Below are 144179 nucleotides of genomic sequence, written 5' to 3'. Positions count from 1 at the left end.
CAGATGATCATATGGTTTTTCTCCTTCAGTTTCTTAATATGGTGTATCACATTGATTGATTTGCATATACTGAAGAATCCTTGCATTCCTGGGATAAACCCCACTTGATCATGGTGTATAATCTGTTTAATGTGCTGTTGGATTCTGTTTGCTAGTATTTTGTTGAGGATTTTTGCATCTATGTTCATCAGTGATACTGGCCTGTAGTTTTCTTTCTTTGTGACATCTCTGTCTGGTTTTGGTATCAGGGTGATGGTGACCTCGTAGAATGAGTTTGGGAGTGTTCCTCCCTTTGCTATATTTTGGAAGAGTTTGAGAAGGATGGGTGTTAGCTCTTCTCTACCTGTTTGATAGAATTCACCTGTGAAGCCATCTGGTCCTGGGCTTTTGTTTGTTGGAAGATTTTTAATCACAGTTTCAATTTCATTACTTGTGATTGCTCTGTTTATATTTTCTATTTCTTCCTGGCTCAGTCTTGGAAGGTTGTGCTTTTCTAAGAATTTGTCCAGTTCTTCCAGGTTGTCCATTTTATTGGCATATAGGTGCTTGTAGTAATCTCTCATGATCCTATGTATTTCTGCAGTGTCAGTTGTTACTTCTTTTTCATTTCTAAATCTGTTGATTTGAGTCTTCTCCCTTTTTTTCTTGATGAGTCTCGCTAATGGTTTATCAATTTTGTTTATCTTCTCAGAGAACCAGCTTTTAGTTTTATTGATCTTTGCTATCGTTTCCTTCATTTCTTTTTCATTTATTGCTGATCTGATCTTTATGATTTCTTTCCTTCTGCTAACTTTGGGTTTTTTTGTTGTTCTTCTTCTTCTTCTTTCTCTAATTGCTTTAGGTGTAAGGTAAGGCTATTTATTTGAGATTTTTCTTGTTTTTTGAGGTAGGATTGCATTGCTCTAAACTTCCCTCTTAGAACTGCCTTTGCTGCATCCCATAGGTTTTGTGTCATTGTGTTTTCATTGTCATTTGTTTCTAGGTATTTTTTGATCTCCTCTTTGATTTCTTCAGTGATCTCTTGGTTATTTAGTAGCATGTTGTTTAGCCTCCATGTGTTTGTATTTTTTACAGTTTTTTTTTTCCTGTAATTAATATCTAGTCTCATAGAGTTGTGGTCAGAAAAGATACTTGATACAATTTCAATTTTCTTAAATTTACCAAGGCTTGATTTGTGACCCAAGATATGGTCTATCCTGGAGAATGTTCCATAAGCACTTGAGAAGAAAGTGTATTCTGTTGTTTTGGGATGGTATGTGCTATAAATATCAATTAAGTCCATCTTGTTCAATGTGTCATTTAAAGCTTGTGTTTCCTATTTAGTTTCATTTTGGATGATCTGTCCATTGGTGAAAGTGGGATGTTAAAGTCTCCTACTATTATTGTGTTACTGTCGATTTCCCCTTTTATGGCTGTTAGCACTTGTCTTATGTATTGAGGTGCTCCTACGTTGGATGCATAAATATTTACAATTGTTATATCTTCTTCTTGGATCAATCCCTTGACCATTATGTAGTGTCCTTCTTTGTCTCTTGTAATATAGTCTTTATTTTAAAGTCTATTTTGTCGGATGTGAGAATTGCTACTCCAGCTTTCTTTTGATTTCCATTTGCGTGGAATATCTTTTTCCATCCGCTCACTTTCAGTCTGTACGTGTCCCTAGGTCTGAAGTGGCTCTCTTGTAGACAGTATATATACGAGTCTTGTTTTTGTATCCATTCAGCCAGTCTGTGTCTTTTGGTTGGAGCATTTAATCCATTTATATTTAAGGTAATTATTGGTATGTATGTTCCTATTACCATTTTCTTAATTGTTTTGGGTTTGTTATTGTAGGTCTTTTCCTTCTCTGTGTTTCCTGCCTGGAGAAGTTGCTTTAGCATTTGTTGTAAAGCTGGTTTGGTGGTGCTGAATTCTCTTAGCTTTTGCTTGTCTGTAAAGGTTTTAATTTCTCTGTCAAATATGAATGAGACCTTTGCTGGGTAGAGTAATCTTGGTTGTAGGTATTTCCCTTTCGTCACTTTAAATATGTCTTGCCACTCCCTTCTGGCTTGCAGAGTTTCTGCTGAAAGATCAACTTTTAACCTTATGGGGGGATTCCCTTGTATGTTACTTGTTTTTCCCTTGTTGCTTTTAATATTTGTTCTTTGTATTTAATTTTTGATAGTTTGATTAATATGTGCCTTGGTGTGTTTATCCTTGGATTTATCCTGTATGGGACTCTCTGCACTTCCTGGACTTGATTGACTATTTCCTTTCCTATGTTAGGGAAGTTTTCACTTCCCTATAATCTCTTCAAATATTTTCTCAGTCCCTATCTTTTTCTCTTCTTCTGGGACCCCAATAATCTGAATGTTGGTGTGTTTAATGTTGTCCCAGAGGTCTCTGAGACTGTCTTCAATTCTTTTCATTCTTTTTTCTTTATTCTGCTCTGCAGTAGTTATTTCCACTATTTTATCTTCCAGGTCACTTATGTTCTTCTGCCTCAATTATTCTGCTATTGATTCCTTCTAGAGAATTTTTAATTTCATTTACACTGTTATTCATCATTGTTTGTTTGCTCTTTAGTTCTTCTAGGTCCTTGTTAAACATTTCTTGTATTTTTTCCATTCTATTTCCAAGATTTCGGATCATCTTTACTATCATTACTCTGAATTCTTTTTCAGGTAGACTGCCTATTTCCTCTTCATTTGTTTGGTCTGGTGGGTTTTTACTTTGCTCCTTCACCTGCTGAGTATTTCTCTGTCTTCTCATTTTGCTTAACTTACTGTGTTTGGGTTCTCCTTTTCGCAGGCTGCAGGTTCATAGTTCCCATTGTTTTTGGTGTCTGCCCCCAGTGGGTAAGGTTGGTTCAGTGGGTTGTGTAGGCTCCCTGGTGGAGGGGACTGGTGTCTGTTTTCTGGTGGATGAGGCTGGATCTTGTCTTTTTGGTGGTCAGGACCACGTCTGGTGGTGTGTTTTGGGGTGTCTGTGAACTTACTATGATTTTAGGCAGCCTCTCTGCTAATGGGTGGGGTTGTGTTCCTGTCTTGCTAGTTGTTTGGCATGGGGTGTCCAGCACTGGAGCTTGCTGGTCATTGAGTGGAGCTGGGTCTTAGCATTGAGACAGAGATCTTTGGGAGAGCTCTTGCCGATTGATATTACGTGGGGCCAGGAGGTCTCTGGTGGACCAGTGTCCTGAACTCGACTCTCCCACCTAAGAGGCTCAGGTCTGACAGCCGGCCGGAGCACCAAGACCCTGTCAGCCACACGGCTGATTGGTTAGAGTATTTATTCCACTGAAAGACGGTTTACTTCCCACACCTGAACTGTTCTGCTGGAGCAGGGCACTCCTGGTGGATGAGGAGCTCTTTCCATGGATGCATGCCTGCGCACACACTGCTTTTATTAGATATTCTTAGGCAATGGAACTTGATCCTAAATTTCCTCTCCCGAAGGAACTGGTGAAAACCCTTACACAGCATAGCCGAGATATAGTTCTCTCCTCGACCCATTTCTTATTTCTCTACATCCTGAGAAGTCTCTGCTCTAAGGCATCTGCTTCTTTGAATAATTACAGAGTGATCTTAGTTTGTATCTGTGCAATGGTCCAAAGTGAAGTCCTTAAGAACCAAGCTGATCACGAGCTCTGCTTTCCTCTGATGTGCTCAGCAGAAGGTGAGCTGCAGTTTGACCTGGGAATAGCCACCCAGCCTTTCTATCATTTCTTCCTTCCATCAATATTCATTGAGTACCACAATATGCCAAGCACTGCTTGGGAGAAAACAGTGCACCAAAAACACACAATGTCCTTCCTTTTGAGGAGTTTATCCTCCATACCCAGATTTGCTCAGAAGAATGGGTTCTCCCCATGACATTGAGGGCCACGGGGTTTGCTATAAACCCCTTGGGTAGAAAGAGCCTCTTCATGTTGGTGTCTCAGCCCAGTAGGGATCCCTAATTGCTCAGAAATCTGGATGCCATAAGAATGGTGATATCTCCCCAGAAGTGGCCATCAGGGGAGCAGCCCCGGGTGCTCCTGTTTCCTCACTTCATGGCAGGCCACTTTCAGAGGCTTCTTAGACCTAACCCCATGGTAAGGCTCATGATCAGATCAACGGCTCCCTTGGAGCGCTTACTATGCACCAGGCCAGGAGCTAAGAACTTTGCTTTAAGCTGCTTAACCGCTATTATCATCTGCTTTGTACAGATGAGGAAGCCATAGTTCTGGAAGATTAAGTAACAAATCCAAGCTCACCAGCAGCAAAAGACAGAACCAGGGTTCAAGCCTAACCTGATTCTAAGGACCACCCACAGTTTGGAGAAGCTGAGTACCACACAGCCAGGAGAAGCTATCCTGTTTACAGCAATGAGGAGGTCTTTTTTTTTTTTTTTTTTTTTGGTCCCTCTATGGCTGGGAACAGAATTGATTTCTTTCTGAGAAAATCCAGTCTGGTCTCTGTGACTTAGAAAAATAGCCAAGTGTTACTATTGACTGCTGGGGATCCAAGAGGGTAAAATTAGCAAGCGTGACAGCAGCATTCTTCTTCAAATGTCAGCAATGGTCCAGGTGCTGAGAAAGACCCCGATTATCGTCAGGTCACACACAGGCTTTCCTTCTTCCCCTGTGCGGCTCAGAATGGTCGACAGGAATCCTCCTGGCACTTCAGAGGAGCAGGTGGACCTCCAAACGTGGTGATGTTCCCAGAGAGTCTCACAGAAACAACCACCACATTCAGCCCCCTCTCTGTTCCACACACCCTGATGTCCAAGCCAGGGAAAGGCAGGTGGCCCTCGTGCCACCTCCTAAGGGAGACCCTGTTATTTGAACAAAAGGCCACCCCAATCGGCACTGCCATTTTCTTAGCAGCTTTCCACGGAGCCACCCTGCGCAGCACAGGGTTCTCGGGTTTCCTGCTTCCTCCAACCAAAGCCGGGAGGGAGAGTCTCAGATTCCTTCATTGGTCGGGAAGAGGCTGGAGAGAAAAAGAGCCTCTTTGTCAAAGGCTCATGTGAAAAGGCATGAACAGATGACTTAGAAACTGGGACTGGGTCCAGGTGGGGAGGTCTTGCCTGGAATTCCTAATTCATTCTTTCTGTTATTAAAATAATATAGGGAACTGGGGTGGCCTGTTGCTTCTCTGCGTGAGGTCAATTTGGCTCATGCTGGGCGACCATTTAAAATCTGACCTCCAGTGGTGCCAGTTTCAAAATCTTTTCATGCTGGGTATGTTTCCATTCCACACAACAGGCCCGCGGCAGTTCCCTAAACTCTTTCTCCAAGCAAAGCGTAACTCGGTAGACCCAGCCTCTCGCCAGGAGAGACGCAATCGGCCAGGCTCCCCGGCGTCTCGTTCCCCTGGTCCCACCTGGCTGCCCTACCCAGGGCCGGCTCTCCAGTCCACCCCTCAGGTCCATCTCCTCACCTCCCCAGGGCACAGGTCTCCCTCTGTGATCCGGGGAAGGTGTCTCCGGGAGACTGGATGCACATGGCACTCTCTCCTTCCAACACGGGAGAGGAGCCCTGCCTGCTTCCCCCACTAAGCCATGAGTCATCAACACACAGGATGACAAAGGTTTTGGCAAAGATGAATGGGGGGTGGGGGAGGGAGGAGCCACGATGCACCCAGATTTGCCTCCCAAGAGCTCTTTTGCAACTTCCCTTGACCTCCATATTCTCCCAAAGAAGCATGGGGTAAAACACCCCCAAACCACCATGTTTCCCATGAGGCATCTGGTCCTCCAAGATGTAGGCAGGAGAAAACAAATTTATATTTGTTTCAAATATAAATGTCTTATCTTGAAAGCTCTGATCAGCCCATCTGTGTTTCCAAAATGACCTATTCAAGCTTTGAGGCATCTGGAGCTGTGAGAACCACCCCTGTGAGCTCCTTGGAGACCAGTGAGACAATCCTATGAAAATCCGCCTCCCTGTAACCTGCCCAGGGAGCTCAGGAAGCAGAGAAGCACAGCACCACTGCCTCCTGCCACCACTTCCAGTCCCTGCCCTGTGCCTTTCCTCCAGTTCACCGAGGACATCCTACTCTAGCTGAGGCTCAGAGCAGATGAAAAAGCAATTGTAGCACTTAAAACACCCCCAGAGGAGCAGCCTGCCGTCATGATCTCTGAGAGGAAGGGAATAAGATGGTGTTTTATTTTTAAGTAGCCCATGAGATTTCAACGATTGCATTAAAATTTTAATCACAAACTCCTTAAGTTAGGAAGAGAGGAAAAAAAAAAAACCCACAAAGGACTCATTGTATAAGAGAGTTTCACCATTTGGAGTTCTTTTATAAATTTGTGTCAAATCACAATTTGCTGTCTGGGAAATGTAAATTAGTTATTAATGAGCCAAAATTCTAACATCAAAGCCTGCGCATCCACATGCCAGGGAGAAACAAAGAGCTTTCACAGAGCGCTATCAACAGCTCCGTGCACTGGCCTGAATGCCGCATTCATCTTGACACACTTTGCTACCTCGTGAAGGAGATGGCTTTTCGCCAGTGGAATCGCACGGCGTGCTTCGATCACAAGCATCACCTCCACCTGGGCACCACATGACCGTCAGAATTGCAGGCAAGAGGCGGCGTGCATGTGCTGAATGGTGGTTTGCAGGGAGCAGGGCAGATACCCCCTTTCTTCTCAGCTGACCATTTCCAAAGCACAAGCGCATTTAAGGTTCGTGATACGAGCTTACACAGGTAGAAGGGGGAACGCGGACCTGTTTTTGAAGTGTTCATATAGAGTCTGCTTTATATCCTCAATCCTTCTTGTTTCAGTGGAGCTCAAGGATCTAGATAGAAAATGCACACCCAGAATGAGAAAGAAGGCCACTGGGTTTGAACCGATGGGAACGGCGGGTACCGTAATCTAAAACAAGTCCTGCAGGCATCTGGAAGTATCCATGTATTCATTCTCCCAGCAGATGCTGCTGTGCTCCTGCCGGGCGCTAGCTCTGTACCACGCAGGGGAAATATGATGGTGAATGAAATAGACAGAGCCCTGCCCTCACTGAGCTCCCTGCCTGGGAGAGAGGGCAGGCAGTGAGCGATCGCCCAAATCATCCTCCAGACGTGCTGAGGGCTAGGGAGGAACCCCTCAAAAGCACGAGAACCTGTAACAAGGGTTCCTGGCCCAGTTAGGGGGCAAGGAATGACTTCCGTGAGGAAGGAACATTTATGCTGAAGCCAAAGGAAGAGTTAGCCAGCCATGGAAAAGACGAAAGTACAGGTAAGAGGTTAAGGTGGGCAGCAGCCAGAAAGAGGTGAGAGCTGAGGGCAGAGAGAGCAATGTCCTCCTGGCTCCCTGACCCAGACGCCTCCTCTCCCCACAGTGGGCCCCCCATCGCCTTCTCCAGGCTTGGCTCTCGCTACGCGCCCTGGCTGTGCTGCCCAGGGAAGTCTGGAACAGCCCCGGTCCCCGGTTCAGGTGACTCAACACCCAGTCACACTCGCTGCTGCGCCCGTCCACCCAGTGAGAGTCACGTCCCCGCGAGGCCTGCACCCAGACTCCAGCTGTGGTAGAAGGTCCCCTACCGAACCATGGTCCCGGGGCTGCCCAGGGCTCCTGCCCAGGGCTGCCGGGCTGCCTCCCTGTTGCCTGCTCTAAGCTTCCCTGCTGCCAGGTTCTTAGCTGTTCTCCTGATGGGCCACCTGCCCCCACTGACTTCTGTCGCCATCACCGTCACCACCATTCCTGAGTGCAGTGTCTGCCTGCCTGGCGAGCTGTGCTCCCCAGCCCTGACCCGCTCCAGTGGGCAGGTCATACTTCCAGGTCCTGGTCACTCCCAGCATGACCTCCGAACTCCCTGTCCCAACAGAGTGGGCTGAATTCTCCGAAGGAGAGACTTGAGGGGTGGGAAAATGAAGGAGCACTAAAGTACAAAGGAAATATATGATCAGTTTTAGGAAGAGAACCGGAAAAGTCCCAGTCTCTGGGAGCGAGGCCCAGGCTTTGGCGATTTTGCCATGCAGGTGCACCAGGACGTGTGGCTCACAGGACCCAGGCAGTGCCTGCCCTACGCTTCATTTCTCTCTCCCCTACCCACACTGCAGACCCCTCACCCAGACCCCTCACTTCCTCCAACAGATTAGTCGGAAGACCTTCAAAAACCCTATTTTCTGTGCCTGGAATTTACACAATCTCCCCCTCACCTGGCGAGCTCATCTTCTGGCCCTCAGCCTGACCAGCACCTCCCGCCTAAGCCCACCCTGGACTGGCCCCTGAGTCGAGTGCCCTTGCTATGCAACCTGTTGCTCCCCGAACTTCCTGGGTCGGGGCTCTCACCACGCTGCCTTTCAACCGTATGTACTTGTCTATCTCCTGCCCAGTGACGGAGTGCTCAAACCACACAACAGAATCCCAACATATACCTGTTATGCAGGTGAGCTGATGAACAGCCACACAAATACCTCCTCCTTCCCCGCTAGCCGGGCAGGAAGCAGCATTCTCTTTAGGCCGTGCCGCGGTTCAGCACCATATGCCGTAGTCACAGGAGCGCCCCGTCCTCTAAAAATACCTTGGGAATCCCTCACCCAGCACTTAAGAGTGCTGGAGCCCCTTTACTACAACAAGAGAACCCAGCGTCCCCTCGGCAGGCGGACAGGTGTCAGATGCGTGGCGCTGTTAGAGCTGGCTTCGCCCAGCTTCACGCTTGGGTCCTCTTTAGGCTGATGTCCTTCCCCAGGCAATCTCAGCACGCCACCATCGGCCCCCACACCCTGGGTGTCCCCCCAGGCATCCCTGAGCCGGAACTTCTCCCTGTTTCCGGAAGTGCCGTCCTTCCTCGCACACTCAGCCACGAGGAGCTCCCTGGAGAGTGCCCTCCTTACCCTCCATTCAAATACTTTACCCAGCTTTTCTAAAGCACTTTCCCGTCATTCCCACCATCTCATTTACAAGCTTCCCAAAGTGTGTCTCACAGAGCAGCAGGCAGAAGTAGCACCGTGGTCATATAAATTCAGGAAACACTACATGAGTTATTCACCTCTTGGAGATTCACGGCACATGAAGCTCTGAGATGTCCTGCAGTAGACAGTTCTGCCCAGGACTTACGATCCACACAGCACGGCTGGTTCGATCTCCGACACGTCCCTCTGCACCACATACACACACACAGCGGTGAGAGACCAAGTACAAGTCGAGGAAATAAAAAAGGCACAGCCCGGCACAGAGACAAAAGCAGCATCTCAGTGAACCAGAAGTGGAGTGGACACCCAAAGCAGCAAGCAGGCTGACCCCGCAGGCCTGCTGGTTCAGAAAGGAGGCAGGGGATGCTGGTAACTTTCGTCCGGGGCGGAGAGGAATAAAATCAATTTGTGAGAGAGGGAAACTCAGTTCCCTGCTCGCCAAGCATCTGTGAACATCCCGCAGACAAGTGTTTTGCAAAACACACTTTGGAACGTGTTGTCTTTTTCCCTTGCTTCCTATTGCTGGCCTCAGGCTCTCAGATACCAAGAATTTGCCACTCTCTGGCACACCTCTTTCTGACTCACTGAATATTAGCCTTCCCAAATCTTCTAGGAAAAACTTTATTACAAGATCCAAAATGAGCTCTAGTCTCTCTCTCTCTCTCTCTCTCTCTCTCTCTCTCTCTCTCCCCCTTCCTTCCCCACCATCACCTTCTCATTCAGAGCCCTCCCCTTCACCTTCTTCTACTCATCTGACCCTTGGCAACCTGACTTCCTTCATCCTCACTGATCTCCGTAGCTGTTGACCCAATAGCACCCCCCAACAGCCATACCCAACCATGTGTTTTCAGACCTCACCCTCTGTGATTCTCCCCACTTTTCAACACTACCAAACGCCCCTCCTGATGAACCTGGAGAATTCCTGGCTTACTCAGGACAGCACCTTCTCGTTTCTTCCACCTCTCTAAGTGCCCCAGTTCGTCCTTTTCCCTCTTTCTTCTCTGAGATGAGAGTGTGTCTGGTGGTTATGCCCTCGGCCCCCTTCTTTCTCTCCCTATCCTCACATCCATCCCTGGATTACCCTCTATACACACACATCACTCAGAATGAAAGCATCAGTCTCCACCTCACTCCCCACATTTCCACACACCCAGGAGTTTTGAGAACCTTGTGATTTAAAGGCTGCTCCACAAATGGTTGGTTGGGTTTGTTTTTGTGTCTGTTGTTGTTGGTTGTGTTGACAGTGGTGTGTTATTGTGGTTGACACACAGACTCTGATGACTAAAGAGCTTTCCATTTTGTTTTCACTCATGGGCTTGATTTTATGTCCAACTAGCTCATGACTTCTCTTAAACCTATCAAAGTTGTTTGTTACAGCCACGAGTCCTATTGAATTACTGACTTCTTGTAGAGTAAATCATTCTAAACGCGTTTAAACTCCCATCTACCAAATGTACCTATACCAAAATGCAGTCACGTTACTACACAAAATAATATGGAATGTTTTGTTTTGCTATTCCAGAAATAATTTTCAAATTATTCATTCACCGTATTTTCAGTGTATTTTAAAATTTAACATCTGTGGTTAGCTGAAATTTTTTAAGTCCATTTTCATCTGTTTCTCAATTTTCTCTTCTCATATCTGTAAATCTTGTTTAATCTTTTAAAGGCTTTTGGTTAAATATTTACAGATTTGTGCATGAATGTATAAAAGCCTGTTCCTTAGTATAAACTCATATGGATATGAACATACATATAATATATGACTTTACTTCACCAAATATTTTTAACTGTGCAAATCAAATCTGCCTACTCAAACAGAAGTGGAAAGGCATGAAAACACAACAGGTGAAAGACGTTTACTGCCTCCAGCCACACTACAAATCCATCCTGTCTGAAGTTGAATTAATCTCCATTTGTCCTCAGGTCCACCCTGTCCACCCAACCCCGGAAAAAAAAAAAAAATCTTGAAACCGTTTCTTTCTCTTCCTTACTTTCAGTTTCTGCCATGTTGCCACCATTTTCTCAGTTATCTAAACTCCAGCTTCAAAGTTGTCTTATATCTCTCCTTTCCATTCTCCCACTCACCACAAAAGCTCAAAAGCAGTTGGGAAGCTCTTTCCACTTCTCCACCATAAAGCCTCTCATCACATGGAAATGCTCCTCAAATATCCCATTGCCCCAAAGAGGGGGACATGGCTCAGAAAATGATTCTCTTGACAAAGGAACTCCTTGAAGACCCCATAGGTACCCTGTAACCTGAATCCTCTGGAAAGCCTCTTGTCCTGGGAGATGGTACCAGAGATCCAGACAAAGGATATTATGTTTCCCAGGCAAGGGGGCCAGGTCTACATATTTCACCAAAGGAAATACCTAGAATCAACCATTGTAAATAAAGTTATAACCCACTCAATCAGAGTGTGACCTGACCGGCATCAGGGAGTGGAGATTTGGGTAGTTGGTTGAAAAAGGAATCAAACAAGACCATGCCATCCATCTTTACCTGTAACCATCCAAAGAATCAGACTGTTACATCCCAGGTGACCAAGCCTTGTTCTTTGCTAGACATAGTTCTCTGGATAAGAAGCAATTCAGACAGGTTGAAATATTCTCTAGGGACACTTGGTTCCCTTTGTCTAAAGCTGTTTATTTGTAAGGTTTAGTGATGAAAAACATTATCTCTGGAATCAGATAGAACTGAGTTTATTTCCAGTCTCTAATATTTACCAGCAGGAACTATGGGGTAAGTTCCTTAACATCATCTACTGCTGCTACTCCTATTAGTAATAATAATAACAGTAGCTGCTAAAATGTATTGAGTTTTTTTAAATATCTTTTTTGATGTGGACCATTTTTAAAGTCTTTATTGAATTTGTTACAATATTGCTTCTGTTTTCTGATTTGGTTTTCTGGCCGCGAGGCATGTGCGATCTTAGCTCCCCAACCGGGGATTGAACCCGCACCACCTACATTGGAAGGTGAAGTCTTAACCACTGGACCGCCAGGGAGTTCCCTGTACTGAGCTTTTATCACTCAATAATAAGCGTTAGTCTTCCCATCGGTACAACTGGGCCAATAACATCACTCCAGAGTGCTGTGAGTTAGAATAAGCTCTATGTGTAAATTGCCTAGCACACAGCATACGCCCCGCTGATGGTATTATCATTATTATATTTTGATGTCCTTGTTATCTGCACAGGAGAAGGGATCCTGTGCAGAGGCACAGTTTCATCTCTTGAGCAGTAAATTAATACAGTTGTTTCCCAGCTCATCCATCAGTCTTGTGAGAGTCTGATAACCTCTCCAAATACAGATAAAGCTAGGTTCTAGTCTTGTATCACTGAAAACCAGACCCTGAATTCTGGGAGACCCAGAGAAGTAAGGTATCTTTGTGGTGGGATCACGGATTCTCAAGTCAGAATGCCTGAGTTTGTAGCTCAGGTCTGCCGCTTAAGAACAGTATGGCTTCACTAAGCTTCAGTTTCCTCATCTGTAGAATGGGACAAATGACAGTACCTACCTCAGAGGAATCATGTAAGAATTCAATGAGATAATGTAACCCTCATAACACTTCTAGGGGGAGGCACCATCAATATCAATCACCATTTGACATAAGAGGAACCTGACACCTAGGGAAGATCGGTAATTTGCTCCAAATCAGAGGGCCAAAATTGAATCCAGATCCACCCAGCTCCAAAGCCTGAGTTTTTAACCATATTCCACCATTCAAATAGCCCTCCAATCTCTAGCTCGAGCAGTTAGCTGTGTAAATCCAAGTCCTCTATCCTTTAAGGTGTTCGAGAGTAGCAGTTGTGCACCTTATTCATCTTTGTTCTCCCGTTAGCACATAAGCCCATGTTTGACTCATTGAAATGTTCCTTAGCCAATTCTGAATGACTAGTCAAATAAATGAATGAATGCATGAATAAATCAAGAAAGGAGAAGAGAACAGGGTTCAAAAGTATCCACGGCCAAGAAGAGAGGTAACTGAAAAGAAAAAGAGAAGGAGAAAAATGAGGAGGAGGAAGAAGAAAATAGCTTCGACTCTGCAGAGCCGAAGGTCCTTACGATCCTTTGAGAGGAAGTGGTGGACGACGATAACTCACTGAGGGGGTTAAGCATGGCAAGCCTGGCAAGGAAAGCAGCAGGAGGTATAGATCATTTATTTAAAGGGACGTCTTTAGAGAAGAGCTGTCACTAGCAAGGGAGCAAAGTCAAGTGAAGAACTGCCTTTGCTTTTTATAAAACAGAATAAACCTGATATGTTTGCAGGAAGAGAGGATTAACTCCCATCTAGGAAAGAGAGATTAAGAATTCTGGAAAGGAGGGCTTCCCTGGTGGCACAGTGGTTGAGAGTCCACCTGCCGATGCAGGGGACACGGGTTCGTACCCCGGTCTGGGAAGATCCCACATGCCGCGGAGCAGCTGGGCCCGTGAGCCATGGCCGCTGAGCCTGCGCGTCCGGAGCCTGTGCTCCGCAATGGGAGAGGCCACAGCAGTGAGAGGCCCGCGTACCGCAAAAAAAAACCCCAAAAAACCAAAAAAACAAAAACAAAAAAGAATTCTGGAAAGGAAAGTTATCATTGCAAGAATAATGTCCCTGAAGAGATCAAAGGGATTGGATCTAGGGTTTGTTCAGTCTGTGGGTTACAAGCCAGTGTCTTGGAAATGGAATGGGATGGGATAAGATGGAAATTATTAGAATGCATCACATTTTAAGAGACTGTATGTGTGTGTGTGTGTGTGTGTGTGTGTATTTGTGTGTACTGGGTCGCCAATTAAAGCGTATTTTTTTTTCACTACGATTCATAGTCAAAACGTATTGAAAACAGCGGCCATTGGTGGAGAGGTCAGATTTAAGTTCTCTCTGACAACTTAGCAATGCTGGTGGCCATGGTGTGGTTGCGTGCCCCGACCCTACCACAACTCAGGGAAACCCGCCACCCCATCGTCTTTCTTTCCTTCCTCCATCCTTCCCTCCCTCCCTTCCTTTTGCTTCCTTCCTTCAATAAACATTTACCGAGTATTCTTCTACTACTTACCATTCTCTTTTCTAGGGCCCGGGCACAATGTCCATTTGGACAGACTCCTGTACTCACAGAGCTTACAGCCCAGAGTTTAATAAAGAGTAATAATGACTCTGGGGACTTCAAGGTGGTGCAGTGGTTAAGAATCCACCTGCCAGTGCACGGGACACGGGTTCAAGCCCTGGTCCAGGAAGATCCCACATGCCACAGAGCAACTAAGCCTGTGTGCCACAGCTACTGAACCTGCGCTCTGGAGCCCGCGAACCACAGCTACTGAGCCCACATGCCACAACTACTGAGCCCGCGAGCCACAACTACTGAAGCCCACGCACCTAGAGCCCGTGCTCCACAACAAGAGAAGCCACCGCAATGAGAAGCCCGTGCACCACAACGAAGAGTAGCCCCCACTAGCCGCAACTAGAGAAAAGCCCGGGCGCAGCAAGGACCTAACGCAGCCAAAAATAAATAAATAAAATATATTAAAAAAATAAATAAATAAAGAATGACCTCTGGGCGGCCAAGACCTCGCACGGCACAGACCTGGCCCCACTCTCTAGCTCTTGCTTCGCAGCTCAATCACCAGCCCCGTCCTGGCTTCTCTCCATTTTTCAGACCCACTCTCTTCCCCCAACATCTGGAGAATCTGTCGGGTCTTTTCATGGCTCTGACCCTTGCTCTCACCCTTAGACACACTTACTCTCCGGCTCATGTGAATCCTGCCCAACCTGCCACCGCCTGGGCTCCCGCCCACACACCTCCCTGAGCACAGGAGTGCTGTGTCTCTGGGGACCGGGAGAAGGCAGGTCTGCCAGGCCGCCTTTGCTCACGGCAGGATGCTGGAATTCCCGAGAGGTGCTCTCCGCTGTGACTCAGCGGAGGCCCCAGGAGATGGACAGTGTGGCCGTGCACACCTGGTTGACACGCTCGCCCCACATGTGCGGGCTACCGTATCTGGCCATCCACCTAGATCGGGTTCTTGTTTTTCCAGTTTTCTTCCATTCCACGGGCAGCCCTTCCAGCTGTGGTTTTTGCTTCAGACATGCAGATCCACAGTCTTAAATGAGGCTTCTTGCATTGAGCTAATTAAAACAAGAAAGTTTTCTGCTGAAGGTTTGGGAAGGGGAATGTCTGCAAAGTTTTCAGTGCTTAAGCATCACTGAATAACAGGGGAGAGAAGTTTGGAAAGAACCTGAGCAAAAAGCTATTTCCAAAGCCCTGTTTTGTATTGATAGATGATCCAGCGGAGGTTCATGGAGTTCAGGAACTCACCCATTTTTCATAACCCACGGCACCCGGGGCATTCTGAAAGGCTTCAGGGAGCACCCTAGGGAGAGTGGGGGGCTCAGGGACTGGCAGTCCAGGTCCCCATTCCTGCTTCATCCAAAGCATCTCTGCAAGCATCTGTTTCACATGTAAGTTTCTACGTGAGATTTAGCTTGAAAAGAGGGTTTCACTGTCTCATGACAAAGAAGCAAGCAAAAAACAAAAAAAATCATACTATGCCATGAGTTTTATGACATTAAATTAGACCCCTATTACATCAAGAGAAAAAAAGTTCTAAAAGCAGATGCTCAGCGCTAGTGACATGTGTGCCAGTTACGGGAAAGTTTACCAACGTTTGCAAGTTACCGCGAAATGTATCCCCAAAATAAGATGGATTAATGAATGGATGGGAGGCTGACTAGACAAGGACGTTCACAGTAAAGCAAGTACAGTAGACTGTTAATGGTAGAATCTAGGTGGTAGGTTTCTGGATATTCTTAGGAAATCTTTCAATATTTTTGTATGAAAGTTTTCATAATAAAATGTGTGGGGAAAATTGTCGCCAGATACATATGTTCCAGTAAATGTTTTCTTACCTCTTAAAAGCTGTTAAAAAGAAAAAAAAGTAAATGTATGCCTGTACCACCTTCCTACACGGCCAATCTTGTTATCGTGTGGATAAAATACATAGCAGATGCGATAAGTTTGGGAAAGTGAAATGCTACCTCAAATATTTTTCCTATTCAATAATTTTTTCATTAATTTTTATTCTATAGCTATTAGAACTTCTAAGAACTGCTGGGTTTAATTGCAGCATCTCACAGTTTTGTAGAGAATAAACTTTTGTAAGTAACTAAGTAAGTTCTTCTACATACGTTTTGTTTGAGCCTGACGATTCTGTAAGACAGGTAGGAAAGTACTGCTCTGAGACTTTGTGGTCTGTCTATGGTCACACAGATAGATCTGGAAATAGAACTCACATCTTCTAGCTCCTTAGTCATGGGAGGACAGCAAGGCGAGGGAAGGATAGGTCCACTGCAGCACCTGTAAAGGTCCTCGGATTGGAACACAAAGGGACAAGACTGAAATCTACATGTTGATGAGATGGTCAGGTATGGTAATTAAACATCTTTGCATATTTCCTTCTTAACTTTTAAAGTATCAATATTACTCGATCTCTTATGGATGCACTTTTTTTTTTTTTTTTTTTCGGTACGCGGGCCTCTCACTGTTGTGGCCTCTCCCGTTGCGGAGCACAGGCTCCGGACGCGCAGGCTCAGCGGCCATGGCTCACGGGCCCAGCCGCTCCGCGGCATGTGGGATCTTCCCGGACCAGGGCACGAACCCGTGTCCCCTGCATCGGCAGGCGGACGCTCAACCACTGCGCCACCAGGGAAGACCCTGGATGCACATTTTACAGTGAATGATTTACTAGGTTATTTTTTAAACAGTGCTCACAATTTTCCTAATTTCAAAATAAATTCTGAATACATAACTGAGTCCAGAAACAGTGGTGTGTGGGAACTTGGAATTCTGCAATTTACTCACGATGAACCCCAACAGTTAATGTGGCTTTAATCACTGAAATTTAATGGACCTCAATTTCCTCCTTGATAAAGTGAGAGAAGCCAAATTTACAGAATGGATAACAAAAAAGAATTCTTTATGGGATAATAATCTTATCAAAACTCTGTTTTATTAATACAGTTGTCCCTCAGTTTCGTTGGGGGATTGGTTCCAGGACCCCCTGCGAATACCAAAATCCATGGATACTCCAGTCCCTTATATAAAATGTTGTAGTATTTGCATATAACTTACACACATCCTCCCATAAACTTTAAATCATCTCTAGATTACTTGTAATACCTAATACAATGTAAATGCTATGTAAATAGTTGCCGGCACACAGCAAATTCAAGTTTTGCTTATTGGAACTTTCTGGAATTTTTCTGGCTATTTTCCATCCATAGTTGGTTGAATCCACAGATGCTGAACCCATGGATACAGAGGGCCGACTGTAATAAGAATACAGAGAATCAAAGAAACTAAGTGATCTAAGTTCATCCAACAAGCAAGGTGAGCCAGAAATTAACCCAGTATTTATTTGGATATAAAATAATATCAAAGATGTGAATGCATTTTGAGATAGTTCATAACAACACATTTCATCCATTTAAGCTTTTCTTTTTTAATTAACAGATGGCTATGCAGTGGGTTGAGAATTCTGCGCTTTGTTCATTCTCAGATTGTTTTGGTGGGAAAGACCGCGTTTCCAATGTAGCTCACAGCTGCTTTCACTTCTAAAGTAATCGCTAGTCCTTGTAAAGTCAGATACTTCAGCAGGATCACCCATTCTTTCTCAGCTAAAGCAGAGAAATTCGTATGTCAGCCTGGCAGCAGCATCTTTTATATGAAAAACAAGGAAACAAACGCACTCTCCTGAGAAATTCTTCAGTGCTGTTGCCACATACAGTACTGTGGTGGCTGACAGCATAGATGTATAGGTTCCGAGGGGGAAAGAGTTCAGATCCCAGCTCTGCCACTAAACTTGAGCAAGTGGCTTAACTGTTCAGTCATCTCATCTAGAACATAGGGATCAACTAATGCATATAAAACATACAGTTGTTCACAGCACACAGCAAGTATTCAGTTAATGTTAACAGCTATCATTAACACATTGGCTGGTGCCTAGCCTACAAGGAAGCTGGGGTCTTTGATTAGTCAGATGTTATTCCTGCCATTTTCTTTTAGGATAAAGTTCTGGATTCCTAGAAAATAAACCCATAATCTCAGAGGTTGATACTGATCAGTAAGTTCCAAGGACTATCTTGACTCTGGTAGAGGTGAGTCCTGTCCAGTATCTTGGGCTTTACATTAATTAATGTCACAGTTCCTGAGGTTGGAGCCCTCACCCAGTTCAGTTTCTGGGACCCCGAGCTTCCCACACCTCCCTTGCAATGGGGCCTCCTGTGACCACTTGATTCTTCATACTCTCTGCTGCTGTTGTTGAAAGCAGGTGGTTACCCTCTCTCCACTCACTCATTCCGGTTCCTGATCTGATTTCACCACCACCACTACGTTCCGGCAGCCACCCCTACTGTAGTTGCTGACCGCAGACAATATGCAGGCTGGGCAGCAAGTCAGAGGGGCCGCCAGGGCAACGAGGGTCGGGGGGGCGGGGGACGCCTCCTGGGGCCTGTACCCTGGAACTGAGCTTGTCAAGTACAAATGTGGATTTGCCTAATAACCCAGAGGTGACCACACCCCCAGGCACTGAGAGAAGAAAACCAGATCACAGATCTGTCCATTCACCATGGATGATGGTTACAGAGTCTGTAACTTAATATACTTAAAGCAAAGATGGTGTGGTGTTTGAAGGTGCCAGTGAGTCCCAGCTTCACTCAAGAGTTGCCCTAAAAAACAAGCCACACCCCAGAGGCCGTATGCTCACTACACGGGAAAGACCACCCTCCAGAGGGACCACCACAAGAGCAACCGTGATCTACGTCTTGGTCACCACTGGAGGCTTTGCTAATTAGCAGAGTAAATGTTATAAATGGATTCCTTAATTGGTTAAACTAAAGACTTCTTAACTAGCATGATGGATGTCTGAGACTGATATTGATTAAAATATTTAAAGGCACTTTCTGCTCTTGGGGGAACCGGGTATAAAAGTCTAGTAAGGCCTGTAGCCTTGCCCCTGCGGCAGGCACCCAAGGCCAGTCCCTAAATAGTCCTGTGTGAACAGCCATGAACTTGGAGGATTCTCCTTGTGTGATGCCACTATGAGAGCCCTGGAATCCCGCCTCTGGGATCTGCGAGACCAGCCTCTGGAGAGCAGAGCTTTCGCCCACCGTGTAGACCGTGAGCTGCAACTTCAGCAAGCTCGCAGGACAGCTTGCACGAGCCGCTTCTGTGTTTGTAATAAATGCTTAGGGAATGAATGTTGTATGTGTGACAATGGGGTTTGGACTACAGTGACAGGAGGGCGTCATTGGCCTCGGGTACAAAATTTAAAGGAGCACCGAAACAAATATTCTAGTGCAATAATTTTTCAAAACTCTGTGACCGACAAAATATCAAATAAAGAAAAACAGGCTAAACTGTTGATGTTTGTTTTACAACTCGGCATTACTATGCCTCGGCAACAGGTGTTTCCAATCAGCCCACATCCAGGGACCACACCTAGGACCTCCCCTAGCCGACGGGTTGATGTGGGTGGACACAGTTCCCAAACAGATTGGGCAACACGGGTGGGCGCAATGTATAGTCATTTTTTCCAATTGTAGAGTTTTTATGAACTTTTGATAGTAACATCTATAATATAATGATATAAAATGTGCTTATATATTATATAATTAGTCATATAATTTATAACATAATTAATAGGCTGTATATTTATCTGATGTATAGTGTAGTAATATATGATTGCATAATGTAATATTAATCATATAAGCAGGAACTTCTGATAAAGGTGTACAGAAGCACCTGCTTCTCCAGTGTGGCTGGGCACAGCACAATTTGGTGGAATTTCATCTGAGACTTGCTCTCCTCATATCCTGGCAGTGAGGTTGTTGCCTAAGAGATGGGCATGATTGGAGAATCTGTAACAGTGACACATTTTCCTGATGACCTGTAGGTTCACCTACCTCTCCAAGGCACCTGCAGTCCCAGTATCAAGGTCACTTGAATAGTTAGGTGTCAGGGGAACATAAAATTAAAAGCAAAAAAAGAAAGAAAATGTGTGTGATGGTGTCTGTGTGTGTGAGTGAGTGTGTGTGTGTGTGTGTGTGTGTGTCTAACCTAACACCTATTTGATTAAATATGATATTGAGGGAATAGTTGAGATTTTTGAAATTATAGAAAAGTATAAATATAAAAAGTTACTCATAATCCTACTACACACATATCTAAAGTAGAAATTTTCTCAAGAGATTCCAAGGAGTATCAGTAGAGAGAGTGCTTTCAGTACGATGGAATCTTGTGAAGTTTTGGGGAATTCTTGGTGGCATTTAAGATGCATCCTGATGACAGATTGCCAGCACATATTGTTGGAGGAGAAAAGCGAGTCGCAGAATGATAAGCACATTTGGATACTATTTATGTCACAGACACACCCACACACAAAACAACAAACGTCACCCTATATTCTCTGTAAGTGCATATATATGAATGTCAATGCATAGAAATAAAGCCAAAAGGGGGCCCTTTGATCTAGAGCCATGGTGATCTCTGGGGAGAGGCAGAAGGGCCTAGGAGTGGGTAGCGGTCTGGTCAAAGAGGACTTCTATATAATGCTTTAATATTTGACAAGGGAAGTGTATTCCTATGATTTACAAGAACTTCCCAGGGAGGTGGGGCAGCATGAATTTTAAGTGGAAAAGTAGAGGGCTCAGTTTGGCAGTAGAATAGAGGGCATAAAGGGACTAGTTCCAGATGGTTCCAAAGGGTAGATTAAGCCCAGAAAGTAAAGGGTCTTCAATTCCAGGCGGCGGAATTGGCACATTATTGAGGACCACATTATAGGTGAATATTTTGGGGAGGAGTATATAAAATTGATGGCATAGGAACCCGTTAGGAAGCTATGACAGTGTCCAGTGGGCCAGGAAAGAGCAGGGAGAAAAGAAAACTGAGGAAAGATACAGGAGAGATTTAAAATCTGTCCAATCTGACAGGGAGCAGGTGGATCGAGAGAGAAAAGGGTAAGAGAGAGAAGAATCAAAGACTGCAGTCACGTGGTTGGTGAGCCGTTGATATCAGTTAAAGGAATACAAGAACACAAGATTAAAAAAAAAGTTGCAAAGAAAAAGATCAATGATCACCGAATTCTATCACTGAGACATAAATGTAAGGGAATAAATGTTTTCTGGTGATAAACTGAGCTCACACATGGAGAGCACTTAGCCTAGTGCTTGGCACATAGGTGATGCTAAACCGTCATAATAATGATAAATACATATTGACAGTGTTTTGGGGTCAAACTCTGTTGTAAGGGCTTTTAGCTATTAAAACTTAATCCTCCCAATAATTTTATGCAATATGTACTATTACTATTCTCACTTTACAAAGGTACAACATTTACAGTTGCAGGAGGGAAAAAACGAATAGAAGAGCCAGTTCGTTAAATCAGGCAAGCAAGGAACTTGGGGTCAGTTATTTGTGCTAACTGCCCGATACTAATTATGAAAGATTCAAGAGCTGTCAAAGGGAACGCTCAGCTGCGAATCTTCTCGGATGTTTAAGGGGAAGCAGTTACAACCAGAGAGCACCGACGAGGGAAGGACCTAGGTGACTGCTGCATTGTAGAGATGACCAAACCCTGGCTGGGGACCCCTCAGGTCAGGGCCAGGCTGGAATTCCCTGTCCAGTTCTCCACCCAGGGTGACATCCTGGTTTAAGATAACGGTTACAGACGGTTGCATCACATGTGTAAAGGCACCCGGCATGGTGCCTGGCACAGTGCCTTACATTTGCTGGATGGAATGAAAGAATATTTAAATACCTCTGCTAACCTATTTTATCTGCTGCCTGTTTTTTTCCTCCTTACCCAAGAGGCCTGCTGAACTATGCTGGTGGGTCCTCTTATCCTCATGCATCCAGCCCAGGCCGGCAGTTCTTCAGCTCTATGCTGGGGGTTGGGTGGGGCGGTGAGGGGAGCTCTGGCTTTGCGTGCTAGTTCCTTCCTTAGGAGATCCATATTCCACTCCCATTCTAGCAAACACTGAAAAGTCACCTCCTTATGGGACAAATTGCTATTTCAGAAGAACACAGAATACAGTTGACCCTTGAACAACGTAGGGGTTAGGGCACCAACCCTCCACACAGTCGAATATTTGAGGATAACTCATAGTTGTACCTTCCTATATGTGGTTCCTTCACATATCCCCGGTCCCCTGGTATCTGCGGGTCCGTATCTGTGGATTCAACCAACCGAGGATTGTGTAGAACTGTAGTGCTTACTATTGAAAAAAAACGCCCGTAGTGGACCCATTAGTTCAAACCTGTGTTGTTCAAGGGTCAACTGTACTTTTCAATCCAACATTACATATGAATACTAAGTTTAGATAAAAACAGTGGAAAGTTCTGGAATCTTTGGCACTGCAGTCTAACTACCTCCATGGAACCAGAAGAATGGGTTTTGAGCCCTTATATTTGGTCAAAGGGTTCACATTTCTTCCATGTAAAAACCAACTTTTAAATTCATATTCACTTAGCTATTTCTTAAAGGAGTTTAACTCATGCAACAGCACTTTAACAAACTCCGGGGACACTGAAGTGTCAAGTTAGGGGTGGCATCTGTGGGGCTCTCACCATACGCCATGTTCTATTCTGGGTACTTTCCAGTGATTAAATCATTTAATCCTCACGTGCACTCCTTCAGGTAAACCTTACTAATATCTCTGTTTCCCAGGTGTGGAAACCGTGATCCAGATAGGCTCAGTCACTTGCCTAAGATCACATGGCCCATAACGATGGAACTAGAATTCAAACCCAGGCTCCCAGCTCAGAACGCAAGCTCTTAACCGCTATTGTACATTAATTTTAAAGTAATCATCATCACTACTGGTTTTTACTGTTATAAGATACAAATATCTAGGTAACGGATTTCCTTTCACACGAAAGATTTCTCTCTGCATAAAATGAGACAAACAAAAGGAGTTTCCTCCTAGGAAGCTTCCATGCCTCTTGCAGCAGTGGAAGGCCGTCAGAGATCACCTCCTACACCCACCCTGTGCTTCCACCTACAGGCACGATGAGTCACACCCATCATGTTCTAGAGCTCTCTGTTTTATAGCTTTGTAGATACTTACATCACCACTGTGCTTTAAATGTTTGTTTCTCTGTGCCCCCATCACCATTGCCAGGATTCTGAAAACAAGAACCCTGTCTTATTCATATTTATGGTTGTGTAATGATTACAGTGATAATGAAAACAGCAACAGAAAAGCAATAATAATAATGAAGGCTTACCATGTGCCAGACTCCGTACTAAGTGCTCAACATGCATTGTCTCAGTTAAGCCTTTCAACCACCAGCTGAACAATGATTACCATTTGTTCAGTGAATGTCTGGCACCTGCCAGGTGCCTGATAAAGTTTGACTGATTGATATTCCATAGCGTTTAAACATATCTTCCTGGAAAAAATTAAGGTATAGACTCATTGAAGAGAAACAAACATACCAGGGATTCCCAGAGGTTGAGAGGCCTGGACTGCTTATATCTGGTTGCGGGGGAGTGATGGGCACTCCTGATATATTTTTTAAAAAAGTAAAGGGAAGCTACAAGCACTGCCAGGTCCACTCTACCCAGTAACACCAAAAGGACTGTGGCCACATGGCTCCGTTTGCCTGGGAGAGTGTCAATTTATGTCTGTCTTCCTGGTGGAATTATTAGTAGAGCCTCCTTTCACCCTCAAAAGTCTTCGGTTTGGAAGATACATTACCTGGTCATCCCAACCACAAACACTCAGTGTGAATGACACGCTGAGTGTCCATGGCTCTTCTGCACCTCTCCTGTCCCCCCAACTCATCCTCCCCCACCTCCACAGGCCAAGGGGAATGTGACGCTGTGACTTGGGACAATCTTGCATCTGTATTAAATGAGGAGAGCCACACGGTCTGTGGACGAAGGGCCTCGCTGCCACACGAGGATTAGCAGAATGGTTGGCAAAGAACTTTGGAGCAAAAGAACCCTGATGGCATTATCTGGATACCTGGCCTTGATTTCTCGTTGAGTACATTAAACTGCATGTGCCTCTACTCTGATTATAAAATAAAAAGTGGCCACAGGGTTCTATAGAGACACGAACACTAGTCTCTCTACGTCACACCATAAATATGTCTGTACACGGTTACAGGGTCATAAGAAAAGTACGGAAAAATACAAACTAGTGTGTTGTGGTATTGTGGGGTGGGGGAGGGGGATAGCAAAATGAGACAGAAAAAGGAGGAGGAGAGCTGAAAAGCAAAGGGAAAAAACAATTTTAAAGACTGAGCTTGCTATGGTCTGAATGCCTGTGTTGCCCCAAAATTCATATGTTGAATCCTAACCCCCAATAATGATGGTATTAGGAGGTGGGGCTTTGGGGAGGTGATTAGGTCATGAGGGCGGAGCCCTCATGAACGGAATTAGTGCCCTTATAAAAGAGACCCCAGAGAGTTGACTAGCCCCCTTCCACCCTTTGAGGACACAGCAAGAAGACTGCCCTCTATGAACCAGGAAGAACTGCCCTCAACCAATCATGCTGGCCCCCTGAGCTCAGACTTCCAGCCTGCAGAAATGTGAGAAATAAGCCACTGGGTGGCTGCTGTTTGTAAGCCACCCAGTCTGTGGTATTTTGTTACAGCTGCCTGAACACGCCACGATAACACTGAAAAAAAAGAAGCAAATTATAAGATGGTGTTTTTGCACTTAAGTTAAATTATGTACGTGTGTATGTGAAAAATGGATAAAGTGCTAGTCTAGGATTTGATGCTGCTGTTGCTCTGTAGGAATATCTTGTCCACTACAGTTTCCCAAGCACCTAGTGTAATGCCTATAATACAAATATTTCTGGAGGGAAAAAGCAAGGAAGTAAACTGGCAAACCACCTTGGCTTGCAGTTCTAACTACACTCCTCCCTAGCTGTGCGGCTCCGGGCAATACTTCTTCACTCCAACAGCAGCTGAGAGAATGAAAGCTTGTTTTCAACAGTCTCTGTCACTCAGGCAATGATGAAGGGCAGGTCTGAACACAACGTTCCTACAGACCATAAGTTTGCCCAGATACCCCTAGACAAGGTGACCACCACAGTGCTGCAGTGGCAGCCTGCTTTGAAGCTGCTGTGTGGGATCTTGAAGCTCTTTTTAATTCACAAATTGTACACACATACCACACAGAAAGGCAAAAACAGAAAACAAAAAAAAGCCAGCAGTTCTTTCAAATGCATGCTTTTAAAGATGTGAATGCCGTCCTTCAACACTTTTTATTATTTAGATGTATAAGCATATTCTTATTTTTAACAAAATGAGATCAGATGTTTACATTATTCCACAAATCAGAATTTATATGATTCTCCCTTTCAACCATTTATTCTCTCTTAATATATCACACATAGCAGTCCAGGCTTGCTCATAGAAGGTCACTGTATCAGTCAGCTATTGTCACAGTAATGACGCATAACAAATCACCCCCAAATTTAATGAATTTCCACAGCTATATTTTTTTTTTCCATTCACAATGAGTGTCTCAGTCACCTAGGCTCATCTGGACTCTGAACTTCAGGTTGGGTCCAGTCTGCTCTACATGTCTATTATTATCCACCTTGGACCAAACCACTAGAGGATCGTATTCTTCTAACATAGGTGGCAGAAGCTCAAGAGGGGTGAGTGGAAACACACAATGCCTCTGAAGGTCTAGGCTCCATTCCTTGTCACTTCTGTCCACATTTCATTGGCCAAAGCTCACATGGCCAAGTTCAATACTGGTGGGGTGGGGAAATATTCTCTGCCTCTTCCTTGAGAAACTGCAGTCATTGACAAAGGGTGTGTTTACAGGGAGGGTTCATTACCTGAGGATGTAGTATGCTATGGTAAGAATGTATCCTACTTTAACCATTCTCCCACTGATAAAAATTAGGTTGCTTCCATCTAATAGTCATGAAAACACTCTACCAAGCCTGTCATTTAATCCTCACAACAAGCGTGAAGAGTAGTTACTATAAACCCCATTTAAGAATGAGGAGGAAACTGGACCCTACCTCAAAGAGTCAGTAAACTGTCATAGGTCATTCTTTCAGGGAGAAATCCACATGAGCCTCAAACACAAAAATCTTCTCATCACAGCCCCTCAAAAATCCTTTCTGGGATTTGGGGCTTGATCAGATTTACCTCCTCCAAGGAGCTGCGAAGAACATGCAACTTGTCCTGTTTCCCTTTGTCTGGGCTTCCATGCAGCCCGGAGCCAAATTAAAGTCTCAATCAAGGCAAATTACTTACAATTAGCATATCCCTAGATTCATTTTCTTTGGTTCTAATTATCATTTCTATTTCATTCAACCTTATTGTAATGTTCTTTTCTGCAAGCTTTCTTAATTTTTAAAATAAAGAATCAAGGTGTAATTAATTTGAATTTTAAGAGTGTCAGAATCTCCTAACTGTTCAAGGGACTGAAGAGCCAGGCTCTAATGATACATGGTCACTGCCCCAAGACTTCCGTACTCCAGAACCTTCTGGCACCTGGCCAGTATGTGGTCACTGGTCACACCCATTGCCACCAGAAGACAGGGAAGGAAAAAAAAATGCAGAAGTCAAATGTGTCCATTCTGTTAGTTGGCAGCAACCCACTCTGCTAGCAATTTAACAGAGGTGGAAAATTAACAGATGGTGTTCCTCCTTACTCCCCAGTATCAGAGAAAATCCAGGGGTTGATTTTAGTGCCCTATACAGCATCTGGCCCTTGTCAAGTACTTGATAAATGCATAATGATACACAGTTATCTATTTATCAAAAAGAAGTAAATATAATCAACACTTCAAAAGCCACTCTATTTTTAAATTTGGGGGCTTTTGCATTTTCAAAAGCAGTATCAGTTTAAAGATATCCTCCCAGCCCCAATCACCTATGTTTGCTCTCACTCAGGGCCTCACCTCCCTCTTCATCATCACCTTCACCTCTTCATAAAGAGCAAGTAAGAGATGCTCAGAGATGACCGGCTCACCGTTTGGCGGATCTGGTAGCTCTGAAGCAGTCCCCAAGCCCACAGCCCAAGCTTTCAGAGTTGGTTTTATCAGCAGCACCCATTGCTCTGCATTATCATAGGTTAAAAGGTGACACTTCAGAAGCTTTTTACAGTCTCGTAAAGTAGAAAGGGAAAAGACCGATGTCAGCTGGTAGCGAGGCAGATTTATGGTTCAAATTCATATCCATCAAACATGGGACAAATTTTTAGCAAGGTACATCAAGTTTATTTCTTCTCCAAAGGGTCTAACTCAATTGGTGAGAGGGGGAAGGGAATTATTTCGCTCCACTATCATTAAGATCAAATCTAAGCTCCTTGCCTCATGCAAAGGGAAGAAAAGACAGTAAGAAGGTGTGATACGGCGCGGAGTTAGAGACCTCTGTTTAAAAGGACAAGTTGGTCTAAACACCTTGAGGCTTCCTGTCCACTAGACTGGACTCGGTTGGGTTCTGCCAGCCCCTTTTCTCCCCTGGGAATTTGCCTTGATACATGAGGTTTTATGAAAGCCAGTGAAGAAGAGTGAAAAGGAAGAACCATCAGGGGACCCGGTGAGTCGGGAATATATTGCTGAGCTCCACTCCACATGTGCAGCCTCTTCCCAAAGTCAGTGACAGCAGTCAAGGGCATTGAGGGAAATGTAGAGCATTGTGGGAAAGGTCATCTACTCCCCTCTGGACCCTCCCAAATCCTCCTGAACTGAGACTGAGCCCAAGCTCTTTGGGGTGTAGAATCACTCAGAGAGCATCCAGCAGCCGTACAAGTGCAGTCTGGGGGGATGTTGAGGAAGCCGAGCCCCAACATTTGTACTTTGTGCCCCCAGGCCTGTGAAGCCCACCCCTCCCCCCCACCAAGCCCCCGGTGAAGCCCAAGACCATGAGGCATTCCTCCTCGCAGATACTTGCATTGGACAAGGTGGGGTTCGGGTGCTCACACTGGAGACTTAAACTCATGCTTTCCGCAAGCCATTCCATAAAATGCAACCACACCGCACGTAAAGGCAATGAAAAAACAGCACAGAAATATCGCTTACCAAAAGACACTTGCCTCTGAGTGGCAGGACCTCAATTCAAAGTCATGGGGTCTGACCCTGATCACGTTAAGAAATGTGACTTTGAGGCAGTCACTTAACTTCTATGAATCCACTTCCCTGAGTAAAAGTGAGGTTACAGAAATAACACTTAAGCACTAGGCAAAAAGAGACACATAAAGAGACGCCAGTTAAAGAACGAGGTCATTAGGCCTATCTCTCCACAACACAGGTGCTGTTCCTCATTTCGGTCACACTGTATGAGACACTGGATGCTTAGTAAGTGTCTCCAGGGACTTCCCTGGTGGTCCAGTGGTTAAGACTCCACGCTCCCAATGCAGGGGGCCCAGGTTCAATCCCGGGTCAGGGAACTAGATCCCACATGCTGCAACTAAAAGATCCCACATGCCACAACTAAGACCCGGCGCAGCCAAATAAACAAATAATAAATAAAGTGTCTCCATCTTTCCCTTTAATTGCTCCCGCATAGTAGGTGCAGTGCCTGGGACCAGACCACGGGAGCATGTCGATGCTGTCCGTAACTTCTGGGCACATGTGACCTTAGGAGAGAAGGAAAAAGGAAGATTCCTTTTTTGGACGAAAGCCATTTAAAATATGCAAAGTTACGATAAGCCACCCACTCTCCTAAGAGCCCAACATCCTTAAGAGATACCCTGGGAGCTCAATTAATCTGTTTTCAAGCTCAGTTCCTACTGACATCACATTAATAAAGGGAAAATTCCTCACAAGCACCTTTTCTGTAGAAAACAAGTGTCACACTGTCCCTCGATCTGGCTGTAAATTCCTGCTGCTTCTGCTTCCCCAATTAAAGACACTTTTAGAGGAAGAACACAATTCTTACAGAGCCACAGAAAATATACATCTGGGCTCAGACTCCTCAACGCTGACTGGGGAGAGGCAGAGGATGGATGAAAAATACTCTTAATGAGGAGACTCTCAGCCTTAGGTCCAGACAAGCAGGTGCCTAAGGGGGGAGGTGAACACAGCGGGAGGGGTGGGCGCCTCACGGCCAGGTGGGAAAATAGCTGCAACACTCAGGGGCCACTGGGTTGCCTGCGGACCCAGACCAGACCTTCTGGAAAGGGGATGGGGAAGCAGGGAGCCCCCCGGTAGCATCCAGGAGCATTTAGAATCCACTGATAATCAAAGCGGAGGGGCAGGCTGCTAGCTTGCCCCTGGACAGAGCGGGCGGTCTGGAGCAGTGGGAAAGAAACACCTTGACACTCAGGCTAAACCTTTTGTTGTGCTTTAATCTCTTCCTCTTAATCTTCAATGAGAAACCATTCTGAAGATTTCTGGATATCTGAGCAATGTCAGACTGGCGTGTTAGCTATATTTGCTAACACTGTGCAAATGGATTTGGAGAAGGGAAGTTTCCAGGAGGTGGGAAAACACGTAGGAGGCTGAGGAAAGGTCTCAGGAAGAGGCTAGTGAGGACCTGAACCAAAGGAGCCGCAGAGACATCGCCAGTGCGCATGGATGCAAAGACCAAGGCCCATCAGTGCTGGCACCTACCCCCCTAGGCTCTTGGGAACCAGCAGTTAGAGGGAGGTCTCCTGAGAGCTTGTCACAGAATACGCCACTCTCTACATGTTTTATTCATATGTCATCAGTCATCCTTTAAAAAACTAAAACACGATTCACAACGGTTTTAATGTGGAATTCATACAATTTTAATGAAATCAAGATCCATGTTAATGAAAAGTATAGAACTTGCTACTAATTCCAACTTACTACTAATTCCTCCCTTAACAGGTAAGTATCTTGAAATGAAAAATGGTGGTAGTTTGTAAATAAACCTTTTGAATGAATAGGAATTTATAATAATTATTAATAATATGAATACTAATTAATAGTATTAATTTAATTTAAATTGTTTTGCATGTAGGTTAAGCTATAAGGATGTTCATAGTCGTCTTATTACTAATCTCAAAATCTGGAAACAATTTAATTGTCCAAAAAGAATTAGTTGAATAAGTCGTCATGTATCCATAGGATGAAAAACTTTTTAAGAATTAAAAAGAATGTCATAGAAATGTATTTATTTAAATGGAAAGACTTTTTCTGTTGTTGGGTGAAAAAAATCAAATTACAAAAGAGCACGCAACGTAGGAGCTTTTGCTTAAAAACAAAAGGATGTGCATAGAAAAAAAATCTAGAGGAATATATACCAAAATGTTAACAAGGGTTATAATAAGTGGAGGAGTATGAATAACTTTTATTTTCTTCTTGTTTGCTCCTCAGCATTTTTTCATTGTTGCTTTGTTTCTAAAATGAATATGTACTACGTGTGTAATAAGAGTTATCTTTTTGAAGATGTGCATGTGGTATTACAAATATGAATGTAAGGTTTCAGAAAAAAGGCGATGGGCATCAGAATGAAAGGTGCGGTAGGGGACCAGCCCAGTCGGACTCTGAGTTCTAATAGGAACAGAGGAATAGAACACATGTGGCAAATGGCCAAGAGCGAGGCTCTGGATCCCAGCTCAACCACTTGTGATGCCGCCCAAGCTACTTAATCTCTCTTTTGAGTTTCCTCATCTATAAAATGGGCGAAAAATACTCCTCCCTACCCCACTGTGTTGTTTGAGAGCTAAATGAGTTAATACAGCATGTATAAAGTTTCTCAGCTTCCAACAAAGTCTGGCAGGTGATAAGCTTTACACGCACTTGCTTATTTAAAAATATTTCCTTTTAACGATGCCTGAGATGAATAGGTGAAAACATCACGTCATTATCCCACCCCCTTGGGGCTGAGTCAGCTGGGTAGAGAGAAGGCTGGTGATACGTTCCTTTCAAACACAGTTCATCATCTTAATTTCTTTAAAAAACCAATTCACTTCCTTTCCTCCTCCCCATAAAAGCTCTTTGGGAAGTTTTGCTTTATTGCTAATGGTTTTCTTTATAACTGGATGATCAATTCAACTGAGATTAATTGAGCATGAAGCCGGCATCATCTGTGAAGCCATTTATCAGTGAGAAGGAACCGGAGCACACCGCAGCCCACCAGCTGTCATTATCTGAGCGCTCGTTCCTGAAGCCTCAGGCACACCTGAGCCTCAGGTGGCCCGTGTGTTTGCTGAGCGCGCAGGCAGCAGAGAGACTGCCGGTCCCCGCCCCGCACCCCCCCACCCCCGTTCCACTGCAGAGAGGCCACGTCACCGCAGGTGGTCCTTGAAAACCTGAAATGCCGAATTTACTCCGCTGTCATGCAGCATCTTGCTGTAACACTGTTTACTGAAAAAATAAATTTAATTTAAAGCAGATATGATCTGGATCCTATCCAATAGGGTTTCAGTAATGAAGTACCAAAAGCATACATATTCTTACGAAGCTGAATCCAGCACGGGCTCTGCAATAGTACATTAGTAGAGTTTTGGAATAAGGTTCCCGTTTATTTGCCAGTAGTGTAGGTTGCCTTTGCTTACAAATAACCATATGTGATATGCGTGTGTGAACAAGTGACATGCACTGAATACGATGATGGCAGATGACAGACGGGTGGATACTTCCAGGACTCATGTGCCAGGCAATCTTGCGGGCACTTCACAGCTCCCACCTCATTTAATTCTCACAACCTACGCAGTATGGGTTCTGTTATTTCCCTATTTTACAGATGAGAGAACCAAGCACAGAGGTGTTAAGCACCTTGCCCGCAGTTACACAGCAAGTCAATGGCAGAGCTGGGATGCTAACTCCGCAGTAGGGCCCACAGACCATGCACCTCCTAACCTTTCTGTTACACTGCGTCACATGTGTGTACGTGTGTACAATCAGTCAACTGCCTTTTTCAGTTCCTACACAAATCCAGGGATGCAGGAAGTTCTGCAGCTGGCTGACATCAGCTTTTAAAAGCTCTGAAGCCAAGGTCGCTCTTAATCAGTCATCCAAGCCCAGGTGTCATATCCTCTGCGCACCCCTTTTCCTAGGCAGAGAGGAACACAGAGACACTCTCTCCATCCAAGGCTGCTTCTTCCTCTCCTCCTACACAGGCGGAGGTCAATTCATTTGTGTGTGTGTGTGTGTGTGTTTAATTGCTGGACATTCACAAGCACCTAGAATATTCCAGATGCTGCACCCCACTGCGGTGGTTAATTTTAAGGGTCGACTTGGCTGGGCCACAGTGTCCAGATGTTTAATCAAACATTAACCTGGGTGTTTCTGTGAGGGTGTTTTGGGATGAGATGTAAATTTAAATTGGTGATCTTTGGGTAAAGCAGATGGTCCTCCATAATTTGGGTGGGCTTCATCCAATCGGTTGAAGGTCTGAATAGAACACAGGACTGACCTCCCCTGGGCAAGAGGTAGTTCTGCCAGCAGATGGCCTTCAGACGTGAACCGCAGCATCAGCTTTTCCTGGGTGTCCCAGTCCATTCACACTGCCATGACAAAATATCGCAGGCTGGGTGGCTCATAAACAACAGAAGTTTATATCTCACAGCTCTGGAGGCTGGCAGTCCAAGATCGGAGCGCCGGCACGGTCAGGTGAGGGCCCTCTTCTGGGTTGCAGACTGCTCACTGTATCCTCACAGGCAGAAGGGGCGAAGGAGGGACCCAGAGCCTCCTTCACAGGGCATTCATCTCACCCATGAGGGCTCTGCCCTCACGGCCTCGTCACCTCCCAAAGGCCCTGCCTTCTAATACCATCCCACTGGGCAAGAGGATTTCAACATATGCATTTTGCGGGGGGACAAAACATTCAGACAAGCACACTGGACCAGAGCACTGGCCCACCCTGCAGATTTTGGACCTGTCAGCCTCCGTAATCACATGACCCAAATCGGATGTGCTCAGAGCGCATGCAGTCTCCACCAGCTGTCACTGGGAGTGAGGGGGGTTCTGCTTTGAGGAAGGGGGACTACATGACCTTTCAACTCTTTACAGAGCTAAAATTTAAGATGTGGTTATTCCAATACATGGTACTTCCCTTACTACAGATTCCAACTTCAAGGAAAACACTCTTCACCCATGTGACCAAATATAAAAACAGGACAGAATCTCAGGCCCTAGTCCCAGTGTTTAAAGGGACAGGTCTGTGAAGCAACAGGCCTCACACAAGTCTGTGACCCAGATCCTGTCACTGGCCTTTTAAACTCTGAATCACAGAAGTCACAAAGGGAGAGGGATGCTTTGCCCTCCCCACTACCACATTTTTTTTCCTAAGGGAAAAACAACAATGACCAAAGGAAATCCTTTGTGGGAGACTTCCTACCATTCCAGAGCTACCATTCAAAAAAATAAAAAATGAAAAAAAAGGTCATGAAATTGGGCCACCTCTCCCGGCAAGAGACCAGCACGGAACTTGACAAGGGGACCATTCTGCGCTTCCTGTCGAAGTTATTTCGCGAGTAGCCATGGTCGTCCTCACTGAGCCAAGCTTCCTAGTGGAGGTCATGTTCACAGCCAGGGTACCCAGCTAAATGGCTCTGATTCAAGGACCAGCCTCTGTGCTAGTTCCCCCGTGAAAGGGATCTGTCACCTCTGGGGATGCTGAGGCTGCGACCGGGGTGCCAGAGAGACACTGCTATAAGAAGCACACACGCGGGCCTGTATAACACTGCTTAGCACCACGTGCTATACATCAGCGAGAGACTCCTGAAATCAGCCTTCCACCCAACCACGCTAACCGGGAACCTTAGACCCCGAAGCTCCAACCAATTTCCTAAAATGTAACTAATATGGTAGAAAACACCTATGTACGCACGCCTAAGCAATAAAACATCACGTTAGGATGTAAAATGCTTCGAACATTGCTTCATGATCACCAAAAATTTAATACGTTTGTAACAAAGAGTTGCTTGATCGATGTCCTGTGTCTTCTCTCTCAGCTTAGCTACCAAGGCACTCACCCCCAGTCGCCATTCAATAGCCTTTAAAACAATTCCGTCTATGAATTGTATTTAGAAGGTAATGCAAGACAACTCCTGCAAACTGTTTTGTTTAAATGTTGTATGGCACTTGGGGGGTCCTAAAGACACACGCTTTTCTATGTAATCATTGACTGAAAACCACTGTACTGAGAGATACATACATGCTATGAAGTTGGGTTTTAATCATTCAAAAGGCGTTCTATTGAGAAAATATTCCCTGGAAAGACACTGTGGAGGATGTACTATCACTTGTTTGCTTACAGGCACACCTCATTTTATTGCGCTCCACAGATGCTGCATTTTTTACACATTGAAGTTTTGCGGAAACCCTGTGTTGAGCAAGTTTTCTGGCGCCACTCTTCCAACAGCATGATTTTGTAAATTAAGGTGTGCACATTGGTTTTTTAGACATAATGCTATTGCACACTTAACAGACTATCGTATAACGTAAACACAACTTTTATATCCACTGGGAAACCAAAACAACTGTGTGACTCGCTTTAACGTGATATTCGCTTTACTGCGGTGGTCTGGAACCGAACCCACAATATCTCCAAGGTACGCCTATATTTTATTTATTTATCTGTCTCCTCTCACTGGACTGTAAGCCCTACAAGAGCAGGGATTATTTCTGTTTTGCTGATAAGTCCCCGGTGCCTAGAAAGGACTGGCCGTGAGTCTTCTGGAGTCCTGGAGAGGAAGTGTGTGATGCCCGTTGGATGAAAAAATCAGCAACAGTCAGGGAGGCTGAAGGGAGATGCATGGATTACTAAATCCTCATCATCTATGAGGAGAAGCTGTGAACAGAGCGCTGGACCAGAAACCGGGAGTCCTGAGCTTGGAGTCCTGTCCTGGCCCCTCAGTTACTCACTGTGTGACCTCAAGCCTCATTTTCCTCTCCAGGCACTAGATTATCTAACCTGCCTCCAGCTCCATCCCTGGGTCCCCATCTGATTCCAATGGGAATAAACCTATCAGGCTCCAAATGGGAGGGGACAAAAAAGAGCAGACAGTCTCTACTAGGAGGAAATAGGGGACAGGTAGCAAAAGAGAAAGCAAGCACAGAATGTGGTTTAAAGGTGAAGCCTGGCCTCCCTCGGGCACTCCCATCTTGTTGCATCACTTTGCCGTGATGTTCAAAAACAAAGAAACCATTTCAGAAGTACCTTACAGTGTTCCAGGACCTCAATCCACATTCCCTTTAACAACATTTCTGCCTGCAGAAAAAGAGGCAGCTGAGCTTCCCAGCAAAGAGGCACGAAGCTGTGGTTTCCCCCTGAGGTGTCACCCGTCCAGCAATGCTGCTTCTGGTAGGTGTGTCCCCAGCCGCTGTTCCCTGCTTGCAGCCAGTAAGCACAACCTGGAGATCACGGAGATCGGCAAGGACTGTGTGCTCGGCTTCTGGTGCCGGGAAAAGAGAGTCCAGCAGAGCAAAGAGAATGAGCCCTCACCCCGTCCAGGGCAGAGGTGGGCACTGGAGGAGGCTCCCACCACCTGGATGGACAGGTTTCTGACAAGAGGCCATCCTTCCGGGGCAGGCACGCTGACAGCCAGGGAGTGATGCGGACTTAGCGGGCACTGTGCTAAGCCCTTTATGGACAACACTGAGTTTGGTTTTCAAATAGCCTTAGGAGGTAGGTCGTATTTTTGTAGATGAAGAAATGGAGACATAGAGAGCTTAAGTGACTTCCTGAAGGTCACACGGACAGGATACAGAAGACGTAGGACTAAATCCCTGTGGTCTGGCCCCAGAGCTCCAGTTCCTTACCGTCTCATATCCAAACCACTTCTGGGCTTGTCCTGACACCGGGCACACCTTCCACCCCTTACACACTGGAATCCACCCCATCCCTGCCGCAGTGTTCCAGCTCTCCTAGGCACTCGGTAATGTTCAAATGTGCTCTTGACTCTTCCATCTTTAAAAGTACTTCCAACCAAAGCCCTCCAAGTTCAGAGCAAACTCTCTCTTGCCATCATGGCCAGAGTTCTACAAAATGTGTGCAACATTATTTTCTCACCTCCTACTCACTGCCCACACCTGAATTATCAGGAAGCTTCTGATCTCACCAAGATCACTAACCTTCCCCTTGTTGCTAAGTAGGCGGTTTTTCTGGTTACCATTTCACTTGATTTGTCAGCCCCTTTTGCACTGTTAACCATGACCTTGTTCTTCTAACCTGTTCTTCCTTTGGGAACATCACTGCCACCTCTCTGGGTTTGCCTCCCAGCTCTCTGGCTGCCCATCCTAGCTGGCCTTAGGTGCCCCTACAACTCTACCCATCCCTTAAATGTTGAGGTTTCTCGGGATTCTGTCCTGGACTCTCCCTCTCACCCTGGACACTCTCTGGGCAGGGTTGCACTCTCTCAGGCCTTAGTCTGCCATCAGAATGCCAGAGATGCCCAGACCTTTACCTCTCACCCTGCCCTGCGTTCTGCACTTTAGCCCGTATATCCAGCCCCAGTGGTCCCGCCTCACCACCCTCGGAGGAACAAAGCCTCTCTAGGATCTGGCTATGCTGACTTTCCCTGCCTCGTTTCTCCCGCCAAATATCCCAGCCTCTCTGAACTATTGGCTCTTCGTCTTCTGAGCCGCAGCACAGCCATTGTCCCCTCTTCCGGTAAACTCCTTAGCGCCCCGCTCCTGGCTCAGTTCCACTCACGCTTCAGATCTTAATGTGGAAACCACCCTCCTGGAAGCGCGGAGGCATCAGGCCCGGAGGAGTTCCCGCTGTCCAGGATGGCTCGCCGATCAGAGTACCAATTCCCTTGTATTGCAGTGGCCTGTTTCTTTTCTCTGTATCCTCCCCTAGACATTTACTACTTAATCTCTACTAACAGGGTAGCTGTTGATCTGTGCGTTAGAGGCATTCAATAGATATAGGTCAGGTGGATGGAGGATGAATGGACCGATGAACGGGAATGATGGTACCACTTCACCTGATCTCAGGACCGGTTCAAGTCTGGGGAGCCCGCAGCTCCAGGGATTTGCAGCGAGCCGTGCCGGCTGTGACCCACAAGCCCCGTTTCCTAGGGAGTCCTCTTCGTTCGCTGCAGACAACATCTGCTCGTAAGAACTGACACTTAACCCTGTCTTCGGAGTCCCATCTACGCCAACCACCTCGACCGCCAAGGCTTCTGCCGCTGGCCTGATCCTATTCTCGTTCTTTCTCTGAGCACGTTCTCCTACTGCATCCTCTGGCTGCTGCTGCCGCTAGTGACCAATACTGGCCACCAATCATGCACAGGTGGGGGCTGGCTCCATGCCCTGAGCGCCGCGGGTCCGGCAGGCTGCCGCCTGGCATTCTCAGTCCCCAGGGAAGCCTTCTCCCTGGAAGCCCCGGTGTGCTGTAGCTCCGGGTCCATGCAGGCAGTCTCCTACCGCGCGTGCGTGTGTGCACGCACACGCCTGTTCAACCACAAGCCCAGCCAGATCCAGCTTCCTCCGCCCCAGTGCAACTGTGTGTGGGGAGGTGGCAGACTTCACCTGCTCCCTTCTGACTCAGCCCGTTCCTGGCCGGGGTTTGCCCAAATGGGCCGCACGGGTGGAAAAACACAAGCCTTTCCACTTATCATCCAGATGTTTCCAGATATTGTCATGTTTGTGGTTAGAAGACATCTGGGTGTCTGCTTGACCCGGAGTCCACTTTTTGCCCAGTGGACTTGCTGTCTGTCATATAAAACTCTGACGGGGTCGTCTCTCTTTTCCCCTCAAATCTGCCATTTCTTTCTCTCCACTGACATCCAGAAGGTGAATCCCAGGTGTGACTGTCATTTCGGAGCAAGCGTGGCTGAGTCACCTCCTTGGAGCTTTGCACAGATCAGCTCGGGGACTGGCTGCGGGGCTCGGCGCTCGGCCACTCAGCGAAAACGGTGTCCTCTCCTCCGTGCTGGCCGGGGCCACGGCTCTGTCCGTCCTGGACAGGTCGCCTGACCATCACCCCTGGGTTCCTCCCCTGAAAGATCCCAGTTCCTAGTACTTCTCTCTGCCGATCCCAGGGGGATGTATTAATGGAAGCCGAAGCCTTTTTTTGTTTCTTGAGAGGAAAGTTTCTATAAATACAAAACACTGTTATGATATGACCCTATAATTCACCAACCAACCGATATTTCCTGCACATCTGTGATTTGCAAATTCATTCATAATCGGGCTCCTTGCTACAAGTCAGCTGAATTCAAATTTACCATGTCAAAATAACTCTCAAAACCAATTTATTTCTCAATACCAAACTTATTTATCCATTTATTAATCAAGTTATCAATCGATTCCATAACTCTTGTTTTGCCTCTACTGTGTGACAGGCTTTGGAGTATATGACAAGGACGCCAAGAGGAACAAAACTTGAACTTGTCCTCAAATTGCTTACACTCTATGCTCGTTTGCTAGGGCTGCCATAATAAAATACCACACACCGGGGGGACCTAAATAACAGAAATTTATTTTTTCACAGTTCCAGAGGCTGGATGTCCAAGATCAAGGTGTTGGCAGGTTTGATTTCTTCAGAGGCCTTGCTGCTCGACTGGCAGATGGCCATCTCCTTACCCTGTCCTCAGGTGGTCTTTGCTCTGTGCACCCACACCAAGACCCACCCTGGTGTCTCTTCCTCTTCTTACAAGGACGCCAGTCAGACTGGATTAGGACTCCACCCTAACAACTTTGTTTTAACTTAATCACCACTTTGAAGACCTTATACGTTACTTCTGAGGTACTGGGGTTTGGGACTTCAACATATGAATTTGGGGAGCAAGACACAGTTCAGCCCATAACACCGTCTAATTGGAAAAGTAGAGAAGTTTAAAAGTGATTCCAATTACGTGTATTAAGGACTATGGCACAGGAGATACTGGGTGATTCTGAAGCATCAAACAGGACACCTACACCAGTAAGGTTGAGGGAAAGAGCAGTCAAGGAAGGCTTCCGGGAGGAGGAGGTGCTGAGCCATGCCACACGCTTTGGACAAGGGAATGTGAGCAGAAGTGACCTGTGTCAATTCCAGGTGGAATCTCTAAGAGCCTGTATGTGCTTCTCCGTGATCCCTCTTTTCCCTCTGCCACAAGAATGACCACTGTTCACAGAGTTCCCTTCAACAGCCCAGGTCCCAGAATGACGAGGATGCAGAGTGGATGTGCAGCCAACCTACAACGGTCAGAGAGCACGAGTGAGAAATAAGCCTCTGCCACGGTGAACCACTGAATTTGGGGATCACTGATAATTGGATTACTGCCGCATGACCTGGCCCATCGTAACTGAGGCAGCCACAGAAGCCAAAGGGAAGAGAGTTCCATGAAGTAACTAGCAATGCACATTGTCAAATGCTGCAGAGCCAGTTCAGGGAAAATCTGAAACCACAGGCAAGGGGGTGGACAGACAGGGGAAGAAGATCCCTGAGGCAGCAAGAGGGAGATGTATTCCAGAGGGAGGGGACTGGCCTAAGACGTGAGGAGAGGCACTTCCTTTCCTTAAGTCTCAGTGGAAGAGCCTGGAAGACACTAAGCGCGAGTACAGGTACGATATTAGGAGGCAGGTGGGCAGGAAGCTAAGGTAGCTTGGAACAGGCACTATGAAATCAAAATAAAATTAAGAACTCTATGCTATAATAACTAAAAGGAAGGAGGCATGACTTTTGCCTGGAGCAATAAAGGAAGATAGAAAAGAGGGGATCTGAGCTCGGCTTGAAGGTCAGATATATTTGTTAAGGTAACACTGGCTACTCTAAGAGACAAATCCCAAAATGTGAGTGGCTTGACTCAATAATAATTTTTTCTAACATGAAAAGTTCAAGATCATGGAGGAGAGGCTCTGCGCCACTCAGTCTCTCAGGGACAAGACCGATGAAGACTCTGCCATCTTTGATACCTGATCTGCATCACCGAGTTGTCCTGATACTTACCTGCAGTTTGCAGACAGAGGAAGAGATCGGTGGAAGAGTGAATGCAGCAGGTTTGTATGGGCAAGGTCTGGAACTGGTGTCAAGCAATTACACCCACACCGGACTGCAAGGCAGGCTGGGAAATGTATCTGAGCAGACAGCCCAGTCTGCCCAATGGGTAATTATAATGTATTGAGTGAAAAGAGCAGGTTACGAAACGGATACAGTTTGTGCCTCGTGTGGTTAAAAAAAAAATTAAATGCATATACTGTATTTGCATGAAAAGAGCCCAAAAGTTAAGCCTGGTTTTCTCTGAGAGACTGGATAACAGATGATTTTTTATTCCTCTTTGTCGTTTCCCATACTTGTTATTTAAAATATTCTTAAATGATCATTTGTTGCACTTATAATTAATTAGGAAAAATATAATAAAAGTTATAAATAATATCACCTTCTCCTACCTATTTCTCAGGTTATCTATGAGACACATGGAAATACTTTGAGAACAGGCCACACTATTTAAATGTCCATTATTATGATGATCATAATCAGTCCTGCCTGACTACTTTCTGCCACTATTTGAACAGGAAGTTAGAGGCGCACAGAATGAACCGGAAGTGACATGGCCACAGGGGTGGGGCAGGTGATGAAAGAGGATCCAGGCTCCACCTCAGTTCTCCTCAACCTGAGTTGTACTTTAGAATCACCTAGAGAGTTTAAAAACAGAGATCAAGCGAATCAGAATTTTCCAAGTACAGGGCCAGGCGTCAGCATTTCCCACAGGCTTCTCAGTAAATTCCAATGTTCGGCAGGACTGAGAACTTCTCTTTTACATACAGGAAAGCCTGGGCACTTGAAGCCACTGTTTTATTGTTTATTGGGAGAAAGGGACAGGGATGAGGGGACTGGGATATGGTCAAGCCCAAAAAGACAGCCTTTGAGTGTCCGAATGTCCTAGTATGCGATCAGGCCTTTGTCCAATAATGTGTGTTACAACCTCAATTTGACATTTTCCATTGGATGGAGTTGGGAAAACTAGAGTATCAGGCCACCCCCCCCCCCACCCCGCCCCAGAAACTGGTCTAGTTCTTTTACAGGAAAATTTCCTAGCCTCTGTGGTACAGGTAATGATGACTCACATACTTTCCTAGCCTCTGTGGTACAGGTAATGATGACTCACATACTTCCAGAGCAGATTATAGCTATCAATGCAGTTCCCTGGGCACTTCTTCACTGGAGACTTATAATCGCTTTTTTTTAAACTGATGGCTATTTATTCCAACATTTTCCCACTTAATAGTTTATTGATATACAATAAACTGAACATGTTCAAGTACACTACTTGGTACATTTTGGAATATGTATACTCTGTGAAACCGTCACCACTATCGGGTGACGAACGTAAACATCGCCCTCAGGAAACTTCAGAATCACTCATGGCGACCTCACCCCCGTCTCCAGGCAACCGTGGATCTGCTTTCTGTTACTACTGATTAGTATGCATTTTCTAGAATTTTACATGGACGTATACAGTACTTGTCTGTCTCTCTTCATTTACCGTAATTATTTGAGATTTGTCCATGTTGTTGCTTACTAGTATTTCATTTTATGGATATAACACAATTTATTTATTCATTTCCCTATAGTTGTGTCCAGTTTGGGGCTATACAAATAGAGCAGCAGTAAACATTCACATGCAAGTCCTTGTAGGGATATGTGCTTTCAGTTCTTTGCAGTAAATACCTAGCAGTGGAACAGCTGTATCATATGGTAAGTGAATGCTAAACTTTTTAAGAAACTATCAAACTGTTTACTAAAGTGGTCGTACCATTTTACATTCCCACCAGGAGGGTATGAATTTCCAATTCCTCCAACTCTTCAACAATTGGTATGGCCAGTCTTTTAAATTTTATCTATTCTTACAGGTATGTAGTATTATCTCATCATGGTTACTTCCTTAATGATTAATGATGAACTTCAACCCTGACCTCACATGAGGTATCTAGCTAGATAGGCAGACACATATATACCTCCACAATAAATTATAAACTTAAATACACACAAAAAAAATATGAAGCTTCTAGAAAAAACACAGTTGCAAAACATATTTGCAATCTTAGGTAGGCAAAGATTTCTTAGATAGGGCACAAGAGGAAAAACAATATTTATAAAATAAGATACTGAACTTTTTCAAAATTAAAATCTTTTGCTCTTCTAAAGATACTATTAAGAGAATGAAAAGGCAAGCACAGTCTGGCAGAGATTTTTGTAAAGCATATACCTGGTAAAAGGCTTGTGTCTAGAGTATATCAAGAATTTTCAAAACTCAATAAAAGAAAACAAACAATCCATTTTTTTAAGTGGGTGAAAGATTTGAACAGTCACTTCACCAGAGAAGAGATATGGAGAGGAAATAAAAACCCCAAACTATGCCCAACACCATTGTCCTAGTAATCCCTTTCAAGGGAGGCCAAGTAAGTATCATCTTCATCATCATCATCATCTCAGTTTTGCCGATGAGGAAACCGAAACTCAAAGAGATCACATGACTTAAGATGACACAATCAGGAAGTAGAAAGTCTGGACTAGAGCTCTGGCTCCAGCCCAGTGTCTTTCCATGACACATCCAGTAATTCAGAGGGCCAGCAGTGATTCTAGGGCAGCATCCTATGAGAAGAGTCGGGGGCGAGAGGGATTGGGCATGCATCATCGGGCACACACAGACAGCAACACGTAAAGGAGAGGAGGTGAGAAGGCAGGGTGGGAATGTCTGGGCAAATCAGGACCAGAACTCGCTGAACCCAAGGAGTACTCAGACGCTAACATGTTGGGACCTTGCCAGGCAGGTGAACAGTCAAAGCTATAGAGGATCACGTGTGCCAGAGGCCAGTACAAGTTGGGGTTCAACTCCCAGGTAGGGAATCCACGCAGCAGATAAGACTCAGAGCTGCCTGTGATGGGTAGCTGTGCCAGAGAGAGGAGCCTTGAAGCCACACTGGAGAGATGAGCAGATCACCACGACCAGAACAAAATCAGAGCCAGGCACAAGCCCCGGTACACTGGAGGTGGCAGAGAAGAAGGAAGATGCCCAGCTTAACCACTGAACACGTCCCGGGGGCCCAGATGAGGCAGGAATTGGAGGGTGTGGGATTGATCTAAGCAGGCCACTCTAGGGCGGTGACATTCGGTTGCTCTTGGAGACTGACACATAAAAAGTCACTGGTAGGAGTTGAGGGTCAAATGTGATTCATTTTGGGTCCTTTAATTTCAGATCTCAACTTCTGTTTTAATTGTACCTTGATTAAATGGTCTCAAAAAGAATAACTGAATTTTTTAATATTACTCATCTACATGCCTTTAATCATATCCTTGATCTTACTAATCAGCCGTCTCAACACTGTGCCTGACGATGTTGCCTTACAGATACTGTGATAAGTCCAGAGCCAACAGAAGGCCCTACGTATGCGAAAGAAATTGCTCTTTGTCATTCTTCTGCATTGCCGGTCAAGACAGAAATGCAAGGGACGGGTGGGACATGCTGGAGGGGATTCTGAAAACGCAATGTCCCAAATTAAACACAGCAGGTGCAGCGCTTAGTTTACATTTGCATTGACTTCAGTTTCCTTTTATGTGCAGTTAACAGGTCACTCAATCTGGTTCACAGATCCTGTTATTTAGCATTAAATACAGGCGACCTTTGAATGGACTTCTTCTCTCAACAATTTACTATGCCTTACATTGATTTTTTTAAATTATTTTAACTTTTTAAAAAAATAAATTTATTTATTTTATTTATTTATTTTTGGCTGCGCTGGGTCTTGGTTGCTGTGCACGGGCTTTCTCTAGTTGCGGCGAGCAGGGGTTACTCTTCGTTGCGGTGCGTGGGCTTCTCATTGTGGTGGCTTCTCTTGTTGCGGAGCACGGGCTCTAGGCGCGCGGGCTTCAGTAGTTGTGGCACGTGGGCTCAGTAGTTGTGGCTCGCGGGCTCTAGAGAGGAGGCTCAGTAGCTGTGGCGCACGGGCTTAGTTGCTCCGCGGCATGTGGGATCTTCCCGGACCAGGGCTCGAACCCGTGTCCCCTGCATTGTCAGGTGGAGTCTTAACCACTGCGCCACCAGGGAAGTCCCATACAATTATTTTAATTTCCAGTTTTAATTTTACCCTACAGACTTTTGACACAACAGATTGAAGGCCAATGATCTCATGGAAATGCAAAAAGCCCCTTAACAGACAGTTACTGTGCGTTGAGTTTCAGAATGTGTCATCGAAGTCATCTGCTTCTTCTGCCAGGAGGCCTCCCAAGCTCAGCCACGCCATCCACACACTCAAGCTACCTTCACTGTCCTGCCCCAGCCCTGCCATGTGAGGCCAAGTCACAGTCAGACGCACATCACAGACTGGAGTGAAAGCCACAGAGGTCTCCAGGGACACTTCAGGACTGTCAGAGTCCGAGCCAGGGTGCCCAGAAGAACAGCCATGAGCACAAGGCCAAGACAGTCTTCTGCAAGCGATCCAGCAAAGGGCCTCAGGCTTGTGGACTTTGGACCGGGTTGTGATCGCGGCCAGACACAGCCCTGAGCCAGCACTTCCTTCCCATCCGTGCCCAGATCCGACCTTACTTCCTTTGTGATCACCTCAGATTCACTAAAGAAACCATTTTTCTCGGGCGGTGCGTTTCTGAGAGATCAGTAGCTCTGTCTCTTTAGCCTCTAGCAGGGGATGTCACAAAATACTCCCCTGCCTTTCCCCACCTTCCAGAAAGATATAAGTGGGACTGCAGAACAAGAATGCCTGCAAGAGACACGGTGAATACAAAAGGTTCCGTTATGTCAGCACAGTAACCTAAAATTAGCATTTGTGGTTATCATAGGCTTGGAGCTCTCACGTGCACTTTGGCCTCATTCCCCAAACTCCAGTTAACTAAACATCCTGGAGGTCATCTGCCAATACATTTTCCACAAAGCCGTAAAAGCTATAGCCGTGGGGAGCTGAATGGGACCTTTGAGATGGTCCATGCCACCCTCTACGTGATCGTCTATCACAGATGAGGAACAGTGATAACAACATAATTTATCGACCTCAGGCCATCTCCCAAGAACCACATTAGTGCGTCCTTTAATCCCCCAATGGCCCATCAGAGTTGGAGCTTTATGATCCACATCTAACACATGAGATTTTAAGAGTGGCTAAGTAATGTGTCCAATGTCACAGACTGAGGAAGTAGCGGCACCCGGATCTCCGACTTGGTCCCTTGAGCTCTGAACCCCTGCAGTATATTGGCTGCTTCTCCAGCCAAGGAGCCTCCGTGAACTTCCAGAACTCCAGAATCGCAGTGGGACCCTCTCTGGGCTGGAGCTTTCCATTCCCATACAGGGCAAACCATGTACAATCCTAGAGAACATTGCATCTACCTCCATTCCAAGCCCAACACAACTGCTACTCTTTTTTTTTTAATTTGTTTTTTTGAGTGAACCATTTTTCAAGTCTTTATTGAATTTGTTACAATATTGCTTCTGTTCTATGTTTCGGATTTTTGGTCCTGAGGCATGTGGGATCTCAGCTCCCCAACCAGGGATTGAACCCGCACCCCCTGCATTGGAAGGCAAAGTCTTAACCACTGGGCCTCCAGGGAAGCCCCCAACTGCTAGTTCTTAATGTTTGTGTTAGATCATAAAATGCTAGAGCTGCAGGGGGCTTCTGAGGATGCTTGGCCCCAACATTTGTTTTAGAAATGAGGACGTAGGACCTGGAGAGGTGAAATGGCTTTCCCAGGATCCCACGGCTAGAAGTCAGAGCAAGGAGTCATGTTTTGGAGTTGAAAGTGGTATGTAACCTGGAACAGATTAGGAACAGATAAGAAAGATCATCATCCTTTCCTGAAAAGAAGTCCCTCTCCAGTTGAGAGGACTAACCTTTCCAAGGCTTGACTTTTATTCCAGAATTTATGGAACATGTAGCTCAAGGGTATAATGTGACTTAACTCGAAAAAGGTCAGTTCCCTCTTCAGGGCCTTCTAGCAATTTTATAATAATGCTGTACATTTATATGGAACATTTTCCACTAAGGGGATGGGAGCATCAAAATTTAGTATCTCTCAGTTATTTTTTGAAACGATGGGTCAACTGACGGATAGATCCCCGAGTTCCCAGCACAGGGGAATATGAGGGAAGTAAGATGCAGACAAAGGAAGTAGAAGATACAGCCCAGCCCCTCGCCGCAAGGGGTTTAGAATCTTTGAGATTTTTCTTCCCCTTTCTTGTCCATAAAAGCAAGCAGCCACAGAAAAACTAAGAGCTATCTGCATTCTTTGAGATAATTAATTAAATCTAGAGAAAAAAGAAAAGTGAAAAGGGGGCAAATTGGAAAACAATGAGAGTGAAAAAAAAAAGAAGACGATCAGTGAGGTGGGGGAAAAGGCAACAGTGCTGCATCCAGGAAATGTTCTAGCAGAGCAGGGTTATTTACAGATGCAGACAGGGAGGTCCTCCAAGTCAGCAGGCAGAATCCCCAGTACAGACCCAATGGCAAGGAGGCAAGCTCCAGGCTTGCAGGTGGGCAGTGGGAGCCAGAATCTGACACAACAAATGCTCCAGGGACTGGACACCTTCCGCGCTGGGTCTCATGGGCTAAGACCTCACCCCTGGGCCAAGAGGGAGACAGAAGAGTAAGAACATGATGAGCCCTCTGGGGGTGACCAACAAGCACTCAGTCCAAGGAATCAGGACAGAAGCCTGGCCACCAGAACTAGGGTCCCAGGGACTTGCATCTTGGAGGGAGGACAGAGCACATGGATGAGAATCAGGTCACCAGTTCAGGGCTTCAGGTCACCAGTTCAGGGCTGGACCAGAGGCAAGGCTTGTATGAGGACGACCTGCAGAACGTTGGCTCAGAACTTTCTAAACCCCTTCTGTCCATGGTCAAAACTCATTCTAGAGACCCTGCCAAGGCTGCATGGTCAGAGAACGGGTAGGAGTCCAGGGACCTGAGGTGTGAAGGGAAAACAGATGACAAGACAGGTGTGAGTGGACGGACACAGGAGGATGGAGATGTGTGCTTACTGAGGGTCAAGGCCTATGATGCCGAAAATGACCTCGTCAAATGGAAGCCCATCCAGAACAGAGAACCCCAAGTGCAGCAGGGCTATCCTCCAGGCAAAACATGAAATGGTTAAAGAAACTGAGAATGTTTAGGCTAGAAAGGAGAAAACTCAGCCCAAGGGGGAAGCAGGAGACGAACTCAAATATTTAAATGCCACATGAAAGTCTAGATGCATTCTGTGTGTCTAGTCAAACAGAACTGAGCCCAGCGGGTGGAACTCCTAGGGAGCAGTTTTTACTCTCAGTAGAAGGAAGGCATTCATGCAGCCTGCCTCTTCTGGCTCCAGAAGCTCAGTCACTTTGTATCCATTCAACAAGCACTGGCTGATGAGGGGAACCATACACCCTGGTTTGCCCAGTACAGTGCCAGTGGATGCTGTGGTCTCAGCTCCCATCTGCTCAGCACCCCCCTTCCTCGTAAAGAGTCCTGGTTTGCAAAAGAGATTATATGACTCCCTCCTCACTGAGCACGTGCTATATGCCAGGAATTGGACTGAACACTGAGGACACAATTAAACACAGTCCCTGGCTTTGTCAAGCTCATAGTCTAGCCAGAAAAGGAGATACTGAAAGAACAAATTAGAATCTAACGTGGTGAGGGCTGTGTAAACAAAAGAGCTGGGGATGGAGACATTAATTTCAATATCAGGGATATTAATTTCAATTAATTTCAATATCAGGGATGATAAGTTCAATGCCACCTTCTTCATAAATAATTTGCTGATCAAGTGCTGTGTGCCAGGCTCTATACAGGTACCATGGATATAACACTGAACAAAACAGAACTCCTCCCTCCCTCCCTCATAAAAATCGTACGGCAAATGAACCAAACTTACAAAAGTCTCTTTCGTTTTTGAAAAACCTACTTGGTGGATAGATTTTTTTTTACATATTTTTCGCCAAACCATGCCTTCAGAAATGTCCCATCATTAGTCCTAAATCTGGCCACTGAAGTCCAATAAAATCAAATTCCTTTTCTATACAGAAGTCTTTCAAGTGCAGCTAATACATTTTCCTTAAGTTTTCTATTTTCCAGGCTACATATTCCCAGCTCTTTCATTCAGTTTTCCTACAATCCAGACACCAGACTTCTCACCACCCTGGCCACTTCGTCTTTCTTGGATGTTCATGTCCCTCTAAAAGGAGGCCCAGGACAATCTCCAAGTTAAGGGATGCCCTGGCGGGCACACAGAGACTGGGACCTCTGTTTCTCCATCCTCTTCCTCTCGGCCAGCCCCCCTCCCACGTTGCTGGTCATGCCGACTTGCAGTCAAATAAGAGTCCTGGGTCTTTTCACAAGAACTGCTACTAAGCCAGTATTTGTGTTGATTTCTTTATAATTTGTGTTCCCACAACACTATTACTAATAGTAACATACTACTAGTTCCTACATTATTTCATCTTATTAGCTTATGATTCCGTAGAGTTATAGAATGTTCATGCTCAGAGACATGCAGATCTTTGAGGCCACTCCCTACATTTTACAGATGCAGTTACTGAGTTACAAAGAGGTCACAGGATAGTCTTAAATCGCAAATCACTGCATGTCAGCCCGTCAAGATATAGACACCCTCCCCCTCTGGGGAAACATCGTGGCATCTTTAACCATTTCCTCTCCCTTTCACCTTGAATGCTACAAGAAGAGAGGACCTGCCCTCTAGAAAATAGCTCTACTTCCAGGATCTTCCAATTTTCAACCCATTCTCCATACTTAGCACTAACATTATGTTTTTGAAACATGTAACTGCCCTTGTTAACATCCTATAAACGTTCCCCACTGTATAGAGGCCCAGCCTCTGTAGCATGCCTTAGAAAACCCTGCTTTACCTCTCTGGCCTGTTGTTTCATTATTTCTTCCCTGATGCTCTAACTCTTTTCAATTTGAATGAGTGTCCTTTCCAGATATGCCACATCTGGCCAATACCCCCTGAGCTTCTACCTGCAGCTCCCTCTTTTTGGAACGCTTTTCCCCACTTGGCAAATTCTTAGTTCCCACTTTCAGACTTGCCTTCATGATGAAGTCTTCCCCAAATCCTACCAATGACACCACCCCTCACCCCCACGCCCACCAGCCCAGGACAGTGAGCAAATTTCTCCTTTCACTGCATTTCCTGTAACACCCCGTATATGTGGCATTTGTGCCCAGGTGATGGCTTTACTATCTCCTCTATAGAATGACTCCGTTGAGGACGCTATTATATCTGCCATCTAAAAAATATTCAACACCAATTCATTTCATTTGTTCAACGAATATTGACTGAATCTATTTGATGCTAGGCTCTGGCCCAGGGAGTGATCCACAAGGTCGTGCCTTTACACACTTCACAGAGGATAGAAGTTCCCTAAAAACAAGGGAGAACAATGGAGTACACGGAATGTCATAACACGGGGAGTACCGCGAGCTCTGGGCACATATAGGAGGGGCGTAGTCTAGATTAGGGGTCACGGAGTGCCTCTCTAGAGGAGTCGCATTTAAGCCAAGACCCGATCATTATCCAAGTGGAGCGTGAGATCGAGACCAATTTATCAAGCTTGTTTCACCTCTAAATGGTACTTTCTGCCATTTCTTTAAAGCCGTTCCTGAGGACAGGAACGAGGATGGAGGTCTGTGGATCTGTGGAGTCTAGAGACCTTCCACTAGCCAGCATTACAGAGGATATGACAAGAGGTGATAGTCAAAGTATTTAGCAGCAGGTAGAACATGGGCATCGGCCAGTCAGCGTGGGCACCGGCCGTAGGCAATCAGGCTACCCACCGCTAGGTATGCAGGCTACACGCCAGCCCTGGGCAGAAAAATCCAAACTGCCACGAATCTCTCTACCTGGAAGAAGGCACCGATGTGGCTCTGATCCACCTCCTTTTGTAGATGGCTTTACTCTACATATGGTGACACCAGGCACACAAGTGGGTCTAGACAGTTGGTCTAGAAAATATCGTAAATGTACGTACTCAATGTACGGACTGCAGATCCGGCTGTGCAGCCACTGTCTCCTGGACAGCTATCTCCTGAGTCAGCTAAAACCGCTGGTTGCTGTTTTCACATATCCTTTCCCATTTAATGCTCCTTTAATACCCAGCATGAGTTCAAAAGTGCCCAGTGTCTGCCTTTCTTGCTTGGGGCTTTCTTTGCCCGCCTCCCAGGGGACCGAGGAATTCTAAACATGTGTCTGTGGTGAGGCCACGGGTGTGTCAGGCCACACTCTTATTGGGGTCTGCATCCCGAGAGAGACCAGAGGGAAACTCCATCTGAGAGGTCTGCCATGAAAACAAGGAAGAAGGAAGATCTTACTCTCCTTCCACTAATATCACCCCAGCCCCTTTCTTTGTAGTCTGTCAACTTTATAAGACCTTCGACATGTAACACATAAATAGTATTAAACATAAAAAAAAATCACTCAAGTCTTCAGCACCTTTACAGAAGTAAAGAACATGTTTTGGGTTCACAGTAAAGCTCCCTTCCAAGGGGCAGAGTCTCCTGCATTTATCACGGGACAGAAGGAATGCTTTACATAACGCTGTCTTTTTCCTTTTCTATCTATTCATTCCAGGGATGTTTATGACGTGCCTAATCTACATCATATACTTTCTTCACCTCGGAAAGTAAAATCGTGGTCCCTAAATTCTGAAGGATCTTGAATCAACATGTATTAAGGAAAAATAATGAGTTCTTTGCATCACCTTTTATAAATTTGGGGAAAATTCAACTATTTATTACTTCGTATTGCCTATGGTACGGCTCAGTATTTCTGACCCTGGTTCATTTGTTAGAGGGGTTTTTCTCAGCTCTTGCGGCAAGTTGTGGCCGACCTGAGATTCAGAAGAGTCCTTTCTCGACCTCCCTTCTTAGACTGATCCCCGGATCAGTCTCAGGGCTGACGAGCCTGAGGGCATGTGAGCTGAAGCGAGTGAAGAATTATGGATTACGTCACAGTCTTCCTGAGCCCGGAGGCCAACTCCCACCCGTCTCCTCAGAGTCCCTGGCCAGCTCGGCCTTCCGGACTCCTGGTTTTCATGGTACCCAGAGAAGGTTCTGGTTGCTTCCAGCACTAGGCTACTCTGGGGTGTGTTTGGAGTCGGATCCAAGAGACGACTGATGACCATACCCCTTGATGTCTCCCCAGCACTTTCCTTTGCTCCATGGCCTCAGACAAGATCCCAGAACTTGGGGACTCTCAATTCCCTCCTCTAAAAGTTGAAATAATAGGAGCTAGCCCAGAGGGCTGTTGTGAAGATTAAATATTTGCCCTACGTGGACCCCACCCTCACTCCTCACACCACACCACCCCCAGAGGTCAGGACAGTGGCGGGACGCGGGAGAAGGTGTGCAGTAACAAATGTACCATCTGCCCAGTTCTCTGTTCCAGGAAATCTGGTCACATTACCCCACAGACTCAACCCAAACACTGTTAGTCACTTGCCCCAGCCAAACGAGGCGGACTGAGCACCCAGCTTGGCTTTGCCAGATGGGTGACTAATGCCACCAAAGTAGCTTGTGAGGCTGCCAACAGGCTACTTGTCCCAACGTCCCAGGTAGGGCTCCAATATATACTGCAGGTAGGAGCAGAACTGTTCTGATTTAAGGAGATGCTGCCGGTGATACCACACTCCTCCTTTCACCCTCCCAGCCCCTCTACCTTCAGCACTTCTGCGAAACTCTAAGAGCTATTTGAAAGCCCTGACCCTGGACCATTACCTCCTCGACAGAAAGCATGACACTGGGGGCCCCTGGGTGGACTAAGGCCTTCAGCAGCATCAGCACCCAGACTGGGAGCCCTGCAGGCCACCGAGAGGTCATATAATCAATACCTTCCCACACCTTGGGCAACAAGAACATTCGAGAGACATAGCTCACCAGTTTCTTCCATACGCCTTCTTTTTTATTTTTTCCTGCTTCCTATCTGGACGAATATGGGGGCCTCCAGCTGTTCCCATCAGTCAAATCACCAGCATTTCCTTTCTGGGAATACATTTTTCCTGAAGCAGCATTTTAGCACCAGATTAGCCCCTGATGCATTAGTGCTTTTTATCGCCTAGCAATATTTGTCATCCAAAGGGCTGAGTAGCTCAGTTCCCATCTAGCAGGTTATATTTGTTTGCTGCTCTCGGTCAATTGTCTCACTGTAACCTGCACTTTAACCACACACAAAATGGCTCAAAACAAGAAAGTAGGGGCACTATTAGGGCTCAGAAATTCTTAGTCACTGAGCTCCGTCTTTCTCTCTTCACTAGCATCTGTCCCCTCCCGCTCACCACCCGCCCCCCACGACTTTTTTTAAAATCCCAGAACCAATTTTTCAAAGAATATCACTTCCTGGACACATAGCAAGGGTTCAATAAATATTTGATAATATGATTTAAATCACTCGGCATGAAAGGATATTCCAGAGAGCTGAGATTCCCATCACAGAATTTTAGACCCAGCAGGGAACTCAGAAATCACACAGAACAAGTCCTTCATTTTGTAGACGGGGAGAGTGGAGTACCAAAACGTGAGGTGATTCACCCATGTTCCCAGGGCTATCTATTATCATCACTGAGACCTCCTACTTCCGGTCCACACGATATCGGGATTATGCAAACACCTCACTTGTTCTCCCCAAGGTTCCAACCAGAACGTGATGCTGCTTTGCTACCATCTTGACCCTAGGAAACTGGTTAATACAACCTTTTTGTTTCAAAACTGGGGAACTTTCAAAAGTTGGCAAATCAAAAACTAGAATTTCTTTGTTTGCCCAAGACAGTTCATTCAAGATTTCGCAAACCTGGCTGTAGGCCAGAATTATTACCTGGGTGGTTTTCAAAATAAAATTTCTCTACCAGATCCATCTCCAGGCTTGGTAAGTACTTTAGACTCTGCTCATTGCTGGTTTGGGGTTGGTTTGTGCTCTCAGTGATTGCTGCACTTCAGGTCTGAAGACAGCAGATCTCATCAGCGTCCACTGCTTCATCACACGCGAGTGTGGATGGCGTGCAGTGCGTACTTTAAGACCTGAGGGAGATGCACCACTGGTGAGCTCCTGGAATCGCAACTGAAGTCGCCCATCAAAATACAAGTCAAATCATGGTGCCAGATTTCCAAGGCTTAAGAAGTATAGGGGATGCCTTACCTGGTGGCTAAAAGGGCTGTGAGCCAATAATGGTCTACCCAGGGCCCAAGAGGAGTACTGGAAATTTATGCAGTAAATTACATTCTTTTGTGGGTTAAGAGGTCGAGTATCTGGCTTATGTTTCGTTGGAAGTCAACACTGGGCTTTCTAGATTCATCCTCCATGCCGTAGAGATTTAGTGGGACAAAGCCAGATACGGTGGGAGAAATCTGCAACATTTTTGTTCTGAAGAAATATCGGAATCTTAGTTAATTTGTTTTTTAGGAACCATACTAAGCATGGAAAATTTAATATTTTAAATGCCTTGAATGTATTTAAGACTGTCCAAGTGTTTAATAAAGGTCACATTGTAAAAACAAAAACAAAACAACAACAACAAAAAATACAAATCAAAACCACTTAACCTATAATAATAATAATGGTGACTATAAATCCCAGTTGCTAGACCATGGAAAGTAAACTCGTTCTAATCCCAGGTGCCCTGGCCCCTGGGGAGCGTCCTCCCACCCTGAGCACTGCCCCTCCTGGCATGTGAACAGCTGGGGAAGCTGGACTGCTGGGGCTGAAACCTCAGGCCGCAGCCACAGAAGAAGTGGAAATCACGAGGCAAGTGTAACTTAAAACCTACATATTTAGGCAGACAAACTCTTGTCAACATATAGTTCCAGCACTTTATCTCTCTTTTGGCTCTAACTCCCTCTTACCGCCTCCTTTCCAAGTAATTCCCTGAGTTCTGGGAATGTCCAGAGCTACATGTGACCACTGGGACCAATTTATCCTGAGTAATGTGTCAAGCCACAGTTCATGCTTTTCGATTGGTTTCGGTTACTAAGCAACCTCCCTGTCACCCCGGATAATGATCTGACTCATTCCAGGGCAGGCAACACAACGTGGGACCCTGGGTGAAGGATCACCAGGGTGGGACTCGTGCCATCCTGGGGGTGAACCCCAGCTGTGCAGTTGCCCTGTGTCAATCATTTAGCCTTTGTATGTAAAATGGGGATGGGGCCAGCTCCCCAGCTGGTCATGATTTGAGATAATGTACATAAAGCACCAGGTTGCTTTCAGTTAATGTCAGCCTAAGACCTAGAAAGCAGTGGCGGCAGGCAGTGAAGTATGGGAGGGTCCCAGGGCTCCTGCGAGGGTCCAGCCGCTGTCAAAGTTAACAGAGAGGAGACGATTCCACAGCCCTCCAGGCCCCCTGCTGTCCCAGATCCCTCTGGAAAGCTGCACAAACAGCTGGGCCTATGCCTTTGTTGCCCCAGTGGCATTGGGAAACTCAATGTGTCATTTCTCTGAAGCCTTGAACATCCAGAAAGCTTAAAGGCTGGCCACGGTGACTGGCCCCAACCAGGGCCTATGTCAGCCCCAGGCTCAGTGTCAAGGGCTCTCTGAGGCCGTGGCCTCCCCAGTTGCTCCAGCACTTCATTTACAAGCTCTGTTTGGGACCTGGGGCCAATGCAGCTAGTCCTTTCTGGGCTCCGTGATGCCCACTTAACATGGGGTTTCACTCCCGCTGAAAGGCGCTTGCAGGGAGGGGGGAGAGGGGATACCAGCCAAATGGACAAATTTGCTCTCAAATATCTCAGCCACAAAAAGCCAAAAAGTCAAAAGGAGAGGTCCTTCTTACTCAAGCACTCAAAGCTTTGTATTTAAGAATGAGGAAGGCCTGGCTGGTTCAGGGGATTTAAGAATAAACTGGAAATCGGAGCAGGGACTCCTAACGCAGGATTTACCAACAGCTCTCTGTGACCAGGGGCCTATGGACCTCAATTAACCCTCAGGATTCTCTTTCAGAAGAGAGAAGGAGGGGAACTATATTCAATATCCTGGGATAAACCACCACGGAAAAGAATGCATATATATGTATAACTGAGTCACTTTGCTGTATGGCAGTAATTAACACGACACTGTAATACAGCTATACTTCAATTAAAAATTAAAAAAAAAAAAAAAGATGAAGAGGTGAGAAAGGGAGAGGGTTTTCTTTGTAAACCTAGTGACAATCCAGCTGGGAAGATCAGAAAACTAGCCCTGCCTATCAAAAGGCATGGAGGCCCTCATACAAGAGGTGGAGACAGTTTCTTGCAGCCACAGGAGCTGGGACAGGGCCGGCCGGGCACAGGAAATAAGATACAATCCTCACCAGAGGCCAAGCAGAGAGGAGTGCATCCCTTTAACCCTCAGAGCGTCTCTGCAAGCGTTATCATCATCCCCGATTTCCTTATGAGGAGACTGAGGCTTACAGAGATTCAGTCATGGGCTGAGATCACACAGCAAGTATGACGCAGAGGTCAGATTCCAATTCCCACCCATGAGATTGCAGAAGTCTCGCCCTTGATCACCATTGACACACATTCTGCGTTCCCTCAAACATGCCTGGGTACTCATGCCTGTGTGGCCCTGCTCAGGCTGGTCCCGACACCCTTATCCTTTGCAAATATACAGAATTCAAATATTTTACCTGAACCCCCAAACTTCCATGCCTTCCCACTAAGGAGTATCTCTCTTTTGCGTTCTTTTGTTCTTATCTCTACTTCAACATGGTTTCAATTGTATGGTGATTATTTATGTTCCAGCCTCTTTTACTAGGCTTTAAAAATTCCTGAGAGACAGAGGGTTTTTAAGGCAGTGAAATTATTCTGTATGACAGTCCGATGGTGGATACATGTCATTATACGTTTGTCCAAACCCGTAGAACGTACACCACCAAGAGTGAACCCGAATGGAAACCATGGACTTTGGGTGACCATGATGTGTCCACTGCAGGCTCAGCGGCTGTAACAAAGGTACCACTCTGATGGGGGATGCTGACAGTGGAGAGGCTGTGCACGTGTGGGGACGGGGGGCTTATTGGAAATTTCTGTACTTTGCGCTCAATTTTGCTGTGAGCCTAAAATTGCTCTAAAAAAAAGTTTATTTAAATTTTTAAAATTCCTAAGACTATGTTATCCATCTCTGTAACCACACGGCTTGGCATATAGAAGAGGCTACACAAATGCATGTTGAAGGAAAGCATGACAGGCAGGACAGCTGCTTTCTCATGGGACTGAGGAACAGACGTGAGGAAGGACCTCGCCATAACAAGAGGCGAGGAGAGGGGTCAAGTAATGGAAACTTCAGAGGAAGCCTCAAAAGAAAGGACGAGAGACTGGGTGCTGTGTCGCCAGTCCCAAGGATATGCTGAAGGATGGGGACAGTTCTGCACAGGTGGAGCTTGGAGGGAGCACAAAAAAGCCAGAGTGAAGACTGGAGGCACTGGAGTGGAGAAAAAGGAAACAAAGAGCAGTGAGGGACTTCCCCTGGCGGTCCAGTGGTTAAGACTCTGCGCTTCCACTGCAGGGGGCACGGGTTCAGTCCCTGGTTGGGGAACTAAGAGCCCGCATACTGCACGGCCGAAAATAATAATAGTAATAGTAATAATAATAATAAGAAAGAACAATGAGGTGGAGGCAAACTGGAATGCCCAAAGGTGCATCGCGGGCAAGTACTTTTGAGCCCCGACAATGCCAGAAGGCGAGCAGGGCCATTAGAAAGGAAAAGAGGACCCATGCTATCGGTCTCTGAGGGCAGGAAGGCAGATTGGAGGAGCATCGGGGGACCATTCATCATCTGAATGCAATACAAGGGAAAAAAAAATCAGCCAGTGGAATTATGCCGCAGGAACCCGGTCTGTAATGTCACAGGGAACAGTTCCAAGAGACGTTTTAATGACAATTTAGATGCCAGGAATCAAAGAGTGTGACATAAGCTTTGGGAGCAGGGCAATTAATAAATCTGTTTTGGAGGCAAACCTGGAGGAAGGAAAAGAACACGAGTGCTACCAGCTGTGTGGTAACGCCGTCGGGCGGACCAAGGGGAGGGGTGGGGGCCACATGCATTTAGAAACAAAACGGCTGCGAGAGAAACCCTGAGCTCTTGTATGTTGACTAAATAAGACGTTTGGAAGGTGAGCCCATCATTCTTCCAATGTGTGCCACAATTTACACCAGATTTGGCGTTAGAGAGGCTTGGGCTGGAAAGCGCTTTCACTTCCTAGCTCTGTGACCTTGGGTGAGTTTCTAAATCTCCCTGAGGCTCAGTTTCCTTATCTGTAAAAAGGAGATAATAGTACCTATAGTCGCCTGGCTGCTGTTAGGAATAAATGAGGGAAAGTACACAAAGTGCTTTTAGAACACGCCTGGCGCAAAGGCTCTATAAATGAGGGCGATGCTAGTGGTGTCACTTTGCTACTATATAATTTCATGAAGATGTCTTTTTCATGTATCCACGCCCTCTTCCCCCGAGTAGATTTTTCCTCCCTAAGGAGCCCTTGCAAGTGTGTCAGATGAGTCCAGTGGAAGCCACTGCAGAACCTCTCTCCTATTCTGAGTAGTGTCCCCGGGCAAGACAGTGTGCTAAGTGTGATGGCAATGCCCCCGCTAGGGCTCCTCTCCTGCTGTAGCTTCCATTCTAGTGCCGGAAAGGGGGTGGCAGAGGCCCCTCCACGGCCCAAGGCACAGTTGCAGAAGTGCCACAGGAACTCCACAGCCGATGGGCTCAGGGGGCCGCCACTCACGGCTGGTATCAGGGGAGAGGGAACAATGTACTAGACAGGGTTCCGACTCAGTGACTGAGTGGATGCCGGAGACGCCAACCCACGCTCAGCCCTCCTAACTCAGATTTCAAGGACAACTGAGAATGGCCACTGACAACTGATTCCGAGGAGACACTTGACCAAGGCAACAACCCACTGTCCAGCAGAGGGGGGAAGAGAAGGATTGGATGCAGTGGCGGGGTAGGGGCTGGGTAACGGGAGTAGGGGGCTTCGGAAAGACTGAGCCAGAAGCTTGGAGACAGACTGAAAGGAAGTCAGGATGCAGCGTTGGGGCCATGGCTGACTTCTGTTAGGAGAGGGTTAACACTGGAAATTAAGCTAGGAGAGAAGGAAAAATGTGATGGGAGAGAAACTGTGCGGTCCTTAAGGCTGAGAGAGAAGGATAGGCAGGAAGACAGATGGAAGGAGAGCCTGACCAGCAGCTAGAGAGACTGGCCAACAGAGACAGAGGGACTGACAGAGACAGAACAGATCCGATTGGCTGACTTTCCCTTCTTGGGTCACGTGCTGTGGTGGACACACGGCTGCTGGGTTGGGGAGCGGATCACCGAGAAGGTGGGGTACGAGCTGGGCACACTGCAGAGGACAGACCAGACGTTGGGAGAGGGGGCCAAGGCAGTCAGCTCTTTCCTTCAAACTGCTCAACATTTTGTTTTATATAATTATAAAATCAATACATACTCCAGCCCACCATCTTTGTTTTCCTTGTTCTGTGCTGTTCCCAGGCCATGTGAGTTCTTTGTAAAGAACGGTCACCCCACACTTCATGCTCTAAGGAGACAAAAAATGTTATGCTGGTATTCTGGTAGGAAAGCTGGGATAGGAATATAAATCCCCCAGCTGCTCAGCAGAGGCAGGAGGGTGGCTGTCACCACTCCAGTGCAAACAGTGAGTAAGCGGCCTCTGCCTCACCACAAACCATCTCGGGCAATTGACTGAACCTATCTGGACCTCTATCTGTAAATTTGCAGAATGAGGAGGTTGAACTGGATGTCTTCCAAGCTCACTTGCAGTGTGCTCACATTCTAGACTCTGTGGTTCTATGAACCCATGGTTATTCATACATCAGACTTTTTCGCAACGCCCGAATGGTATCAGGTGTCTTCCCAGCCATGTCGATAATATTTTATTTATTATATTACTATGATGTGAATAGGTTATTTATCTTCTCCCGGTACAACCTGTACTTGCGTACAATTCCAACATGCGTAGTAAACCTCTCCTCCTTTGAACTCCTAAAGTATTTAAATCTAGACACCTCTTAGTGTACTCATCACATTCTATTTTACGCTATGATTATTCAGGAAAATGCCTTATTGTCCAGTACTACATGTTAAGCTCCCTGAATGCTTCCTGGAAACCCTACTGCAGAGGGAAAGAAGAACGAAGTTTCCAAGGCTGCTTTCACCTCTGTAGCTCCGAGAGCACAGAACTGATGCTCAGGGTATATCTGTGGAACAAGCATGTAGTTGGGAGGAAGATAAAAGGAGCATAAAATGAATTCATCGGATGAGTCTACAAGACCCCCGTCCTTTGCTTCTCCTCCAACCCACCAGGATGGCTGACCCAGAACCTTTGGCTAAAACTGATAAACACTGACCCAAAGTCATTGCAAATGGCCCCCAGTCTCCATGCTACTCAAAGATTCAGGAGATGCACCCAATACAGACAAGAGGGGTAGTTGCTGAGCGCCTCAGGGAGGAAGGGCAGCAGGACACCTCTGATTCCCAGTCATGCAGCGTGTTCACTAGATGCTCGCAGTTACTCATAAGGGAACGTTATATGGAGCTGAAGGATCCGGACTGTACCAGACTGGCTGGCAAAGCAATTTCTCAGCTGAGAAAACAAAATAAGGGGGAAAAAGAAAGAGAGAGAGAGATATTGCCAAGGCAGTTTCTCTCAAGGCAAAGGCCTCCCAAGCTACATTTTCTAAGCATTCTGCAAGAAAGTTTAGACAGCGACCTCAGAGTTTTATTTCAGCAAGGTCTCTGCAGTCCTCTTACATGTCCCAGCAGCTCTGCCAAGTCCTCTGTCCCCTGCCTCTTTCCCCATTCCCAAGGAAAGGGCAGCTCTCCCCCAACCCCCCAGCAAATGCTCTGGGTCCCCGCTAGTAATCCACATCCACACAGCATCCCTGTGCCCTAACCCGCAGCCGGCCTCTGCTCGGCCTCCAGGTCTCACTGCCCCGCCGAGCCCGGCCCTGGGGCGCTGGCCTGCTTTGTCACCGGGCGGTCCCTGAGCTTGCTGGGGTCAGGAGCCCTCTCCTCCTCGCCTCGTGCATCCTGACTCTCCCTTTCCACTTCGGCAGCCCTCCACTCTGCTGGCTTTTCCTTCTCCCTCTCTCATTCCCTCTTCTCCCGTTACTAACGCCTGTTCTAGAAACACGCTCAGTGACAGCTGTAAGGGCGAGTGATCTGGGGCGTCTCGCACCCCCCGAGTGTCTGCTAGTCTTGAGTTTCGTTAGCTGAATTTCTGTTTGTTAACTTGCTAGCTCTTTTTCACTTCCCTCCCGTGTTTATTCACATTAAAAGAGTTTACTCAGTGGAGGTCGGGTAGAGCCATAGGGATGGCCAAAGGGGGCCTCGAACCTGCCACTGCTGGACAGAAGGCACTTAATCCCCAGCCTGCCGCGGGCACCAGGCTCCTGGCTGCAGCTAGGTTCCTTCCCAGCAATTACCCTCGGAGACAGGCAGATCTGAAGGCTGAAAAGCTGCCGTGGAGAACTCCCTTGGAGTCGTAGACAAGGAGAGGCTGTTAGCAAGGAGGACCTCTGTGGACCGTGCCAGGAACTCCACGCCCCACGGTCACAGAATGCTTAAACAGGCTGCAAAGGCCAGTCTTACAAAAGAGTTAAGCCGGGGCCACATCACCAGGCTGTTAATGCCTTCTGCTTTCAGAGCCGACAGGAACAGGCCGTTCCCAAATGGCTACCCTCCCTGAGCCACGATGCATCCAGCGCAGCACGGAACAGCGAGCTGCGGGCTCTGACTGGCTCCTGCAAACTCCCTCTCTCACCTCTCTGCCAGGCTCCTGTTTTGTTACAGGCTCCTAATTAGCTCTACGGAAACGAGAATCACTTTCGGGTGCATCTCTGGCGTATCTCATGTCCCACACATTGGCACGCGTGGCGCAGAGGGCCCACGAGTTCATAAACAGCAGCGTGATGCCCCGCTAGCTCCTGCTTATTCATCGGCCTTGATAACTGGCATATGTTCCGGCGGCCACACGGGTTGTCCCTGAAACATCTGGCCAGTTGTTTACCTCCCCGGCTGCTTCCCAGTTGGCAGTTCTCTGTCCTCGGCATCCGCCAGCCTCCTACAGAGAGGAGTCCAGCCTGCCACCCGGCATTTCTCCCTTATGCCATGTGGAAATCAATTTGAAACAGCCTGGCCTGGGCTGCTGAAAGGGCCCCCTCCTGCCGCCCGCTCTGCTCCTCTCCTGGGTGTCCCCACATGGGCAGCCACATCTGTTTCTGTCCCAACTCTTTCCATTTACCCAGCCTGCCACCTCTTCTCTGCCTTTATCTCCCAGGGGCCCCTCCTGGCTCCCCTTCTTTGCACAAAGGTCCTGCGGTCTCCTTTACCTTCTGAACTCATGCTTTGAAAAGCCCACAGGTGTGTTCCTCTCCCCAGTTTATGGCCAGGTGCAATCACCTAGCTTCTTGCTCACCTAGCAGCTTCGTCTTCATCTAGGTTTCCTGCCAAGCCTGCCTTCCCAAGAACGACCTAAGTACCCAACGCGCACACACCACCAGGATTTCTGATGAATAGAGGGTGAGTTTTCTAATCAGGTAGTTTTTATATCTCAGCAAGATGAACCCAAATTTCAAATTACCTTCCTGACAGTGATTCTCACTGACTGATTCACTTTCTTCTCTCAGATATCCTCTCCTTACCTTCTCCCCCGACCCTAATTCCTCCAGTTCCCTTCTTCAGCAAAATCATATTTGCCTTCTAAATCAGAACCCAGAATTTTCAGGAGGCTGGCATAACGAAAGCAATCTGTTCTTTGCAGTGTATCTTCTTCTTGGATTCCACCCACTGCTGCTGGTGCCCACCTAACTCCCACCCTCACTCTCCCTGCAGGCGGGCACACCTGCACACCTGCAGGCAGGTGATAATGGTGCAGGGGAAGAAGAGGAGAACAGCTAACATTTTCTGAGCGTTGCCCGCGGGCCAGGCACTGCTCTAAACACTCTGCATACAAGATGCACCAGATCTGCCGTCTGCATCTTGTTTCAGCTTCTCTGAACCTTACTTACCCAAGGAGAGCCACGAAGTGGGCAGAGGAGGGAAGAAGCTTTAAAATAACCTCTTGGATCAATGTCAATATCTCCAGGCCTCCTGATTTCACATGTTTTATGTTCTTTATCCCTTTATCTATAATCCCCACTCCTTCATGTCTGTATCTTTTTCATCCTGAATATATAATCTTGTTTTTAAATTAAGAAGTAACATTTCATTTTAAAAACTGCACATTTTTATAAAGATCTCTGCATTTCCAATGATAAATCAAAAGAACACAGAGTTGGAATAAGAATGATACATATTTTCAAGTCCTGCTCTGCCCATCACTAACTTGGTGATTTGGGTACATTTTAAGGCTACTGAGCCTCAGTTCCTCATTTATAAAGTGAAAAGTAATACAGACCTTGCAGATTTTTTTCAAACGCAGGAGGTGCTGTGTGTAAAGTACCTACCACAATGCCCAGCACCTAGCAGATGCTCTACAAATATCCCCTCCTTTTCTAAAAATACTTGTATTGTCTCAAAGTAGTAGGTGGGGTGGGTATGAAAGGCACAGATTGCTTTGCCGTCATAGCTTCTTTTCTTAGTGCAAGGTCTCTCCCAGAAGCCAGGGGCAATCTCGCTACATGACAGACAGCAAAGAAATCACCTTGTCACACTGTACAAGAGGGCAGGCAGCTTTAATAAGACTAACACATGTTATATATTCTGCCCCAGGCAAGTTGCAAGCCTAAAATCTTACCTCCATTCCCTGGCATTCCTCAGTGAATTTACTTTGGGACCTTTAATAGGATTTGTCTTCTGGCTTTCTCATCAGGTTCAATGTCTCCTTGACCCAAGAACACCCCAGAATGCTCCCTAGGCACCTGAGAAATCCAGGTCTAGAACAGTCATCCTCAAAATGTGGTCAATGGGTCAGCAGTGTCCACATCATCTGGGACCCAGTTAGAAATACAGATTCTCAGGCCCGACCCTAGACCCACTAAATCAGAAAGCCTGGGGATGGGGCCCAGGAATCTGTGTTTTAACAAGCCCTCCAGGTGATTCTGCTGCAGGCTCAAGTTTGAGAACCACTGGTTGAGATGTTAACACATGAATTTCCTCCAAACATAAACCATGGTGGCAGTTCCAGTAATATGGCAGCAGATCAAAGACTGTAACCTCAAGAGGCACACTGCCAGCTGCCCTCACATGCACGCCCACCCATCATGAAAGGGGGTCACCAGGTCTCCTCACCTAGAAGCATCCTTGCCCCCAACACAGCCTCGCTAGCACCTCTCCCTGCTGCTCTAGCCTAGAAGACGGCAGCACAACCGCACACGGGGTCCTGAGAGCCCAACCCAGCTGCTCTTGCTATTGCCCAAATGCAAGGTATGTTATCTACTCCCCCATCCCACTCCCCGCACCACCCCAATCATCCTGAGACTGGGGAAGCGCCTCCTACTTGCACCTGGCTTATTCTCATTCAGCACTGAGTGGAACAGATACATCACAGGTGCTGTCAGTAACCACACTGGTCACCCACTCTCCCAGCTGAAGCTGTGTCCTCACAGCCCCATGAGCCTGGTGGACCAGATGCATGTGCTACAATTCTAAACCAGCAGGAAGCAGGAGAGAGGCCAGAGCTCGAAGGACACATCCCCAGCACCCGCATCCCTCCACAGGAAATGCTCCTTATCAAGACTGAGGATGACCTCTTCACCCCAAATCCAATGAACTCAATTGTCCGCAGCCCCACATTTCTTCTTGCCTCAAACCTGAACCCCCTAAGGGCCTCTTCTTCCTCTCACTTACCACCCCCCATCCCCACCTTTGCCCCCAACCTCACCGCCTGCTGCTTCACCTTACACTCCAGTCAGGAGAAACTTGCAGTCCATGTTTAAAATTAGCCAGTAGGTAACTCAGGAGAACTCAGGTTTGACTGGAAAAAGAGTTATAAGGCTGGCCTAAGACAACATGAGAGAAATGTTGGAATGATTCTGTTATCAGGACTTTTTAATCAGGACATTTGAGAACTAAAACTATGGAACTGCTAATATGGCTGACAGGGAAGGTGGTCACCTTCTATTCCCTAACTCCCTCATTTCCCACTAAGAATCTCTGCCTTAGCCCTCTGTCTCCTCAGCTTTTTCTTCAGTTTCATGAGCCACTAGTATCTTTCCGATTAATGAATTAAGGACGCCCAAGTAGGTTTCTCTTGCCCACAAACAGCCTGATGGGCGTTCCAGTATCAGAACCCTACTCAGCTCCCAGCTCCTCCATGAAGCCCCTCTCGGATGGCTCACAGAGTTCCTCCATCCCTCGTTTGGGTACCACGTATAATCTTGCACCTCATGTAGCAATATATACATACACCGTATGTGCATGGCCACATGGCGTCAGGAAAAACCCGTGGCATCAGAGGGACCTGAAGGTGAACACTGCCTCTACCGCTACTGAACTCTGGAAGTGGGGTAAGTTATTTAACTTAGTCTCTGAAGTTCAGTTTCCTGTGGATAATAACGTTATTATGAAGAATAAACGAACAGCAAATATAATGAGCCCAGTACACGCTCTGCAAATCACTGGTTATTACAAATAACCAGTGTTCCCGTCTTCCCTGCCTACTTGATATCCCCTCCCCAGTTGGACTGTTCTTCTTGACTTGTATCTCTGTACATACAGAGCAGGTGTGCTTTGTCTTTGATGTCAACTGCTGATGCTAGAGGATGCTAAATCCTGATCCTAAATCCAGCCATTCCCCGTGAAATCTTTAGAAGCTAGTCTGAGCTGTAGGAGCACTTTTAAATTCTGGGATTACAGTACTATTGACTATAGTTTTATTTGCTATGAGTGGTATTTGGAGCCAATGTCTCTAACTGTATTTTTAAATCCTTTGTTTTGGTTGCTATTCTATTAATATGCAAGCTCCAGGAGAGGTAAGAACCAGAAGGAGAGAAGTCTTAAGAAATCGGAAGGAGGATAAAATTCTATCCAAATGTTTAATCACCCTTAGAGTCACGTTATTCCTAATGATGATCTAAATATTTCTTGCTACAATTTTGTCTCATTTTCTAGCGCACTCTACATGCTGTATAATATATTGGGTTGGCCAAAAAGTTCGTTCAGGTTTTTATAACATGTTACGGAAAAACCCAAATGAACTTTTTGGCCAGCCCCATACTTGAAGATAGTCTGAGCTACTTTTAAGCTTTTATCTCCAGCTTTTTTTACACGTTTCTCATAGAGGCTCACATTTATCAAAGGATAGCCGTATTCCAAGCAGTATGCTAATAAGCACTTTGTACAGATGTTTTCATTTAATTCTTATAATCACTCTATGAGTATCTCCTATACTCTGCAAACATTATTATGTCCATTTTATGAATGAGTACATTTTTTTAAAGGTTTTTTTTTTTTTAATGTGGACCATTTTTAAACTCTTCATTGAATTTGTTACAATATTGCTTCTGTTTTCTGTTTTGGTTTTTTGGCCGCGAGGCATGTGGCATCTTAGCTCCCCGACCAGGGATCTAACCCGCACCCCCTGCATTGGAAGGCAAAGTCTTAACCACTGGACCGCCAGGGAAGTCCCATGAATGAGTACATCTTAAAGGGTCACCTAGCAAGTAACTGATGGTACCAACATTTGGGCAGTCTGGCACCAGAGTTACTAGTTCCTTAACTTCTAAGGTTTTAATGCTCTTATTGGCCTTTCTCCCACTTCTCTTCAACCACCTTAGTAACTGTTCACCAACACTGATGAGAACCGTCCTGAGGCTAATAATGGGAGAAAGATCTTAGTTTCCAAATAGACCATGTTCACAGCGTGGAAGAGCTAAGGGAAGGGCATTAAAAAGAGCTTGACTTAATGTAACTAAACAATTGATGGACTTACCGGACAAAGACTGTGGCAGCTAGAACCCCAAAAGCCAAAGCCCAAACCCAAAGAACCACAGCTAGTAATTTGTAACAACTCTGATGTGACAGGCACCTACAATATAAAAGGTGCTTCCTAGCACCAGGTGCCCTGCAGATGAGGAAATGGGATTTCAGAAAGATTCACTGACTTGCCCACAGTCACACACCCACACGTGGCAGATCTGGTGTCTGTTTTATTGGGGCCCCTTCTTTGCTCAGGCCTGTGTTCCTCCCCCATGCTCAGCTGATTAGCCAAAGGGTTCTGGCCACATTTTCTCCAGAGCCCAATACAAAGGGTGGTCAAGGGCAACACTCCTCGTCTACCCCAGGGGCCTGGTGGGAGTGCAGGGGGCACACTCTTCCCAGGATACAGGAATTCATTCCTGCCACATCTACCCACCCATAACCTCAGCCTTACATTCTTTCATTCACACTTATTTGGTGGGTGGACGCCATGAGTTTCACACCTTACATTCATAAAAGGTTTTGTAGGTCATGGAGGTGTTTTCAGTACGAAGCTCAGGGGAGCTTGGTGAATTAGTGAAAGCCTCCTAATTCCTAACCTAGTACTCTTCCTATATATACTATATATATACTTATATACTATAAGTACTCTTTCTATATATACTATATATATACTTATATACTATAAGAGTATAGTACTCTTGCTATATCTCTAGTCAAAAATGAGCTGTCTGCAGGAAAAAATTAAATTAAACTGTGTTGTCAGGTTGGGGGGTCTTAGTAGAGACCAATTCAGACCTAATTTCTCCTAGACCAGTCTTTTTACACTATGGTGAGGGGACCATCTGCCAAGGATGTCCTGAGAGCGATGAGCCCAAATCCAATTTGTAAAAGTGCAATTGCCAGGGTGCCCCGTATGGCTTCCATCAAATACTGGACACTGAAAAGGCAAGCGTCCATGGGACTACAGTGCCCACAATAACCCCTCCAGTCTTCTTTGGCCCCAAGGAGACCATGCCAAAAGGCTCATGACCTCGGGATGCCTGTCACTCGCCATGAGTAGAGGAAGCAAATGGCTGAATAGCAGAGAAAAGACAGAAACAGTTTCGAGGGCTTGTAAACATGGGAGCCAAGATTTTCTCTCCTGGTGGCCTTTGAAATCCAGCGAGCTGCTCAAGCAGAAAAGAGTCACTGGCTTTCTCACTGGGGTCTGTCTGTCAGGCCGTGCGCTGGGCCTTCTTTCTGATGCATTCGAGGGGCTAGCCTGCCATCAACGGCATCAGAGAGACTGTATTCATGGGAAGCGTCCAAAATAGAAATGTTGCTGTAAAAGTAATTAGACTTGACTTTAAGAGGATCAGTTCCTCATTAAGGGTTTCCCTCAAAGGCTTTTTACAAGCTTAAAGACTGAGTCTAATCTCCAGTGTCAGCTGTGGAAGGGAGGAAGACACAGACGCATATTCACATACAAAGAAGCGTGTGCTCCGGCTTCACCGATAAAGCATAATGAGGATTTTGCTGTACATAAATATATGCTCATCACCACCATTTCCCCCCCCACCAATCCCCTTGAAATATAGACCCTGGAGATCAAAGTTAACACTTTGCACTTATAAAAGCTGGAATAAAACTCTTTCACCGTGATTAGAATTAAAATTGGTTATTTTCAGCAGCCCAAAATGTCAATGGAAACCCTTCCCTTTCAGCATTCCCTGTAATACCTTCCTAACGTGTATCGGATTTGCATCCGGCTCTGTTCTAGGTTTGAGGATACAAAGGTAGGTGAGACATATTCCTGCCCTCCAGGAACTCACAAGCTCAAGCAGCGTTTCTCAAAGTGCAAACCCATTGGCACCCACTTGGAACACCTGGTTCCTGGAAGGCTGCTGCAAAACATTAGGCAGTTGAGGTTTCGGGTTCTATGCAGAGCCACCACGTTAGAACTTAATCAGAATCTCTGAGACTGGGCTCAGGAACCTTTATACAAGTTCTCCTGGTGATTCTTATACACATGAATGCGACAGACACCCTAATTTCAAAGCATTTGTAAATCGTGATTTTCCTTCTGATAAGGCTTCAAATTCTGGGCTTTGGATTGCAAACCAATCTCTCAAGAGAGCAGAGACAACCATCTCCACTCTTTGTCGGCTGCTACCGAGCCGGACTTTGCCAGTTGACTGCAGTAAACCTTCCTAGATCCTCCCTTTTCTCAGCAAGTCTCTGCACTTTCCATATTTCACAAGACCCACAACAACGTTTCCAGTGGGAAACATTCTTTTTTAGGTAAGAGTTAAAAGCATGTCTGAATCAGACCTGGGTTTGAGTCCTGACACGTTAGCTTACTGGCTGTGAAACCTGAGGCAAACGACTGGGACTTTTTTGTTTCCTCATTTGTGAAATGGAGATACTTATAGTACCTAGCTCACAGGGTCATTCAAATTGGATGAAATACTGCATACAAAAAGCACACATATGGCCTGGCATACAGCAGACATTTAATAAATGTTGTTACTGTGGATACCAAAGTCCTTGGTGGAACTCTTTTGGGCTAATGGCTCAGAGCTCAAAAAAAAAATCTCACAAAATTCACAACAGGCTAATCTGTTTCCTGAAACAGATCTCAAAACCCATGAAATGTAGACACCTAAACAAGTGGAAAATGATATACTTCTAAACTGTGCCTTAGAGTCTGCAAATTTTGAGAGTGTAACGTGTGCCGGGGGAGGGAAGGTGAGCGGTGGTTGATATACAAAATAAACATTTTTAAAAACTGAATTTATAAAACACATATGGGTATATCACACCGAAAGCAAGCCAGATACATAAAAATCCAGATACATAAAAATCCAAAAGATAGACATTTAGCTCCCTAAAATATTTAAATGTATGATTTTATTTAAAAAAAAAACTATCCAAATGCAAGATTTCAGGAGGGTATCTATTACATAGTTCAAATAGGATTACCAGATTTAGCAAATTAAAATACAGGATACTCAGTTAAGTCTGAATTTCAGATCAACAAGAAATATTTTTTTTTTTTTTTTTTTTGTGGTACGCGGGCCTCTCACCGCTGTGGCCTCTCCCGTTGCGGAGCAACAGGCTCCGGACGCGCAGGCTCAGCGGCCATGGCTCACGGGCCCAGCCGCTCCGCGGCATGTGGGATCTTCCCGGACCGGGGCACGAACCCGTGTCCCCTGAATCGGCAGGCGGACTCTCAACCACTGCGCCGCCAGGGAAGCCCCAAGAAATAATTTTTAAGTATAAATATATCCCATGCATTATTTGACAACCTTAACTACAAAGCATGACTGTTTTAATTTAATATCCTTAGTAAGCTTTATGTTAGGAAAAGAAAAACTGATCAGAAATAAACTCATCACTAGCCAGGTGAATTAATAAAATTGTGAGTGCTACGGGAAATGAATGGAACCAGACCAATCACAGGGATCAAATTTAACCTGAGCTTTTTTCTGAATGCTAAGGAGTTAGAATGTCCCTATATGCCTGGAGAAATCCCTGCCATAATCTGTACATTGAAAAGTACTAGAGGAATAAATGGAGGAAAAGTTAACTCAGGAAAATTAGCTATTAAGATCAGGGGCCAAGGTTCATCCAGTAATCTGGGCTCAAGGTTCAAACCTGCTCTTTCACAATGAAGAAACACTGACCCTGAACTTCCTGCTGCTCAGTATAGGATAACCAACCCCCAACACGCATTTTCTTTCATTCTTTTTACTCCCTCTAACCTGAGAACAGGTAAAATGCTTTTTCCTTGATTTATAATACTCTAAAGTTAAAAAAAAAAAAAATCACATTTTGGAACTGCCGAACGGTTTCCATGGTGAAAAGTTAAGGGGTTCTTTCAAAATTTTCAAGTCTTTAATAAGCTCTGCACAGCAGTGGGATGGGACGTGAAAAAGCAAGAATATTTCAGGACCTTTCATGATGGTTATACTTTTTAAAACGCGTCTGCCATCGATGCTCATGCTGGTATGTTTTTCATTCCTCCCAAATTGGTAGGCCACAGCAGTTAAGAAATTATTCCACTGGAAAAAGCACCCCAGGGACCAAAGGGAAGTGAGATAGGGAGGTAGCAGGGAGAGCAGTAAACTTGGGATCAGAAGAGCCAGCTTACATCCCTCACCCTGGCCACCCACAGGCCGTGCGGCACCAGGCAAATCAATTTCTCTCTCCGGACCTCTGTGTCCTTAGCTGTAAAACAAAGGTTTTCTGCAGGCTTTTTATGGTCTGAAATTCTGTGATTCTCAGGCGAGTCATTTGCATTCAGATCGCTCATCTTCCACTGGCTGTAATACTTGGCGAAAACGTCCCCCTCCCCTGTCCCTGGAAGCCTGCTGTATGAATAAACCACACACACCTCCACTGCTCCATTCTGAAGCCGAACTCATGTGATCTTTAGAGACCACTTTGAAGTCACCTGTCAGGCAGCACAAGAGGCTACTAGGAACAGGTATGAATTTAGAAAATGGCTTTATTTCTTTTTAACATCTTTATTGGAGTATAATTGCTTTGCAATGGTGTGTTAGTTTCTGCTGTATAACAAAGTGAGTCAGCTATATGTATACATATGTTCCCATATCCCCTCCCTCTTGCGTCTCCCTCCCTCCCACCCTCCCTATCCCACCCCTCTAGGTGGTCACACAGCACGGAGCTGATCTCCCTGTGCTATGCGGCTGCTTCCCACTAGCTATCTGTTTTACATTTGGTAGTGTATATATGTCAGTGCTACTCTCTCACTTCCTCCCAGCTTACCCTTCCACCTCCCCATGTCCTCAAGTCCATTCTCCACGTCTGCATCTTTATTCCTGTCCTGCCCCTAGGCTCTTCCAGAGAATGGCTTTAAATGACCATCGCTGTCAAGGAAGGAAGAGTAACACTGGGGAAGAAGCACCTCAGAGAGCTGTTGGGAAAACTCCGGTTTGCGCCACTGAAGGCTGAAAAGCCTGAGTTGGCGAACAACTGGAGGGAGGGTCAGGAAACCATGGCTTCTGAGGAAGTGTAGGGAAAGGAGTGGACCAGGAAGACACGGAGGGGCGTGATGGCCGCCTCCTCAACTCACGGGGCCCAGGGCGGGTCCACCAACACCTACCCCTCATTCTCAGTTCAGAAACTAAGGCCAACTGCCTCTGAGACCACCTCTAGGGGCCCCGACTCCAGGTGGATGAAAAGCGAGCGCTGACACTCAGCTCTGAAAGTCGTCCCGTGCTCCACTCCTGACACCTCCTTCTTCTGTGACCATCTGACAGACCAAATACGTTTCAGGACGGAAAACAAAAAGGGGCTTTTTCTCCCCCTCAAATTCCTAAACAAAATTATTTTTAGAAGTGCTAGCCCTCAAAAACAAGGAGTCTTTTGAGTTATTTCTTCAAGAGTGGTTATGACTTGCCTGACTCACGTTGTGACGGATGACTAATCATCAAGTGAGCTGGCAAATCAACTCTAGCCCTGAAATGACCATATCACCTCCACACCCATACATCCTCCTCACAGCCAACGGGGAAGACAGGTAAGGTGTTCCTCCCTTTAGGAAAAATTCACAGCAGTAAAGTAGGCAAAAATCAAACAAACCAACGAAGACTGACCAACAGGCCAGGGCTTTTTAGGGTAACCCTGGAAGGTATCTGTGAACTATAAACAATTTCCGCTCACAAGGAACAGAGCAGAAGGGCAGATAGCAGTGTGGTCTCTTAGAAAGTTTTCCATCCAATAGGAATGAGAGAAAACGTTTCTGTACTTAAAGAAAGAAACTAGCAATTTGACAATGCTTGTCTGGAACGACTGTAGTGGGGCGTGTTGTGAGCTCCTGATTATCTAAGCTGATGGTGATAGAACTCTTGGGCCCCATGAAGGAGATCTGCTGAATCTACACGTATGTAACTTTGTCCTTCTGCCTGTAATTCACTATTGGCTTTATAAAAGCAAAAGCCGGTATTTCTGAATTGTCAGGGCTCACCCCAGAGAAGCCTCAGGGAAAAGAAGGTCTTGGGAGGCCCAGGGAAAGGGGAAAGTGCCAGCAAAGGAAAAGGGCTTCTGTTGGAACCCAGAACAGTGGCATGTTTTTCTCCTCCCAACGAAAAAACGTATATATATATGCATGCCCTCCTGTCACTCAACTCAGCAGAGCTCTTAAACCTGTTTGGAGGAGTTTCTCCCAAGAGTTCTTCAAGCTTTTATGCAGTCTACAATCTTTGAAAGACTTGAGAACGTTTCATGATTATTTTTCATTTTTAATGTCTGACCAAGATGGTAGTTTTGTTCCTTCATTGAGTTTAGCTTGTCTTTTGGGTTATTATCATTTTTACTCTTACTGTCACTTTTTGAGAAGAAAATCTTTGCAAGGGAAATCAAGAAACATCATAAAACTCTCTTGATCACTTAAAAAAGTGAACCGAACCCCTCTGATAATTTGTTGTTCTCGTTGTCTCTAGGTAAGGAGACCTCTTGTGCTTTAGGAATAATTTTATCTTCTTTTGTAAATAAAGGTGCTCAAAGCACTGAGGAGAGAGTGTCCTCATCCCCTGTCCTCACGCTGGATGCTGTGTGACAGGCAGCAAGCACAGGACTGATGTAACAACCCTTGCTCCAGAAACGGAAGATGATGTGACTGATGGAGTGTGTGCCCATGGGTTCCACGGTGACTCCAAAAGATAGATGTGTGTCCACAGACTTTTCTCGGTATGATGTCTGTATTGTGCAGAAAACATTTGCAAGGCCAAACGTTGCATGCTATTCTCTCGGCCTTGCGAAGTTACAAAAGAAAAGTCCACTCTCCACGTCTCTCACTGCTGGCCCATTGGGTTGGAGCCGGAGCTTCCTAGCTGTCTGGCAGCTGTCATTCTGCTTGTTTACAATTTCAGCAGACTTTAAGCAAGGTTCCAGGATGCCAGAGCTTCCTATAAGGCCATTCTCAAGGTCACTCCAGAGCAAGGGCTGTGCGTCTATTCCCTGCCATTCTGAGAGATGGATACTGGAGCGTTGAAACAATACAAAAGGCTGCCCCCACCCCCCAACCCAAGACTGTTTCAAAACTACATCCCTGATCATTCTGCACATCGATTAAAATACGCTGTGGCCTTGGGACTTCCCCACCAGGAAGAAATCAGATTCTCAAGCCCAGACTCCATCATGCATTTGATTTGTGGTCATGGATTGTTACTTGCTTGCCGTACGTCTAAATCTCATAAGCTTGTCACTATCACGGAAATAAAACAGCAGCGAGCTACACGAGGAATGCTCTCTTTAAGTGTTTGGGATTTTCTTTTGTGGTTTGTTCGTTTGTCTGAGTGCAAAGTTCCCAGGGCAAATGAGTGTGATGGAAAGATGGAAGGGCCATGGAAAAGAGAACAGGCTCTGCAAAGAGCTGGGGGGATGGGCTAGAATCCCCACTCTGCAGGTTATTGGCGATGTCACCTTGAATTAGATTCTTCACCTTCACGTGCTTCAAGTCTTGGGAGGATAGAATAAGAATGCACACTTAGGGCTTCCCTGGTGGCGCAGTGGTTGAGAGTCCACCTGCCAATGCAGGGGACACGGGTTCGAGCCCTGGTCTGGGAAGATCCCACATGCCGCGGAGCAACTGGGCCCGTGAACCACAACTACCGAGCCTGCGCGTCTGGAGCCTGTGCTCCGCAACAAGAGAGGCCGCGATAGTGAGAGGGCCGCGCACCGCGATGAAGAGTGGCCCCCGCTTGCCACAACTAGAGAAAGCCCGCGCACAGAAACGAAGACCCAACACAGCCATAAATAAATAAATAAATAAATAAAAAGAATGCACGCTTAGGCAGAGGTTCTCCGCGTGTGGTCTCTGGATCAACAGTGGCAGTCTCGCCGGGGAACCTGTGGGAAATGCACATTCTTGGCCTCTACCCCAGAATGACTAAATCAGAAACTCTAGGGATGGGGTCTCACACTCTGTGTTTTCACAAGCCCCCCTGGTGATTCTGATGCCATTTGAGAATCACCAATTTAAGGCCTCTACCACAGTGCTTGGCACACAATAAATGTTAATTTACCCTTGACCCTGACTTTCTGAGAGATTATTGATTTGAAGCCTAATATCAATATATCAACCAAGCATGTTGCTGGGGCCCAGGGAGAGTCTGCACTTTCAGGCGTAGAACTGTGCACGCCCCCTGGTCAGTTTGTACTTGGTACACATCAGTGGAGGCGCAGGCAGGTCTGAATTATGAGTACGTGTATATTGGTGTGAATGAAAGTGACCTAAAGGAGTAGCCGTCCAGACCCTGCTCACTCTCCCCCCAAGCCCACCAATCACTCTCTATGCCGAGTGTGAGACCCTGGAGAGTCTCCTGGCCCTGGAGAGACACGCAGAATAACACCTCCTGCACCTCTCATGCAGCAAATGTGAAGATTCCAAGGTGCCGTGGGAAGCTCTATGCCTGCCTGCTTTTTTCTTCCTTGCGCTGTAAGCCTGAAAGGTCCTCAGGCGAGGCCTCTGAGGCTGGCCACTTTTTGTTGGTAAGTTGGCTGGTTTTCTTCGGCTGCAAAAGTTGTGAAAGAATTTTCTCTTATCCCTTGATGAGAACGATATCCCTGTTGCTGTCTTGGAGGCCTGAGGTCCGGAAAAATGTTACGTGACAAATCTGTGATGCGAGTCAACCAATCTCTGCCCTGTGGACTCTTCCCGTTACTCCTAGGAGATGATGGGGGTCCGGACCTTGGGTCCCGGGCTGTGAATGGACAGCTCCTTGACCAATCATCTCAGAGTGTGTGGAAAGGGTCCATCCTGAAAACAAAAATAAGTGACTGAGTCTTCCAGACAAAGGATCTCCAAGATTTTTTTTTTTTTAATGGGGAAAAAAAATTGGTCTGCTCTGGAAGTGGCAAAGGTGAAACATGTCATGTGGCAAATATGAAAAACTCGAGTCCCAGGCAGGAAGGAAGATGTTGCTCATTGAGGGCTTTCAGGCCACAGGACGACAGATATCAAATCCAGATGTGGCCTGGAACCTTCACCAAACAGTAAGAGCAAGCAAACCATCCGCTTCATGTATATTGAATAAATAAACATCAATCATCCATTCATTAAACAAATATTTACTAAGCACACACTCCATCTCAGGCCTGGGCTGTGCCCCGGGGACGCAGTGAAACCGGAAAGATGCAACGAGGGCCAAGACAAGGAAGATGACGGGGGACGAAGCTGGAGAAGGAAGCAGGGACAGGGGTGCAGGACCTCCTGGGCATGCGCAGGGCTGGGCTCATGTCCAAGGGCCCGGAAGTCCCCAGGTCTGGAAGCAGTGAGCCAACCTCAACAGCACGGCATGGCACAGGGTCACACAGCAGGCTGTGGATTCGGAACCGGTTCTGAACCTCCGTTCTATCACTTTTTAGCTTACGTCCTTGGGCAACTTTCTCGACGGCTCTGGGCTTTCAGTTCTCTTCCATAAAATGAGGCTTTCATTATCTTACAGGGTTGCAGAAAGGAATGAATGAGTGTATATAAAACTCTTAGCACAGTGTTTGGGATGTAGTAAATGCTTCATAAATATGGGCTGCTGTTATGACTATTATTATGAATGTAACAGGGCAAATATTATTAACTTCGGGTGGTCACAGCTTTTGCCCCTCTCCTGCCCATCACAGAGAATTCTGTCCGTCTTGCCCCTTCTTTCTCCTTTTTGCAAGAAAGGAAGCTCATTCTCTGCAGTTGGAGCTAAACAAGTCACCCAGTCTCCTGGGTGATGGCACTGGGCCAATGGGTGTGGAAGGAAGCCTCCTTGATCAATCATCTCCAGGGTGTGCAAAGAGTGTCCGTCCTGAAAAAGAGGAGATGGCAAGTTCCCCACACAAGGGGGTTCCAAGATGTTTTTTTAGTGGGGAAAAAAAAAATTACTCTGCTTTGGTGGGGAGGAAGGGAGGGAGGAGAACGGAGGAGAAGAAAGACGGGGAGCTCGGGATGGGAGAGCATCTGGGAAACACGTGACAGGCAGCTGGGGAGGGCGAGGAAAGAGGGTAGGAGAGGAGAAGGAATTCAATGAAGAGTCTCACGTGGACCCCCTTTTAAGTTTTTTCCTAAAGACACAAAAATAAAATTCCCTTTTAATTAGTTTGGCTCTCATCCCGTGTTTCTTTAAAGTTGACTCTACGTGGAGACGGAGCCGTACAGACTCCTTCTCCGGGATTTAGTGGGGTTATAGTATTAATGATGAAAATGGGTCTATGAATACCCCCCGAGGGCTATTCTTAGGGTTAAATGTGGTCATGCACATTGTATCCACCAGCTTTCGCTAGATTACGCTGCAAACAACCCCAAATCTCAGCGGCTTACGACAACAAAGGTTTATTTCTTGCTCCTGTTACATGTTCTTTGTGGTTTGGCCACATGTCTTTATTCTGGGAACCAGACGGTCGGGATCCACCCCTTTCTGCGTCTGGCAGGGCTGGTGTGGAGGGAGGAAAGGCAGAACCCACAATGGCTCTCAGAGCTTCGGTGCTGAAGCCTGTCACTTCCATTGGCCAAACTAGTCCAGTGTGTCTGTCACCCTCAGGGTGGGGACCTGACTGTCCCACAGGGAGGGGCAGCAAGCACTCGGGAACGAGAGCAGAGTCCGTCCCAAAGGTGAAGTGCTTGGGCATCACCCGGCACTCAGAAAACTCTCAATAACTGATGCAAATCATTCGTATCAATCTGGAAAATGGGGGCAACAACAGTAGCAGCCTCACAAGGGAGTCTGAGGGTTGGCAGAGGTAGTGGGCGCAGGGCCTCGCTGAGTTATGCGACAAAGGGCAGCTCTGGGTGATTTTCTAAGGGACCGGACACCCTGGGGCCAGGAAGGGGAGATGATGAGCAGTGAAAGAAGGCAAGGGAACATGTGGTGACCTGAAGCTATAGGGTCTCTGGGGCCCCGATGGGACAGGATGTTCCTGTCTCGGGGGTCAGAGAGCGGAGCAGGACCCCAGAGAGCCAAGGGCGGCATGGGAGCAGGAAATGCCAATCACCCTCTCCAGCCAGAGGGGACAACCGCAGCCCACATGCCAAGCGACAGAGAGCTCGCTGTGTGCCCAGCCTTCCCTGGGCCCCGGGGCCAGACCGTGGGGAGCTGGCCTGGTGCCCGCTCCCGGCTCTGGGGCTCCGTGGCTCCCACCAGCTGCCCGGCCCTTTCCCACAGAGAGGGAACCCTGGGCCACCCGAACACCCGGCCACTCTCCACAGAGGCCGGCAAGGCTGCTCACCCGTCAGCGGGCAGGATCAGGGGCAAGGGCCAGGGGCCACAGGCCTTCAATAGAAACATATTTAGAACACATCTCTGTGGAGGCATTCCTCCCACTCCCTTCAGCCCTGCCTCTAGCGCCTCCACGGGGAGGCTGTCCTCCTCCTCACCCCTCCCAGGCTGCCCTGCCCACCTGCCCTCTCACTTAGTCCTCCAGCCATGTGGCAGAGTCGTGTGGTGCCAGGGACAGAGCAGTGAACATGCGCTGCCTTGGCCCCAGTGCTTGTGCCCCAGTGCATGCTCCAGTGCTCATGCTCCAGTGCATCACCCAGTGCTCATGCTCCAGTGCATGTTCCAGTGCTCATGCTCCAGTGCATGTTCCAGTGCTCTTGCTCCAGTGTTCATGCTCCAGTGCATCATCCAGTGCTCATGCCCCAGTGCTCATGCTCCAGTGCATCATCCAGTGCTCATGCTCCAGTGCATCATCCAGTGCTCATGCTCCAGTACATCATCCAGTGCTCATGCCCCAGTGCATCACCCAGTGCTCATGCTCCAGTGCTCATGCTCCAGTGCATCATCCAGTGCTCATGCTCCAGTGCTCATGCCCCAGTGCATCATCCAGTGCTCATGCTCCAGTGCATCATCCAGTGCTCATGCTCCAGTGCATCACCCAGTGCTCATGCTCCAGTGCTCATGCTCCAGTGCATCATCCAGTGCTCATGCTCCAGTGCATCACCCAGTGCTCATGCTTCAGTGCTCATGCTCCAGTACATCATCCAGTGCTCATGCTCCAGTGCTCATGCTCCAGTGCATCACCCAGTGCTCATGCTCCAGTGCTCATGCTCCAGTGCATCACCCAGTGCTCATGCTCCAGTGCTCATGCTCCAGTACATAATCCAGTGCTCGTGCTCCAGTGCTCCAGAACCCAGAGGAAGAAGTAAAGCATATCCTATGGTGGCCAATGGCAAGTGCTAAGGGGCACAGGGACTGGGTGTGATTTTTAGAGGGTGGCACAGAAGGCCTCTCTGGAACAGTGGAGTAAAGACCTAAGGGAGCTGAGGGAAAGACGTTTAGTTAGAGGAAACAACAAGCCAAAGGATGAGGTTGCTGTTTTAGAAAAAGGCCCAGGGCCAGTGTGGCTGCAGGGGCAGGAGCAGAGGCATGCAGCAGGAGTTCACTCCTGGCTTCCTTCTTCCCAGCTCACTGTGCCCTTCTCTCAGGCTGTGGGTTAGGGAAGCAGCCAGCCAACTCTCTCTACAACTCTGTTTCAGCCACACTGCATCGAGCAAGTCTATCTGCACCATTTTTCCAACAACATTTGCTCATTTTATGTCTCTGTGTCACATTTTAGTAATTCTCTCAGTATGTCAAACATTTTCACTAGTATTATATTTGTTATGGTGATCTCTGATCAGTGATCTTTGGTGTTACTATTGCAGAAGGATTACAACTCCCTGAAGGCTCAGATGATGGCTAGTATTTTTTAGCAATAAAGTATATTTTTAGTTAAGGTATGTACATTGTTTCTTGAGACATAATGCTATTGCACACTTAATAGACTACACTGTAGTGTGAACATATCTTTTATATGCACTGGGAAACCAAAAAATTTGTGGGACTCGTTTTATCTTTATTGTGAGATTAGCTTTATTGTGGTGGTCTGGAACCAAACCCGAAGTACTTCTGAGGTTTGCCTGTAGATAGAACAAAACATAGACACCCCTGTCACCCCCCACCCCACTTCCCCTGTCAGCAGTGTGGGCAGTTCCATTTTATACAGACATGTATTACACAATTTTTTTTCCAGAAGTATTATCATACTAGACTTGCATTCAAATTGTTATGCAATTTACTCATTCCTCTCCAAATATACTATGGAGATTTTTCTCTGATGATACAATAAGTTTACTTCTTATTTTAATCCTTCAGAATAGATATACCCTAATGTGGTTTAACAAGTCCCCTATTGATAGATGTGCATGCGGTTTCCAATCTTCCCCCTTTGAAGGCCGCATCACAATCAGCATCTTTGTGCAGACATCTACACACAAGCAGATGAATAGTTCTTAGATGAGATTCCAGGAAGTGGATTTGCTGGGTCAAATGGTGTGTGAATTTTTTGTTTTGCTAAATACTGCCAAACTGCCGTCTAATTTACACCCCTACCAGCTTTGGGGGGAGGTTTGTTTTTGTTTTATTTATTTGTTTTTGTTTTCAAAAACTGTAGGAGGGGTTTTCTTAGGCAGTTGGTCTAGGCAGAGGGAAGTATCATGTTTTTTCCTGACAAATAGAAACAGTTACAAATGCTGTTCCTTTTTTTTTTCTGGAGATCCAACATCCCAGCTAGATAAGGCCCCCTCCTCTTACCTTTCATCCCTGTCCTCCCCACATCACACACACACACACACACACACACACACACACACACACACACACACACACACACACAGGGTAAGCAACAATAATAGAAGAGAAGAATTATCTCCCTCCAAAAGGTTGCTGACTTGATTTGGAACATTATTCACACTAAGGTGTAAAAAGACTGAGCCTCCTTCACTGTGGCCACCAAAGAGTTTGTTTTTTCAGTAGGGTTGCCTAACTAACACTCCTGCTTCCTTAGAAAGAGAACTTTATATTGTTGGAAGGATGACATCTTGATGGCTATAGAACTACAGTTCCCAGTCTGCATTGCAGGAAGAGGCGGCCAATGAGCTGTAAGTGGAAGTTGATGGGTGGGGCTTGTGAAAAACATTCTGTAAAGGAGGCCAGCTTACCTGGGAAGTGAACCCTTTTGCTTGGCCCTCCCTTCTTCCTACCTGGAATTGGGGGTCATTTTGAACATGTTCAACCAATCCAAGGGACATCAGGCTTACTGCTGAGCAGAGTCCTGCAGGATTCTGCTGCAGCTGTGTTAACTCTTTAGTTGCTGGACGATCCACAGATACCAAGAGGCAGTGGCTACTTTCCCACTCATTCAGAAGTACATTGATATTTTAACAATGAATTGGTCATACCTATGCCTTCTGAGTAAATATCAGCCCTGCCTGAAATAAAGATGAAAGGTTGGCTCTCCAATTGTCATTCAGGACCATGATGTAATCTTCAAGATGGAAACCAGACACTAAGGATGATGGACAAGACAGAATCTAGGCATCTAATGAAGGTGGAGCCACCGTGCCTGCCATCTGGGCTTCTTTTACAGAAAGTCACTGGACTTAAGCCCCATGGCATTCCTTCTCCCATGTTTTGGCCCATTAAGACCGAAAAAACTCAAATCCACACATTCTATGACCAAAAGAGCAGCCCTCATTCTATAAACCTGTAACTGCTTTGAGGGATCTGTTAAAGCAGGGTCCCCAACGCCATCCACCCCTGCCACCCCCCAGGCCGCACAGCAGGAGGTGAGTGGCTGGTGAGCTATTGAAGCTTCATCTGCCGCTCGCCATCCCTCCCCATCGCTCACATTACCACCTAAACCTTCCCCCACCCCCCATGGAAAAACTGTCTTCTATGAAACCAGTTCCTGGTGCCAAAAGGGTTGGGGACCGCTGTGTTAAAGAACCCCACACTCTGAGGTCTTCTCTGAACAAACTCCCATTTGCCATTTCCCCTATTACACAGAACATCAGACTTTTGCACAGTTCCCCAGATATGGCTGGATGCTTTTTGCTTTGGACATTGTTTCTATTCATCCTGATTAAAACTGGATTAATTTGGGACATAGCCACAACAACCTGTGGGCTCCAGGATCCCATCCTGATTCCCATCGGCCAGCTAAGCCCCCAAATTCACATTCCCTCACAGATATGAGTCAGAAAATCAAAGGAGTCCAAGACTGACGTTTGTACCTGTTATAAAACAGGACATGGAAAGGTTTCTACAGAGATGTTCAGTTAAGCCTTGTTTATAATAGAAAAAAAAATGCTCCACAATAGAGAACTGAAGAAATTGTGGTAAATCCATCCAATGGACTACTAAAAAACTATTTAAAAGTCATGATATAGGGCTTCCCTGGTGGCACAGTGGTTGAGAGTCCGCCTGCCGATGCAGGGGACACGGGCTCGTGCCCTGGTCCGGGAAGATCCCACATGCCGCGGAGCGGCTGGGCCCGTGAGCCATGGCCGCTGAGCCTGCGCGTCCAGAGCCTGCGCTCCACAACGGGAGAGGCCACGACAGTGAGAGGCCCGTGTACCACAATAAATAAATAAATTAATTAATTAATTAAAATCATGATATAGAAACTTGTCAGCAATGTTCAAAATATATCAACTGAAAAGTATGTATTGAATGATCCCTTTTGTAAAAATAGTTTATATATAGTTTATATTTATATATATTTTATTTATATGTATTCATACAACTGCAAAAGGATAACACTAGAGAGCTAAATGCCAGAACTCTTAAAGTTATTATACCTGAATTCATGAGTGATTTTACATTTTCTCCTCGGTGACTGTGAATATCTATACATTTCACATTTTCTACAATATGTATTTTTTTATAATCAGAAATAAACAATCCAAGTATCTATTTAATACTATCATTATCTATATGTATGTTTCAAATAACTTGGAAATAGGTAAAGGATGAGCTAATAAGAAAAGTCCAGCCTGGAGCTTCAAGTTCATGGGTGAGTCCTAAACCCATTGTTCAAAAGCAAGACTGTCGCCATTTTGGAAACCAAACCTGTTGAACTTCCCTGGTGTTTCCTAAGTTGTATCATATGCCCCAGTGATGTGCCCCATGAGACAAGTTTCCTAGTACTTTACAGAACAAAGTTTAGAAAAGGCCCCTTGAAGGCCTTCCCCATCTTGATGGTTGGTGGCCAGGGCTGGAATGGCTCCTCTGCCTCTCCCCCTCTCCCCTGTCCTCTAGCTCAAGCTCCCCTCCCACTGACTTGGCACCTCTAAACACCTCTGCCCCGGATCCCTCCACTCCCTCCCCAGGGAGAGTGTGTTCTGCCAGTTCTTGCCCCATCAAATGAAGAAAGGGAACTTTCTCTGTTGCTGCCCCATCTTTGCCCACGAAACCAACAATCCCCTTGGGCCCCAGACAAAGGCTGCAATGGCCCAGCCTTGAACCGGCCACTGAGTAGAGACAGGAGTGGGGCAGCTCCACTGACTCAGCACGAGCCCCCAAGGCTAGCCCCGTCCCCTCCTGTCCCACTCGGCCCTGCAGGAGGATGAAAGCAGGTAGCACCGAGCAGCACACGGTGGAGGGGCCAAGGACGATTAGGATCCGGCCGTCAGTTCTGAAGCCTCAGCTGGGCAGCATGTCTCCAGGTGGGCCAGAGCTGGGAAGGGGTTTGGCCAGACCTCCCCACCTGTCAGTCAGCCACACCCACTGCCTGTCGTTCTCTCCCACCTCATTTCATTAGGACTCAGAGAAAACAAAACTGCCTCCTGGCCAAGAACACTGCTGCTCCGCTATTGCTCTGGGCTGAATTCCATCCCCCCCAAATTCACATGTTGAAGTCCTAACCCCCAGCACCTCACAGTGTGACTGTTTTGGGGGACAGAAGTAATTAGGGGAAAAAAGTTTTTTAAAGATATAACTACATTACAGAAAATTTGGAGTACAGAGGGGAAACCGTACCCAAAACACCAACACCATAGCACAATAAGATGTCATTTCGGGGTTTTTTTCAGGCCTAAAAAGTAGAAATATAGGTAAAATGAGGTCTTTGGGGCAAGGCCTAATCCAATAATACTTGTGTCCTTATAAGAAGAGAAAATTTGGACACGAACTCACACAGAGGGAAGACCACGTAAAGATGCTGGGAGAAGACCGTCTGAGCACCAAGGAGAGAGGCCTCAGGAGAAATCAACCCTGTCAACAGCTTCACCTCGGACTCTGAGCCTCCAGAACTAGGAGAAAATAAAGTTCTGCTGTTTATTAAGCCCCCCAGTCTTCAGTGCTCGATTATTCCGGACCAGGTAAACTAACAGATGTACAGACCACTCAGGGTGACCCATCAACCCTACAGCCTAAGGTCTAATAAATTCAAAACATTAAGCTTGCTCTTCTAGCTTCAGATATATGAGTCTTCTGCATCTCTTCCTGCCTTTTCCCCCAAGCCCCCGAATAATATCTATCTTTGAGTGAATAAAACCAGAAAAATTGTGCTTCCCTGGTGGCGCAGTGGTTGAGAGTCCGCCTGCCGATGCAGGGGACACGGGTTCATGCCCCGGTCTGGGAAGATCCTACATGCCGCGGGGCAGCTGGGCCCGTGAGCCATGGCCACTGAGCCTGCGCGTCCGGAGCCTGTGCTCCGCAACACGAGAGGCCGCAGCAGTGAGAGGCCCACGTACCGCAAAAAAAAAAAAAAAAAAAAACAGAAAAATGGTCTAATTATGGTGTCATAAGTAAACCGAGTTCCTCACTTGGAGACAGACACAGGCATCCCTCTTCTACATGTTCCCCTGCCCTCTCTCATCCTCCCGGGCAGCACAGGGGTCTCCCTGGCAGGATCATTCGGAAGACACAAGAGAAACCCCCCAAACTGTTGTTCTTCCAGAAAGGGCTTCTCCAAACCCCTGATCAGCCTCCGCCCAAGGTCATCAGGAGCAGGCAGGGGCTCCAGGCAGAGCGGGCAGCCCCGTGGGAGAGCCGCAGGGACTGAATATTCATGAGAAAGCCACAGCCCGCAGAGCGATACTCCACACTGCACCCCTCCCCTTCAGTGTTAGCCCGCTCCCACAGGCTGGGCACTGATCACAGCCCGAAAAGGACCCCTTCTGCGGACAGGCACAAAGTGTGCCCGGAACGTGGTGGGTTCTCCTTAAATGCTGGAAAGGAGACTTCTAATGGATAACAGCTGATACGTTCCTCCCAAGAGGAAACTCTAACGCATGCCCCACGCACAGAGGGAGGACACTCTACCGCATGCCCCACGCACAGAGGGCAGCAAGATCCCCTCTGTAGCTGGCAGCACAGTGGCACGTGAGCAAGGGCCCAGCCAAGCTGGCTGGGTGTGATCCCTGCTCCATCTCGTCCTTCCCCTGATAAGTCACTTAACTTTCTGTGCCTCTATTTGAGCAAACAGAATTTTTTTCTGTGAATTGGGCACCACAAAAATAGTACCTACTTCCTAGGATTATTTTAAGAATTAGATGCAATCCTGTACATATAAAACAACTATGTGCCTTTGCACACAGTAAATGTTCAATAGCATTAGTTATTATAATGATTTGTTTTCAGAAGACATGAGTTTGGTTCCTGTGTATTGCCTGTACATGAGATTTTTGAGTAAATGTTAGTCATCTCCCTGAGCTTTCGTCACCTCGCCTGCAAAGTGGGAGCAATATATGCTCATCCTCATAAGATTGCTGCGAGGATTAAGTCAGAGAAAAGTCTGTGAACATGCTCTGTGCTGCACTCATCCTTATATCACTTGCATCTCTTACATCTTACATCTCTTCCTGCCTGGTGCAGGAAGGCTTTTTGAGTGAATGAATGTAAAACTCCATGACATGGTGGTTGTTTAACTGCTTGCTGAATGTTTCAGTTAAAATTGAAGGACTTCTGAGTGGCTGCAGGAAGTGTGGCCCATCCAATGCAATGGAGATCACATATCAGTATCCGCCTCATTATGGTTGTTGCTTCCGGTTTTTAGGACAATAGGCTGATGTGGTCAAGCCAAACCCATCATGGCACACAGCATTGGTCCTGCCTCCCCAGCACCCTCCTGAATGAAGGTCACCTGTGCCTAACCAACGGCTTGAGGAGAAGGTACACTGAGGCCGCCTGATGGCTGTTGTCTGAGATTAGGGTCAGTGTTAAAACGAACAGCAAGCCGCCGTCTCTTCGTCATGGAGACAGTAAAGTCTACCTCTTCAGCTGCAGTTTGCAGAAAGTCTGTGCTCTAACTTTGTGTCTGCAGTTCCTCTTCTTAAACAAACTCATTCCCAAGAGTTGTCCCTTTATAATGGCCCTGGATCAACAGTTTACCCCCAAAAAGAAAGAAAGAAAAAAAAAAAAGGAGGAGGAGAGAAAAGCAATGGCTCAGGATAATTTTGATTCCGTGGATTAATCACAAAACCATTAACACTGACCAGTCATGTCTCAACTTGCCCCCTCAGAACCTGGAATGAAGCAAATCCCCTCGAGGGCTTTACCGGAGCACGCTAATTCTAATAAGATGAAGTTGCTGTTCCAGTAATTCATCTCCAGAAAACTTTCCTGGAAAGCTCTACTTTCCCCATACGAAAGAACTGCTTTATTAAGGTGCTTAAGATTACGGGGATTTGGGGATGCAGGGCACTCTGAAGGTGTCACTGACTTTCCACCCTTGCTGGCTGGGTGGCTCACCAGACAGGGCTGAGCAGAGAGCAGAGAAAGTATGGGGACCAGACCGGTCTTTGGTCATTCCAGGGTCCCTGTCCCCTCTTGAAAATGGAGACAACAGCACCTGCTGAGGGATTCTGCCAGGGTTGATAAGATCATGTGTGTAAACGTGCTTTGAATTCCTTAGAGAAATAGTGTTCTGTAATTTCTGTTTTATCATCATATATCACTTTTCAGTGTGTGCTTATGTAATGTGGCAATATTGAGGGTCATCTATAGCCCTATTTGTCAGTGTTTCCTAGATGGTCATCCACTTCCAGCTCTTGTCCTCTACCTGTTCCTACTTTCCCACTGACCAGCCTACAAAGAACTCAAAAAAAAAAAAAAAAAAAAAAAAGACAAAAAGAGTCAAGGACATGAACATCCATGGTGTACCTCCTATGTGCCAGGTAAGACGCTAGGTGCTTTGTATAAATTATCTCATTTAACCCTTACAGCACCCTGTGAGAAGGGGATTATTATCACCATATCCCTGAAGAAATGGGCTCAGAAGGGTGAAGTCTGCAGAACCAGGATGCCAGCCCAGGCTTCCCTGGGTTCGTAACAGGTCTCTCTTTCTATTCAGCAGTGCCCTTGTCCCTTGAAGAGCTCCCAGAGATTGGCCAGACGGCCCCCGCAGATCTGAGAGCTGCCAGCAAGGACCTCGTGAATAAGCTGGGGCCATAAGGAAGCACAGGCTCGTTTGTGACTCTACAAAAGATGACACTGCTAATCCAATTAGAATCTCATTTGAAAACAAGTCCTGAACGCATTTTTTTTCTACAGAGTTCAGTCTAGTTGAGTGAATGACTCGTCCGCCAGCCACTCCTAACCTAGTCCCAACCTCCCTCCGACTGACTGGCAATAAGCCCATCTGGTCCTCCCTGGATGTGCGTCCTGAGCGTAGGGATACGGGGTGACAGGGTGGAGGGGTGACAGTGGGTGGAGTCAGATTGCTCTGCAGCATCCCCTTTTCCTCCCTCATCTCACACATCCCTTCTCTGCTTTTCCAGCGACTTCTAGTCTCTAACTTCCTTAACCAACACATCCTACAAACATCAAGAGTCCTCAGAAGCTCAGACTGATCTATGTGTGAATCCAAGGCCCTTGCACTTGGACATGATCCTTAACTTCTCCAGGTCTCACTTTCTTCATTTGTAAAACATGGGGACGAGGGTGGTCGGGAGGATTCAAGGAGTTAAATATACCTATAAAAAGTATGCAACAGGGCTTGCAACATATGCACCGTAGCTAGGTAGTTATTTCTTTTTCCAGAAACCAACAGTGGCTATTGTCGCTTAGACTAAAACTCCTCATTGTGGCTTTTAGGCTCCTCAACAGTGAGACCTGTTCATCTTCGTTTATTCTTTCGTGTGTCAAATATTTATCGAGCACCTAACCACACACCTGGCCATGACAGATGAAAACACCTGACCTCCTGGGGCACTAGAGTGGACAGGAAGAAAGCAAAGAATAATCAGCATATAAAGGAGCAAAGACCTACAGGAGGCTGGAGACAGACAACCAGAATTGTGGGGAAAGGGAGGGCCAGGAAAAGAGAGTGGCCTGAGCAAAGGCCCTGGAGCTTGAAGGTACCTGCGGTGTTCTGAGCACGATGGACAGTCTGGCTGGAGAAGCAAGAGGGGAGGTGGCAGGACTCAAGGGCAGGGCAGGGCCGGACCAGGGTGAGGGCAGGGAGGCTCTCGCCTTGGGTGCAAAGGTAAGGGGCACCACAAATAAAATACAGGATGAATTGCATTTTAATATAGTAGTTTTTAAAAATCTAAACTAATGCAAAAAATTCACGACAAACAAAATATAAACATGTTAAATAAAGACAGGGTCAGTGGGGGCTTCCCTGGTGGCGCAGTGGTTGAGAGTCCGCCTGCCGATGCGTGGGACGCAGGTTCGTGCCCCGGTCTGGGAGGATCCCACATGCCGCAGAGCGGCTGGGCCCGTGAGCCATGGCCGCTGGGCCTGCGCGTCCGGAGCCTGTGCTCCGCAATGGGAGAGGCCACAACAGTGAGAGGCCCACGTACCGCAAAAAAAATAAAAATAAAAAAGACAGGGTCAGTGGGAGTGACTGTCCCTCTCGCTGCAGGCTCTAGTACAGCTCAGTCCAGGCACTGGCGCTACTGATCCTCCCTTTGTTTAACCTGCTGATGATCTGTTCATCATGGATTATCGTGGGTTGATTTGGATTTTGTTAACAGTTCATCAAAACTTTATTCATCTTGATGACCGAGATCTCGTTCCCTCTTAAACTCTGTGACTGGAGCAAATGCCTCGCTTGCCGCGTCACAGTCCCCTCCCTGTGTCAGACAGGAGCAAGGCCAGGTGGAGACTTTCTGGCCCCCGTATCTGTGAAGGAACACTTCACACAGACCACAACTGCTTCTGTGACTCCTAGGAGCTGTCCCCTGTATATAGCCATACTCTGAACTCCAGGCACAGTACACGCCAGGACCCCCGTCCTCTTTCCTAAAACCCCTCACCCAGATCTAGAAGTTACTTCATCTGCGAGGCAGCTGGGCGGCTGAATTTATAAGAAAACGTGATTACTGCACACATATGCGAAGGAAGCCTAGACTTCAAACGCATTCATTCAACAGGAGCTGCTAAGTACTCCCTATACGCCGGGTATCAGACTGGCCAAGAGGATATGACAATGAGCAAAGACCCAAGAGTCTGGGCTACTAGCCCCTCAGAACCCCAGCAGTCCTCATGCAAGAAACTGGACCCCAGAAGTATATGGCAACCCCAGGCTCCCAGAGGCCGGGTAGGCAGTGACCTCAAAGATGCTGTTTAACGCAGGCTGATGTGGGTAGGAATCTGGTCGTACTGCCTAGAAGCTATGGGGTCTCGGATGGTTTATGTCCTCATCCCAAGCCTCAGTTTCCCCATCTGTAAAGTGGACATAACCATACCCACCCCTCAGGGTTCTTGTGAGGGGCCCAGCATTACTGCAAGGCGTGTGGTGTCTGTTTCGATTCTTATGGCAGCCCCGAAGAGCTTTCTCTTTCTACCCTCATCCACACTGAAGCCTCTTTCTGTCACTGAGTGCAAATAAGAGTTACTAAGAGAATGCCAGGCTTCTCCAGCGGCCCCCAGTTCCTGTGGGGAGGCAGATGGCAGCAGATGTGAGGAAACCCTGTGGCCAGGACGATCAGGGAAGGGTTGAGATGCTGCCAGCAGCGCTCTCAGGGTTTGTGAATAAACTGTCACAGCTCAGCTCTCACCAGCTCATGGCTGTGACAGATGGGTTCCTGCGACACCCTCTTCCCTGCCACCCCCAACCTTGACACTTTCAGTGGGAAAATCTGACGCTGCATGGGAAGAGCTTCTGTCAAGTAGATGGAGGGCTCTGGGATCCAGGTCTCCTCGGCAGGGTAGTGAGGAGAGCTGGCAGCCTTGCCTTTAACCTGGCAGTCGGCTGAGTCTCAGAATTTGCAGCAAGATCCCTTTTCGTGGGTGGGGAGGACCTAAGGGTCTCGACCTGAGTGGTTCCGATCGGCGAGGGCCAGTCCCTGTGCACGGGGCTCAAGCCACCCACCCATTTTACGATATTCAGCTGGAAAGGCTGAAATGGTTCCACCCGGGAATTTTAGACCAGCAACAGCAGGCCAGCGCTCCTCTCTGTGGTACTCTGGGGAATTCCAGAAACAAGGATGCCAAGAGTAGTGGGCGTTTCGAGCTGGAGGTGCCCCAAAAGACAGCCAGCCCAGTCAGCTTCAAAGGTTCCTTTCGGCAGGGGAAACTTTTTCACCTCAAATATAATCACATGTATAAACCCCATATGTATTTTTTAAATAGAAGAAAAAAGATGCTCATCTGTGTTTCTTGACAGGGATGCTATTGAAAATGTGGGCAGAAGTCTTCATTTTGTAGCATGGTCCTGCGTAGGATATTTAACGTTCCTGGCCCCCATCTCTAGATATCAACGGCTTTCTCCACCCCAAGTGATTGAAACTAAAAAGCTCCCACACCTTCCCAAATGCCCTCTGCAGGCACCAATCCCGCTTGAGAATTCATCTCATTGTGGTTGCACCATGAGGCCTGCAGGGCGGGGAGCTGCTGTTGGTCCTGAGGTGATGGCCCTGAACCTGGGCGATGCAGAGCACCCTGTGAAAGCTTCCGTGCGGTTGCCTGACAACCCCTGATGCAGCTACATTCCCGCTGTGTTACCCTCCTTGGACCTCAATTTCCTCCTCCGCAGAATGGGAGTAACAACCCTTACCTGTATCGCGGGGCTCTTGTGAGGACCCAGTGAGGCACTGCCCACGAGCTTGCTTTGTAAACCCTCAAGCCTCTGCTGATGCCTCGTTTGCACTCCTCTCCTGGGTATGTAAAGACACTGCTATCTTAGTCTTTTGAAAGGACTTACCATGGAAACCAAATAATAAAAGCAAAAAGCTCAATCATAAGGTTTCCACAGAAATCCACTTCTATTCGCGTCCCCTGCACACACAGCCCCATGGAGATGACGGTTGTACTCCACTCCCACTGAGACACCTACTTTCTCTTTTGTGAGCCGGCAAGACAATCAACCGGCCTTGGCCTGCAGGGAAGCTCGGCCTGCACAACCTGAAAACCAACGACTTCGAGAAAACTGCCTGGCAGACCTCACGCGCTATCTTTATTACCCCTACTGGTATGCATGACTTGAAAATCTATCAGGAAAAAAGTTATGAACAGACATCTCCCCTAACTTCACACCTACCTGTAACCAGGGGGAGATGTCACTGTGTCATTTCCAGAGTTTTGATAGGTTGGCACCTGGTTCATGAAAAAAGATCGAGATTTTTTGTTGCAAAGGGAATCAAGATGACATCACATCACTGAGGCCCTTTTTTCCCCTATCTTCTTTTTTTTTTCATTTTTCCTTTAAATTTTATATTGGAGTATAGTTGATTAGTAACATTGTGCTAGTTTCTGGTGTACAGCAAAGTGATTCAATTATATATATACATGTATCTATTCTTTTTCAAATTCTTTTCCCATTTATGTTATCACAGAGTACTGAGCAGAGTTCCGTGTGCTATACATTGGTCCTTGTTGGTTATCTATTTTACATATAGCAGCGTGTATATGTCAATCCCAAACTTCCAATCTACCCCTCCCCCTGACTCTTCCCCCCCCCCCCCGGTAACCACCATATGTAGCAACATGGATGGACCTGGACATTATCATACTAAGTGAAGTAAGTCAGAGAAAGACAAGATATGATAGCGCTTATATGCGGAATCTAAAAAAAAATGATACAAATGAACCTATTCCCCTATCTTCTTTGACGGAGGAGGTTGTGCAGATATTTTTCAGGATGAAGCGAGCAAAAGAATCCATTCCGACTTCATCCCAAACTGCAGTCAGAGTTCTTCTGAGTTCCAGGTCTTAGGCGATAAAGCTGGATTTACTCTGCCTTTTCCTCTGTTCCTTATGCCTGGGTTCAGGCCCTGAAAGGAGTGTCCTTCAAACGTTCCCAAGTAAGTGCCAGGAGCCAGGAGGGGTTGCTTTAGGCTCAGGGCCAGCTTTACAGAATAAATCTCACAAAATCCCCATTCACTCCTTCGGTCTCACTCAGCCTCCAGCAACTGTTCCATCTCATCTGGACTAAATACAACTTCTTGGTTCAAAGAGAAAATGCATGGAATGGCTCTGCTGGCTCCCTCAAGATATCCAGGGGAGTCTACGTGGGTAAATCTAACAGGAACAAGAAGCACATGATGCCACCTCTCTATAAACGTACCTGGCTTAAGAGAAATGGGAAAGGTGCCTGGCTGGAAACACGGCACTCTGTCCACTTCAGAAAGAAAGAGCATGAATCAGTAAAACAGATGAAAAACACCAGGATCATCAGACCCAGATGAGGAAAATACCAAATACCAAAAGGGTAGAAGAAAATCTAAGTGAAACCTGCATCTCCGCTCACACTGGGGGGCTCAGAGAAGCTATACGTGCAGCTGAATTTCTGAAGGTCACCTGTGGCTTCGTTTGTCCCCCTCAGCCGCCAAGGTCTGGCCATCTTACCCACTGACCGGGGCAGCTGCACTTTGGTGGTGTCTGTCCCTGCTGATGTATTCTAGCTCATTGCCAAGGGAAAATGAAACAAGCCCAGGAGCAAAATGCCAAGAGTGGCAGCAGAAGAAAGGAAGCCTGTTAAATGTCTCTGCCTCTACATTACCTTTGCTGCTTTTTAAACACTAAATCCTCTAGAACCAGATGCTCATGCTACTAAATAAGCAACTCAGGAAAGGTACAAGAGCAAGTCTTCTCGTGGAGAACACTAAAAGCCCATTCTTCAAACAAAAGGGCCCGAGCTCCGAGCCGCAGCATGGCTCGTCATTCAGCACAGGAGTCCTGGGTCAGTCGGACCAGCTCAGCCACTTCTGTGTGACCCAGGACAAGTCAGTCTCTCTAATTCTCGGATGTGGCATCTGTCTAATGGGATTAATAACTACAACTAGCTCATGGTTTTTGTGTGCCTTGAAGGGATAATCCAGACAAACACTTACCAGACACATTGTCTGGTACAAACCCAGTTCTTATAAATATTAGTTGTTATTATTATTGCTATTGTTATTGTTAGAGACCTGAAATACTTTCTTGAGACCATTTCTCTGTCAACTCTATGCTAACTTGCAGCTGTGCTCACCAACTACAGCATTCAATTAGAATTCTTGAATTTCTCCTCCCATTTCTTCTTACACGCTGTTAAATGTGACAGAGTTGGGGTTCCTCTCAGCAGCTCACCAACCCCTGTCTGATCTGGACCAGAACATTGTGTGCATATGAAGAACACGGCAGAATTCCCATCTACACAGAAACAGCCTGACTTGGGCCAGCACCACCTATACCAAGACCTTGCCAATGAGCTAAACTAAACAGAAACTGGCCGAGAGGAACTCCAGAGAGTGGAGTTATCAAGCACTGACTTTAGAATAACTATGCTTAATATGTTTTCAGAATTGAAAAAGAGAGAGAGAATCTTGGCCAAGAGCTGAGCCGAAAACTTGGAACACACATTTTTCAAAGAATTAAAGGAGAATTCTAGAAGTGAAAAAGTGCAATTACTGAAGTTATCTCAAAAGAGCATTTGTGGACTAGATGATATTAGAAGAAAATATCCAAACTGAAGCAAGGAAAGACAAAAGGAAGAAAATACAGAAGAATGTAAAAAAGTTTAGATGTGCAGGAAACGTATAATACAAGAAAATGGCCTAATGTAGGGGGAATCCCAGGAAAGATGGGAATAGCTGAGAATTCCCCCAAAATGACAAGAGACATCAGCTACACTCTCGGGAAGTACTACAAACAGCAAAAACAAATACTAAAGAAAATTATATCTTTGCACATAGTGAGAAACACTGAAAAACTACTTAAAGACCAAAGACATATATTAAAAGCAGTCAGAGGAAAAGGACAGATTCGTTGACACCATACTTCTCAGTAGCAACAATGGAATCCAGAAGACTTTGAAATAATATCTTTAAAGTATTAAAAGAACATAACTGCCAATCTAGAATATTATACTCAGAAAAAACGAATCCCTCAAAAATTAAGCTTAAGTAAACATATTTTCAAACAAAAACTGAGAATATTAGCAGCACATCAAATCTAATGGGAATACTACAAGATTTTCTTTAGACCAAAGGAAAATGATCCTAGACATAAGTTCAGAAATGCGGGAAAGGACTTCCCTGGTGGCACAGTGGTTAAGAATCTGCCTGCCAATGCAGGGGACATGGGTTCAATCCCTGGTCCAGGAAGATCCCACATGCCTCGGAGCAACTAAGCCTGTGCACCACGGCTACTGAGCCTGCACTCTAGAGCCCACAAGCCACAACTACTGAGCCCGCGAGCTACAACGACTGAAGCCCGCACACCTAGAGCCTGTGCTCCGCAACAAGAGAAGCCACCGCGACGAGAAGCCCGCGCACCTCCACGAAGAGTAGCCCCCGCTCGCCGCAACTAGAGAAAGCCAGCGCACAGCAATGAAGACCCAACACAGCCAAAAATAAATAAATACTTTTTTTTAAATGCGGGAAAGAATAAAGAGTAGCACTAATGACAAATCTGAATAAACATAATTTACATAAATCACAACAAACATAAACATTGACAATACCACATAATGGTCTTGTGGGGTTTAAAATACATATAAAATTAAAATACAGGACAAACGATAGTAAGTTGAAAGTGGGGTTAATGGGAGTTAAAATGTTCTAAGGTTCATTGTGTCTAGGGAATGGTAACAGTACAAATTTAGGTTAGATGTGACATTGTCAAGGATGCATGTGGTTATCTCTAGAGTAAGCACTAACAATAGGAAAAGAACTATAAACTAACAGAGGAAAGAAAGGAATGTTTTTTTAAAAAAGAACTTACATGAAAGAGAAGGCAAACAAGGGCAGAAAAGAAACACAGAAAAGGTAAAACACACTGAAAGCAAATAGGAAGATGAAATTTCTTATCTCAAGTATATCGTAATTACATTAACTGCAAGCTGACTAAACACTTCAGCTGAAATACTGAGAAATCAAAACAAAACCCAATTATATGCTGCTTACAAAAGACTCACTTTAAATATATAGAAATGGAAGTGTTAAGAGTAAAATGATAAAAAAGACGTACTATGCAAACACTAACCCCAAGAAAGTTAATGTAGCTACATTAGCATGAGAAAATATAAACTTTAAGGCAAGAAACACTTAGAGAAAGACACTTCGCGATCATAAAAGCTTCTGTCTACCAGGAAGAAACAGCAATTCTAAATTTCTAAGCACCTAACATCATAGTCTCAAAATATATAAAGCAAAAGAAAAAAACTAAAAAAAAAAAAAAAAAAGAAATTCATAATCATTGTAGCAGATTGTACATTTCTCCAAGCAGACAAAATCAATAAAAATATAAAAAATATGAACCATGTGATTAATAAACTTGACCTAATCAAGAAATATTAAACGCTGCACCCAACAACGGCAGAATACATCCTCTTCTGAAATATGCATGGAATATTTACCAAAATAGATGATATCCTAGTCCAAAAAGCAAACCTCAGTAAAGGATACAGTGTATATTCTTTAATCAATAACAGAAAGGTAACCAGAAAGTCTCTAATTGCTTGGGAATTAAGTACCACACATACATAATCCAAACACTATTTATTCTTCAAAAATACATGCATATCTAAGGACTCAAACAACAAACTAGAGTGGGTGTCAGGCAGCAGGCAGCAGGAAATGAGAAAAGTAAGGGGGAAAAAAACAAAACATAACAGAGAGGGCTCTGTACAGAATGATGATTTTGGTGAATCATGACTTAAAAAATATATTGAATTCAACTCTGTGCACTACAATCAAAAATAAAATAAATAAATTAGTGTATAAAACACTAACATTTAGATATCAGAAATCTGAATTCTAGCATGTTCTGAATTTACTAAGTCAGTCTTTGGGCCTCATATTTGATATATAAGAATACTACTATTAATTAACAGACAGTCCTTGTAACTCATCTATTAATTCAACGAACATCCGATGAACACAGATTATGTGCCAGACATTGTGCCATTTGGTGCAGGTACAAAGTCACATGAGATAGAGTGCCAGATCTCAAGGCACTTACTCCTCATGGGAGCTGATGTCATATGAAATAAATGGAGGAAATATCGTAAGGATAACCACAGAACAAAACTGCACAGAAACCACAGGTTACACAACAAAGTAGTACTAGGTATTTGATCATTGATTTTGACTTGGCTGAGAAGGACCTACTTTCTGATCTCGGGCTTGCTATGCAATGTACAAGCTCCTTGAGAACAGAGACAAAGGATTATTTAATTCTACAATCCCAGTGTTCAGCAGAGTAAGAGTTCATCACATTTGTGTTGAATGAATGAATGTAAAATGGATGACAGCCTGAGCCAGTCTTCCAAGTCCTATATTTCTACATCAAGAAATAATTGGAGCCTGTGACTGGAAGCCGAATCCACAAGGAGATGAGCATGATTAAGTGTTAGACTCTAGATGAGGTCCCACTCCCACGGGTAGGCAGAACTCCAGGACTTGCTGAAGATGTCACATCCAGAGTCTTGAAGGTCAACTCTGAATCAAATATATATGATGCTAAAAAACCAACCAACAAACAAAATCCCTACTCATCGTAAAGTTCTAGAAATCAATCTGCCTTCCAATACCTGCAGGGGAATGAGTGAGCACAGAAGTGCTCATCTGTAAAATGGGTAGGATGATAACCTCCCAGAAAGGTTCTTGGAAGAATGATATGAGATGCAAAAGGCCTGGAAACTAGAGGTGTCTAATAAATAGTTGCTAAATGAATTTTTAAAACAGTGGGCATTCTGTAAGTGTGATTTCTCCTTCATCCCTCCAGTCTCCCATCCCTCTGCTTTCCCAAAAGAGGCAGGTAACTATGAAATAGAGAAATATTTTGAGGAACTTTCATGCATACCTCTGAGGATATTGCACTACAGAAAAACATCACCACAGTTATAGCATATAGAGGCCAACATATTGATAGAATACCAAAGACAAAGCAATTCCTGCAGACAAGGGCTAGGACTGAGACATGGAGCAAAGGACAGTAAAATGTCGCAGCATCAGCTGCAAATCAAAGCGCAGCTTGAGGCACATACAATGCGGTCAGCTCCACAGCCCCCGCGTAGAGACAGGCTTATCTCCTTAGTCACTGGATGACAGCTTAATCACGTGGGCCAAGACGCTCGCCCCACATCAAACCTCCACCACTCCCAAGATCACTCTTCCTTTTGTGATGAGGTAGCCCCAGGCTCCATGTAGTCTTAAAGATCAGTAAATGACCCAATTTCTTTAGACACAGTCAAGTAATCTCCAAAGTACTTTGCATTTATAGAATGCATCAAAGTGCATTTATGTATAGCCTGTGATGCACTAGAAGTTTTGCTGGATGCTGTACAAATTAGCTTCATATATTCTTGGGCCCCGGCTTTGAAGAAGGAATCTGGCTTCTGCAACCATCCCTTTATAGACATTGCCCTCCAATAGCTTCTTAATCCCCAAATTCAGCAGCCTTTTCTGAGACCTCACTTGTTTCAGCTCCTCTACAGCTCCTGGCCCTTCTCTCTCTCTCTCTCCTCCTCTTTTCCACAGTACAGAACTTTCCTATATTTCCCTGCTGTCTCTCCGATTGTTTCTTCTGTTTCCATTGGTTTCTTTTCCTCCTTCTGAGTCCTAAAAGGACATATTCCTGAGGGTTTTGTTTTCTGCCCTTTTCTTTTTGGTCCACAATCTCCCCTTGATGATTTATGACACCTACAGCTTCAGCACTTCTATTGCTGTGTGCTTGCCTCCAAACTAGCTTTCACCCACACTGTGGCTAGCCAACACCTCAAATTTTCATGGGTAAAGTGAAGCTCATTGTATCTCCCAGACCAGCTCTTCCTCCTGACTTTCACGTTTGGGGCATTTGAATTCAGTGGTGCGCTGATAAACTGACTCTCTGTGGGGAGACGGAGGAGCCCTGATGTGTAGCATCTCTTGATTTCCACAGTGTTTCCATATTCCCACCGTGGCCACTTTCAAGCTACCAACATGAAGTCACTGACTGCAGAGTCTGGTTAGAGACCAGTACATGACAGTTCCAGGAAACCACTGACTCATCCTCCAAATTTCTCCCCAAAGCCTCAAAGTCACCTTTTCCCTCTCCCGTGTCTTCACCAAGACATCCTATCAGCTGCAAAGTACTCTTGGGTCTCTTTTAACACAGATTCTGCCACCCAGCCTCTCCTTTCCATTTCCACCACCGTTTCCTGCCTGAGACCGTCACTGCCTCCTGTCCTGCCCACTCCGTATCAGTCTCCTCATTACTCTCCCCACCTCTAGGCTCTCTCACCACCTTCACATGGCTGGAGATGACTGGAAGATTAATCTTCCTAAAGTGAATTCCCCATTGTGTGACCCCAAACCTTCAATGGTTCTCCTACTAACTACCAAATAAAAGATAATTTGGCATTCGATGCCTAATTCAATATGTACTGCCTGTATCAACATTCTGTATCACTTAAGATTAGGTTGGCTACAATTCAATTTGTAGACCCAAAAACGTAGTGGCTTTCAAAAGACATAAGTTTAGGGACTTCCCTGGTGGCACAGTGGTTAAGGGTCTACCTGACAGTGCAGGGGACACAGGTTCACAGAGATCCCACATGCTGCGGAGCAACTAAGCCCATGCGCCACAACTACTGAGCCTGCACTCTAGAGCCCACGAGCCACAACTGTTGAGCCCACGTGCCACAACTACTGAAGACTGCGTGCCTAGAGCCAGTGTGCCGCAACAAGACAAGCCACCGCAATGAGCCCGTGCACCACAGTGAAGAGTAGCCCCCGCTGGCCGCAACTAGAGAAAGCCTGTGCACAGCAACAAAAGACCCAATGCAGCCAAAAATAAATAAATAAATAAATTTATTAAAAAAAAAAAAAAGACAGAAGTTTATTCCCCTCTCGTGTAAAACTCAAGAGGTGAGCAATCCAGGGCGTAAGGAGATGTGCTACATGAACTCCTGAGCACTCAGGCACTTTCAGCTCAGCTTCCTGACGAGCTTCATAAATGGTCCTCACGCTCATGTTTCAAGATGGCAGCCACCACCTCAAGTTCTGGGCAGCAGAATGGCAGAAAGAAGAGAGGACAAAGCTGGCTTGCAGGGAAGTTCCCAGAAACTGCCACAGGACATTTCCAGTTAGCCCTTGTTTCCCAGAACCTAGTTACACAGGCACACCTAGCTGCAAGAGATTCTGCGTGGCCACGTGGGGATTCTGGAAGGGGAGACTAGATTTGGGGGAACAACTATGTCTCTGCAAAAGGCCTCAATGCTCCTTTGAAGACCCGTTTCCCATCAGGCCTCTGCCTAAACTTAACAACAACAGACACGTATGTAAATCTGACTATGAGCAAGGCACTGCTCTAAGTGCTTTACATATGAACACACGTCATCCTGACAACAGTCCAGTGAGGCAAGTACCAGTATTATCCCCATGTTATAGGTGGGGAAGCTAAGACCAGAGGGATTAAGAAGTCCAGAGATTCTCAAAACTGCTTGGGAACCAGCACACCTGGGAAGCCTGTTAAAAATGTAGAATCAAATGCTCTGGGCTAAGATGAAATTGCTGAGGAAAGAAAAAGAATGGAGGAGTGAGAAGAAGACCAAAAGTGGAAGTCTGAGAAACAGCAGCTACATCCATGGGACAGATGTAGAGAACAACTGACCTCAAGACATAGTGTGAAAGGGGGCAGGGGAACCAAGGCTGAGTGCTGTCTTGGGAGTTCAAGAGAGGATGTCCAGATAGGAGGTTGTTTCTCCCACGGCAGGGAAGGCGATGGGAAATGCTTGCTGGAACTGATGGTTAGGAGGTCATGCATGACCCGGGTGAGAAGAGTTTTAGTGGCATGCTGAGGGAAGAATCCATGTCCTTATCCTCAGATTCTTTGTAAGACCCTGAAGAAGATTCTCTCTCTCTCTCTCTCCCTCCCTCTCTCTCCATCTGTTGTTCCGAGGAGCAAGCTTATACAGAGTAACTGCTCATTTGCTGGCTTGCCATTGCTGAGGACGATGAGACCATTCCCAAAATCACTGTTAGGAGTCAAAAGAAAAAAGATGCTGGGGACTTCCCTGGTGGTCCAACGGTTAAGACTCTGCAGGTTCAATCCCTGGTCGGGGAACTAAGATCCCGCATGCTGTGCGGCCAAAAAAAAAAAAAAAGTGATTAAAAAAAAAGAAAGATGGTGGGTACGTGACTTGAGATTTCAGAAGTGTGGGAGTGGGAGGCTCACGCCTCGGTTTCAGTTGCACAGGCAAAGTTCCACAGAGGAGGCGGCAGGCAGACAAGAGCCCCTTCCATCGGCACAGAGAGCTCACCGCGGGCTGCCCCATGGACGTGGCCGGTCTACTCAGATACAGGACACCACAGTTCTCAGATAATAAATGCAGTGGGCCCCCCTTCTTCTGGAGAGGCAGCTGCCAAAACACTGAAGTCATGGTTCAAGGTCACTGTGAACCCAGGGCCCACCCTGAAATGCTGCCCATTCATCAGCCTCCAGCTCGGCTCCTAAGGTCAATGGTTCTTCACAGTCACAGCCCCTCTCCTCCATCTTGAAGGGAAAACGCCCGGTTCCTTATGGCTCGCCAGTGGTGGAGGGAGGACGGTGAACGCCGACTGCGGTTCCCACAGCCCTGGGAGCATTAGGACTTCAAAAGAGGAACCACTTACGCTGTCATCACCACAGCGGTCACTTCTACAGGACTCCTTTTTCCCATGTAGCACTGGATGGACGGGCTTGGCTCCTGTCTGGGAGGAGGGAAGAGGGCACTGCAAAGCCTCTGACTCACTCTGCCCTCCCTCTCGCCCTCCCCAGCTGCCCGACACCGCACTTCCTCCTCTGAAGTTAAAGGTCAGCCTCTCAAGCTCAGGCCAAGGTTTTTTCAACACACACACATACACACACACGCCAGAAAAAGAAAAAAGAGAAAGAAATCGGCTTCTGAGAGAATACATTTTTTAACATGAAAAGAAATAAGGAAAGGAGCTCTCAAAAATAAATTTAAAAATAAGTAATCCTTCCCCCAACTACTTAATAATTCCAGAATAATGACATTTTCCAATTGTAAATGTGTAAGGAATAAAATAAAAGGAATGAATGCTCCACTGCGTTCAAGCAGGCCTCTTAAAACTGATCCTAATTTCTTCCAGAAGGCTCTGTAGGGTAATGGCAAGGTTCTCCTCAATACAGAAATATTCCAGCAGTAATATATTCGCTTCTCTTCACATGTCTTGAGCACTAGTGTGAACACGGCAATGTTTTACAGCCGGCATGCTGTACATCGCTGCTCAAAAATGCTGCATTCCTAGGGGCTACAGTCTCGTGTTGTGCATTTGAAACGCCTGTTGCTAAGTAAACGCAGTCAGCAGCCCCGGACGACCCCATTGGGGGCACCACACAGAGCTTTCTAGTTGCCTCCAAATATCCCCACTCCTGGTAAGGGATGAGAAGCCCACTGAACCCTCGGACCCAGGCGAGTGGTCCAGGCTCCCAGGCAGGGGTCTCGGAAGACTGCGAATCATGACATCTCTGCCTTGGGGACAACTGCTGCCTCCCAGCCCTCATGTGTCCCAACCTAGGAATTTACGCAGCCCTTTTATATACCAGGTGGCCAGGAAACCTGTGAAATGGGTTGGACAGAGGTGATCACACTATTGTTCCTATTTTACTGATAAAGAAACTGAGTCTTGGAAATTAACCACACAACTCATGAGGGGCAGTGCCTGGACCACAGCCCATAGCTTCTGCAACTCACCACCCTCTGAACTTACTTCCAGACCGCTGGACCACATGCCAGTCCAGCGCTGAAAACGGAGACTGACTTGGTTCCAACGGGAGTCTGGGGTCTTTCTCTTCCTGTCCAGTATCCCCACCCTGCGCCCAAGGTCCTGACCTTACACCCTGTGTTTGTATCCATGGCTCCCTTGAACTTTCAAGAAACCTCCATCCGACTGCATCCGACTGCAAACCTCCAAACGGCTGCCCGTTTCCACACCTCCTGCTTTGCTCCATGCCAGTGACAACCTGTTTCAGGTTGGTTTTAACATTTTTCTCTGGAGAGTTTCCAAAAATGTCCCCAGCCAAACAATCGGGGCAAGGGATGAGCCTGGTCCATGCAGCACCAGGCAGAGGAGACCAAGTCACCGCCATTCCCTGCGGCGCTGGAGACAGCTCGTGGGCACAGGCAACTTTGCCTTAGGAAACTTATGGAAACTGCTTCACATTATTAAAGTCCACTTATGTGAGAGGTGTAGTATCTTGGAATCTATCACTGTGCTTTTCTTTTTGGCATTTCTCTGCAAATGACCTTCGTCCTAGCTCGGGGGGTGGGGGAGGAGTGTTGCAGGGAAGAACATTAGAATGTTCCAGTAAGGAAGCCAAGAAAAAGACAGATTCAAGTTCAACATCTACCATCTATAAAAGGGTTATCAAATCCATGCAAAGGCTTTGTCAAGAGAGAAAAGGGTTTTCAAAATCCCGTTATCTCCCCTTTAACATTTCAAGCAGCAAGGCCGGCAAACCAGCTCAGGGAGTCCCACCTGACGGAGGTCCCCTCCAGGAAGAAGGGAAGCCCTGATGCTTCTTGCCGGATGAACGAGAGAAGGAAGATGAAGAAGAGGTAGAAATCCGGGGCCAGAGGCTGTGAAGCCCACACCCCAGAGGCCCGCCTCTCGCAAAGGGGCGGGGCTAAGGGGCGGGGCTTGAGATGCATCAGGTTAGATATGCGCTGGCTTCTGGGGACCTTCATGGCAGTTGGCCTTTGCCCCCTGGAGCGGGAGCAGTGGTGCCGAGTGGGGGTGGGGAGGCAGGTAGAGGGACGTTTGGAGGCAGCACCCGGGGCCTCCACGGCTGATCAAGGACCGAGTGTTCCTTGGGCCTCGGTGATGAGAAGCAGAGGTGGGCAGAGGCAGCTGGGTGGGCACAGACCTCGCATGGGAGTGAAGGGGCCTCAGTGGGGAGACTGTTAGACCGGAAGAGCCGGCCATCACCCTGTTGCATAAAAGTTATCTTGTTAACTACCGTCACACTGGTCCGCTACCTTCAACATTTAACACGCAGAATCAGACCGCCTCTTGCTGCTTCCACCAATACCCGCCCTGGTCCACGCCACCTTCGTCCCTCACCCTGACTTGCTTTCTAGCTGCATCAGCTTCCTTACTGGCCATCTTGCCTCCACTCTTGGTCCCCTGAAGTCTATTCTTTGCCAGGGAGTCAGGATGATTCTTTTGAAAATATAACTGAGACCATGTCGCCCCTCCATCAAAACCCTCCAGTGACTTCCCAGCTGACCTGGAGAACGACCTGAGGTCCTTACCGTGGTGGCAGGATGCGACCTGATCTGGCCTCGGTCTCCCTCTCAAACCTCGTTTCCTGTCTGCTCACCCCCAACCCCTCCAGTCCAGTCCAGGACCTCCTGGCTGATCCTCAAACACACCAAGCCTGCTCCCAGCTCAGGCTCCCTCCACTTGCTCTTCCCTCTGTCTGGAATGTTCTCTCTAACGTCCTCATGGCCTGTACCCTCATTTCCTTTGGGTCTCTTCTGTCATGTCCTAAGAGAGGCTATGCCTAAACCACCCTTCCCAAAACAGCAACTACCCAGGCCACTCTCTATCCCCTGTACCTGCTGTATTCTTCTCAGTGTTTAACAGCCCTTTTAGATTTATGTTGTTTTTATAGTAGTAAAATACACGATATAAAATGTACCATCTTAACCATTTTTAAGCGTATTGTTGTGCGACCATCACCACCATCCATCCACAGAACTCTCTTCGTCTTGCAAAACTGAAATTCTGTACCCATTAAACACCAACTCCCCATCTCTCCCCGATTCCAGCAAGCAGCCTTCTACTTTCTGTCTCTATGAATTTATGTGTACCTGACGTGAGGTACTCTAGGTGCCTCACATAAGTGAAATCACACAGTATTTGTCCTTTTGTGACCGCTTATCTCACTCAGCATAGTGTCCTCAAGGTTCATCCACGCTGTAGCATGGGTCAGAATTACCTTCCTTTTTAAGGCTGAATAATATTCCATTGTGTGTTTATGCCACCTTTGGTTTATCCGTTCATCCATCAGTGGACACTTGGGTTGTTTCCACCTTTTTGGCTATTGTGAATAATGCTGCTGTGAACATAGGCGTCCAAAGATAAATGTCATATTTCATATGTATTTGTTCACTGCCTGTCTTTAGCACCAGTACAGCACCTGGTACATAATATATACTCAATGGATGTTTGTTGAATGACTAAAAGTGGCACAATCAGGGTATGTCTCCAGGTCTGTCCCAGCTGCAGGGCTCCTGCTCTTAACCACAACTCTGTGCTACTCCGCTCCCCAGCATAAGGATTGCTGATCAATGTGAAGGGGTCTATGAGCAGGACACACTGAGGCATGTTTTGCAGTCCCCGTTAGAGCACCGTCCAAGGGAGAAGGCGTGTCCCTGCCCGAGGCCTGAGTCATTCCGCTTCTGGTGTCAGGAATTTACCAATTGTAGAAAGGCCAGTCTGCTGATAAAGCGTGAATCAAATGTTTGATTCACGACCACAATATCCTGTCTTATACCCTTTATACCATGTAACACTATTGGAAATAACTTTGTTCATTCATTGTTTCCTTGTTGATCATCTGCCCCCTTCCTTGCCATGTAGGCCCTAAGAGAGCAGACTCTTTGTCTTCAATGTAGAATGATCAAAAAAATAAATGAATAAAGGAATTCAGGCAACTGATTCTGTTAGTTCTGGTTCCATAATTCTCAAGAAACTTTCTCATGATAATTTTACTTCTCAGGTAGACAAGGCCCAGGGCAAGCTAAAAGTATGTGTGGGTTTTTCCTTCTCCAAGCAATTCCCCAATCTCGGGCAGACACAAACTGGTACCCTACAAATTCAATCCTGACACTATCTACCTAGAGATTGCAGCAGATCCCACAGGTTAAGGGCTCAGTCTCACCACACCCACCCTTTCTCTACCTCCCACCCCCACTTCAGAGGCCAATTGCAAGTCCATGCTGTCACCTGCACTTCTGACCAACCAGCTATAAATCAGGTTCCCCTGACCCCCCCCTCTCTTGCTCAATAATTTGCTAGAATAGCTAACAGAACTCAGGGAAACATTTACTTACGTTTACTGATTTATTATAAAAGAATACAACTCAGGAAGAGCCAGCTGGAAGAGATACTTAGGGCAAGGGGGGAGAGTCATGGAGCTGCCATGCTCCCTCCAGACACACCACCCTCCCAGCACTTCTATGTGTTCACCCACCTGGAAGCTCATCACCTATCATTGTTCAAGAGTTTTTGTAGAGTGTTCATCTCCAGCCTTCCTCCCGCTGCCCTTCCTAGAGGCTGTGGATGGGGGCTGAAAGTTCCTACCCTCTAATCGCTTGGTCTTGCTGATAATCTGCCCCATCCCAGACTATCCAGGGGACACGTTAAGTCACCTCATTAGCATAAACTCAGATGTGCTGAAAAGGATCTTCTTATGAATAACAAAAGGCAGTCCCGTCACTCAAGAAATGCCGAGTTTTAGGAGCTCTGTACCAAGAACTGGGAGCAAAGCCCATGTGTATTTCTTATTATACCACAACATTAGTTTTCTAAAGCTTGGTTAGTATGAGTCGGTCTCTGAAAATTAACATTAATCTCATTATGCAAAAAAAATAAAATAACAATAAGACAAGTGCCTCGACCAGAATAAATCACCAAGATCAACTTCACTTTAAGAGACTTCATGACCACCACAATAAACTGGAATAAAGGGAGAGTGAAACCTTTTGATTTATATCAGTTTCTTGATGTCTTGTGATTTCTAATTTATTCCAACCAGAAGTACAAAATGAGAACTCACACAGGAAGAGGTGGTCTTCATAATTTTGTAGATCTCAGCATAAAAGAACTGAAGATCTTAGCAGGAAAAAGTGCCGTGATTGATTGGCGGTATCTGCCATGGCCTGGAAAAGAAGAGGGTGGCATTTATGCCATGTATCTGCCACCCCTCATCTAGACAGCCTTCAGTCTTCCAGTTTCCTTTAAATGTTCAGACACCCCTTTAGGGCCCCTAATTACAAAGCACCATGAAGATTCAATCAAGGGAGTCATCCTTCTGGGGGGTTTCTACTTCCCCTTCCTACTTGCTTCCTAGATGGTTAATGTAGGAAAGTTACTTTTCATCCTTCAGCTCCTACCAAGTCTATTTCCTTGTTCACAGAGAGCCAGCCAGATTATCTCAGACCCTCCAGTAGAAAACTATAATCTATCAGCAATTATCTGTTTGCGAAACCCAGTGCATGCTGGTCCCACAGCACATTCAGAGTAAGAGCAAGAACATTCCATCTCAACTTTTCACTGGAGCTGCCCATGTGTGTTCCAACTCATCTCCTCACATCCTGCTTCTAAAATTAGGCCTCGGAACAAATGTCACTCCTGCCTCACATGGGTTTGTTTGTTTTCTTATCTCATAGGTCAAGGGGACATCCTCTGCTCCTGCTTCCTGACCCCCCTGTACTACCTGCAAAAAGAAAAAAAGAAAAAAAAAAAAACCCTCAAGCTTCTTCCTTATCAGAAGCTGAGTTTCCTCACTGTGGACCATGACCCTAATGGGACCAGGAGAAGACCAAAGTGTGCTGCAGCTTGACGAGCAGAAGGCTTTTCAGAAACTAATCACTAAATACGACTCAAGACCCAAAGCTCAACCCTCAATGGGCGATCCAATTTCACTTCTCATTCTTCTACTAATGGACCTTGAGTGCTATTTGAAATTTCTGGCGGGGGTGGGGGGGGTGCAGTGGGTGGGCGGTGGGGGGGTGGCCATGTGTCTACTGATAACAAAGAATGATCTTGCTTTATCTGGAAAGGTTGTTTTCTCAAATCCAACATGCAGCTTCAGGAGGTCTGGGCTGTGAGGGGGAAAGGCCAGACTATCCAGGGAGCCGGATATGCACTCTAAGGCTCAACAGTCAATTCTATGAAGGCTAAGGGCCATGACTTCTTTCTTAAGTTCTTGCTAAAATAAGCCCCCAGTAAATACTTATGCCTTGCTAGCCATGACACACCTGTAGGGTAGGCATGCCATCCACTTTATAGATGGGGACTGGAGACAAATAAGGTTGTCTGAACGTTACTTAGAAGCCTGAGGAATGAATTAGCAAATTACTAAGTGTATATAGCAAAGGGATGATCTGAGTCCTAACCTCAAAGAAAACATTTGAAACATGACTTGTAAACCAATAGAGGGTAATATCTCCTTTCCTTAGGGTACTAGGAACACTTCATTCAACCTGACCTTCTCAACGTCACATAATTCCTTCCCCCACCAGGTTACATCACGTGTAAGTCACATCATGACATGATCTCAATATCCAGTGGATTGCAAGAAAAAAAATGAATCACTTTCAAAGTGAAGAAAACACAATTTCTGCACATGGTATGAGTTAGAATCATCAAACGAAAGCACTAGTAAATATTCAAAAGGAGCTGATTTTATAAACTGTTAACTTTGAGCCAAGAACTGTGCGAGCACTTTATAAAAAACATCTCATTTAAACATGTTCGTTTCAACTTCCGATAGCATAGATTTTTGCATATTTATCAATTTCATAGAGTTTCAGATCTAGATATTTAGTGAGATGGTCTATAGATAGAAATAGGGAGATACACAATTAATTATTCTCTTCTTCCTTTTAGAAAATATAAAATTTAAGCTCTCAACTCTGTGCAAATTATTTTTAAATAAACACAAACATTTATGAAAAAGGAGAGACGATAAAATTCCTGTAACAGCTCTAAGTCTAATGGCACCTGAGTTGTTCAGAATAAAGTTTATGAACATTTAACACTAGGCAAATGTACAGTCAGGAATTATTTTAATATGATTCATTAGGTTGACGGGTGCCTCTTAAGAGGAAATAATATTTATCTAAGGGTTATTTGAAGTGTGCCTCCAGAGCTTGACCAGGCTGTGGGCAGATACCTGAGATCAGAGTCACGAAGGCCAAACACCAATTGTTTACTGTTGTTGTGTTTTGTTGATGACACAAGACAGTAAGTGGCTCAGAGCACACCATGCCCTTGCCAAGTCAAAAAAACAACACTTCACTTGCGAGTAACTGGACTGTTCTGCATGCGTTTGAAAGTAAGTTTCTTAATGGAAAATCTATTCTGGTCAGTGAAGAAATACACTTTGATACCCCCCTGTTTTCTCATCCGCTTACCCCAGTGGAGAGACGCATTGACTCCATTCAGAGTGTGTATAATTAATATAAGGGACACCATGTATAAAGCACCTGCCATGTTCTAGACAATTAACTCACTTCGTTATCCACATTCTAACCTTGTGAAGTAGTGTTATTTCCCCCCATTTCAGAGATGAGGAAACAGAGGCTCAAAGAGGTTAAGGAACTGGGCCAGAATCACACAGAAAGTTGCAGAACTGGAATCCTGAGCCATGTATTTTAGCTCCCAGGCCCACTGCAGGGGCAGGGCACAGCACCCATGGAGTCACATGCTGGCGTTTTAGAGACAGCACAGTTACAGAACAGAATATAGGAGGTCCAAGTCTGTAGCTGGAGGTCAAGTTACTCACAGGGAAAAGACAGGGGTCCAGGCCTCAACCAAGCCTTGCAGCCTGGCTGAGCTGCGTGGGGTTTGCTAGGCCAGAAAAAAGACTCCTCCTTTACGGCAGAGAGAGGTTCGTTCTATCAACAGAATGAAAGGAGGGAGCGGAAGCTAGGGTGAAGTAACACTACAAATGTTTAGGCAGCTTTCAATCTGCTCCCCTACTGAGCGCTAGCAGCAGACGGACCACACCTCGAAGCCCACCGGGGCTGCCACTGCCCCAGCTAGCATCACGAGCGTGCCAATGCCACCCATCTCTACCGCCGACAGCACCACCACCACCAGCTCGTCTCCACTACCCTTTGGCTCCTTTTGTTCACTCATATTTTATGGCTTCTTTCCCACGCCTTCTTCCTCGGCTGTCTCCTATGAACTAACTGAAAGGCAGGAAGCCAGCACAGAAGAAAAGAAATTCTGTTTCTTGTGTAGCCTCCACTCAGTCCTCGGCAGGACTGCAGGTCTAAACTATGATGCTTACTATATACCTACATTAGTGTATTTTCAAAAGCTCATTCAATAGACAAAACTGAGATCAAATCCTAAATCTGCCCTTAAACATGGATATCGGACATGTTATTTAATGTCTCTAAGCTTCAGGCACCTTGTCTTTGAATAGGGATAAAATCTCTACATGTGGGACTTCCCTGGTGGTGCAGTGGTTAAGAATCCGCCTGCCAACGCAGGGGACATGGGTTCGACCCCCGGTCCGGGAAGATCCCACATGCCGTGGCGCAACTAAGCCCGTGCACCACAACTACTGAGCCTGCACTCTAGAGCCCACGAGCCACAACTACAGAAACCCACGTGCTCTAGGGCCCGCAGGCCACAACTACTGAGCCCACATGCTGCAACTACTGAAGCCCACGCACCTATAGCCCATGCTCCACAACAAGAGAAGCCACCGCAATGAGAAGCCCACGCACTGCAACAAAGAGTAGCCCTCGCTTGCCACAACTAGAGAAAGCCCGCATGCAGCGACGAAGATTCGACACAGCCAAAAATAAATAAAATTTTTTTTAAAACTCTACATATTAGAATTATTGTGACAATAGGTGTAGGGGAAGGAGAAGTTGGCACAGTTCAAAGACAGCTGAATCTGCAACTGAAGCTGAGTGTGGGACACCCTGCCAGCCACTCTGAAGCCTAGGTCCTTCGCTGACTGCAGATACCTTGAATGTTGGGACCACTGGCAAGAAACAGCGAAGGAACCAAGAGAACTGGGACTTGGGGATGATGGGGCTGGACATGTGAGGCCCTGGTAATTGTGTGTGGGGAAGAGAAGGTGAATTTTGGCAGGCCTAACATTCATTTGTGAAAGCGTGAACGCTTTTAAATGCTGCTTGTTTCCATCAGCAATATCATGAACAATATCACGCTAGGTGCATTAAACAGAAAGAAATTTAATCCAGGGAGTTGGGTGCTTACAAAGTCTTTGGAAGGGCTGACAGAGAAGTTCTGGGATGAGCCTATAGCAGGGACCCCACAACAATGCAGATGGGGCCACCAGACCAGCTACCAGCCTGAGGTTCACCCTGAAGCTATGCGTTCCAGACCCGCTCCCATAGCTGTAAACCAGGGACAAGGAGGCCAGAGTCTGGAAGTCCCCACAGCTGCTCTGCTTCTGCAACTGCTTCTCAGTACCCAGGAGCCTGGAGAAAGCAAACTGCAGTGCTGCTGCAGGACAGCCTCCCCAGAAATGAAAGTGAGACGGCCTCCACCTCACGTCTGCCTTCCAAATCCAAACGCAGGCATGTATAATCAGCAAGACCTAATTCTCATTCAGAATCCCTGCTGCAAGGGAATCTGCCACGCATCAGTTTTAGAGTCCCAACATCTCCAACTAGAAGCAGAGTGGAATGGAGGTTGAGCAAGCAATCCACAGCCCCCTGTGCTTCAGAGACTTCGGAACTCCACAGATTCTGACTCTGACTTTGCCAAATGTCTTCTTCCCGCCACCCTCTCCATCTACTCTTCAGCATCTAGAATCTAAGACCTATATAATCGTCTTTTTTTTTTGTAGCTCTTACCATTTTCATAAAAACATCCTTCCTATCTCGTTTCAGTACATTTTAAAGCTCAAACAAATGGGTACTTATCTTTTCTCTTCTGTAATATGCGACTTTACCTATTTTTCTCGTATGTATGAATTTCAAGGTCTAACTCTGATAAATTTCAAGTTTAACTTAGGAACTTAATTTAGTAGGCAGTTTATATAAATGACACTAGAAATCTTACACACAATAGCATTACTGACCTTCAGATGATGTAGGGGGAGGAAATGGGGCTGAAAAATTCCTTGTTTTATTATACGATTGCTACAAAGAAGAATTCTTTACTGTCAACAGGTTTATATACTTCTATTCACTTTGCCTTAAATGCATTTGTGTTTAGGTTTTGTTTTTGCTAACCCAAAAGCTTAGCATGAAAAATAAAAATGAACATTTGGCTTTCATTCACTTTAGTCAAAGACACAAGGCATTTTTACATTAACTGTTCTATGCTGTAGCCCTTTTTTTTTCTTTAATTACAGCCTAGCCTAGCTTTTGTATGTTACCTATAATTTAGGAAATGTTCAAACTTATACAATAGTGGACACTTTTATTTCATTTTTATCCCTACAAGCACCAACAATCTGAAGCAAATCCCAGAAACTATTTTATCTTTTCAAAGGTGTAAATCCAAATTACCACAAACTTTAAAATAACATTAACTCCTCAACGTAATTAAACACCAAGTCAGTGTTCACATTTACCTATCCTTTAAAATAATCTTTTTTTTATTATGTCGAATTTTGAACATACACCAAAAAGGCAAAATAATACCTCCTCTATGAGCATTACCTAGCTCCAACAGCCATCAACCCATGGTCTGTCTGGCTCATCTCCACCCCAGGAGATGACTCCCCTTAACCTTATGCTTTTGAAGTAACTCCCAGGCCTCATATCATTTCTGTAAATATTTCAATATATACCTATAAAAGATAGAGAGTCTAACATAATCACAATACCAGTATCACATGTAACAAAATAATAATTCCTTAGACAGTGTTCAAATATCCTGATCTCGTGAATGTCATTAACGTTACTACAGTTTGTTAGAATTTGGACACTTTTTAAAAATAGAATCTAAAGAAGATCCACATATTATAATTGATTTACATCCTTTAAATTGCCTTTGAGCATAGAGGTTCCTTTTCCAACCCTTATTTCTTTTCCTTGCAATACATTTGCTGAAGAAACTGGATTGTTTGTCCTGTGAAAGTTCCCACAATGTGGATTTTGGTGATTGTAGCCCCATGGTGCAGTTTAACATGTTTCCCTGTCATCTGTATTTCCTATAAATTGGCAGTTGGATCTAGAGGCTTAAGCATGTTCAAGTACTTTTTGCCAAGACTGTGTCATAGGGGTGCTATGTTCTTCCATTGCAGGGGTGCACAATATCTGTTTGTAGTGTTGTGATATTAGTATTCATTCATGCTCAATGCCTAGATTCATCCATTAATTAATGGTTACGAAATGGTAATGTTTCTTCCTCAATTATTAGTTGGATTAGTTCTAGAGTGAGAAACTTCCCGTCTTCTTTTGACTGTCTCATGGCACAGTTCATATTTAAAAGGAAGAATAAATGCTTGATTTTTCCCTCTTGTCTACCAGGTTCAAATAATGAGTTGGCTCCTTGGCATCCTCCAATAATGACCACTTCATTTGCGCTTTTTCAAGTAGCATTATGAACTCATGAATTTAAGCATATTTGAACTATTTCTATCCACTGCAGTAATTGTTCTTACTGACGCCCATATTTCCCATCTTTGACCAAGGTAGCTCTTGAGTTCTAAGATGATGTTAGAAGTCTTTGCCATTTTCCTTGCTAACTGATATGACAAGACTTTCTAAATTCACGCTGTATATTATGCATGGAAGTGGCCACTTCTTTAAGGAAGCCTGGTTTCTTTTAGGGGAAAGTGATATTAGAGCCCACAGTCTAATGTTAGCAGTTCTCATTGCTACTGGGCTGTCCCCCAACTACCCCAAGATTATAAATCTTTTAGGTAGGGATTTGAACTGGGATCCAAGTAAGGTCCATACACTACTATTAGTTATATATCTTTTTTTTTTTTTCCCGGACGCGCAGGCTCAGCGGCCATGGCTCACGGGCCCAGCCGCTCCGCGGCATGTGGGATCTTCCCGGACCGGGGCATGAACCCGTGTCCCCTGCATCGGCAGGCGGACTCTCAACCACTGTGCCACCAGGGAAGCCCAGTTATATATCTTAAATCTCTTTTAAATTATGGGTTCCCCCATTTATTTTTCCCATGTCTTGTTGATGTTGTTGAAGAAGAAGAAAAAGAAGAAATTAGATTATCTGTTCTTTAGAACTTCCTATATCTGAGTTTTGCTAATTGCATCCCATGATGTATCTTAACATGCTCCTGTGTCTTATTTTCCTATAAATTGGTCACTGGGTCTAGAAGCTTGATTAAGCCAAAGCTTTACTGATTATATTTTCTCTCCTAGCTTTCAATCCCTTGGAGTTTATATAACAAAGGAAACACATTTGATTTTCTTACCCAAAAGTATCAAAAAGTTTCAGACAGAAAAGTGGCTAGAAACACCCCATCCAATATTTATCCTTATGTATTTCAGTACAAATTATTTACCTTTAATTCCTTAAAAATAAAAACAAGGAGCAGGAGATAAATAAGACTGAAAATGGCACTATTGCCTTTCAACACATCACTTTCTTTGCTTTTCTCCATATCACTGCAAGAACTAGACATCGTAGCTAAACAGAAGGCCCTGCCTGGACTTTCTCACTCTATCACCCTCAGCATCTTCTAATTTAGAGCAATGAAAACATTCATTTTAAAAGAAAGAATTTGAGCAGCCAGGTCTGTGCCTTCTATAGTTATTCTCTGCTTCAACAGAAAATAAACTTGGTTAACCAGAATTCAGCTTTAAAAAAAAAAAAAAAGCCTTTGCTCTTTACAAAGATACTTTGTTATCAGCCTTCTAGAAAGATGTTAGATATTAATCTGCGGCTGAAGGGTTGGGAGGGGGGAAGGGAGGGGAGTAGAAAAACTCCCAATCAATTGGTCATGAGCATGATCTGAGCTCATGAACCTGTATCAAGAGGCTTAGTGTAACTGGATTCTTGGAGAATATAACAGGAAAAAAAGCTGTTATTATCTACAAGTGACTTTGCAGACTAAATAGAACTATGAACAGGTAAAAATCTGAAGGGGACCGAGGTCACGCGGCTGCCTAAACTTCACTCAGAGCTTTATCAGCCACAGAAGTCTGCCACACGAACAGCACACGTCTCAATGACGGGCTGACTCATTCCAACAGGAAAGGAGAGAACCTGGTTAAGTGGGCTCAGAGCACTTTCACGGAGCCCATCACAGTCCGGCATCATTGGCATTGCTTGCTGCACTCAATCGACAATGCAGAGGTGAAGCAAGGAAGGTAGAAGAAGCTTCTGGAATAGGGCAATTCTGTGGGCTAAACTGTGAAACCTACATACAGTCTCTGCTGTTTGCAGCCCCTCTGACCTGAAGTCACGAGGCTTCATTTCTCCTGAGCTCTGCCATGCTTCGTACCTAACGAACCCTGATGAACTAGGGTAAGTTAACAGCCTCCAACCTCTCCCAGGTAGATCTTGGACTGGGTGAAGCAACTGGTATCTGAGGTGAGCCCTGAACACCTTGACATCCTTGGTCCCTCCATCTCTGGCTTCAGCAACACCCTCCATAGAACAGGGTGTCTGCCTCAGTTTCCCTCTAGTTTCCCACTAGGTGGTGTTCCCGCTGAGCTTCATGTATGTGGCTGAACCCTGACACTTTGCTGTGCATGCTGAATCTGGGCCTCCTGCATCTGCAGCCCAGGAACAGTTTTGGGGTGCTACACCATCGCAGTCTTCCCCAGTAGAGACGGCACTGGACCACAAGTCTTGAGCCCAAGCTCGAGCTTTACAAATCTCATTAGACTTAGTCATTAAACCTGTGAATTCCCATTTCTTCATCTGAAGACTAAGGATACTATTCACTACACTCCCCACCTTTGATGGTGGTTAAATAAAAGCAAGATAATGAATTAGGTTGTGCTGCCTCCCTCCTGTCCAGGGCTTGTTTCCCCACCAGCCTACTGGGCTCTTTGCATTTCTCCAGGAATAGTCTCCGTCTGCAGCTGCTTCCCACGTATCCACCAGGATCCTTTTGGATACTCCAGGTGGGCAGCCATGTGGTTGAGAACACCCTGGAGTAGTTTGAATGGGCACAAGCATAGCAAGAGTCTGGCTAAACCATCAGGTAGAAGGAGATTACCACGAGTGACAGATTCTTCAAATCTCAGGTAGAACAGCTCACCCAGGAAACAATTTCACACGTGCACGGAGTGAAAAGCCTCACAGACCCAACTCTGGTCTCATTTGGCGACAGTCACCCCCATTGGAACCAGCGTCAACAGAGCTACCTTTGAAACAATAGGCAGATTTAAACGTAATGAGCTATATCTACATAATGTGGCCGAACAGTAATACGACTTATTTCACAATGCGCTTGGCAAAACCAAATGGACATGGTTAAGACTCTTAGAGAAAATTGCTCTGAAAAAACAAACAAAAAAAGTGTCCTGTTCAATAACGTACCTTAATGTCCAATATATTGAAAACAAGTCAAGAGGAATAGAGAATCCCTACAAGTAATACTTACCCTTCTCTAGGAGATGGTTTAAAACTGGAGACGTTTGTCACAGTGAAGTTTGGTCCTAGAACAGCAGCTCTATTCTCCACAGAGGAAGGATGCTCAGCTGATGGAGAAAACAAGCAAATGCTACATGTCAGGCATTGGTTAGGGACTTAACATCTAATTTCTCAGTTAGTTCTCACAAAATGCCATTAGGCAGATAAAGAAATCAGTTCAGAGAGAATTAGTGACGCGCCAAGGGTGCAGAGCCAGCAAGTGTGGGAGTTAAGGACCTTTCCATTTCAGCCCACTGACTCCTCTGCAAAAGGCAGATTTAAAGCAAAGCACTTCCTACTCCAGCCGGCCCAGCAAACCTCCTCACATGTGTATGGCTGTCTTTGTCGGGATTGGGAGCTGAGAGGTGGGAACTCGACAGAGAATGTCAGAATGGGCTGCACTTCTGCTTTCACTCAGGAGTCATGGTTACCATTTTGTGCTTATGAAACTACGACCAAAATGGCATTGTATGGGGTAATTTTTGCATTTTAGTAATTCAAAAATTACACCTCTACCTTGCACAGCAGATTCTAGCCCCGAGATTTCTTTTATCTAAGATTATCAAAATGCAAATCCAACCAAGATGCCAGCATGGCAGTGGTGAATGTGTAAACTGTACAGACCTTTGGGCAGAAGCTATTAAAATTTAAAATACAGAATTCTTTTGACCTAAAATTTAAAATACAGAATTCTTTCTTTCTCATCTAGAAACTTAACTATATTAAGACCATGTAGTACTCAAAGATCTGTAATCAAGGACATTCATTTCAGGATTGTTTATAAACGTGAAAAATTGAGAGCAATGCAATGGGGATTGGCTAAATAAATTATAGTACACGTATAAAATGGAATATTCCGCAGCCACTAAAACATACAAATGTGCGTTGACATGAAAAATATGCCCAAGATATGTCACCGAGAGAAAAAAAAGCACATTGTAAGACAGCACGCATAAAATTATCCCATTTTTGTAAATAATAAAACATATGGTTGTATATGTGTAGGGAGAAGATCTGGAATGATATTCACCAAACTTTCACAGTGCCTTTCTCTACGGGGTGGAACTAGGAAGGGTCCTACTTTCTATTTTTTTTAATTACTTCTACACTTTTAGAAATTCTTATTTATATGAATATTTTTACTATTAAAAAACATTAACAAAGATTTGTGTTCTATTTTTAGTTTGGGGCTTGGTATTTGGGATATGCGAACATAACCAATATGTCAAGTCTGGAATCAGAAAGGAGAACAAAGGGAACTGAAAATCTCCAAAACATGATGCTCATATGAGAGACAACTATTTATTTGAGAATGGATTTGCTGGTAGCTTTCAAACACACAGCTGCAGATATACATATTGTTGATGATCCAGAACTGTCTTTGAGATTTCTGGGGGAAACGGCAGAGTGAGAGTATGTTTGCATGACTCCTCTCCCTAAAATTCATTTAAGTAAACAAAAATCAGTTCTGCTTATGGCTGGGTCTACATTTTCCAGTGCAACAATCAACCTTACTTTCAAGGAGAAGCTTCTCTAATGGGGTGTTTTGGGGCCTCCAATGTTAATGTAAAGGCTCATGAGATCATACAAAGCTGACTGTTTCCCAGTCAGCTCTGTTCCTGGGAGCCTCTGAAGGGTGCAGGTCAAGAACACGCGCTGTACCAAGTACAACCCCCAGGGCAATGCTGAGTGGTGGAGCCTGGGGAGGGTCTGAGACCTGGCTGGCTGGCTGCCCACCTGGCTGCCTAAAGACCTCACAAGGTGGCTTGCCAGCGGATTGGGTCTGATTTCCACAGACTCAACAGATGGAGTCTGATCTCCACCTCTCATGAATGAACTTACTGCCTTACAGAGGCTGATACAAACAAATAGCCTGCTAGAGAATTAACTGGCTAGAGAATGGCCTGTCGATGAAACCAGCTAGAATGTATGATAGCGCATGAGGGTCTTCTCTCCTTTTGTACAAACTAATGGCAAGTTCAGTATTATCTGCAGGTTATACTACAAGCATGGCTTCACGTCAGGAGCAGGAAGTTACAGAATCTGAATGTGAAATGACATCTGGCCCAAACAACTTGGTGCGCCCATCGCCACAGCACAGTTACACCTTCCAAATGGCCAGATGCGGTTCCTCCACAAGACACCCTCTCTCAAGCACATGTCCAACTTCTGGTTCTTCATCTCCCTTTCTACACCCCCCTTCTGAAACACAGTACATCACAACAGATTAGATTTCTGCTGTTTGTTTGAATGTCTGTTTACAATCATATTCTATTTCTGCCTCCATGAGCTCATTCTCTGAATCATCCTGAATGCGATGTCTGATGCCTTGCAAATTACACACAGACCATTTCTGACTTTGCTTTCTCGGACGGCTAATCAAGGCCATCATATGCAGAATTTACTAGCTCTACTTTGAAAAGATACAGTAGTCAGGATAAGATAGGCTATGCTGAGGTAACAAGCAAATCAAAATCTCACTGATTTAGCACAACATTTACTTCCTATCATTGCGAGGTCTAATGTGAGATGGCAGGGCCCTTCTCCATCTGTTGAGTCTGGATCCAGGTTCCATCCACTCTGTGCTCTGCATACTAATGCTGACTGCAGCAGAGGGAGACAAAGATGGAGGAGAGCATGGGCTCCTAAGAGCCTCAGCCAAAGTGACCCCTGACTTCCCGTTCACACTTCACTGAGCAGAGCTAGTCACGTGGCCAATACAACTGCAAAGGAAGCTGGGAAACATGGTGGACCACTGGATTATGTGGAGAGTGCTAGCTGCATCTGAAACAGAAAACTACCCAATTTCCAGGTTTTTACAAGTCCTTTACTATCACCCTCATGTACCATTAAGAGCTGTAATCAGAGGGCATCTGATGCTTCAGAACTGTTCTCTTAGCCCCTGTCTACCTTTACTGAATGAATATGATTCAGATCACTGACTGAGGTTCTAAAAATCTAGGTTAGACTGGAATACAGAGTAAGACCCAGTTTCACCCGTGAGAAGTACATAATCTAGTAATAGAAACCTTATGTTAATAAAAGCAATATTATAGGACTATATGACTATAACACAAAATATATAATATATACAAAAATATAATATAAATATATATAACATACATTTAAAGATATACAACTGTAATATAGAGGAAGATTAAATGGTGACTAGACTAAATGTACAAATCAAGTTTTATTAGAGAAATAATTCCATCATGAAGAATATGGGATGTGAACTTGGAGAAGGCAGAATTTTGAATATGCTTCCAAAGACTCTTGAAAGGTTGAGGCATATGAGGAGCATAAAGTAAGGCAGCGGGTGTGATTGTGACAACATGGGCGGGGGAGCCGGGGGGCGGGGAGTTTGATGTGTCCGGAACATCGGTAAATGCAGGCAAGACAACAGCTGGAGATGGGGTGGGACGCTAGGATGAGGCCTTGAGTGCCACTGGGCTGGCCTGGACTTGGTCTAAAGGCCAATGAGACGTACTGCTGATCTGGGGGAAGTGGAAAGTAGCCAACCCTCGTTTAGAAACACAACCCCGGAATAAGAGTCGAGACCAGCCAGGAAGCTGCTGCAGCAGCTCCAGAGAAAGTCCTTATTCCGATGGCCCATCACCTGCCAGGAGCCTCCTGGATTTGAATCTCTCCAAGTGCCAATGCTCACAGAAGCTTCTCAGGTGTGCACATCTAGACACGCCATTACCCATCCGAACAACTCATTCCTTCTCTACCCCACACTCAACGCATCAGCAAATGCCACTGGCTCTGCTTTCAGAACAAACGGTGAACCCGACCACTCCTCCCCAGTTCCTGCCCTCCCACCTGAATCCGAGCTGCCAGTCTCCCGAGAGTGAGGCTTCAAGAACCCAAGTCAGGGGACTTACCTGGTGGCGCAGTGGTTAAGAATCTGCCTGCCAGTGCAGGGAACACGGGTTCAATCCCTGGACCGGGAAGGTGCCACATGCCGCTGAGCAACTATGCCCATACGCCACAACTTCCAAGCCCGCGCTCTAGAGCCCACGAGCCGCAAGTACTGAGCATGCGCTCTGGAGCCCAAGAGCCACAGCTACTGAGCATGCGTGCCACGACTACGGAAGCCCGCGCGCCTCAAGCCCGTGCTCCGCAATAAGAGAAGCCACCGCAATGAGAAGCCCGTTCACCGCAATGTAGAGTAGCGCTAGTTCACCGCAAGTAGAGAAAAGCCCACGCACGGCAACGAAGACCCAACGCAGACAAAAAATAAAATAAATTTTTTTTAATTATTAAAAAAAACAACAAAAAAACCCAAGTCAGAGCTCCAGAACCCCCGGAGGCTTTCAATCACACTCAGAATTAAATCCAAAGTCCAGCCCCGGCCTTCGTGCTCGGCTCTGGTCTGCTCCAGCCACGCCACCCTCCTCGCTGCCCCGCTTCCCTCCTCCAAGCCGGCGCCCGCCCCAGGGCTTTGGAGCCAGCGGCCCCCAGTACATCCCGAAGCCTTCTCTGGGCCTTCCTCCTGTCTCGAGAGCGCCACACCTGTCCCCCTGCCCTCTCGGCGTCCCCACTGCTCCCACCCTGAACGTCCCCGCTGCCGCGCCCCCAGCCCCACGCCAGCGCGCGGCACGCAGCAAGCGCTCCGCAAAGACGTGCGTGTTCAGGGAACAGTTAATAAACGGCAATTTCAGAACATCAAGTGGAATAGAAATGAGAATAAACTAAGAAGGGCTAATAGGTTAAGTTCCATTCCTCCCTCATAGACCTTAACGAATATCTCAGACCACATTCTCATTCCAAGCGCCTCCACTCAGGTTTAATTCAGGCTCAGCTTCAGGCCCCTGTCTCAAGGGTAGGACAGGGATATTCATCAAGAGCGCCCAGAGGCCAAAGGAAAGGCCAAACCAGACACCTGGCGGGTGCCGCCCTGCACCCGTGTTGGAGCTACGGGTGTGTTCCCACCCAGGCCAGTGGGGAGAGAGAAAGTGGTGACGGGGGCCCTGACATACAGACCCGGACATGGGGCCTGCATCTGCTCCCGGCCTGCAAATCACTGACCCTTTCAGACCTCATAAGTGTTCCCGTAAATAAAAGAACACTACCCCCAGTGTTCTTACAATGGTAGAACTAAGAGTTACGTGAGCAAGCAACTTGTACCCTGAGTGTGGATGAAGATGTTTGACCGTGTGTCCATCCACTCGGGGAGGGGCGGGGACAGAGTCCCTCCCCGGGCCGGCTCCCCTCCCTGGGAGCACCAAGGGGGAAGAAGGAGCTGATGTTTATGGGAAGATGTGAAGGAAAGTCGCATTTTCAATCATCTTGAGAGCCAAGGAATGGTTCGCATGCTCAGAAAGCCTTGAAGGTTTACATCTGTGACGCCTCCTGTTGTTTTGACGGAGTCCTTTTTTTAAGCTTAAAAAGGGGAGCGGAAGGAAATGTGGCCATAATCCAGTAAATTAGCTTTTGGGAGACCCCGCTGTATGATAAGCCCTCGCCAGGGGTTCCCAGCACGCCACAAATCTCCTGTTTGCGTGCCCAGGGCTGGGAGGCCACAAGTCACCAGCAGCCTCTGGTCACAACTGAGTCCTGAGTTCACCTTTGTCTGTTTCAGGCTATTTCCATCCATCTCTTAAGATTCAGGTAAGAATGATTCAACAAAGACAACAAGAAAGAGAACAGAGATGGATGAGAATAAAAGGGAGACAGAGAAAGTCGGTGGTTTTGTACTAGGAAAAAACAATCCATCTCTTTGCCCTTCAATACCTGATCCATTTTCTCCACCTAAAAGGTGAGGTATGTCAGGAACTCCCTACCTATAAACTAAGGACATTGGAAATCGACTGAGTGGCCTGAAAGAGGTCAACAGTGGTTATCATCCCATGATGTACCATGTCATACACATGCCCTCCTGGGCTTTACCCCAGAAATTCTGATTCAGGGTATGCGTGGGTGTATACATAGATGTAAAGGCCAGGGAGCGGGTAACGTCTGTATTTTTAATGCCCCCAGGGGGTCCTGACTCAAGAGTGTAAGTTGTGAACCACTCTAATAGGGAAGAGGGTCTGGAATGATGCCAGCCACAGAAGATTCTGCCCATTGAGCAAGATTCCTTCTAGAAGAGTCACTTATCAGCCGTGCCAAGCTCCAAGGTACAGAGAGGCTCACAAGCCCCCAGAATATTGGCCAGAAGACATGAGCCATGGTCTTCATCAGTAGCAGCTGTGAATTGGAATATTGAGTTGAATTTCAATAACCCACTCTTCCCACTCTCAGCCTCTCCTGACTCCATTCATTCATCAAGGATGTACTGAGCACCTGCAACATGCCAGGCCCAATACTGCAGAGGCCCTGGGGACACAGCAGAGACATGGGGGACACAACCCTTCCCTCCCGGCAGGTGTGGCTCGCGGGGAGACGGGCAGTAAGCAGTCATTCCAGAGACAGCCATCTGAGAGCGACTGTTGACGCGAGCCAGGAAACATACAGGATTGGGTGAAGGTATGTGATGGGACTTGCTTCTGCCCTAGGGATCAGAAACGCCATCCTGGGGAAGGAGAGGATGAGCTGATGTCTGAAGGACAGTAAGAGTGAGCTAGGCAAAGATCACACATCACACACTTTTACCTATAAGTAACAGTCAGTAAGCTTTGTCCCTGAGAGGAGACGTTCCCCACTTCTCTCCTATGGTCCCTCAGAGACATGGCGCTCAGGACGGCAAAGCAGAGCCAAGAAGCCCATAAAAGATCCTCAAACCATCTCACATTCTCACCACGTGGTGACCAAGGGGCTGGGTTTGCTTGGCTAACTTTATGCATTCATTATTCACTCGACAATTTCTTGAATGACCTCTTTTTCTCAGTCACTGTGCCAAGCATGGAGGGTACAGGGTTTCATCGATCATAATGCCTAGGCTCCAGAAACTCACCACCCTTTAGGGGAGACACACTAACAGTTCATTCTAAACTAGAATGTATATGGAGAACAGTATGGAGGTTCCTTAAAAAACTACAAATAGAACTACCATATGCCCCAGCAATCCCACTCCTGGGCAGATACCCAGAGAAAACCATAATTTGAAAAGATACATGCACCCCAATGTTCATTGCAGCACTATTTATAATAGCCAGGACATGGAAGCTACCTAAATGTCCATCAACAGAGGAACGGATAAAGAAGATGTGGTACATACATATAATGGAATATTACTCTGCCATAAAAAAGGACAAAATAATGTCATCTGCAGCAACATGGATGGACCTAGAGATATGTCGTGCAGAGAAAGACAAATATATGATATGACAAATATATGATATCACCTACAAATGGAATCTAAAAAAAGGGTACAGATGAACTTATTTACAAAACAGAAATAGAGTCTGTAGAAAACAAACTTACGGTTACCAGGGGATAAGGTGGGGAAGAGAGATAAATTGGGAAATTGGGATTGACATATACACACTACTATATATATAAAATAGATAATTAATAAGGACCTACTGTATAGCACAGGGAACTCTACTCAGTACACTGTAATGGCCTATATGAGAAAAGAATCTTAAAAAGAGTGGATATGTGTACATGTATAACTGATTCACTTTGCTGTACACCTGAAACTAATACAACAGTGTAAATCAACTATACTCCAATAAAAATTTTTAAAAAAAGAGGATGTAAAATGGGAATTAATGATGATATGAAACAAGATGTTGTGAGAACTGAGATAATATGCAAGCAGGCAAGATGCTTAGAAGAGAGCCCGGCACATAGTAAATACTCCATAAATATGAATCATCATCATTAGAAGACGATGGCACGTAGGGTACCACGCAGGGTAGAGCAAAGTATTATAGAAGCACCTGGCTGGGATGGCTGGGAAACAGTTCCTGAAGATGACACCTGAGCTGGATTCCAAAGGCTGAAGAGGAAGAATCAGCCTCTGTCATCTCAGCTGGAGGACGCTGATAAAAATAGCTAACCTGCACGGTGTGCTTACCATACCCTAGGCACTGCGCTGTCCTCATTTTACAGATGAGGCCCCAAAAGGTGAAACAGCTAAAGGTCACACGCACAGCAAGTGGAAGACCAAGACCTGAAGGTGAAAGGATCTTAATCCAGAGGGTAATTTTTTTCTAGTCGTTATATTGTTGAATTTAGAAAAAATATATAACTTCAATAAAGAACAAAGAATGTATGAATATCTCTGTACCCATAACCTGGAATTCATTTAATCATTTTCATATTTGCTTCAGTTATTTTTTATAAAGGCACCAAAACATCTACAGAAATGTCCTCTTTGGACTTCTCTCCAATTCCATTCCTTTCCTTCCCCAAAGATCACCTTTATGGTGGCTCTGCTGTGTCCCCTTTAGTCCTTCAGCTTTCATTGGGCCACATGTATAGGTATCCAGAAACAGTAAGATAGCTGCAACAGTAAGTAACAAGTCATATTGTGTGTTTTAAATAGCCAAATAAACTGTCTCATTACCTATGTGTTGCTCTGTAACTTGCTTTTTTTCAGGCCACATTATATTTTGCATGTGATACGATGATACTTACAGATCTGATTTTTTTTTTTTTTTTTTTTTTGCAGTACGCGGGCCTCTCACTGTTGTGGCCTCTCCCGCTGCGGAGCACAGGCTCCAGACACACAGGCTCAGCGGCCATGGCTCACGGGCCCAGCCGCTCCGCGGCATGTGGGATCTTCCCGGACCAGGGCACGAACCCGTGTCCCCTGCATTGGCAGGCGGACGCTCAACCACTGCGCCACCAGGGAAGCCCTACAGATCTGATTTGTTTGCAGGATTCCATCTCATGCCACCGCTGATGTGTCTGAGGCCCCATTGATGGACACTAAGTTGTTTCTACCTTCCACCAGAAACACTGCTGCTCTGAACATCATTACACAAGGCGAAAATTTCTTCAGAAGCTGAACCTTTAACCTCAATATGTTATTAATTCCCTAGTGAAATATTAAGACAAAAGATGGAGATCAAGTATAACCAGCTGGTGCCCTAGAGCAAGCACTAACAAAAACCCCTCCCACCTGCAATGATTCCTTGAAAACTGAAGGAGGAATTTGCTCTATTGGATAGCCATTGGCACGAATGAGCTACCTCCTGGTTAATCTTTTCAAAGTTTCTCCCTCGGAGCTGAAAGGGTAGTTCTCTTGGCTGTAGATGAGAATCACCTGGAATGTTTTAGCATCACCAGAGATGCATGATTTAATTGGTGCGGGGCGTGGTCTCAGTGGCACCATCGGGTCCCTCACACCTGCCTGGAAGCACTGCCCTGATAAACACGCCGCAAGTTCACACCTACCTTGGGACAGGCGAGACCACCCCTCTCCCCGCTTCTTGGAACTCTCCCCCCACCCCCATCCCCCCATACCATGTTCCACAGAAGAGCCCGCTTTGGCTGCCCCGGGCACTCTAGTCTTCCTCTGGCTGCCCTGGCAGAAATTTTGTCATGAGTCTGAAAGAACACAGCAAACTCCCTGGCTGCGTTCAGTTGCGCTACTGGAAGCTGAGAAGGAAATACTAGTCAAGGAAAAACTAGGGCAAGAGGAGAGAGATTACTTCTGTTCCACCAGCCTTTCATGCAACAACTCACTTTACCAGTATTGACACTGCTGTCCACTCGATGATCAGGGCATTTATATCATACAAAGCATACGGCACTTGGGTCTGGAAAGAACGGTAGCCAGTGTGAGACTTTACAGCTATGCTGATGGGGAACCGAGGCGTCTGCGCCCATTTCACAATTGAATAAACGAGGTTCCAAAGACTGGGTGACTTAAATCAGGACTCCCAGACTTTGAGATTTCACATACCAGTAAAAGAAAATATGTAATAATGAGACAGGCATATTTATCTTGTCCACTGACATTTTTAAAGACCACCTCCTATCCCCAGTGTCTAAAAACAAAAGAAGAATACTTTAACTACAACAACAGAAGGAAAAAAGACCCTTATCTTAGAAGAAAGTCCTTAAAATTGAATAAATTTAGCCTTAGAGAAAACTAAACCCATTGTTCTTACTCTCCTGCATTTTAATGCAGATGGTGAAAACTTTGTCCTAGACCAGCACGGCCCATGGACCTGCAACTGGCAACTCTTGAGTTAGAGCACACAATTTTAGAATTACAAAATACCTTTCAAACAACCGTGTTCAACCACCCCTACGATGCTTAAGTTCCCTGTGTAATATACTTGACTAGTGTGCGTACAGCTAGTTGTAAGAACAACATTTTGATGAGGCCATTTTGACATGTGGACATCTTGACATGTACAGTATAAAATTATAATTGAGGCTTTGGGGTAACAGTAGAAAAAACCCAGCTACTCTAAAATACAAATAAAGATGGGAGTCCTTTCAGTATTTTCAACCTAACCCCAACTCCACTCCACCCCAGAGACCCGTCATTGATCTTCAATGACACCATATCCCCATCTTCAGGCAAATCAAAAGGGACAAGTGACAGGGAGTGGGGGAGGCCCACAGATGTATCAGGAATGGGGCCTGGGTCAGGAAAGAGCTGTGAGCCAGGAGGAGGGGGGGGCAGGGATGGGGGCGGGGTAGTGGAATGGGCCAAAGGCGTCTATTTCACACTCAGTTCAGAAGAGAAGAAAGTTTAATAGTAGGCATAAAGCCACTTGTTATGTTCTGCTGTTGCCAAAAAGGGTTGATTCTATCTTAAAAGGCATATCAAAATGTCCATGGTGACAATTCACCACAACTGCATCAAAATTTCCACAGCAACCAGACAACCACGTCAAAATTGCAGAATTTGGTCTGATTATCCCCAATAACAACAATCTAAAGTACTTTAGACATTTCCATCTATTAGAAAGATCTTCCTTATGGGAAACTAAGATGTATTTCTCCACGGCTTCTGCCAGGGTCCCAGACCTCACCAAAAAGGCCTTCATCAAAAGAATCTAATTCCTCTTCCTCGTGGCAGCTCTTCAGATCATCACACCTTCCCCCAAATCACTTCTTCAGGCCAGGGGCCTCAGTCCTCCATGAGTTCCTGATGTGATGTGGTTTCGCATCCTCTCCCAGCTCCGCACACCATCCTCCGAGTGTGTTTTGCCTTGTTTCTATTGCTCCAGAAGTGCGGCATGCAGAACCTGATTCCGTTCTCCAGACATGGCCCTCCCAGCGGATCCACTGCCCCCTCCGTGCTAGGTGCATCCTCTGTTCACACGCCTAAGGGCACACTAAGTTCTCTGCCAGCCGTGTCACACCACTGATGTTGCGACTATGTTGTCAGCACGTGGACCCAAGCCTGGGTCTTCCAGCGTGTAAGCTGGGGCCCTTTCCCCTGCACCACACAGTGTTGAGGACCTCATGGCCCCGTCCTAATGGGAAAGGGAGGTGTGAGCACATTGAGGCTGGTGCACAGCTCCAGAAGAAGACACAAACCCGAGTGCACTCCTTCCCTTTGCCCTAATGCTTGCTGGTTAGACACCCTCTCAGTACAAGCACCATGGCCTCCAGCTGCTTGGACCACATCTGAGTCACTCCTGCTACCAGACATAATCCCCATGGCACAGCAACTTCTTGGAGAAATAGAAAACCAGCAATTCTCGAGAAACTGTGCAGGCCCCCTGGCTGCCCCACTCCCATATTGCCCTTGAAGTTTGCCTGCCTCGGGACAGGTGTCTCAGCCCCTCTCAGAGTCACAAACAGCCCTGGGAACAGTAGGGGGATTTGACATAGTGACATCCAATGCTTGAACAAACAGCAAAAATCAGAGAAACTTCCAAGGGGAATGAAATCAGTGGGAGATACATCGTCTACCACTTTTAACTGACTTTCCCTCAGCATGAAAATTTCTCTTCTGCGATGAAAGAACGTTTCCCTGACTCTGCCCCCACCTCCCTCACTGCATTTCCCTTTAAAACATTTCATATGGTGGGTGAGACCGTCGTGAACACATTAAAATTATGAAATGCTTATGGAGATGCATTTAACGATGGACCATTGCAGCAGACCTTCTCGTGGTGAATAAATCCTGACTAAGCTGGCTGTTGACTCTAGATCCAAGTGTTAACCACACACACACACACACACACACACACACACCAGCTGCAAAACCATCACAAGATAGAGTTTGTCACAAACTAGGGCTTCAGCTGTGAGAAGTTCCCCATTAGAGTTAAAATTGCAGGGTGGCAGTGATTCACCATACACCTCATTTAGAACAAAATACCTCTCGAGGGTCCCAGAAGGATGCAGTCCATTCACTATCCCAGTGAATCTTAACTTCTCAACCATTCATCTTCCTCCCACCCTCCCCATTAATGCTGCATTCTGCCAGAAGCCAGCCTCTCTAATTCTCATTATTCCTGTTGATCTTGATAAAGATGGTGGGGCTAACGAGAAGGAACTGTGTCTCGGCACAGAGGAGACCATCCTCCACTGCAGGACAGGACGTCAGCATTCAGATTTCATGAGCATCAATGTGACTTCTGCCAGCGGAAAAGTTGCACATGGAGACAAGGCTCTGCTTAGACACATATTGTTTTCCTCTCATTATACGGGCATTTCCAAGAATATTCAAAATGCGACACAAATTAGGTGTGGCGCGAGGCTGCAGAACATACCGTTCGTGGTGGGAAATGGCAACCTGGCTGCAGGTGAGGAATCTGTGGTATGGCAGGTGCCCTCCCCGCGTGGCAGGAGTTTGTGTTTAGAGGCTCCCCAGGGATTTCCGCGTGGTTACACAAGCTTGGAAAGGACCTTGCCCATAAGCCCTCAGCCTTAAGGAAACCAGGTGGCCAGAGGCCCTTTTCTGTTCTCCTGCCTGTGCAGACAGGAGAAGGAGCGAGATAAGGGTCAGGACACCCATCCAGGCCCGTCTTAGAGCTGCTGCGGGCGCCAGGCTCTTTGAGCATCAGGCCAGAAACACCTGCGCAGAAAGCTCGGGCCAGGGCTCTGCAGAGCCACACAGGCACTCAGAGATGAAAGCCCGCGGTTTATTATAGAATTCTTGGGGTCCGCTGAAATGCTCCACTATTGTATGTTGCGTGCTGTCCCCAGCGAAAAAGTAGAGTCAGTCAGACCCACTCACTGCACAGGTGAGTGTGTGTGGCATCAGGCTGGGATGCTTCACGTCCTCCTTAGTGCGCTGCTGTGCTTCTCCAGGTACGTGTGCACACGTGTGTGAGACAGAGAGACAGAGATGGGGACAGAGACACAGACCTGACATCAACACAGCTAATGACGGCAAGGTTGGCTGAAGCGATCAAGCCCCAAACCACTGAACTTGGATTTGTCATTCACACCACTCCCTGAATGTCTAAGACTGGCCATCACGCTGTTACATACATGCACACGTGCACATGTGTGAATGCATATGCGCTCACACAGAAACTGGGTAAGAAAAAGATTCACTGTAATTCTTCTGGTTTCTGGGAGGACAGCGAAACCTAGGATGGAAGTGAGCTGTGCGTGAGAATTCCTGGCCACCTCCATCCATTCTCTTCCATTTAAGGCTGACCTTGTACACGCTCAGCAGGCTTGCATTCCTTTATATGACGAATGACATCATTAGCGCACCATGCAACGATGTCTACTCCTGTGGGCCTTTGGGTGTTGAAAGAGTGTCTCATTGGTCAGAAACCCCATATCATTTACTTCTCTTAGTCCTAGATTCTTGAACTGCTATGTCAGTTTTACCCCTACTGTCTGAGGAACCAAGAAGGCTAGAGGGAAAAAGCAGAGTTGACCACGACCCCTTTCTTGGGTAAACAATCAATTTACATACAAAAGGAATAAGACAGAATCTTACCCAGCAGCATTCTACCAAGCTATGCAATTTGCCATTGACCTAGATAACCTGAGTTCTTGGAAAATTCCAGATGGACTGTATCAAATAATACAAAAACACATTCACGCTACCCGAACAGATAGTTGTCTTCAAATAAGAGTGTTCTAAGTTTCCTTGAGCATCATTAAAATAAGGATTTAAATTTTCATCCTTCACTCATGGTTATAAGTTTATACAAGTAGCCTGGATGAACTATTCCAGCATCTGCTTGTACAAAGTAAAAGGCACATGAAAACCAAAGTAAGGAGAGTGCTGACTGTGCCTGCCTGCATGGGCAAAACAATGTCAACACTGAAAATACTGTCCGAAAATCCAGTCCTGACACCACGAAGTTAACTCCATTTGAGTCTAGCATCAGGACAGGCCCTACAAGCAGGAAATAATTTAAATATTCAAAAAGAGATACAAAGTAATTTGCAATCTGTCCATCAGTGGAGGCTTTTCAAGACATTTAGCAATTTAACCAGTCTCCAAAAGTAGATATTTCTACTCAATGTAGAGTTAAAAATTTGAAAGTGTCAGTGCTCTGAGCTGCCTGAGTTCTTCTCAACAGAAAAAGTGGACTCCCCAGCTGAGCCACTTAATTGAGCCCTCCAGATACATCACAACCCGAGTAACTCCCCAAAGGAGAAAACGCCCAAGGACTTGAAAAGAGAATGTGTTTCACACCTGCGGGCCCAGTGAGACCCACTCACCTCTGAGCGTCAGTAAAGGAAGAAGCCAAAAATGGCTCTTAATCAGGTACCCCCTAGGGAGGGAAAGGCTGTCTCTGTGGCTAGGAATTTTACTTCCTTTGGTCTAGGTCAGTAATATTCAGATCACAGCTCCCAGCTGCTAGCAAATCTGTTCACGTGCCAACTGAGGCTGGTGAAGCCCTCCTTTCTCTGCTAAAAATATATATTTCACCTCTTTTTCCAGAGCAGGACCAAGTGATGCCTTCATTCAATGGTAATTGCAAATATAATTTCTGGCAGGTTTAGCTCTGAGGAACACGGATGTGAGGCCAGATTCAGCTATTCTTGGCATCTCATAGGAATGCCTTTCACTCTCATCTTCCCTGGGCCCCTTAGCAAACTGGAACTTTTAGCTAAGTACTGAACGTCAGCCATGATGGGGCAGGGAGGGAAGAAGTTTCCTAATCCTTTCCTATCTGGCCCATACCAGCTTCCCCAGATTATGAGTCCATTGAGGGGGGTATTCTCACACAAGCCCGAAATGTATAGAAACCAAGGAGCTCAGGCCTTACTGCTTGACTGCACTGACACTGTCCCAGTGGAGATTCAGAAAAGTTAGGTAAACGTCAGAGGCCGCCCAGCAATGAAGATCCAGGGCCACGACTCCAGCCCAGTTCTGCTGCACTCCAAAGTGCATGAACTTTCCATTGTATAGCACTGCTTGACATTTTTCTTAAGGATTCTCAGCTTTAATATTAGTTAGGGTAACATTCACTGCTATAACAAACAAGCCCAAAACTATATAATGTCTCAAACAGATTAGAAATTTCTGGCACTCACCAAGTCCCAAGTGACTATTCCTAATAGGGCATAGCTCTCCCCCAAGAAGCGATACACCTGGTGGCTCCTTCCACCTTGTGGCTCTGCCCTTTCAAGGTCCGGCTTCCACGGTGGTCATGCTCGTCTTAAGAAAGTAGAAGGGGAAGAGCATGGGGGATCATCTGTGGGTCAGGCCTGGAAGGGGCACACATCATCCCTGCCCACATCCTTTTGTCTAGAAGTCAGTCATATGGCCCCTTTTGAAAAATGTAGTCTAGCTGTCTACCCAAGAAAAAGAGGAAACTGGTTTGGTGCACACCTTTTTAAAAAGCTAAAGAATTCGGTATTTCAGAAGTAAACGGCACACACCTCAACAAAAGTTTGTGGTATAAGCTATTTGCTTTTAAAAGACAGCATGTATTCATGTGCGTCAACCATAATTAAGATTTGAATAAACTTTTAAGCCAGGCCCTCGGATCTCTAAACATTTTAAGTATTCAAAGAGAGATACGATGAATTCACAATCTTCCTATTAGTAGATTTGTTTCATGATATTTAGTAAATACAACGACTAAAACCTCTAAAAACAACTACTAAAGACAGAATCAATAATATGAAAGAGTCAGGCTCCCCTCAATATTACACCATCTATAAAAACTAGGCCTGGCCCTGAAAAGTACCTTCCCACTTAGATAGCCCCTGTCGTTTTAGTAGAAGAGACGTGTATCCATGACCCCACAAAGCCAAGTGCTCTGTGAGGCAGGTAAACTCTGGTTCTTTAGTGATATTGGCAGCAAAGTACACAACTCTCCTAGTAAGCCCCGACCATCCTTAGAGCATAACCATCTGAGACTCCATTTACACCTGCCCACATCACTTTGGCCAGTGACGACTTCTCCCCACAGACCATTTTCAGCAGCAAGAGAAAGAAGAAGGTCTAATGATGACAGTGACAATGACCTAAGAGCTTAGGTCCCTTAGCTGGACAGGGACTAAGGAAGATGAAACTGCATTCCCTTCAGGCCTGTTCATCGACTGTGCCGAATGTCCAGGTGCATGTGGCAGCATTTGGAAACTGAAGATCTGAGCAATGTGAACAATAAACTAAATGTCTATGTTCTCAGATAAACTTTGGGCAGATAAAAGTGAGGTGCTTGAAGCAGGAAAACATTGCCTTTATTTTTCTGGTTTGTTAGATGTGGTTCAAGTGAATGTCTCTTCTACTCTGTTAGCAGCCCTTCCTCTGTCCCCACCCCTATTTAAGCTTTCTTCTTGGGCTTCTGCAGAAAATCAGAAGGGTGGGAGCCAGAGCTTAACATAGAGTCAGGCAGATGCTAAGCGCTCATTTCAAGTCCCCAGCATGTACTAAGCACCATCATACGCAAGTCACAATACGCGGCATTAGGTTTACTATACGGCTCCACAGTAAAGGAGGACCCACTCTTTCCGAGAAAACAAAGGTGCATATTATCTTGCATTTAGTAGAAACTGAGAAACTCTTTGATGCATAACTGAATGAATGATAGACCCTGTGGTCATACTGTAGGTCAAGGAAAGGCCCCCAACCTTTTCTAAAAATGAAGACAGTATCAATTTTGCTGGCCCCGATCCCCCCATTGGAAAGATGGCACGATTTTCACTGATAAGGGTGGATGAGAACAATATTAACAGAATTTCTCCGTAAGGAATTTGATAATACGATCTGCAAAAGCACAAAAAAACAAAAATCCCAGGATACATTATTAAATATTCTTAAATGTTTGGTGCTACTTTGTCTTTTTAAAGAATAAATACTTATACACACAATTGAGTTCTAAAGTGTACTACTTTATTTCAAGCCTATGAAAACTGTGGGCTGGTTTTTAGGTTACTATTGAGAGTCAATAAAAGTATAGTCGAGGGACTTCCCTGGTGGCGCAGCGGTTAAGAATCCGCCCGCCAATGCAGGGGACACGGGTTTGAACCCTGGTTCGGGAAGATCCCACATGCCGCGGAGCAACTGAGCCCGTGTGCCACAACTACTGAAGCCTGCGCGCCTACAGCCCGTGCTCCGCAACAAGAGAAGCCACCGTAAGCAGAAGCCCAGGCACCGCAACGAAGAGTGGCCCCCTCTCGCCGCAAATAGAAAAAGCCTGTGCGCAGAAAAGAAGACCCAACGCAGCCAAAAATTAATTAATTAATTTAAAAATATTGTCTAGGGCATCCCTGGTGGCGCAGTGGTTGAGAGTCCGCCTGCCGATGCAGGGGACACGGGTTCGTGCCCCGGTCGGGGAAGATCCCACATGCCGCGGAGCGGCTAGGCCCGTGAGCCATGGCCGCTGAGCCTGCGCGTCCGGAGCCTGTGCTCCACAACGGGAGAGGCCCCAACAGTGAGAGGCCCGTGTACCGCAAATATATATATATATATATATATATATATATATATATATATATATATATATATATATAGTCTAATCGAAATTCATTTCAAATTTCACCAAAGATTCGGATACCTTTTGTAATAGAGGTAAATCATCATCCAACGCATGAAATCTCTCCAAATACCTTCTTCCATAAAATTAAACTAGAAAAAAAATGGGAAAATCAGACACAGGGAGCCCAGGATTTATGAAAATGGTTCAGCTCTGAACAAACACATATGGTAGCTGGGCTGGTCAGCTTGCTTAGTTTACTGATCATTTTTGACGGTCACAGGGTCTCTCTGAAGCCAAAGATATCATATCCAGTAAGTCCTCTTGATCACTAGGCCAGTCCCTCTGCAGAGCAAGAAACTGCCTTGGCCAGATGGAGATGCCCATTTTAAGTATGAAAGCTTTTACCCCGTGCGGTATTTTATTCAATATGCTTGTTGATTTATTTGGCGACTCTTCTTTAAGGGTCCTTGCCTAAATCTTCGTGTGTGTGTGTGTGTGTGTGTGTGTGTGTGTCTGCCAATGTGTATGGGTGTGTATGGGCGTGACAGCTGTTTACAATTTGGGGATACCTCCCTGATTGCACAAAATCATTCTTGAAATGACTTTGGCGACTTCCTTTTCAGGCCCTGAAATGCAAGTACACCAAGCATCCTGACTTTAATACCCTCAACCCATTTAAAACATCATCCACCACGCCTATGTCCTCCACCCTCCAAATTTATGTGTCTTCTGTTCCTATTTCCTGTCATTTTTTTTTTTTTTAAACTATGGAGGTTTTCTGAAGGAGCATCCAACATCTCTGTTCTTTTGACGGCTTGTTATTGGCTCTTCATCCCAGCGTAATAAAGAAGAGAGGTGACACTTTCTTTTAGCCTTTCTTGCTCTTTTACGTCTTCTATAAGTGGTGTCTCGTGAGCTGCTTTGGCTAGTGTGACCTTATTCTTCCAAGGCTGTCACCGCAGTGACGTTGCTTGAGAGTCTGACCCCGTTTCCTTTTTTTGCTGTATTCACATTTTTATTTCATCTTTTTCTTACATGAGCTTGTTTTCTTCCTCCTGTCTCAGTTTCATTGGAACCAAAAAGAGTATTTTCTTGTGTCCTTCTATTTTTTTCTCCTTAAAAATAAATCCAGTTATTCAGAACTCCTTTGCTCCTTATGCAAAGAGGCTCCATAGATTTTCTTTGACTTTATGGAAGTTTATTGAAGTCTGTTTTCTTAACATTTGTTTGCTGAAATCAACAAATTTGTGAGCACGAACATGAATTATCTTCTAAAAGAAATCCTATTTGAATTGCACTTATTTCTACGAAATGATAAGCCTAAGATCTTCCTATATATTCTATTTTTGCAGAACCCACAGCTGAGCAATTTTATTAAACATGTCTAGAGATGACTATCCTGGAATAGAGTTACCATTTTTAAAATCTGATTGCAGTTAATTCCACATTTTAATCATTCATTTGTCATTCTATTAAGCATTGAGTTGGACTAGAATTATCCATGCCCCAAAGCTCTCTTTGGTCAGTTGATGAAAACTCCCCAACTCCCACTACTAATAACTTACAGCCAACAGAAAAACCCCATATTCCTGTTCAGCACCTACTGGTCCCAAAACAGTGTACCCAATATCTTCCAAATCAGGCTTAGAAAACCACTTTCCCTGAGAAAACCAAAATTCAAAAAGAGTCATGTACCAAAATGTTCATTGCAGCTCTATTTACAATAGCCCGGAGATGGAAACAACCTAAGTGCCCATCATCAGATGAATGGATAAAGAACATGTGGCACATATATACAATGGAATATTACTCAGCCATAAAAAGAAAGAAAATTGAGCTATTTGTAATGAAGTGGATAGACCTAGAGTCTGTCATACAGAGTGAAGTAAGTCAGAAAGAGAAAGACAAATACCGTATGCTAACACATATATATGGAATTTAAGAAAAAAAAATGTCATGAAGAACCTAGGGGTAACACAGGAATAAAGACACAGACCTACTGGAGAACGGACTTGAGGATATGGGGAGGGGGAAGGGTAAGCTGTGACAAAGTGAGAGAGAGGCATGGACATATATACACTACCAAATGTAAGGTAGATAGCTAGTGGGAAGCAGCCGCATAGCACAGGGAGATCAGCTCGGTGCTTTGTGACCGCCTAGAGGGGTGGGATAGGAAGGGTGGGAGGGAGGGAGATGCAAGAGGGAAGAGATATGGGAACATATGTATATGTATAACTGATTCACTTTGTTATAAAGCAGAAACTAACACACCATTGTAAAGCAATTATACCCCAATAAAGATGTTAAAAAAAAAGAAAAAGAAAACCACTTTCCCTTTCAGAAGAGAACCCAGACAATTATACAGCATCAAGCAGAGAGCTACACACAATTCAGTGCTTAACAGACGCCCTTGATAAGGATCTGGAAGATTCTTGAACTGAAAGAGTGCGGGAAATGAAAGAGATTGAGAGAAGAAATGTTCCTGTGGTCAGAACAATAGAAATACACAAAGGTACAAGAATCTCAGGCCCATTCCTGTAAAAATGTTAACGGCTAACATTTACAAGAGACATACTCGGTGCCAGGCACAGTGAGAAACCATCTGGAGGGATTAGCTCCTCTCGGCGGCCCAATGAGCAAGGTAATATTATTATTATCATCGTTATCATTATCATTACTATCCCTGCTTTATAAAGGAGGAAGACGAGACATGGGAAGTAACTAGCCTCACATTCAGCTAAAAGGCAGGTTTTAACTCAGGAGCCTTCGTGCTTGCTGGCTGCAGCTCATGAAGTGGGTAACCTGGGGCCTAGAGCGCCCTCATAAGGAATCTGAATGCTTGCTTTCTCCCTCCGTGTCCTCCCTCTCCTACTGCCACTCCCCCTTGCCCACCCTGAGCTCCCTCTGCTGTGCGTTAGTGAAGAAAAAGCCACTCAGCTAGATCCAGAGCTCCTTCCAGCCCTGATGTCCTCCTTAGAAACCTAGTTCTCCCTTGCTAAGGGTCCACGCCATCCCTAGGGCGCAGGAAATAAGGCAAGAGGCCACACACCACATACTATGATCCTGCTAACGCTGAGCACTGATTAGCATTTCCTAGGTTTGCCCTGTGCTGAGCACAGTACTACCTGCAATCATTTCATTGAATCCTCACAGCCGCCTATGAGCGGAGAATCACCATTCACATTTTAAAGACACAACCTTAAAGCTCAAAGAGGCTCAGAGACTCGCCCTGGGACACTTGGTGACGAGTAACAGGTGGACATGAGATTCAGACCCAGGGCCGCCTACCCTAAGGCTCATGCTAGCAAGCTCTGCACAGATGTGTAGGGGCATCTTTCTAGCACATTCTGGAAAGCACCAATCTGCAGGGCATGGCAGGGTAACAGTAACATGGGGTGACACTTCAGATGAAAGTCACTGGCCCTCATAGTTCCTTCTTATTGGAGTCTCCAATTTTCTGTGGAGAAACGTAAAGGAGGCAGTTGACCATCACTGTTTGCTGCCATTTCCCCTCTCACATTAGCTCCTAGAATGGCCTAAAAGCCACAAAATCGTCAGACACAGATCAGCCACAAACTCCAAGGGAAGGAGAAGGCTGTAAACAGAGAAAGGGAGAGAAGAAAACGTGCTTATTTTACTGAAGTGGGGAATCGCCCAAGCTGACCTTCTGTTTCCCTGAAGGAGCGTTTTGATCATCTTGGATGGGTTGGAGCAAGACAGGTTCCATTAATAAAAACCCCAACGGCCTCCTCCTGAGGTATCTGGAAAATCACGAGCTATTTGTGAGACTCTATCTCTATCGCATTTCCCTTTGCTCAGAGGGAATGAAAGTCTAAATAGCATTCCTGTCTCTCATGTAAACATTTCCAAGCCTGGATGTGACAGTCGAGAAAAATGGAATACTCTAGGGGACTTCCCTGGCCGTCCAGTGGTTAAGACTCTGCGCCTCCACTGCAGGGGGCGCGGGTTCAATCCCTGGTCGGGGAACTAAGATCCTGCATGTCACATGGCGTAGCCAAAAAAAACCAAGAAAAATGGCATACTCTAAAAAAATACAACAAAGTGAATATAACAAAAAGGAAGCTGACTCACAGATAAAGAGAACAAACTAGTGATTACCGGTGGGGGTGGGAGGGGCACACGGGGAGGGGGTGGGGGAGGTATAAGCTATTGGGTGTAAGCTAGGCTCAAGCATGTATTGCACAACACGGGGGATATAGCCAATATTTTGTAATAACTGTAAAGGCAAAGTAATCTTTAAAAATTGTATAAAAATTAAAATAATTTTTTTTTAAAAAGAAAAAGAAAGAAAAATGGAACACGTTAACATCTCACACTAGAGAACTCCATGAATGCAATCTGTCCGAGCCTGAGGAATGACAAGATCTATAAGAAAAGAGAAAAAAAATTTACTGTGCAAAACAGAGAGTTCAGAAATTAAAGAGGTCTGTGAGCCATACCTAAAAATATGAACCAATAGGTATTATAGGAAAAAGGGGTTTCTGCTAGAAAGTACCAGCAGCCAATTACAAATTCAGTGATTCGCTTGAAAGAGATTAACCTTCGGTATTGAGTTGACTGAAGTCTCAGATGGCGCTGGCCACTGGCCATTCCTGCCATCTAGTACTCAGAGGGTGCCGGCGCTCACAGGCTCCAGGGGTCAGACTGGGGCAGGACAGAGGTGGAACCCTGCCAAGGCTTACCAAAGGGTAGGCAAGCAATTCAGTGTGGGAATTGGAGCTTCCCCTTTTGAGTTTCCTGACCCCAGACCTAGATTAAGTATCCTTCACCGACAAAGAGTCCTAACCGTTAAATCCACTCCGCCATGTTTTCTCCATTGCAGCTAATGGCTTTAACCCAAACGAAATGCTTTTTCAAAATCAGCATGTTATCCTGACTTCTTTACTTACTAAGGGGTTTACACCAGGAAAAAAAAAAATGGTCATCACTGCTCACATGCAGATGCCTTTTGAAACGACTGACCATTCCGTCAGTTCGATATAGGGGTTTCCAGATTCAAACTGAATAAAAGGAATAGAGGGCTTCCCTGGTGGCGCAGTGGTTGAGAGTCCACCTGCTGATGCAGAGGACACGGGTTCATTCCCCGGTCCAGGAGGATCCCACATGCCGCGGAGCGGCTGGGCCCGTGAGCCATGGCCGCTGAGCCTGCACGTCCGGAGCCTGTGCTCCGCAATGAGAGAGGCCACAACAGTGAGAGGCCCGCATACCACAAAACAAACAAACAAAAAAGGCAGTAGAGGCTGGCTATGGAGAATCACATCAACGTGATCTTTTAGACAGATGTGACCCTGCCGTGTATATGCAAACATGGGCACAAAGTCTTCTAAATCTTGCCTTTATTTGATGCCTTCCGATAAAGAAAAAAAATTATCCAACATGATTAATACTTGCTTGCAAAAAATAAACTTCCCATCACTTTTGTGAAATAGATACTAAAGCAAATTTTCAAATAAACGTATTAGCAAGACCCTAAGTTGATCTCAAAGAAGACTCTACTTAAGGACAGGTGCAGATGCATCGCAAGTACAACTGAGGGATTCCTGACTCCCCGCCATGTGTTCAGGATCTTCTGGGGGTTGATGAGATTTCTAATACACTCTCACTTCTGGCAGTAAGTCTGGAATTGACTTCAGCTGATTTAAAGAATCTGTGAACAAGAATTGTATCTGAACTGTCATCACCCTGGAGCAACTGGCCAGGCTGAAAAGGTGTCCTGAACTGGGTGGCTGGGCAAGACAGGTCACTGAGACCTGCCAGGTTGCCCCATCACTCAGCACAGCCACTTCCTGAGCGTAACAGGAGCAGGCCTGGCCACTTGCTGATGGGCGGCAATGCAGGATCACGCCAACTCTGATAAGGACAGACGAGTGAAATAAGGATGTGTTATAAATGAGTTAAAGAAGGATGTGTGCCAGGTGCTGGTGCTGTCATGAACCCCAGGAGTGAGAATCTGTTGGTGTAACTCACATCATGGTAAGAATGAAATCCTCAAACAGCAAAGCCCCCGTTGAGAGGCGTTTGGTTACAAAAGGGGCAGTTTATGACTCCAGCTGCTGCAGCCAGAAGACCAGTTAACAGTGGGAAAGAGAAAAGGACCACAGAAAAGAGAGCAGGATAAAGACGAGAAGCTCATAGCAGAAAGGGTTTATGAGTAACTGTCAAACACTTGCCCGTCATCTTCAGGGCAGGGCATGGCTCTCCCTGCAGCCTGAAACAAGGAGGTCTGGAGATTCCCTCTCATTACGGCCGTCAGGGGCATTGCGCGGATATGTCACAGAGTGCAGATACACTAAACTGGATCTTCTGACTTCTGGTTTAGTTTTGTACCAACTAGTGTGGTTGTAAATGGGAACAGAAATGGCTAGAGCTACAGAAAATGATGAAGGTGAGCCATCATTTGATGAAACAATGATGAAGATTCTGAATAACCCCAGGCAGAGGTGAGAAGCAAGTAACACATCAGCTCTAATATACAGAGGTTAACTGTAATTAGGCATAAGTGACCCTGGGTCAGTGGAGGACAGAGCGGGGTGAAGGTACACCTGATAAGCCAAAAGGAGGACACGTTCTCCAGCACCTCAACTAACGTGTGTGCCTGAGAGTAGTGTGTGTGTGTGTGTGTGTGTGTGTGTGTGTGTGTGTGTGTGTGTGTACATGCTCATTTCCCATCATGTCCAAAAAAGAGTTTCAGGATCCCCAGTGCCCCGGTGAGGAGTCCTGGGCTTGGCACCTGGCTTGTACTCTAGATATACCAGTATTTACTTTATGTTTTAGTTTGATGTATGCACACACATTTTGGTAAACTATTTAAAAGTCATTGCGTGGTGTATATTTATACATTCTCAACCAATTGCTTTCTACATTTCTAGAACTCCAGGCTTTAAAATCTTAGAAGCCCTGTAGATCTTAGAGCACTCTATAGATCTTAGAATGCACTACAGAGCTTGTCATTAAGAGACACTTGAACTGGGTGGCCACTTTCCTGATTCTCAGAGGACGAACCAAGTTCACAGCACCCAGCACAGAACTAGTTCACTTGAACAAAGCCCAGTGTTGTTGCCACTTCTACCGAGAACCATGAAGTTCAATCCCAGTGAGTGCATGGTCCACAATTTAAGATCAATTTCATGAAGGAAAAAAAAAAAACATAAGCCGAAAAGGAGACTCGCCTCTTCCTGACTGAAAGGTTAGGCAAAGCAAGGGGCCTTGCACTGTGCGTCTAGGTGAGAAGTTGGTCCTAAGATGCACCTCTGATCATCAGACACCGTGATTTCCAGTGAGCTTCCCGCAGGTGCCTGGTGAGCAAGGGGATGTTTTATGGAAGGCAGTACGGCCCTCGTTGACTAATGAAGACTTTGTAGCCCAGTGAGGATCACACATTTCCACAGGTGTAGACAGCAATGGACCACACTTTGAGCCGTGTGAATGGCGTCATTTAGAAAGGAGGGACTTCAAACTGAGTCTCTGGTGTAGCACAGTGCTCACGTTCTAAAATGCCTTTAGAAACTCCTGAAAGGTTTGCCTTCAGCATCCTCAAAGAGAGCACTAGAAAACAACCCCTTTTTAGTTGAGGTCTGGAACCACTGTGAGAAATGCAGATAAAAAAATCTAGTGATGAAACCTTGACACTGGCTCCAAACTTCCCAGGCCTGACTCTACATGTGTTTTATGACACTGTTTTGAGATGCGAAGGTACCATCTGAAAAAATGTCTTTTGCTTATAAACTTTAACTTGCTAGCCAGTGATAGTGTTAACAATTCAAAAATCAGAGCAGTTCTCTAAAGACTGAAGCTGACAGTAAAAAGGATCTCTTTTCTCTCCTCTTTCCCCTGCCCCATAGTTTTGTGCTACATTCTTATGCTGTCCTCAACGTGAATAGCTCTTCTCGATTAGATAGGTGTCCCCAAACATCACTCTGGGAGCCTGGGGGAAAGGTCACAAGTACCCTTCATTCCTTGACACTTGTTTTTCTATTCTCTCATATTCAAGGAAAAATCCCCACGTGGGATTGCACAGCCTCCAGATAAAAAAAATGAATATTCATTACATGTTTCTAAATTTGGTTGATAATAATTGAGTAATTTTTATGTTGTTTTATTTTGAAGCTTTTTCTTGTTTGGGTCTAAATCCTAGGAGGTAGTTTGATATTCCAAAGCCCTCAATTTCTAAAATCGCTAATGTCTTATTCCAAATCAAGTGTTCAAGTTAATGATATCCCCTAGCTCCCATTAAACAGGAAAGATGCTTCAAAGAGAGCGCTATTTGTATAAAACTTCTTGGAATTGTTGCACTGAAAGTACTGTCCTGGCCCCCTGAGATGAGGCCCACGTGTTAGGAAATGCGGCTGCCCAGAGTTTATGTAATTATTCAGTAATGTGTATATCATGTTACCAAAATGGCAATATCTGTCTCAAAGGTCAACATGTGGAAGCTTGATCAGTACAGAAAATAGACTTGAAAAACACCCACATCAGTTCTGACCACGGTGAAGGGGCCTGCTGAAACTGTGGACTTTACATGAGTACTTCAACTTTATTACATCAAAATTGAAGCCTCGGACAAGGCCCCATTTCAAAAAGAAAATCCTAGATGTATTTGCTGTTCAAAGTAAGGGCAAATCTGTTCATTCAGACCAAGTAGGATTCTAAACTCAACAAAACTCAAGTGTCTCTTGCTTTTAGTCCAGCAGCATACGAAAATAAAGACTTGAAGCTGTAGAAGGTCAAGTGGCAGAGACCTTGAGAACTTGAAGTCCAGAAGCCACGTCTCAGCATATTGTCCCATCATGGTGAGCCCGGGCATGACCTTGACTCTTCTGCTTAAACCACGCCAGGGAAGATGACCAGTCTCCCCACTTGGGCCCAGCTGGGCCCAGCTCAGGTACCAACTCTGACCAGGGGGAGTCTCTATGGTGTAAACAGGGCTGAGGGCCTCATCATAGAAGGTGTGGGGAAGTTATGGAGAGCCATTGTCATAAACGAGGCAGGCACTCAAAACTGTACACACTGCATTGATAAATCAGCCCAAAAACTGGTCTGGGAGGTGCAAGATATAGGGGCTGACGTGAGCTGCTTACTAGCAGGGTAACTTTAGGGAAGCCATTTAATCTAACCCTCAATCTCCTCATCTATAAAATGGGCCTGTTGGTAATACCTGTGTTTCTTATTTCACCACGCCAGGACCAGCTACCTAATTTGGGAGGCCCAATGCAACGTTCAAAATTATTAAGAATTTCAATGCGACAACAGAGCATTAAACCAAGTGCAGGGCCCTGCCTGGGGCATTCTACTTAATACAAAGTTTTCCCTGATATTCAGCTAATATGGAGTCATAGGGAAACTTGAGCCCTTAATCTGTACCCACTGAAGTGGCTCCTCAATTCTGACACAACCCAAAGCATTTCTACGTCCTCATCTGCAAGCCCCTCATCAATTCTCCTTACATTATCCCCCCACTCACAACCCCCATCCGTCCAGAATAAAACATGTGAAGATCATGTGAAGATCGCTAGCTCAGACATTGCACAGCTGTCTCTACCCCCTTTAGCTGAATGACTTATGGGCCTGCCAGGGAGGAAGAGAGTATTGCAGGAAACTGGGAACCCAATTCCAGACCCGGCTCTGCTACGGGGTCATCATAGCCAGTTCCCACCTGGCCTCAGTCCCCCTTCCTCTGACTTCATAGGACATGGATCTTGTTCAGCTCCTGTGCCCTCACCCACTAGTTCCTGCAGGTAACGCTGTCCCCTTGCCTCAGAATCGTAGGTAACTAAGTTAGAAATAATAAGGAATGCGGAGGGGTTTGCGGGCGGGCCTGGGAAAGAAGCGTCCCCCTCTGGTGCAGCTGGTGGTCACAGGGATGCTATGAACTGCTGTAGACATGGTACCTCTGACCCCCAGGAGGGTGCCAGCCACAGACAGGGAGCAAAGCCAAGAGAATCCCAGACAAAGGGAGCAGACCTAGAGGGTTTAGTTAACCCTAAAGCCAACCTACCTTCCCAGAGCCTTGTAAGAAAACTGCTCCTGGGTAACGTGACGTACACTCCCAAGTGAGCCACATAATCGCTGGTTCAAAACCCTCTCTCAGCCATTTGAATACACTGCAGCAACTGCTCGCGTGGGGCAGTTTCTGGGCCTGCTCGGAGGAAACAAAAGTTGAGACCCTTGGGGCTTCCCTGGTGGCTCAGTGGTTGAGAGTCCGCCTGCCGATGCAGGGGACGCGGGTTCGTGCCCCGGTCCGGGAAGATCCCACATGCCGCGGAGCGGCTGGGCCCGTGAGGCATGGCCGCTGAGCCTGTGCGTCCGGAGCCTGTGCTCCGCAACGGGAGAGGCCACAACAGTGAGAGGCCGGAGTACCGCAAAAAAAAAAAAGGTTGAGACCCTTCTTAGGACAAATCTACCTTCATCCTTCTGAGTCCCCTGCTCCCCTTCCTCAGCCTCTGTTTTCTGATGCAATGTTTTCCTTTTATCTCACTAACTTTGATGAAACACACACATCTGGAAATCACAAAAGTAGCATCGGTAATGGTGTACAGATCCCCTTATACTCCGAGCATTACCTTCCTCTACGTTGTTGATTTGAATTCCTAACCACTGGGAGAAAGCGGGGAAACCCTGTGACTCCCCGTGCCTGGCCGACTTGCCCAGGGTCACGGAGCCACACTGAGAGTGGCCCTGGGACCTGAACGCAGGTCACCTGCACCCCGTCAGGTGTGCTTTTTACAGAGGGGACGTTATTTAGAAGACCAGCAGGCTCTTCACTATGGCTGGTGAATCCGCCATCATTGCGTGTGTGGTTCCGCCATCATTGCGTGTGTGGTTCCATTCCGACCCAGAGGCGAGAGGCACGCTTCACGAAGCACAACGGTGAGAGCAGCCAGGGGAAAAGGCCCTGACAAATCTCGCTTCCTTTCATTAACAGTTGTCGGCCCTACATTGTTCTCTGCATTGTCTGCACTTCCCCATGAGTCAAGAGCTGGCCGGGGCCAGCTGCAGACACGCACCGCTGGCTCCCCTGTGTGCGGTCACCTCCTCCAGGGGCCCGACCGCAGGCTGCTTTCCTCCCAGGCCCGAAGGAGGCCAGGCTCGGCGGGCAACAAGCCACAGGGGACCTCCCAACCACCTGTTATTGTGACCATGTGCTGGCCTAATCCGTTTGTTTTGATCAGGGTGTCCAAAGAGGAAACGAAGCCTAGATTTATTATTAAAGAAAAAAAAAAAAAAAGGCAAGTCCATTTGCCCAGCCCCCTCTCAAATACTTGGACTTCACTGCGTCTCTTCCTAAAACCCACTGGAAACTGGCGTGAAGAACACTTTCCCGCAGTGGAGGTGATCTCCTTAAGCACTGAGTCTGTTGTTAGCTTTCCCCAAGCTCCTCTATCAGCCGGGAGCTAACTCTATATGAGGGGCTGGAAAGATACAAAAGGAACAGTGAGTCACGTGCACCCCGTACACGGTGTGCTACGTAATCCAGGAGAGGAGAAAACCCAGACAAACTTCTGTGAGCACATACGACAGAGACATTTCATCACATTCGTGAGTTGTGATGTCATGGATTGAATTGTGTCTCCAAAAAACAGGATATGTTGGGTCCTAAGTCCCAGTAGCCCAGAACGGGCCCCTATTTAGAGACAGGATTTTGACAGAGGTGATCAAGGTAATATGAAGTCATTAGGGTGGGCCCTAATTCAATATGACTGATGTTCTTATAAAAAGGGGAAATTTGGAGACAGGCACACAGGAGGAACATCATATAAAGATGAAGGTAGAGGACTGCAAGCCAAGGAACACCAAAGACTTCCAGGAAGCACCAGAAGCTGGGAGAAAAGCCTGGAACAGGTTGTCCCTCCCAGCCCTCAGGAGGAACCAGCCCTGCTGACAGCCTGATCTCAGATTTCTGGCCTCCAGAACTGAGACGATAAATTTCTGTTGTTTAAACCCCTCGGTTTGGGGTACTTTGTTACAGCAGCCCTGGCAAATGAATATGAGTGATACCAGTACATTCAGTGCACACAGCTTCACCTCAGTGAGGGCCTTCACAGCTGAGGTTTCCTCAGATCCATGCACGGCTGGCTCCTTCTTCCCATGCAGACCTTAGCTCACACCATACCTCTTCAGATCCTTCCTGACCACTTCCGCTAAAGGACGTCATCCCCACCCCATCACTCCAGCTCAGTATCTGAGTGATTTCCTTGATAGCGCTTGTCACTCACTTTGCCAGTTTTTATTTTATAGGTTTATCCTCTTTCTCTGCACCTCCACAATGTAAGCTTGGGAAAGGAAGACTTTTGTCTGTCTTGATCACAGCCATGCATCTTAATGGGAGCTGAATATATATTTGTTGAGTAGGAGCACAAAGTGAAAGGAATTAAGAAATCAGGAAGGGAACATCTCA

General features: G+C 46.0%; 1 long non-coding RNA gene across 1 annotated transcript; it reads right to left on the bottom strand.

Moving 5' to 3' along the window:
* Window positions 1-78420: 78420 nt before the first annotated feature.
* Window positions 78421-141912, bottom strand: LOC125961933 (uncharacterized). The gene is made up of 3 exons (XR_007473079.1): window positions 141780-141912; window positions 114019-114115; window positions 78421-78479 (listed from the first exon to the last, which is right to left on the bottom strand). It is a non-coding gene; the product is annotated as an uncharacterized LOC125961933 (long non-coding RNA).
* Between the last annotated feature and the right edge of the window lie 2267 nt (window positions 141913-144179).

This window comes from Orcinus orca, chromosome 18 (genome assembly GCF_937001465.1).
Source record: "Orcinus orca chromosome 18, mOrcOrc1.1, whole genome shotgun sequence".
Taxonomy (NCBI): domain Eukaryota; kingdom Metazoa; phylum Chordata; class Mammalia; order Artiodactyla; family Delphinidae; genus Orcinus; species Orcinus orca.
This window is presented reverse-complemented; position numbering and strand designations above follow the sequence as displayed.